The sequence below is a fragment of the Macaca nemestrina genome, chromosome 3, assembly GCF_043159975.1.
Source record: "Macaca nemestrina isolate mMacNem1 chromosome 3, mMacNem.hap1, whole genome shotgun sequence".
In the NCBI taxonomy this organism is placed as follows: Eukaryota; Metazoa; Chordata; class Mammalia; order Primates; family Cercopithecidae; genus Macaca; species Macaca nemestrina.
The window spans coordinates 92378796-92522974 of NC_092127.1; the positions used below are offsets into that span (position 1 = coordinate 92378796).

The following is a 144179-nucleotide window of genomic DNA, read 5'->3' on the forward strand; positions in this document are numbered from 1 at the left end:
TATGGTATTAACATTAATTACCATTATCTGCTCAATTCACATATTAAATTTATATTTTATTTTATCAACAAAATTTTACAGATGCAAATCAGGAATCAAAAGATCTAGGGGTATATGCTAATATTTTAAATGCAACTAACAGGAAAATAGTATTAAATTATTCATATGAAAATTAGAAACATAAACATTAGGGTTCTTAGAAATATGAATGGCAGGTAACATTACTTTTTGAGTTTCACCACTCTTCCATTTCAGTGAAAACGTGTGAAATGAAAACAAGTAAAAATTTGATGCATTGTATTGGTTACTGCCCAAAAAGAACATTTTAAATGTATCTGCTTCTTCATTTGATAGTTACAGTTCTTTCCTTCAAAGTTAGTCATATTAAATGATTTATAGTGAATGTAGACATATATTAATTTTCTGATGGGTTCCAAAAGTAATTTTAATCTCTTGGACTTTGGTTTCCAAAGACATACAAAGATTATTCTAATAGTAGCCCTTTTTCAAAGACAATTGATTTTGTACACATTCTTAATTTTCAAGTCATGTTGTCATAGAAAAGTATGTAGTAGAACTGGTAGCAGCATTTAAAAAATGTGAGAGAAACTAAAGTATTTCAATTTACATAGGAAAGAGTAATAGATTCGTTATGTTCAATAAATATTATCTTTTGGAGATACACATATGCTTTAGAACATTTATATTTGAAAGTTAGCATAAACATGTACCTATATACAACATACATGCATATGTACATGCACAATTTTAATAATGAGGATATGCATTTCCATTGATTTCAAAATCTGTTGGTATCAGAAAACTGCTTGCTCAGGAAGTACTATATTAAAGTGACCACCGTCAATATTTTTAATATAAAAATGTGATATTAATATTAACCTAGGATATTTGTGATTACCTATTAAAAGCAGGTTTCTTTGTAAATAGCTTAGTCTCTTTTTGACAAGTTATAAACTAAGCCAGGTTATAAATAGTAATAATTAGATACATTATATTAAATTATTCCCTGGATTTACTAACTAAAGCAAAGATTTTGCTACTTAAAACTAATTTGACTGGCTTTAGATGTAAAGTTATTCCTCAGTATAGAAACACATTTCATTTCAGTATTGTATTAGTCTGTTTTTACCCTGCTAATAAAGACTGGGCAATTTACAAAGGAAAGAGATTTACTGGGGAACTCATTTCCATGTGTCTGGGGAAGTCTCACAATCATGGCGGAAGGCAAGGAGGAGAAAGTCCTATCTTACGTGGATGGAGGCAGGTAAAGAGAGAGCTTGTGCAGGCAAACTAGCACTTTTTAAGACCATCAGATCTCGTAAGACTCATTCACCATCAGGAGAACAGCTCAGGAAAGACCCATCCCCATAGTTCAATCACCTTCCACCGGGTTATTCCCATGACGTGTGAGAATTGTGGGAGTTACAATTGAAGATGAGATTTGGGTGGGGACACAGCCAAACCATATCAACTATCATTTGAATTATATCATTTGTTTATTCACAGATATTTTAATAATATAATACTCCATTCAGTTATTTGACAAATATTATTTAAGTGCTGACTACATGTCATGTACTTAGTGGGAGGCACCCTTAAAGAAGGCAGCTCAAGACTTTACCTCTTGGTATTCACACCTTTTGAAATCCCTTCTACTCATGAGTGGACTGGTGACTCAGCTCTAAAAAATAGAATAGGGAAAAAGGAATAGGCTGTCACTTCAAGGATTAAGTTACAAAAATACTTACTTCTGTCTTGTTTGCCTTCTCACTTGCCTGCTCAGATGGAAATCGGCTTCCAGTGTGAACTGCTCTTGGAGAGACTCACTTGGAAAAGAACTGATGGAGACCCATAGCTCACAACTGGCAAGGAATTGACATCCTCAGTTCAAAAACCTGTGAAGAGCTGGATCCTGCCAACAACCATGTGAGTGAACTTGGAAGCAAATCCTTCCTCAAATGAACCTTGAGATACCTGAAACCCCAATGGAATCCTTGATTGCTTAATTGTAAGAGACTATCAGCAGGAATGGCCAACCTAAGTGAAAACACAGGAACTGTAAGATAATAAATGTGTGTTTTATTAAGCTGCCAAATTTTCAGATAATTTGTTATGCAGCAATAGATATTTAATACACACTACTTACATACAGATGCTCCTAGACTTACAATAAACTTGTCCAACCTGTGGTCTGCAGGCTGCAAGCGGCCCAGGACAGCTTTGAATGCTGTGCAATACAAATTCATAAACTTTCTTAGGACATTATGAGGGTTTTTTGTGACTTTTTTTTTTTTTTTGTAGCTCAGCAGCCTTTGTGAGTGTTAGTGTATTTTATGCATGGCCCTAAACAATTCTTCTTCCAATGTGGCTCAGAAAAGCCAAAAGATTGGATACACTTGACTTACAATGAGGTTACATCCAGATAAACCCATTAGAAATTGGATATAGCACAAATCCAAAATATGTTTACTACCATGAAAAATCTATCATAAAGTTGAAAAATCACAAGTTGAATTATGATAAGTAGCAGGCTGTCTGTATACTACTGGAAACATCAGAAACTAATAGGTAGCAGATAAAGTTCAATAACAATTTAGTTCTTTAAGTTGGGACAGATTAGAGTATGTCAATGTAGGAATGTTGGTTTATGTGTGTGCACTGTGATTTTTACACTTGCTTGATTTAAAACATGTGACTATTTTTCTGAAACATGTGATATCTGCCTCATAACTCTATAGGTATGGAAAATGATAACATTCTGAATTAATTCTTGTTAGACAAGAGATTATAGCACATAATAAAAATTTTATCTCCTTTTTGACCTGAAACAGTTAGTTCTTAATTTCAACTGCATTGCAGTATTTTTTCTCCTTTTCTTGCAATGTGTTCTTCCAATTTTAAAAAGAAGATTGCACGGGGCCACAATAGCTGATTAGAAGCAGCTGCAGTCCATGGCACTCACAAAGAGAAATGAAAAGGGAGAGTGAATTCAGTACCTTCCACTGAAATATCCAGGTTCTTGCACTGGGATTGACTAGACAAACAACTCAACCCATGGAGAATGAAAAAAAGCAAGTGGGGTAAGAGCCCATCCAGGAATGGCATGGAGCCAAAGTAACCCCACCCCTGGCCAAGGGAAGCTGTGAGTGACTGTGCAAGCCTGCCTAGGAAACCACCTTCTCCCGTGGATCTTTGCAACCCTTGGATCAGAAAATATTCTCATGAGTCCATGCCCCCAGGGTCTTGGGTCTGATACAGAGAGCTGTGTGGAGTCTTGATGGAGCAGTTGCTCAGGCACTCACAGAGACCTAGGAGTTTTATGTACTCCGCCCCAGGATGCCCGGCAAGGCGGGAGATCCATTTGTACATACCTCTAGGAAGGGGAGCTGAATCCAGGGAGCCAAGCAGTGTTGTTCTGCAGGCCACACTTCCACAGCACCTCACAAGTTAAGACCCACTGGCTTGGAATTCCAGCTAGCCAAGGCAACAGGCTGGAACCTGCCTGAGACAGGACCAAGTTCCCAGGGGGAGGGGCAGTCACTATCTCTGCAGGTTCATTGACTCAACCATTCCAGCTTGCTGGCTTTGGAAGTCCACATGGTCTGGATGAGGAAGGGTTTCCCCGACAATACAGCACAGCCACTCTACCACAAAGCAGCCAGACTATTTCTTTAAGTAGGTCCCTGATCTTGTTCCTGCTGACTAGGTGAGACCTCCCAACAGGGGTCTCCAGCCACCTCTACACCTGCATTCAGGCTGGCAGTAGGTCAGTACCTCCCTGAGACAGAGCTTCCAGAAGAAGAAACAAGCTGCCATCTTTGCTGTTTCACAGCCTTCACCAGTGATACTTCCAGGTACAGGAAAAACTAAGGCAACTAGGGTCTGGACCTGACCACCAGCAAACTGCATCAGCTCTATGGAAGAGTGACCTGACTGTAAAGAAAAAAAATCAAACAAACAGAAAACAACAACAACAACAAAAGTACCCCACTAAAACCCCATTCAAAGGTCAGCAACCTCAAAGATGAAAGGTAAATAAGCCCACAAAGATGAGAAAGAATCAATACAAAAATGCTGAAAACTCAAAAAGTCAGAATGCTGCTCCTCCACATGACTGCAGCACCTCTCCACTAATGACACAGAACTGGGCTGAGACTGAGGCGGTTAAACTGACAGAAGTAGACTTCAGAGGGTGGGTAATAACAAACTGCTGAGCCAAAAAAGCATGTGGTAACCCAATGTAAAGAAACTAAGAATCATGATAAAACAATGCAGGAGCTGATAGTCGAAATAGCCTGTTTAAAGAGGAACATAACCAACCTGATGGAGCTGAAAAACACAACACGAGAACTTCACAATGCAATTACAAGTATCAATAGCAGAATAGAACAAGCAGAGGAAAGAATCTCAGAGTTTGAAGAATATCTTTCTGAAATAAGACAGGCAGGCAAGAATAGAGAAAAAATAATGAAAAGGAATGAACAAAACCTCCGAGAAATATAGGATTAAGTAAAGAGACTGAACCTACAAGTGATTGGGGGACCTGAAAGAGACAGGGAGAATGGAACAAAGTTGGAAAACATATTTCATGATATTATCCAGGAGAACTTCCCCAACCTAGCAAGACAGGCCAACTTTCAAATTTAGGAAAGGCAGAAAACCCCAATAAGATACTCCATGAGAAGGTCGTCCCTGAGATATAAAACATCAGACCGTCTAAGGTTGAAATGAAAGAAAAATGTTAAGGGCAGCCAGAGAGAAAGGTCAGGTTACCCACAAACGGCCAGCCCATCAGACTAACAGCCAACCTATCAGCAGAAACTCTACAAGTCACAAGAGATTGGGGGCCAATATTCAACATTCTTAAAGAAAAGAAATTCCAATTCAGAATTTCATATCTGGCCAAACTAGGCTACATAAGCTAAGGAGAAATAAGATTCTTTTTAGAGAAGCAAATGCTGAGGGAATTCATTGCCACCAGGCCTGTATTGCAAGAGCTCCTGAAGGAAGCACTAAATATGGGAAGGAAAAACTGTTACTAGCCACCACAAAAACACACCGAATTACACACATCAGGGACACTATGAAGCAACCACAGAAACAAGTCTGCAAAATAGCCAGCTAGCATCATGATGACAGGATCAAATTCACACAAAACAATACTAACCTTAAATGTAAATGGGCTAAATGCCCCAATTAAAAGATACAGAATCACAAGCTGGATAAAGAGTCAATACCCATTGGTTTGCTGTCTTCAAGAGACCCATCTCACTTGAAAAGACACATACAGGCTCAAAATAAAGGATGGTGGAAAATTTACCAAGCAAATGGAAAACAGAAAAAAGCAGGGATTACAATCGTAGTTTTTAACAAAACAGAATTTAAACCAACAAAGATAAAAAAGACAAAGAAGAGCATTACATAATGGTAAAGGGTTCAATTCAAAAAGAAAAACTATCATAAATATATATGCACCCAAAACAGAAGCACCCAGATTCATAAAGCAAGTTCTTAGAGACCTACAAAGATGTTCACACTCCCATGCAATCATAGTGGGAGAGTTTAACACCCCTCTGATAATAATAGACAGATCAAGACAGAAAATTAACTTAGATATTCAGGACCTGAACTTAGCTCTAGATCAAATGGACCTGATAGATATCTACAGAATTCTTCACCCCAAAATAATAGAATATGCATAATTCTCATTGCCACACAGCACTTATTCTAAAATTGATCACATAATTCAAGTAAAACACTCCTCAGCAAATGCAAAAGAACAGAAATCATAGCAGTCACTCAGTTCACAAAACAATCAAATTACAACTTAAGATAATGAAATTCACTCATAACCACATAACTACATGGAAATTGAACAACCTGCTCCTGAATGACTTTTGGGTAAATAATGAAATTAAGGCAGAAATGAAAAAGTTCCTTGAAACTAATAAGAACAAAGAAACAATGTACCAGAATCTATGGGATGCAGCTAAAGCAGTGTTGAGAGAAATTTATAGCACTGAATGTCCACATCAAAAAGCTAGAAAGATCTTAAAAACCTAACATCACAACTAAAAGAACTAAAGAACCAAGAGCAAACAAACTTCACAGCTAGCAAAAATAAGAAAGAGCCAAGAACAGAACTGAACTGAAGTAGATAGAGACACACAAAAAAACCCCTTCGAAATATCAATGAATCCAGGAGGTAGTTTTTTGAAAAAATTAATAAAATAGATTGACCACTAGCTACACTAATAAAGAAAAGAAAAAAGAAGCAAATAAACACAATCAGAAATGATAAGGGGGATATCACCATTGACCCCACAGGAATACAAACAACCATCAAGAGTACTATAAACTTCTTTATGCACATAAACTAAAAATCTAGAAGCAATGGATAAATTCCTGGACATACACACACTCCCAAGACTGAATCAGAAATAATTGAGTCCCTGGACAAACCAATAACGAGTTCTGAAATTGAGTCAGTAATAAATAGCCTACCAACCAAAAAAAAAAAAAAAAAAAAAAGACCTGGACTGGACGGATTCTCAGTTGAATTCTGCCAAAGGCACAAAGAAGAGCTGGTACCATTCGCATTGAAACTATTTCAAACAATTGAAAAGGAGGGACTCCTCCCTAAATCATTCAGCGAGACCAGCATCATCCTGATATCAATACCTGGCAGAGATAAAACAAAACAAAAGCTTCAGGTCAATGTCCTCGATGAACATCAAAGCAAAATCTTCAATAAACTACTAGAAAACCAAATCAAGAAGCAAATCAAAAAGCTTATCCACCATGATCAAGCTGGCTTAATTCCTTGGATGCAAGGGTGTTTCAACACATGCAAATCAATGCATGTGATTTATAACATAAACAGAATTAAAGACAAAAGATACATGATTATTTCAATAGATGCAGGAAAAGCCTTCAATAAAATTCAACATCCCTTTATATTAAAAACTCTCAATAAATTAGGTATTGAATGAACATACCTCAAAATAATAAGAGCCATATATGACAAACCCACAGCCAATATCATACTGATCAAGCAAAAGCTGGAAGCGTTACCCTTGAAAACTGGCACAAGACAAGGATGCCCTATCTTACCACTCCTATTCAACATAATATTGGAAGATCTGGCCAGGGCAATCAGGCAAGAGAAAGAAATAAAGGGCATTCAAATAGGAAATCAGACTCTCCCTGTTTGCAGATGACATGATCCTATATCTAGAAAACCTCATTGTCTCAGCCAAATAGCTTCTTAAGCTGATAAGCAACTTCAGCAATGTCTCAGGATACAAAATCGTGAGAAAGCCAGATCATGAAAGAACTCCCAGTCACAACTGCTGCAAAAAGAGTAAAATACCTAGGAATACTTCAGCAATGTCTCAGGATACAAAATCATGAGAGAGCCAGATCATGAAAGCACTCCCAGTCACAATTGCTACAAAAAGAATACAATACCCAGGAATACAGCTAACAAGGGAAGTGAAGGACCTCTTCAAGGAGAACTACAAACCACTGCTGAAAGAAATCAGAGAAGACACAAACAAATGGAGAAACGTTCAATGCTCATGGATTTGGAACAATCAGTATTGTGAAAATGACCATACTGCTCAAAATAATTTATAGATTTGATGTTATTCTCGTTAAACTACCTTGATGTTCTTCACAGAGTTAGAAGCAACTATTTTAAAATTCATGTGGAACCAAAAAAGAGACCAAATAACCAGGATAATTCTAAGCAAAAATAACTAAGATGGAGGCATCATGCTACCTGACTTCAAACTATACTACAAGGCTAGAGTAACCAAAACAGCATGGTACTGGTAGGACAGCAGACACACAGATCAATGGTATAGAATAGAGAACTCAGAAATAAGACCTCATACCTACAACCATCTGATCTTGGACAAACCTGACCAAAACAAGCAATAGGGAAATGATTCCCTATTTAATGAATGGTGCTGGGAGAACTGGCTAGCCATCAGCAGAAAATTGAAACTGGATGCCTTCCTTACATCATATACAAAAATTAATGCAGGATGGATTAAGACTTAAATGTAAAACCCAAAACTATAAAAGCCCTAGAAGACAAACTAGGCAATACTCTTCAGTACATAACCATGGGCAAAGATTTCAGGACAAAAATGCCAAAGTAATTGCAACAAAAGCCAAAATTGATGAATGGGCTCTAAACTTAAGAGCTTCTGCATAGCAAAATAAACTATTATCAGAGTGGGCAGACAACTTACACAATGAGAGAAAAATTTTGCAGTCTGTCCATCTGTCCATCTAACAAAGGTCTAATACAAATTTACAAGAAAAAAATAAACAACCCCATTAAAAAAGTGGACAAAGGACATAAACACTTCTCAAAAGAAGACATAGATGTTGCCAACAGATATAGATTTTAAAAAGCTCAACATCACTGATCATTAGAGAAATGCAAATCAAAACCATAATGAGATACCATCTCCCACCAGTCAGAATGGCTATCTACAAAGTCAAGAAACAACAGATGCTGGCGACTTTGCAGAGAAAAGGGAACACTTTACACTGTTGGTGAGAGTGTAAATTTGTTCAACTGCTGTGGAAAACAGTGTGGCAATTCCTTAAAGACCTAGAGGCAGACATACCTTGTGACTCAGCAATCCCATTACTGGGTATATACCCAAAGGAATATAAATCATTTTATTATAAAGACACGTGCACTTGTATGTTTATTGCAGCATTATTCACGGTAGCAAAGACACAAAATCAACCAAAGTGACCATCAGTGATAGATTGCATAAATAAAATGTGGTACATATACACCATGGAATACTATGCAGCCATCAAAAGGATAAGATCATGTCCTTTGCAGGGACATAGATGGAGCTGGAAGCCGTTATCCTCAGCAAACTAAGACAGGAACAAAAAAGCAAACACTACATGTTTTCACTAACGAATGGGAGCTGAGTGATGAGAACACATGGACGCATGAATTGAGGAAACAACACACACTGGAGCCTGTCAGAGGGTGTGTTGTGGTGGGAGGGAGAGCATTGAGAAGAATAGCTAATGGATGCTGGGCTTAATACCTAGGTCATGGGATGATCTGTGCAGCAGAACACCATGGCATACCTTTACCTATGTAACAAACCTTTACTTCCTGTGCATGTACATCTGAACTTAAAATAAAAATTGAAGAAACAAAAGAGGACTGGAGATGTGGCCATACTGCAAACTATAAATGGGGAAAGATGAATGATTGTAACTGGATAAACAATGTAAGGAACAACCTGCTGTTTAACTTATTTGGAGCCTGACATCAACTCAAATAAAATTGACTATTTGGGAAAAATTATGTGATACAACTTAATTCTCATGCCTTTTCTTGTTTTTGCAAATAGAGATATAGCATCCATTATAACACATTCATCAAAGCATATACCTGTTTTAGAAATATGAATCAATATTAATCATGTACTACATTTGTTATATGAATTGAAAATTTGAAACATTTAATTAGAATGAATTTAGAATATGAGGAAAGTTTGTCTGAATAATTAGCTTGCCCTATGATGTTTTTAGATGACTCTAGCTTCCCTTTGCCCATTGCTGAGAGATGAGGCTTGGGGGAAATCTATTTAGACTTTTTGGCTAAGACTGAAAATAAGTATTTTCTTCCTTTACAACCACATAAACTTTTGAGTATAAACCCATTAGTATGTTCTTTGTTGTTGTTTGGTATAGAAAATATGTATGTCATTTCTTTGTTTATATTTATAACATACATTATAACTATTTTTTTTCTTTCTTCTAAGAGAAAATAGGGGACTTGGCAATGTTCAGTTCTGTATTCAAAATACACAGTTCTGTAACAAGCCAATGAAAGGTAATTATATTTTTTGGAGCATATATATTATCACATTGCTCCTTTGTGTTTTGTAGTACATTAGATGCTACAACAAGTTTAATGTGTAGAAACATATTAAAGTTCGTGCTAGTAATAGACCATATATTAGCTGCTTTTAAAAGAAGAAATACCAGAAAGAAATATGAGAAATGCCCAATGATTTTTTATTCCTTGTGGTGAGGGATGTAAGATATATATACTATCAAGTGTATCTTCATCCTTGTTCTGATCTAGAAACTGTGTCTAGTTTAAGGAAAGGAAGATGACATAATTTTCAGAGCACTTAACTCTGCATTTTATTGATTATTGTTTTGGAGAATTTCCACTTGCCCATGTAAAAGCAAACTATACTATAACAGCAGAACTAGTTAGCAATTTGCCAGAGAGATTCTCACACTCATAATCTTTTCCTTAATAACTCGATATTTCTTGAGTGGAGTAAAGGAAAATCTGTAAAGATTTTTAAAGTGAACTTTCATATATTTTAACAGTTACTGAATTTATATACCTATGTAATTACTTCTCATTATAGCAACTGCTAGGTACTAGGTAGAAGGAAATAAAACAGAAGAAAAATATATTTCATGTCCATCACCCATATATTTGAAGATCAATCTATCTGAATTTCTTAATAAATAATCCTTTCTTTCTTAAAGTTATATAAAATTTGTAAGAACTATAGAGTACTATCTTTTCTTCTTTGAAATAATTGATTTTATTCATGTTGTTGCCCCATCTATGAATATACTAGTCTACAAATATACTCCTTAGGAAATTGAAACTTAAATCGCTATCTCAATTAGTATACTAAAGATTCTGTTCTCAAAAATCAAATGCATTGAAAAACAATGAAAATTAAAGCAGCATTTCTGATTTTTAAATGATAATATATTATAGACTACAAAGATAATTATAGAAGAGAATCTCTAAAAATTCTTGAAAAATGTTAACATCTTAATTGTATGCAGACCTAGATTGACTCTTTCAGAACATATATTTGGATCTAGAAATTCCAGCATACTCTTAAAAATATTTACATTATTATATACATAATTCTTCCATGTTTAATGTTTTAGATTTATAGTATGGTACATCCACCCATATTAAAAAGGGTATAATCTTCATTTTGGCATAATTTCTGGGATACCTAGAGACCATGTTCTTTTAATTTGTGTGTGAATGCCATCATGGTTGAATTAATTCTCCCTATTCTTAACTAAATGTATCCTTCCAGATGGAGCATTTTCTGTTACTAGATTAAACAAATTATTAGATAAGCCATTAAAATAAGTATTAGTTGTTACCTTGAAGAAACTGAAAAAAAAAAAAAAGCTGTGAAATGTCGTTAATGGATGACCCTTGCTTTAACTGAGTGAGTTCATTACAAAGAAATGTACATATTTAAGCTTTCTGGAAAACTGAGTGGGCCAAAAATATTTAAATAAATGAGGTTTACAATACTTTAACAATTGCTGTTGAGTCAATAAAACCTTAAAAAATTACCCTTGCTATGTAGGTGTTTTTCTGTATATGAAGAAAAGACATAATTGGTATTGATTAGCTTGATTAGCATTGTTCATATTGATTGACTATAATTAAACTATCTCAAATGAATGTCCTTGATTGGTATAACTTGGAACAATTAACAATCAATGCTACATTAAATATTTTTTTAAAATACCAGTATAACACACGTTGATGGAATATATTCCTGATAACTTCTCTTTTATTCTTATTGAACTCTGTCACTTTAAGTGATAAAACTGCTCTATTTTGTTACTGCTATCAATAGAATCTGAGGGGATAACTTGTTTTCCTTTAAAGGCAAAATTCAATGAAAGAAGGGCTAGGTAGGCTATTTAGGATTCATCTGTTTTAAAGCACTATTCTCAAATGTCACTATGTGGAAAAATCATATGGGGAACTGGTTAAAATACAATCTGTTTCAATATTTTTGGGCTGGGGTTTATAATTCTGCATTTCTTGTCCCAGTTACCATAGATGCTGTTGGTTGATAAGCAAGTTTTTAAAGAATAAGAGCATGTTCTCCCTTTTCTCTTGGGGTTTACTAGTGTAGACATGTATCAATTGCATCATGGCTAGTAAGTTTAGTTTGCCATAATAAAACTGTATATCCTCCCCTAAAGGCAATATCAAGATAGTTTATGGTTTATATTTTCTCCATATAATCATTTCTTTTTTATTAATTTAATTAACTAGTGAAACTATCTTCCCCTTGAATCCTAAAATGCAAAAGAAAACCCTCCAAACTCCTTCTCACATTAAAATATTGCCTCCTCGGCCGGGCGCGGTGGCTCAAGCCTGTAATCCCAGCACTTTGGGAGGCCGAGACGGGCGGATCACGAGGCCAGGAGATCGAGAGACGATCCCGGCTAACACGGTGAAACCCCGTCCCTACTAAAAAATACAAAAAAAAAAAAAAAAACTAGCCGGGCGAGGTGGCGGCGCCTGTAGTCCCAGCTACTCGGGAGGCTGAGGCAGGAGAACGGCGTAAACCCGGGAGGCGGAGCTTGCAGTGAGCTGAGATCCGGCCACTGCACTCCAGCCTGGGTGACAGAGCAAGACTCCGTCTCAAAAAAAAAAAAAAAAACAAAAAAAAAAACAAAACAACAAAAAAAAAAAAAAAATTGCCTCCTCAAACTATCATTCAGATGGCTTCCTCATTTTTCTTGTTAGCCTTTTACAGCCTTCCCAATTTAGATAGTTTTTTTCATTTTTGTTTCCCATGGTTTGAATATGGAATATAGTTGGATTTGGAAACAGGATAAAGATTCAGTGGTAATTGTAGCACATCATACTGTGTATTATATTTTGCACTAGGGAAAGAGTGGAATATGTTTTCTATCCAAGAAAAACATAATGAGATTTCTCTGTTTTCTGTCAAGTTGTCCATCCATCTCCATACCAAGACTTCCATGACAAGGATGAGCTCTGTGCCACGGGGAAGCTCTGAAATTCCCTTCCAAGAGCTCCTATGGGGACTATGTAGAAAGTATCCCCGGCTAGAACCAGCTGCTTTCCCTCTGGCTATGAGCCTTCACTCTGACTATGAGCTAATCAATCAGAAATATAAAAATTGTTGCAGAAATGATACAAGTGAAGTAAAATTGTCTTTACTGTAAAGCCTAAAGGGGTATAGTATTACAATCTCCTTGAGGACAAAATCTTTATTTCAAGAATTAAGAAAGTTTGGGCAATACATAAGTAACCAAAGGGTAGGAGTTTCTCCAACTTGAATAAACCTAGAACATGAGAATGTATTTCACAAGGAGAGTTCCACAAAATTGTTAGAGAAGTTCTTATTTAAGAACCTAAAATCTTAAGCTGTGAATATGAATTTCAATGGAAAATTGCCATTGACTTAAGAGTCTAAAGTCTTAAGCTATGATTATAAAATTCATATGCTCACTTGAAGATTAGATCTGAAAACTGAGGCTTCCCAGCCTGATGCCGGTCGGGCATGCTTGAAAAAATATTTATAAACTAATACTGCCACTTAGGTTAAACTCTGTTACGTAAAATCTGGAATCTGGATACAAGCACTGAAACCACATGGCAATATTCAGTTATAAGGAGTTTGCAATAGGTAATCCAGAAATGTTTTCTATTATTTTTAATATAATATTTAATTCTATTAACTTTTAACATATTTAACAGTTAATGAAATAAAGATGCAAACTAAATAAAGTCTGATAGATGACCCAGAAACCCCTGGGAATATGTTCACTTACTAGCTGTCAGATATTTGTATAAATTAGGGATCAACAAACTTTATAAAATGTAAAAAACCATATTTAGCTTGCAGGCAATACAAAAACAACTAAAAAGAAGAAATAAACTCATGGGCATAATTTATTGATCCTTGGTATAAACAATGCATTATGGGTTCAATATTGAAATGGTAGGAGATCAATGTGTGCAGAAGTCCTAGATTTCAAAGGTTAGATGGGTTTTGGAAATAGAGCATCATGAGGAAGGTATTGAACACAGCAGAAATATATGCACTTGGAAATATCTTAAAGAAGATTAGGAAAAAGAGACATTTGTCACTTTTAAGACAGGGAGGATGTTGAATTTTAGAGTCTTGATATTGAATGTTAGCCCACAGCTTTCAAATTTGTTATGATCTAGGATAAGAGCCTGATGAAATGCTTCAGGGGAAGATCAGTCTGATGGTTATGTGCAGGATGAGATGATTTTACCAAAGGCAGGAAACACAGAAGACTAGTACAGAAATTCAAGTATGACAAATTGACCTAGAGAAGTGGTAATAAAAATAGAGAGGAAGAGAAAATAAAATTGCACAAGTATGTTAATAATCCACTTGGAATCTGACCTGATGATATCTTTAAAGAGGAAAAAGGATTTTAAACATATTTCTAAAGGTTTGAATTCATGTAACAAGAGAAATGATGGTACCATTGATACTAATAGTGACTTCTGGAGGGATGAGCAGTTTAAGAAGAAAGATTTTGATTTTTGCCTTGAGTTAACAAATCTAAGGTTACTAAATGAAAATGTCCAACTGCTAGATAAATATAGAAAAGCCAATATATTTGTCAATCAGGAAGGAAAAGAGAAACTACTGAGAGAGACTGGAGAAATAATTAGAACTGTGGAAATATTAAAACATGATGATATCTGCAAGATTTGGGAGGAGTTTGAAAGAGACAGAGGTGGTTTATTGTGTCGAATTTATAAAGCTCTATTTTTGGCTATCAGGCTTACAATTCTATTTTGAAGGTGCAAATAGCCATATTCTCACCCTTTGGGAATGTTCAATTTCTATTTAAACCTAAGCACTTGCTGTGTGAGTGACTGCATCTTAGTGCATGCTAGTGTGAGGCGAAGCTGCAACAGAAGGTTACGAAAGATTTTTCTGGTAGGTGTATTTGTCCCACTACATGAAATATAAGCTTTATAAGCAGAGCATTATAGTCTCAAGAAGGATTTTGCTTCAGGCTCATCTCTTCTCCCATGGGATGTGGAGATGTGCACATGAGCCAATTTGCACCCCTTCACAACACTTTCATTCATCTAAAATTACAATACCATCCTTATGTGATTTCTATGCACCCAGAGGAATTAAGCTCATCATTACTATTATGACAGTAAAGCGTTCTTAAGAAGTTGCTATGTTGGAAGTTTTCCCAAATGATTCATTGAATTCTCATGCCTTATCTCTAAGTGTATAATTTCCCATTTCCATTTTTAAGATACTTAACATGTATTGTAAGTAGTGTTTTCAAAATATTTACTTAAGATAATTTTAGTAATACTTACATCATTTACAGGAAATAGACTATTATGTAATTTTCCTATTGGAATTTCCATGTTCACAAATTACACATGTAAATGCGGGAGTTTGGTATTACATGACCAGATACAGTGGGGATACGTTAAAGCACTTTTATTTCCTGATTAGCACAAGTTAAATGTCTGAACACTACCTCTAACTAGAACACATCTATCTTTCATGTCTTTCATCTGGAACATGGATCAGTGAAGCACCTACATTAATCATCCAGAACAATTCAGTGAACGGAATTTTTAATGGATTTAGGAGTTATTTGTCCACAGATTAGGACATTCTTCCCTGATTATTTAAATTGTTTAGTTTTTAGCGTAGCAAAAGTTAAAATTTCAGATGTCTTTGATTAACATGTTTTCAAACTTATAAAAATGCTAAGTAAAACAGATAATAACCTTTTTATATTTGGCTTATTATATTTGGCTGATTATCTTAATTATCCTTGTTAGCTCGGGATGGGTTATTCCTGTAGCTTTGTTTAGAAACAGTGATGAAAAAGCAAAGGATGTACCCTGTTTCCCCTCGCGGAGGAGGGTGTAACATAAATATGTAATAGACTATGAAAATGATGTGTACACTAAATAAACTTTATATATTTGCTAAAAATTACATTAATGCTTTTTTTTATAAAACACTGAAAAAGTCACATTTTTGTTTTATAAATTGAAATCAGGAAAAATTATGAACCCTATCTTATGAAACCACCATTACCTTGTGACCTTATTCTCCATCTCCTCTCACTATACCCAACTAATTTCTCTGAGTAATGCTGTATTTGGATAAAGAAACAGTTTATGAGAACATAGGTTGTTCCTACGAAATTATATTATTAATACTATACTCATCTATAAATGTTATTACTTCATACATTATGTTATTTGTTCAATAAACGCGTATAATCGAAATGAATCCAATTTCACTTTTCAAGGCCAGAGCAGAAGCCTATGCTTTTGTAGTAAACACACCAGTATAAAGAAGGTGATTAAACAATGATGTGTCCTTGTCCATGCACATGAGGAACCCAAGTTTAGTTCAAAGTCTATGTGGAAAGAATCTTTTCCCATGGTCTGACACCTGTAGACTGGACAGGAATGTTTAGAGCAGGAGAACATTGATCCCTATGGAGAGTTTGGACAGGGCTGCCTATCTCAGAAAGACAACTCAAGCATTGTTTTGCTTTCTCTCAAGTGAAAAAAGGAAGACCAAGACTTCAGTGGGAGGGACAGTGAATGAGGTGATGTCCCAGAACAAATTTCAGCCGGCTTACGGCCGTGTTTGTTGTCTTAGTAAGAAAAAAGCTTAATATAGGATACCTTTTCTATCATTTATTGTCGATTGTACATAAACACCAGTAACTATGGTTCTCATTATTGAATGTGGATTGTGTTATTTGCAAAAATCCTTTTGTTTTCTTCACAAAGTCCTAAGTTAAATAAACCTATGACATAATATATTTAGACATTATACTATAATGAGATTACAATATAATGTAGCAGACATCTATTGCTATACTGAATAAGTCAATATTTATTACCAAATCATGAGTGTCACTGGAACTCCTGGCCTTAAGTAATTCTCCTGCCTCAGCCTCTCAAAGTGCTGGGATTACAGGAGTGAGCCACTGTGCTGGGCAAAAATTATTTTCTGTGTATTCTTTTGTTTTAGAGCTGTCATATGTTTTACTACAAGCAAGGTAAGAACTTAAATCTGACTTGAACTGCCAAGATTTCATTACCAGTTTTGGCGCTTATTATCTGTGTGCAAGTTAAGCTCTTGATGTTCAGATTCTTAATTTGCAATAAATTGGTTGCTGTGAAACTGAGACTTAAATACACTGAAGAATAGAAATTTCAACAATATTACTATTAATTTATTTAGTGTTTAATTTAAATTAATTTTCCAATGATGAGTAATAGAGAAATACCTTAATTTTTTGAGTATTAGATACCCCCAAATCTAAGAACTAACTCTCATAGTATTACCTTAACTGGAGTTATTTCTGTTAGGGTATGCCATGGTAAAGCTTTCACTTAACATAGTAGATAACACTAGATTATTTCTAGATTTGTAAAATGGCAATAATCAAATCAGTGTAATATTGACTCAAAAATAGACAAGAAAAGGAACAAAATAGACAATCCAGAAGTAGAGTCACACACATTTGGAGAAGTGATTTTGATAAAGCTGAAAGGGGTTTTGGAGTTAACATTCTGGGATGATTTTAGAATTAAGATACAGCCCACTTAACTAATAAACAGAAAAGGTAGATTAGCTTTCTTAAATTGTTTTATTTTAACCAAACACATTATTGCTGCTCTCTGCCAATGACCATACTTGAGTATTACTTATAATCCGTCATATTTCTATACAGCTGGCTACAAATCATGTGCTTTTACCTCCAAATGATTGATAGAAAATCCTATATATAGAAAATAATTCTAGAAATAATATAGTTAGAAAATAAAAGCAGAGTAACATGGAAAGAGCATGACTTTACCAGCTTTACTTCACTTAATATTATGAGCAAGTTATTTAACTTTGCTCAGTCCACAGTTGTTTTAAAGTTGGCATATAAAAGGTTACCACAGAGAGCTCTAGTTCAGGTGATATCACAGAATACAGTATCAAACAAACATATCCACAGATAGTGATTTGTAAATTCTAGAAAATAAACACACAGATACACACATGCACACATACACACACACACACACACACACACAGAAAAACACACTATTTCAAGGCACTGGAGAATGACTAAAAGCAGAAAGAATCAGTTGATAATTTGAGACAAAACCAAGCCAAACTGATCGAGATTGTCTTGTTGGAAGTATTTTGCAAATGGTGGCTCAAACTCAAGCATAAATCTATTAACTTTATCAGATTGAAGGGTCAGAAGATATGGTTTAAGACTAGTAGAACAGCTGGAAAATTAAGCATGGGAAAATATATCAGAATAAATGGAGAGGTCGAAAATATTTAGAAATACCCCTTCAAATATTTGGCTTGGTGCAGAACTGTGCATATGTTGAGGACACTAAAAAAAGTGGAAAGGAAAAGATGAAATGCTGAAAAACTTAAGCAGAAATTTCAGTTGCTACCCATCTCACAGGAGACATAATATTAATTCCTGCCAAGCTGGAGTTGCTTGTAAATACCTTGGGCTTCCACTAAGAGTAATGCATTAGGAATAATGAGTATGTCCCTGAACTAGGGGATTTACTCTTGGAATAAGGAAAATGTAAAACAGGCCCACCTTGATAGAGCGTAAAACCAAGTTCCTAACTGTACAAGGTGATATGCCAGTTATTTAATCGAGGGCTAAAGAAAAATTAACACTCCCAATAGGATGATAACAGAATCCAGCATCTGTACAATGTCTTATTATACATATTTACATTATATCATTCTACACATGAAGAAACAGGAAAATCTACCCCATAATGCTGGAATTAGCAAAAATGTAGTTTAAAGTTGCTATACAGAAATAGAGGTCAGGCATGGTGGCCCTTGTCTATAATCCCATCACTTTGGGAGGCCAAGGCAGGAGGATCACTTGAGTCCAGGAGATTGAGATCAGCCTGGGCAATATAGCAAGACTCTGTCTCTACTATATATTTATTTTATTCAATAAAATTAGGTGGGTGTGGTAACATTAGCCTATAGTTCCAGCTACTTGGGGGGCTGAGGAAAGAGGATTGCTTGAATCCAGGATTTTAAAATTTCAGTGAGCTATGATTGTGCCACTGAACTCCAAACTGGATGACAGAACAAGACCCCATCTCTCTAAACAAAACAAACAAACAAACGAAAATTAAGAATTAAAGCAATGGTTCTCAATCAAGGATAATTATCAATCCCCAGAGTGGACATTGGCAATGCATGGCAGAATTTTTTCTTGTTGCAACTGACTGGAGTGCTGCCAACATCCAATGAGTAAACGTCAAGGGTGCTGCAAAACATCCTACCTTGCACAGGACAGCCTCACCCGACAAAAACTTATCCAGCTCAAAATGGCAGTACTACAGTAGTTGAGAAACTCAAACTTAGAAAAATATAATGTCAGCATGAATGAACATCTAGGGATTCTCTGCAGAGAAATAGAAACTATGAAAAAAAGAAAAAAATGATATTCTACATCTTTATTATTAAGAAAATGAAATTTCAAACCACATTTAGTAGAATAGATATAATAATTTTAAAAGGCAGAAATAATGTGGCAGTAAGGATGTGGAGCAACTGGAACTCTAATACATTGAGAATTGGGATGTGAAATGGTACAGTCCCATTGAAAGAAAGTTTTCATTTTTTAAAAAAAGTAAACTCACCATATGACACAGCAATTCCACTTCTGCAAATCTACAGAAGGTGAGACATAGGCATGTACAAAGGCTTTTACATTTAGTTTCACAGCAGAAAAATGTCATAAAAAGGGGAAACACATATTAAAAAGTAAGAAAATGATACATGCTGCAACATAGAAAAACTTCATAAACATTATGCTTAGTGAATAAAATCTGATTCAAAAGACTACATATTCTATGATTCCATTTATAAGAAATGTATATTGTATATAAAATGAGAATCTAAAGAACAAGGATATTAGTTGCTACTTGAATTTGCAGATAGAAATGGTTATCAACTGCAGAACTGGAATGATTAATTTGGAAATGATGGAAATGTTCTAGAGCTAGCATCACAATTCTATCAACATATTTAAAAGCATTGAATTATATACTCACAATTGACACATTTTATGTAATGTAAATTATACCATGATACAGTTGTTGAGGACCTATTTTTAGTTTATGACTCTAAATGTTAAATAATCAAGTCTATTAAAAATAATAAAATGGATAAACCCTTAGTTAGCTAAAGTGTTCTTTGAAAAAGGAGAGAGGAAAAACATTCAAATTAAAATATCAGTAATAAATGAAAGACAAAATTACAATTCTATAGATATAGAGTAACTAATAAAAGAATATTATAAATAACCAGGATAATGAATTCAAATTATTTAGAGGAAAAACCTAATTTTTTCAATAACACACTTACCAAAAGGACAAAAGAAGAAATAGAAAACTGAATTGATCTTTATCTGACAAAGTATTTGCATTGTAATTTAAAACTTTCTCCAGAATTAAATTTCATGACTACATGGTTCCACTGGGTAATTTTTTTCAATCATTTAAGAAGAAATCAGAGAAATCATATGAATCTTACAGGGATGCATTCAGAAGTAGAGGAAGTAAGAATACGTCACAACACATAAAGGACACGAAATATTCCTAACAAGGACGTTATAAAAAAAGAAAATTACAAACCAATGCTCTTCATGAACAGAGACACAAAATCCTTAACAAATTGTCAGATTCAGCAAAGAAGACTTTATCTTGCAAATGAAAGGTTTTAGCTTTAACAACAGAAAACTAAACACTATAGTACAGTGTATATATAGAATCAAGCCACATTCATGGGGAAATTTCAAAAAATGCAAAAAAAAAAGCATATCACAAGATTCAATAGCTATTCAGATACAAATGTTCTACAAGCTATAAATAAAAAAACCTTCAAAATATGACAAAGATCATCTAGAAAAATCGTAAAATTGACGTCGCATCTATTGATACAATATTATTTTCTTTCTACCTAACATTGAAAAAAAGCAAAAATGTCCTATCTCATCACTGCTTTCCAACATTTTGCTTCATACCCTAGGCAGTACAGTAAGACAAGAAAAGGAGATCAAAAGTTATAACAATTAAACAGCAAAACATTTAACTGTAATTATTTCCAGACAAAACTGTCATTAAAAATTTTAAAGAATTTATACACACAATTTATACACTTGCTAGAACTTCTTAGTGAATTTCAAACATTTATAGGACACAAGGTCACTACAGAAAAATTATTTGCATTTATATATAGTAGCAACAAAACATCTGAAGATAATTTAAAAATTATTTAATTGCATCAAAAACATAAAATAATAATAACATAATAAAAAGTATGTAGTAACTCTGTATTGGAAATTACTAGACATTATTGAGATGAATTAAGACATAAATAGAGATAGACTCTATTCTCGGATTGGAAGACACAAAATTGTTAACAATGTGAAATTTCTCCATGTTTAACTCTAGGTTCCATGTAATCACAGTTATTATGCCAACAGTAATTTTTGAGGAAAATGAAAGATAAACTTTAAAAACTTATATAAAAATGTAAATGGTCTAAAAAAATCTGAAAAAGAAAACGAGTTGATTTATAGTGCTTATCTTTAAATTTACTTTAAAGGCGCAGGAATTACAGGAATTAATAAGGATACACAAATAGATTCAATGAAACTAAAGATAAACTGCAGATATAAACTCACATAACAGTGGAAATTGATATTTTAACAAAGATGGCAAAACAATTAAAAAAGAAAGCAAAGTCTTCAACTAATGGTGCAGAAACAATTGAATATTCAAATGGAGAAAAATGAAATTTCAAATCATATCATGAATATATAAAAAAATTAATTGAAGATGTATCATCAATGTAAGTATAAAAGCTAAAACTGTAAAGCTTTGAAAACACAGAAATATATTATTATAAGCCTGGGATAGGTAAAACTTTCTTAAGATCCAAAAGCATTAACAATATATGAAAAATTTATAAATTGGGCTTCATAAAAATTGAAAACTTCTCTCTTAACAGACACTGTTAAGTAAATGAAAAAGCAATATACATACTGTGAGAAAATATTTATAAAATTTTCTACCAAAAGACTTCTATCCAGATTACACAAAGAACTCCAAATTATAATTGCACACACCAACCTAATTAAAATAGTAGAACAAACACTTTACTAAAGAGAATATTTCATCAAAGAGATGCAAATTAAAACAGAAATCACTCTATTTCTTCTAGAATTGCTAAATTTTAAAAATGTTTAAAAACAATTTTTGAGGAAGGTGGAGCAACTGAGAACTCTCATGCTATAAGTTGCTTGAGGAAGTACAAAATAAAAAACTGTTAAATTGTTTTATAAAGTTAAACATGCACCTGCCTAATGTATCAAGCCTGCTTCCTGGTACATAATGAAAATAAGTGAATGCATGCACCCTCTCACCACCAATGTTTGAAGAACTTTTTAGCATCTTAATTTATAATAGCTCCAAACTTGGAAGAGGGGGGATAAAAATGAAATATCTGTCTACAAGAATTGTTGTGTATTTATAAAGCAGGATAAATGCAGCAAGAAAATGTTACTACTAATACATGCAACAGCATGGATTAATTTTACAGCTATCATATTGTGTGAAGGTACCAAGTAAATAGTAATATATGCTCTATGATTCTATTGGTATAAAGTTCTAAAAGAGGAAAAAAATAATCTATGGTGATAGAGATCAAAACATTGGTTGACTCTGTAGGAAGAGATTGATTCAAAAGGACAAGGACAACAATTTATGGGGTTACAGAAACATCATATATTTTGATTTGATTGTTGTATACATGGGTATTAGATTTGTCAAAACCCATTAAGTGAACACTTCAGATCTCTGCATTTTTCTGAACGTATATTGACTCTGAATTTAAAATATTTAACAATTCTAACTTGATGCATTGGATGTGCTTTTTTTTCTCAATATTTCTGGAACAGAATCATGATTTTCTTAATGTGGCTCAAGTAGCTTAGTCCCTTGACAATTAACCCACAATAATCATATTTTTAAAACATTTAGTTACAAACCAAAATTACAAAATATGGATTCATAATTAGTGGTATTACTGTTATGTTCACAGTAGTAGCAAGGACATCTACTCTCTCCAAGTCTTTCTAGTGAAGCCAAATTCCAACCAGAAGTTAGTTTGGTGAACACAGAATCAATTCATCCACAATTAGTTTTATACATTTCAATGGGTGGTGTCATCAAGCTGGGATAACCTGAGGCAGCCATCTCCCTTTCTAGCAAAGTGGACCTCTTCCCACACTAGACAGATACGAAGTCACAAAGCCAGGCTCCAGCCTTTGAATGCACTTTTTCCGGGCTCATATGAAAGATTGTCTTTCTGTTAACACAGCCTTTTTCTAAAGAATAGTGCAATCAATGACAATTAAGTTTCTTATTCACAATTACCTTCTAATCTTGCTCTACTGAGATTTCTACTAGGTCATTTTGCTTAGATTTTCATGTTTCTGTGTTTCTTATCTATGAAGAGCTATTGATGCAGAAATCTGACCTCATCCTCTATGTATATATTTTAATATTTTAGCTCTTACAGAATAAATTCTCAGGGTTCCTTCATTATAAAATCTTCTGTATTTGTGATTAAACTGGACATGTTTGATATGATTGATCCTACATAAAAATTTGAATGCAATGGTTTGTGTCACATCAATTTATTTGAAGGCTCTATTTTATTAACAAAAACAGTTCTTAGCCTTATGTCTGAATTCCATCCTTCATCCCTTCTTTGATCCTCCCTCTATCTTTGACTTATATGTTTCTCTCCATTTTAACTCCATCTGCAGCTCTAAACTCTCATATTTTATTTGGCTAATTCCCAAGTCTTAGCTCATCCCAAACACATCTGGGTGTAGTGACAGCGTAATATTCAGCCACAGTGTGAAAATATATGCCTTTCATGTTACTTGGCAATAAAATGGCTAAATGTTTAGTTTTCTTAATGTACCTCATCTAAATTATCTGTAGTCAGAATGATCACATAAGACTGTTAAGTAAAATGAATTCTGGTATCAAAATAGCTGGTGAAAATAAAAGTTTTTCTCTAAATGTTATATACCCATGTATCATAGATTCCATTTTGAAGGGAGAATGGAAAGATGGATTAACTGATTAATATGATTAAGTCTCATGTTTTGCAGGTATAGGTAATCTGACTGGAAAATACCCTCACTCCGTTCTTACCAAGGTAGATTCATGAGTGTGTATATTCTTTCTTCATTCTTCCATTCATGTCCCACCCAAAACTGTGACTTGAATCAGATGGAATTACTTCATCTAAAGTCATATATTTTTAATATGGAGTTGGAACTGCAGGACTTACTTTTGATGATTGGTAATAATGACCAAATTTGTAAATATGCCAGGGTCTTACCGGAATGAATAAGTGAAAGTTTATTCTTTCAAGCTTTCTGCTTTCCTGTATATTAGATAAAACATGTCATGTGGGGTTATTTTTAAGACTGAAAAAGTAATATTTGACTGTCATTTTAGAGTAATAAACTTATTCCTATAATTAGAATAATCATATGCTTAACAGAGGAGACAAAAGAAAGTTCAATCCCATGACACAGCAAAGATTGCTTATGTGAGACATATTGTGTCTCTGAATTCCTAAGAGAGCATGACATTTATTTTATTTTATAACAAATTACTGTGGAGGCCAGAAAGAGGCTGGGGCCTGACACAACCATGAAACAAGCCCTAGTGCCCAGGTCCTGATGACTGAGATCAGTCTGAAAGACATTCTCAAACAAGTGGGGAATATCTGGTTATCATAAAGGCAAATGAAAAAAATATGCCACAAAGAAGAATAAAGAAATAGTGATTTGTCCCAAAATAGAGGCAGAGAACTACCAGAGATCTGCCCATAAGTTTGTGTGAATGTCTGCAGGAGTCAGAGCAAGGATAATTCGACTTTGGATCTGGGTAAGGGATGGAACTAGAGTCTAAGGACAAATCCATATTGTAGTCAAAACCTCTTAATTACTCAAAGTTTAAGAAATTAGCCAGTCTGCTGGCACAGTCACATGAGCAGGACTGTTGAGATGTAAATGAGAGGACCACAGTAAAAGGGAAGACAGAGATTGTGCCCTTAGGGTCAGTATGCAGTTCAAGTGTTTTCTGTTCAGCCCTGGGTACACTTCCACAATCAGCCTAAGCAGGAGAGGCAGATTGTAACTGCTCAGAAATTACACTTGAATAAAAGTCATGGAACTATAAAAAGACCATCAGACAGGCATTTCCAACAGCATCGGGTTTTCTAGAGTTGGATGAGGGACCAGAAGCATACACAAGGCATAACTACCTGAAGTATTTAATCAATATAGGAGACTTCACTTTATTTTATTCAATATTGAATTAGTGCAATATTACAAGTTATTCCATTTTCACCAATGCAAGTAGAAAATGAATGAGAAGATATTTGCTTAAATAGACATCAATATGTGTGTAAATAAATAAACAATTAAATTGTTTTTGATAAGCTTATTTTATTTATTTCATGATTATTTGGAAGGATGTTCTGGCAAACTGTATGTTCACCAAAAATACTCATTTTCTCTCAGGCTGTGAAAAAAAAAAGTTGTTCTCTGGTTTTTAAACCAGTAGCAAAATTAATAAAAAATTTACATATATAATTATATATATAATTATTCATATTAATGGTTGAATATAATAACCAAAAATTTCTTGTATACTATTTTATATTTTTAGTTTTATGAAATTATTATTTCTAAAATCAAAGTAAAAATACATTATTTTTAATATATTCAGTAGATTTATATTTAAGTAAATAAGAAAGGTAGTCATGCAAAAATGACTTGAAATTTTATAGAATGTTTACACATTTCCACCTAAAACTTAATAGCTTCATATAGCTATAATTATATACCCAGTAGAGACCATTTATAAAAATATTGTTTAACTTGCTACTTATGTTCAGACTGTAGTTTCAAATAATTCCATAACAATTTACCTAAATAAGGATTGAGTAACAAAATACAAACAAGATATTAGAAACATAAAGAGTTTATATATGTGAATAATAAATTTGTGTATTAATATGAGGTCTTATATTTAAACTGGTGTTGAACTGATAAAACACATATTTATAAATTAAACCAAAAGTTATAAATTATACTATCCATAACATTGCTGTACTTGCTGAATAATACATGTTAGAATGTGATATGGTTTATGTGAAGAATGAGTATACAATATTTCTGCTGCTGAGCTAGGGTACATCATGTTGTATCAGACCAACACTTCTGCTGAGAAATATAGAAAAATGAATAAAATATTTTTAAAAAATAAATTTAAAAACATCAGAAAACCCTCCAGTCAACCAAAATTTTAGAGGTCAGTATCTTAGAGAGATAAGAGATGAAAAGATTAAAACTCGTGATTGGAAGTTGCACTGAACTTGGAGTTATTTGCCTACCTCTAATTAGATCATGATGAGCTGTGCTTAGCACAACCAGTAGAAGAAAGGCTGAGAAGCTGATAAAAATGTTTTATTTGACAGTCTCATGAAGATGCACAGACATGTGACGTGGGGATGGAAGGGTGGGTGAGCCCTGGAATACAGCCTTGCATTTCAGTTGACATTCCCAAAGGGATGTATCGAAGAGAATGGCCAAAGTGAATATAGAATTGCATTTATGAAGACTGAAACATACCCTGAAACAGTTTAATTTCTGATGGGATTAAAGCAATCTGCTCCTTATATAACTGCTGGTTAGGAGAAAAGAAAGTAAAACTAGCATTTCTGGATCCACAAATAACCTATACGAATGTTCACACACAATGTCTAACATTAAAAAAAAATACTCCCAGGAAATGAGAAAAACTAACTGAAACCAATTAAAAATCTAGACCCGCTCCTCCTGTAAAACCAAACAAAACAAAAACCTACAGGGAGAGAAAAAAACAAGTAATAGAGCTATCAATCATGAATTTTGAAAAAACTGTGATTAATAAATTTTAGAAAATATATATTTAAAAATTTAGAATTTCAGTAGGAAATTTGAATTTATAGAAAATCATTCAAATACAATTCTAGCAATAGAAAAACATAATAATTAAACATTTCTTTGATAATACTTTAGACAGAGCTCAAATATCATCTGAAAAGATAAATCAATGTAAACAACTGACCTGAAGCACTGAGATTAAAAATTCAGAAAATACAGAAAAAAAAGGATAAGACACTGTAAAGGAAATTAAATTTGGTCTAAAGATACCTTCATAGGTGGTAAATTGTAAACAAAACTTTGTATGTAAATAAACTTCCACTTAATTTAAGAGTATATTCTTGTAACAAATAGCTTCACCTAATTGCAGCATCCAGGCTTCAGCCACAGACTGCCAACTGATCAGATCTTTAGGTTTTCTCTTTTAACAACACATATGAGATATGAAAAAATAATCTAAAATGTTTGCCATTGGAATTAGGAAGGAAATTTAAAAAAAAAAGTGGTTGGGCAGAAGCAATACTTGAAGATTTCAAAATACAGAGGTTTCAAAATAAAAGATAACAAGCAACAGATTTAACATTAACACTGCAAACTCCAAGGGGGTGTTACAGCCACTTTGTTGAATTTTTTGGCAGTATCTTCTAATATGAACATACAATTGCCACATAAATAGGCAATTTCCATCCTAGGTACAAAGAAAAAAGAAATGTTTATATTTGTGTAGCAGAAGACATGTTCAAAAATGTTCACTGCAGCATTATTTGAAATGGTCCTAAATTGAAAACAACAAAATTGTTCACAAGTGAATAATGTGTAAATTAACTGTTTAGTATTCATATAGTGGAATATTATATAAAAACAAAAAGGAACACATGACAACTACCTACAACAACATGGTTTAATATCACATGAGTAATTGTGAAGTCATACGTAAGAGGTCATGTGATCTAAAAGTGCATTTAAATAATGTTCAGAAACAATCTAATATTGGAGAAGGTGGATACCTCTAAAGAGAATTAGTGTTGTTACCAAGAGAGGGCTTGAGGGGAGCTTCTGAGCTGCACATTTTCCTTCAGCAGTACATTTTCTTAAATTTGAGATATTTGGGATTAAGCTAAGAACTGAGGTTTTAGGAGGATGACCAATGATACACTCCATTCCCAGGTCCCAAGTCCAGGGTATTGTCCTATGTCTTGTTCTGGATTTGTTCACGGGTATGTTAACTTCTCAAGAATTAACACACATGTAAACTTATAATTAGTTCACAAATTTTAATGTAAATTATATTTTAATACAAATTAATAGTAAAAATAATATACTGTTCCAGAAAAGATTATGAAAGCTAATGGATGTATCATAAATGAAAGTCCAGTGGGCAGTTCCGGCACATTTTCAAATTTATGGCACTAATCAAAGAATATTTTCACCAAAAAAAGGAGGGAAATTCTTAGTTTTATCTCAAAGAAATCACTGACTGTTGGCCAAAAGAACTATTACAATTTCTTTCATTTGTGACTTAATGCATATATTTAGATATTTAATACCCTTCTCTCAAAAAACCAGCAGTTTCAAAGAACTTGCAGATGTTTGGTTATAGATCATTTAGCCAAAAAAGTTCCCTTTATCGTAACTCAATCAGATAAGTGATTTACATTGCAAAATCCTTGTCACTTTTGGCCAATTCATGTGATTTGCATTCCTGCCCTGCTCCACAGTTTGATGGGTATCAATCACCTTATATTTTATACGAAAGGTGCCCTCAAAAGATACACAAAAATGTTAATGATGAATCAAAATTATTTATCTGATGATGACGTCGTGCAGTGCCTCACGGAAGGCAGAGCCTGAGGCAAGTTTTACAACCGATCAACTCTGTCCAGTAATACCACAGCAAGGTAATCTAATTGTGAATGTGAACCAGTCACTTCATCTTCCATTAGAGTGAACATAGATTATGCATATATTTAAAATGATATTATATGAATAGAAATAATTCCAACCTTTCCCTAAGTTATTTGCTAAAAAATAAATGTATAATATGTGAGGATAATAGTTGATCACAGAGGATTATTTGCAAATATATATCTTAACTTTTACACTCACATTGATCCATATGTTTAGTGTTTTATGCATTTCTCTCTGTGACAGCATCAACATGTGGGCAAATTCCTGAATCCAGTTTTCAAACATACACTCACAGTCATGAGGTAGAGGAGTTAATCTCCTTGAGTTACAGTCAGTTATGTGAGATGGTACTTAGTTATCATGTGGGCATCTTCATTTGGCCATCTCCTGGGTAAATGGCAGAGATATCTGATGGTTAATGATTATTCAGAGCCATATTATGCTAGAATGGTTAGCTAAGTGAATAACGTATCTTATCTCTATTTTTTTTTCTTGACCCTTCAACATTAGCTCCCTTTGCTATTTAGGATAAGCAGAGATGGTGTAGTCTTAAGACTTTGGATTTGTGGACTTTGAAGTTTTCTCAGCACAATAAGCTCTTTTTCTACTGCGTCTACTTTTGCCACGGGCCACTGCTCATTGTACAACCAGCATGCGGTTCCCTGAAGTAAACCTTCCTGAGAGTCTGTAAAAAGAGAATCTAAGGAAATAGAGCCCTTCATCAAAAGATTTCCGCATGAGCACGCATTCAATTCTCCACTGTTTTGATAAGGTACAGTCTTTCTTTTCTCAAGTCCAAACTGCTTATTAATGCTTTTGCAATAATTGGTACCACATGTACAGAAATGCAAATCTTATTCTACTCCTTCGGCAGTGCATTTCCTCAAATTTGAAACATTTGGGATTAAGCTAAGTCCTGGAGCTTTAGAGGGATGATCAATGATACCCTCCATTCCCAGGTCCCACGTCTAGGGGAGGAAGTAAACCTATGGTGCTCTGCATATTTTGGCCCAGGTTGGGCTTGTAAGTCAATTGTCTCTTATAAGACTTTTTCTTAATATCTCACAGTTAGCCATTTGAAATTCAGCAGCCAGTGTAGGCAGTGAATCATATGGCAGCTCTATTCCCTGCATGGTCTCATCTGAGGCAGGTAAAGACTTTTTACACAATGTACTCATTGGCATTCTATATAATAAAGAGACCCAAGAGAAAAATATCTTTACAGAAATGAGTCAACTAAAATGCATATTTCAAAAACACTCATTGAAAAGTCAAGGATCCTGATTAAAAGATAACAAAGTCTAATATTTAGTTTAGCATATCTACACAGGGAAGTAGAAAAGAAAATAAACTTTATTCTGATCAATAATGTGCCTTTCTGAATGTACACGAGTCAAGGAAACAGTCCCTTTTCCAAAATGGGTTGAAATAATACTGTCAATGTCTTATTGACAATGCCCAATATCCAATAGGAATAAAGTATACGTATGTGTATGTGCTCGTTTGTGTGTATGTGTTTCAAAAGAGTCAGTAATTGAACAGGCATGTCTGTAGCTTGGACAAACAGAAATCAAAATGTGACAAAGATGGAGAGAAGAAGTATTATTCTGGTGATTTTAACAGCCTGGTAAAATACTGTTGGGTAAGCCCAGAGGGACAGTGAGTCAGTAACAACCATATTCTTGTAATCCTGATATGATTTATTTAACAAAAGGAAAAGATCTTATAGAGTTTTCCATTTCCCAATATACATAAGAGATCACCTTATATAAAACAGATGCTGAATAATGTTTATGAAATGAATAAGAAGCAGAAACATAAGTTTGTTTCTTGTGTAGTGTTTTTTTTTCAATTAACTTTCAATAAAAACAATACCTCAAATTGAGGAAAAAAGTTATCTCACTGAAGCATTCCTCAAACTGTGTCGAAATGGTGGGAAAAATACTTCTGTATATGTGGTAATAGAACACAAGGTGATAGTTTAGAATGAGATGAGGTTGACATCTGTAATTACTATTCAAACTACAAAGTCATGCAGGTGAGTACAAATTGGACCAGGGAGAAGAAAACGGCAACCCTGAAAGAAAATATTATGTGCTCTCTAATCTAACATTCAGAAACATGACATGCTCCATCCTCTGTAAGCTAAATTTACTGAGCCTTATTTCATTCAGCAAATGTTTTTGGTTATGAAATAGCCATTCTTTTAATTTCTGTGTTTGTATGAATTGACAATTTGTTTGTAAGTAGTATCTAGCTGTGTCTATTATTACAGAGATTCCCTCATTCCTCAGAAAAGTATTAGGCATCTTGTGAAATATTTTACACTTTAAAAGGGGAAAATCACCCAGCTTACACAGCACATTCTATGGGGGGGGGTGTGTGTGTGTAAAATAAAAGTCATTTGCAAGTTGAGTGATCAAATTGTTCTCATTCCCCTTCTTTGGACATGAATTTAAGAAACACTTTTCTTTACTTCACTGTAAACAGCCCAGTCTCAAACTTCTAAAGAAAAATTAGAGCTCTGTAGTCTGCAAGTTCCCAATCGTATGCATTCATGAAATAGATAATACCTTACGAGATCTTGATTTGCTAAAAAGAGAAAATAAATAACTTTTGGCTCGCCAAAGATAGGGACTCTGAATCAATATTTCATAAAAGATTACTAATATTAGAATCAGCATAAAATTTTGATCTAGTTAGTTTTCTCTTGGTTAAATTAACTGAAATAAAGAAAATATAAAAGATATTATGTTCCCCAAGGTCAGGATTTTAGAGTTTTCCTGAATTCGCTCCAATGTATAAAGTTGTCTAAATTACGTACTCATTTGCCCACATCAACTTACTTACTTTTAACTCATCAGTGGAGTTTGCAAATCCACTAGAGGTTTGTACCTAGACCTGCAAATATTTCACTCTAGTATGTAAAATAGTATTTTTATGTTTGTGATTATAAATTATGAAAGAGCGGCCAGGCACGATGGCTCATGCCTGTAATCCCAGCAGGCCGAGGCAGGCGGATCACCTGAGGTTGGGAGTTTGAGACCAGCCTGACCAACATGGAGAAACCCCGTCTCTACTAAAAATACAAAATTAGCTGGGTGTGGTGGTGCACGCCTGTAATCCCAGCTACTCAGGAGGCTGAGGCAGGAGAATCGCTTGAACCCAGGAGGCGGAGGTTGTAGTGAGCCGAGATCACTCAGGCCTGGGCAGCAAGAGCAAAACTCTGTCTCAAAAAAAAAAAAAAAAAAAAATTATGAAAGAGCAATTTTTATACACACACCAAAGAGAAAGGCCAATACTGAATGTTAGCCACAACTAAATGTAGTTTAGTCAGAATTAAAATAGTGTCTGGTTTATATGAGATCAAAAATGGGGATAATGCATTATTCTTCTACAACTATATTACATACATACTCATCCAAAAGTCCTAGCTAAAAGAAGTGAAGGCTAGCTGAAAGAAGGCAACAGCACACTAAAATGTCAATAGTATAAAAAAAAAGACAATTAAGCAACATTTGCATTTTAGATAACACTAGAAATTAAATGCAAACTTTAAGGTTTTATTACTTTAAGTGATTGAAATCTGTATTTGCTCCAAACACATGGTGAAGAGAGAATATGTCTTAAACCTTGTTTTAAAAAAAATTAAAAAGATCCTCCCATACCCACAATTGTCAGCCATTCCTTTATTTCCTTTTATCAAAATTCAGTTATGAGTGAAAAGCAAGTTGTAGTATCTTCAGGACTCAACTGATTTATAGTGCCCCGCACTTGGTCCAGACTAAAATAGATCATTTTGATTGCCTCCTCAAAGAACAGGCTCATGGAAAATAAACTGTCCCTGAGAAATCATTAGGACAGAAAATTAGGAGAGATAGATTTAAGTTTCTCACCAGGAAACTGTAATACTTAAGAGTTTCAAGTTTCTCCAAGGGCCTAGAGAGTAATTTTAAGTTTCAGGGCACTCCAAAACTATCACGAGTTGTTGACTCTTCTTAGTCCCCACACCCCAACAAATGGAATTTAGTTCAAACCTGCATCTAGTACTAGATTACCCAGTGCAATGAGCACAACGCGCGCGCACACACACACACACACACACACATTTTTTTCCAGTTGGCTCCTTATCTGTCCTTGAGAAATTGAGACTACAAAGAGACTGAAGGGAGAGAGCTGACAGGCAGGCAAACAGATTTTTATCCTCTTCCAGATAGTGATTTTGATATATCTCAATCACTGGAACTGTAACAAACACATACAGCTAGAAACAATTACCTCTGGGGAATGTCATCCAGTTATGTTAGATTCTACAATTTTCTTAAAGCTGCTTGATTCTCCATGCAGGACTCTATGAGAGATTTGATTTTGGGTTAATGTTACAATAACTACTACTTATTGATGATTTACTGTGAATCAGACACTGCTATAAGAGTTTATATTATTGATTATTTAATCCTCACAAAAATAGTCAGTAGTCCCACTATTCCCACTTTATATATCTTAAGATAAAGCAAAGATAAATCAGATAGCTAGAGGCACTGATTAACTAGCCCAACGTGAATCTCTGCTACATTAACCTACTAATAAGTAGAAGAGTGGATTTGGACCCAAACGATCAAGCACCAAAGTCCATGTCATCCGCTACACTCCTGCTTCTCAAATATGACTACTCATGTATGTGACAATGATCCTGAAGATGATACTGGCTCTAAAACCTTTTGAACACTTTGAGTTCAACTGTATAATACTATAGCATTGGACTCTTCTGAGGCATCTCCCACTTTGAGGAATGTCCTCTTTCTTAAACTCTCTTCACTTTATTTATTTTTATTTATTTGTTTATTTTTGAGATGGATTTTCACTCTTGTTGCCCACGTTGGAGTACAATGGCACAATCTCAGTTCATCGCAACCTCCGCTTCCCAGGTTCAAGCAATTCTCTTACCTCAGACTCCCAAGTAGCTGGGATTCCAGGCATGCACCACCACGCCCAGCTAATTTTTGTATTTTTAGTAGAGTCAGGGTTTCTCCATGTTGGTCAGGCTGGTCTCGAACTCCCGACCTCAGGTGATCTGACTGCCTCGGCCTCTCAGAGTGCTGGGATTACAGGTGTGAGCCACTGTGCCTGGTCTCTTTATTTTAATACATAACATGAATCTTTCTAGTTCTAGTCAAATATTTTGAATATTTGTCTGAATTGTTATTTATCTTTCCTTCCCTTCTGTAGTTGATTTCCAGAGATCTAGAGAGAGTAAGTAAATCTGCCATATCTGTTTTCAAGAGGAGAAGCAATGCTGATATACATTTTATTTTAGCATAATTTGAGCACTTATAGACTGTTTTGTTGTAACCTCCAGGACCATGTTTTGTTCAAGACTGGGAATAGAACAAATCATCCATATGTGATTTTTATTAATGCTGTTGGACTATCTCATTTAAATCTTATCATGTCCCTGTAAAATCAGCGTTGTACAAACAAAACATATATATACCAGAAAGTAAAGATAATTTACACAGGGTTGCCCACAGTGACTCCCACAGTTAATATATGAAGAAAGACCTGAAGGAAGCAATGGAGTAAGCCACACAGAAATGTGGGAGATGACTTTTCAAGACAAAAGGATCAGGAAAGCAAAGGTGACCACATGTTGGGCCTGATTTAGGAACAGCAGAAGACTGATGTGACAGTTGTTTAATAAGCAAATGAAAAGATAAGGCATGATGAATCTAGCAAAGTAGTAGTGAACCTTATCCTATAGAGCCTTGTATTCCATTGGAAGGAAGTGTGACTTTTGCATCTGAGCAACATGAGATACCATTGATGGTTTGGAGCAAAGCAATGATGTAGCCTGCTCTGAGTGTTAATAAGATCATTCTAACTGTTGTGTTAAGAACAATTTTTTGATATATTGAGTGTAGAGAAGTAAAGAAACAAATTAGTCAGATGATTCTAGGATGTTTTGCTTCACCTTTTGTAAAATGGATTTTGCATTTATGGAGTTAGGGAAAACTTAGGAGACGTGGAGGTTCAGAAATTTTGTTTTGGGTATGTTAAGTTTGGGATGTTTAGCATTCATTAAATTAGTTAGGTCAGATAAAAATATGGCTATAAGAGTCTGGAGTACAAGGCAGATATGCAGGATGAATATTTCAATATCTGAGTCATATAGCACATAGGTCATATTTAAAACTATGAACTGAATGAGATCTCCAAAGGGGTCAAATAGATATAAAGAAAAGATTTAGAGACTGAGCAGTTGGATGCATAAATCATTGGAAGTCAGGAGTATGTAGGTAAACCAACAAAATCAGGATATACCGGAAGACACAATGAGCAATGTAAGAGGAAAATCAGGAGCAGATAATGTTCTGGAATCCAGGAAGCAAATATTCAAGAAGAGGGCCTGAGAAACCATGAAAAATCTTGATAATAGGTCAACCAAGATGAGAGCTGAGAATTGACCATTGATTTTTAACAACAGAAAGCAACTTGATAGCATGAAAGCGTTTTGGTAAAGTGACAGAGAATTTCTGATTGGAATGAATTCTCAAACGAGCACAAGAGGAGACACATTAACGATTAATATACACCTTTGAATTTTATCTGATTTCCTGACTTTCAGACCCCACTCTATTTTTATGGCTGACTCCTCCCAGTACAGGATGAAATATAATCCTCCAGAATTTAAAGTGCTTATTTCACAGGTAAAATTTTGAGCTATGATGCATAGGTATTTACATTGAAATAAAATGGATAGAGGTTTCCTAAATATTTTTTCTTAATATTCTAAATATAAGGTAATTCTAAATATGTTACTTTGTTTGAATGATAATAAGTAAAACAATAGTGCATATAATATTTCAAGTTTACGTCCTAGAAGTCAATGTCATTATAAACGAGATGCTATCTAAAACACTTTTAATATTGAGACTCAGGTAGCTTGGAATAAATGAACTGAACTGAGATTGTTATTTCCTAAGATAAAAAGGGGTGATTTCTTTTCTTTTAACTTTTACTTAATTTTCTTTTGTTCAAATACTTCTCAGTTATTAAATAGTCATAGCTCATTCTTTAAATTATATCTTTTAGTTTTCTGAATCAAATTACACACACCCACTTATTACATACCAAGTAAAGTAGTGTAGCTTTTCCTCAGATGCCTCTCATTTTCAAGGAACCTGTGAACTAACTTATTTAGAACGTAATATTCACACATGTCACAATCTCCAAAAGTATGAAAGTCATCTTTATTTAAGATAAGTAAAGGATAAATATTTCCAGTGTAAGGATTCTTTCATATGAAAAATCACCACTGTGCTTTATTTTCTGTCTATAGATGAATCATGTGTGGATAAATTGTGGATCACATTTATCTTTTGAAACTTACTACTTAAGGAGGTAAGAAAAATAAAAAAATATGTCATATTTGAATACACTTAGAAGTTCTGTTACAGTCCAACACTTCACAACTTTTATCATTTTTATGGCACCAACTGCTTTTTAAATTGTATTTCTCTATAAGTATCATTTTTTGTTTAACACCATTTTCATTTTCCTCTTGCTTTATTTCTCTCCCTATTGTGTTTCTCTCTGTTACTTTTGCTCTTCATGAGGACCGAATTATTTTCTGTCAAAAGTAACAAAACACCATTCTATTAAATCCATGGCTTTTGAAAAGAGGGCTAATAACTTTGATCACTGCATTTGTATAATTAAGGTGCAGGTCCTTGCTTTAAAGGAGTTCATCTCTTGCTTTGAATCTGGGTGGGATGATGCATTTATGAAGATGAGCACTCTGTTGGAAAGTCCCTGGTCCCCTTTGGTGTCGCATCTATCTATGTCCCCAGACTGCTCATCCAATGTTCCAATGACAATGATTAGCGAGACCCCCTACGAGCTGCAGATGGAATGAGGCAGAGCGATAAGGCACATTGCCTTTCAGATCAGCAGAGACAGGGGCCTTCTTCACAGGAAGCCCAAGAGGAAGCCGTTTAAACAAGCGTGCAGAAAATATTGGGGTAATTACCAAGCACCAGGAGGGGGTCTCAGCATTGAGAATAGATTCAAAAATTCATTCAGCAGATTAATTGATGCTTTTCCTGCAGCTTGTCTTTGGAAATAATTCCCATGGAAATTCACAGCTGAGAGTGGGAAAGTGTATTATAAAAATATATTTTCATTACAGCATATATATTTACTAATGCTTGAACCACATTTGTTTCTGTCAGAGAAGCTTTGACTCCTTTGATCATTTGACTTTCTTGTTTTGCTCTCTAAAAGAAGACTCTTGCACCTACAAAGGCCAGAAAACCTTAATGTCTGCAGATATATTATAAGGATATGTTTAAAGTACTCTGTTGGAAATATCTGGGCAAGTTTTTGTGACTTCAATTATTTTCTGGCATAGTATTCTTGATTGCCATTCTGATGACTGATTCAATATATCTAGAACAAAATCTGTTGTGGGTGTGTTTGAACCGGAGTGCCCTAAAGGAGAAGGACTGGTATCCCTCAGTCCCACAAGGTCACTGGAGTGGAACATCAGTGCTATGACAGATTTGTTTCTGGGGAAAAGCACATTGACCTTTGCCTCCTTCTCTTCTAACCAGCTGGCAAATAAAGGTCTTTAACAGCAAAAATACTGAGACATCCACTTATCAAATATACTAGTTTGGAAAAGGTGTCAGAAAGCAGAAATGAACGGGTGTGTGTTGTGTGCTGTGGCATCATATTTATAGAACACAGGGTTCGCCTTAAGAAAGACACACCTATCTTTTGGAAATATTGATCTATCATTTTGAAAAATAGGAAGAAAAACTGTTAAAATTCTGTTGCTGCATTGTTTGCATTGGCATCCCTGGGAAAATCCTTTTACTATGTACAGTTTATTGGAAATTATCTTGGAATAAATTAATGTGAGTATCCTCACTGCAGATGTCTGTTCATGCACATAAGGATTCTAGGACCACTTGGGAATTCAAGAGTGAGGATATCAGTTCCTTTGAAATGGGGTGAACAGGATAGGTGGTTCATCTCTCCCATGATGAAAGCATATACTGTTCCCTTCACCTTAAATGCACTTCCCTTTCTTGTGTACCTGACATGCTACACTCATGTGGCTAAGACTGTATTACAACTTCCGTAGGACCCTTCCTTTATATTAAAATTTATGGTTCACAATCTCACTAGTATAAAAGACGAATATATTAGTGATACATTTTGAAACATTTTATTTGACCTAAAAATTTATTTGTTCTTCTTATTTAAAAGAAATTAAACTATTTATGGCCCCAGAATCTATTGTGGCCCCAGGCATTGTACTTATTGTACAATGAATTATTCAGTCTTGCATTCAAGTAAATGTCCAAGTAAAATGTTGACAGTTATATAGAAGCTTCCCATGGCAACCATTTCCTTCCTTTTCTGACTAACAGATCCTAAATTTTTCAGGGTTCAGGAAAGAAAAGGCTCAAGGAGTAAGTTCCTCCCCTAACCAAAGGATAGACCATGATTGACTCAGTGCCATCATGGAAATTCTGTTCCCTTTTGTCAAGCAGGGATTTTAAATGTGGGTCGTATTTTTTTTTTTTTTTTTTTTTTGATGGAGTCTCACTGTGTCACCAAGCTGGAGTGCAGTGGCATGATCTTGGCTCAGGCTTACTGCAACCTCAGCCTCCCAGGTTCAAGCGATTCTCCTGCCTCAGCCTCCCGAGTAGCTGGGACCACAGGCATGTGCCACCATGCCCAGCTAATTTCTTTTTTTGTATTTTTAGTAGAGATGGGGTTTCACCATGTTCACCAGGATGGTCTTGATCTCTTGACCTCATGATCTGCCCACCTTGGTCTTCCAAAGTGCTGGGATTATAGGTGTGAGCCATTGCGCCTGGCCAAGTGTGGGCCATCTTTTAATCAAAAAGGATGACATAGTTTAGCAGCCCAAAGGAAGGAGCCTGAATATTTGAAAAAATTGTTGAGCTACTGAATTAACCTAGGATTCTCTTTTTAATTCATGAGCTATTCACTTTGCCACCAGACTTGTTCCTATAAAAACCACAGCTTTCAATGCAGGCAATCTCTCTTAGGCTGTCAAGCCAAGATTATCTATTTGGTCCTGTGGCAAATTGATAATAAATGGGATAAAAATAAGTTTTCTGCATCAGGCCACCTATATCTGAGTTTTGTTTTGGAGTGAGTCATTGTAAAAGGAGTGCTCTCAGAGATTATTATCAGAAAGAGTCGTGTCAGCTAACAGGGAGAGGGGAAGAACTGACTGACATAACGGTACCAAATCAAGAAGAGCTACAAAATGGCACTTCTTGGGGTTGGCTGGGAAGCACAAACATGAATAAAGCAGGAAAATCTTTTCTGGAGAATGCATTCAGTTGAGCCAATCTGGTACAAATTCAATAGCACTTTAGGGTTAGAAAACTTTAAAATATAGGGTGTTTTGATATGTGTCATGCAGATTGGTTTGACCCACTGAAAGTCTAACCTTCTGTGGATCATGCCATGTTTTTCTCTGGGATATGGACAAAATAGAGTGAGAGCAATATGAGGTTATTACCTTATCCTTTGCCCCTCATATACCAATCTACAGCTTTTAACTGCATTTAGCCCTTTCCAGAATGGCAATAAATGTAGCTCCTTTGCCAAAAAACACACAGTGTTTCTAAGTAGCACTAGCAGAAGCAAGACAATCTAGGCAAATTTCTGTAGTAAAATCTATTTAAAAATATATGTGTAAGAGGGAGATATGGGTACATAGCTTTAAAATTTCAGAGCAGTGTTGTTCTAATGAAAGTTTGTCAAAAAGATTAAAGCTTGAAACCAAGGACAAAAAAAGGTATGGGGATTGGCCATTTTGGAACTGGGATAAGGTAACAAGGTATTATAGAACTATTGTTGGTGACAGATGATGATAAGAGGTTATAATTTATTCAACCAAAATGTATTTACAAATGTTCTACTATCTCTAGGCATTGGCCAAGGTGCTGGGTGATAGGGATATAGTGAAGGATAAACCTGATGTCATAAAGAATGGATAACTACCAAATGTAATTCTTCACATGATTTGTAACAAATACACTGGTATTTAGTCAGGAAATGATGTAATAAACACAGATCTGGACATACAAGAAGTTGTTTAAGAAGTAGTTATCTGAGTTAAAGTTTGTGAGTTCAGGCAAACAGACCAGAACCTGCTCTCAACTGGGGAATGGGAGAGATACCAAAACACTACCATCCTGACATTTACTGATAGGGGGGAAAAAAACAGAAAAATACAGATTAGAAACCTCAATTTTACTAATTGAACAAATATTGTTGAACAGGATTGTACCAAGAACAAGAAAGCAGAGTTTACCGTCTAGGGGAGACATTGTCATGTTATGTATTAGTAAAGTAAATAATATGATGATAAATGTATAATGTATACATAAGTCTAATATATATATCTTCTAGGGAGTGGAAAGAAAGTGTGTTAGTTAAGATGCCAGTAACAGAACACCGAACTAAGCATGGCACAAACATGGAAAACATTTATCTCATTTGCATTCTATGAAATTATCTTGAAAAATAAGATTTAATGGAGTTCAATAACATTCTGATTCATAAAACCCCCTTTGTTCATTTTTCCCATCAGAATATCAATACCTAAGAAAATACTAACGCAAATGAATATTGGTATTCACTTGTGTTATGAATGCCAATATTCATTTGTGATACTGTTTAATGCATGGAGTGAACACAAGCACACACAATGGAATAAAACAGCAAGAGCAAAGACATAAATGCGGTGAATAAAATTTCTAAGACCTGCTGTAAACCTTCATTAAGTATATATTACTATAAATAAAATATTTTTTAAAAGGGTCTTAGGCCGGGCGCGGTGGCTCACGCCTGTAATCCCAGCACTTTGGGAGGCCGAGGCGGGCGGATCACAAGGTCAGGAGATCGAGACCACGGTGAAACCCCGTCTCTACTAAAAATACAAAAAATTAGCCGGGCGCGGTTGTGGGCGCCTGTAGTCCCAGCTACTCGGGAGGCTGAGGCAGGAGAATGGCGTGAACCCGGGAGGCGGAGCTTGCAGTGAGCCGAGATTGCGCCACTGCACTCCAGCCTGGGCTGGGCGACAGAGCGAGACTCCGTCTCAAAAAAAAAAATAAAATAAAATAAAATAAAAAATAAAAGGGTCTTTAAAGAAGTAAAATGTCTGCAATATTTTTAAAAGATCAAAAAAATATAATTGCAAGGAAAAAACCAAAAAATACTATAACTTGTTATATGTACATTAGAAATGCAAACATGAATGCGAAGGTACCTCTATATGTATTGACTCATCCTTAAAATGTTAGGAAGATGTTAATAACTTAAATAATATAATATCAACTAAAAGAATAGGCCTCGATATAGCTACAAAATTATCTAAAGGGAGGCTGAGTTTAAATGAACCCTCCATTTGGCTGATCAATCTTTAGGCAAAATGCTTCTAGGAGACATGGATTTAGGTCATTGCTTTTTGAGAATCAGGTATCTACCTGGGCAAATATCTGTTGGGCTTTCTGACTACATTAATTGTAAATGCCTATAGGATACTTGTATTTCATAACCTATGCCTCCCACTATGCCCCCAGATAAGGCATCTGATTGAGGAAAGAAAATCTAGCAGGGCAGACAATGGCAGGGCCAGTTTTGCCTCTGTTTCCTTCAGAGATTAACTTTCCTCTGCCTACAATTCTATTCTTGGTAATTTGTTTGAACCTTAAATTTCCCCAATTTAGGCAAATATAGTATTTATTCTCCTTTTATTTGTTCGAAGTATCCCAAAGGTGTGAATTCATGAGCAGCCAATTTGGTTTTCACATACTTTCCTGTTTCTTCTGCTTTTAGATAATTTAGAATTACAATAATTTAATTATTGCTTGTTTCATAACTCTTTATCCATTTTCTCTTTGAGAAGCTCTGGCTATAGAGGCAATCTGATGTCTTTCACATGATTTAATGTAATGTAAGGTATCAGGTATTTTTCTAGAAAGGAGAGCTAAAAGTTCCAGTTTATGCATCAATTCTTTCATGTTCAAACAGGATTAGAAGAATCATTCTCCCATTCATTTTCTTAACTTATAAAATAAATTAGTAAGTCTAGATAGGAATTTTCCAGTGTTCTAATAATTTGTGTAAGTCTTCACAGACCTCAGATAAAAAATTAAAGAAAATAAGGTGGTTTTTAGTGTTAAAAATTAAAATGAGTTCATGATGGGTAAAAGCATACTTGTTTAAAATATGGAGAGATATTACAAAGACAAATATGGACAAAGCCGTGATTCAAAATCTGGCCTTCTTAGAACCTGGTTCTATTCCCTATCTCAATACTCAGGAGAGGTGTGTGTCAGACAGTTTTTATTTGATGTCATTAAATACTGAGTTCTCTAATTCTCTCCTTCTCACTTGACAACCAGCTTATCGATGATAATATGACTTCCTATATCATGGAAAAAATGCCTTGACTAAAAGACATAGCCACATGGTTATATTCACCATAGTGCTCATCTACACCAGGAAATTTACTTTTTTAAACTTTATATTTTCTTTGTTTAACTTAAGTATTCCCAGAGGGGTGAATATAATCTTGGTGAGCTGACAATGAAGCCTGCCAGACCAAAGGACAAAGTTTGAACCAAAAGAATTTTAAACTGCTAAATTTCTTGGGGTAGGTTCATCAGGTCTAGTGTGACAATCCTTCTCTATCATTGTGCATCATTCATTAGGAGCTTTTTCTTTTTCTTTTCTTTCTTTCTTTTTTTTTTTTTTTTTTTTTTTTTTTTTTAGACACAGTCTCATTCTGTCACCACGCTGGAGTGCAGTGGTGCAATCTCGGCTCACTGCAACCTCCACCTCCTGGGTTCCTGGGTTCAAGGGATTCTCCTGCCTCAGCCTCCCAAGTAGCTGGGACTACAGGTACACACCACCACACCCAGCTAATCTTTGTATTTTTCGTAGAGATGGGATTTCACCATGTTGACCACGATTGTCTCAAACTCTTGACCTCATGATCCGCCCGCCTTGGCCTCTCAGAGTGCTGGGATTACAGGTGTGAGTCACCGCACCCGGCCTAGCTTTTTGTATTTGCAGTTTGTATGAGTGGTTGTTACTTATTTCACATTAAATGTCTGGGTCCAATTACATCTTGCCATTGCACTAATTTATAGGAATGCATCCCTGTTACTGTATTAATGGCCTATAGTCTGTTGCTTCTGTTTTTCTCACTGTCATTCTTACTTAAATAGTTCCTGACATGTTTCTGGCTTTTCATGACTCTATGGACCTCTCAAGTAACACAATGCCACCTGCTACTCTTTCTAACAATCAAAACTTCGTGACGACTGTGTGTATTACAACTAAGAAGGTCAATTTATTTTTTAGCAGTTTCACTTTGTTTCTCAAACTCTACTATCCCTCAGTCTACTTTTTCTTAGAATATGATCTCATGTCTTACTTACAATACATCCCACTCGAACTATTTCAGTTTCTCAACAAATTTGCTGAGGAAACATTATTTTCCCTTGGTTATATTTCTACGCATAGATGGCCATTTCATTCTCCAAGCAGAAGCAGTAATGAGGTATTATTTTCAAGAATTCTGCATATTTTTCTCATTTATTTTACCATAAGATAAACATTTGTATTCATTGATGATCCTATTGGTTGAGTTAACTCATTAGAGAACAGTGTTCACACATAGGCCTACTACTTGTTTGTTTGGTTTTCTCTCTGTCTCTCAACAGTTGCCCCAGCTGCAGTGTAAAAGTTAGGTAGAGTTCACAGGGTAGAACTGCAGACCACACATTTGAAACCTTAATTCATGCTGTTTATTCAATCCAGGTTAAACAGAAATAAAATAATATATTGTTTAAATTTTTATTCATATGTCTATTTTTTAATTGGTTCAAAACGTAAAAGAGAGAAAGATAATTAATTAGTACCTCTCAAAACCTCAAAAACTTATTTAATTGCAATATATGCATATTATAATCTTGTTATTAAAATGTATACTTATAAACAGTGTAATAAGAAATAGGTACATGATGAAGAGTTAACTTATTTAATGGCAAACAACTTACTGAGTGGTCAATTTTCAAGTTCATTGATGAAAGAATTTGTATTTACAGAAAAATAAGTAGATGACATACGTCCCTATGTCCCATTAGCTCCTTATCTTCTTTCTTTCTTTTTTTTTTTCTTTTTTTTTTTGGAGACGGAATTTCTCTCTTGTTGCCCAGGCTGGAGTGCAATGCAATGGCGCAATCTCAGCTCACTGCAACCTCTGCCTCCCATGTTTGAGAGATTATCCTGCCTCAGCTTCCTGAGTAGCTGGGACTACAGGTGCACGCCACCATGCCCAGCTAATTTTTGTAGTTTTAATACAGACAATTTTGCAATATTGGCCAGTCTGGTCTCAATATCCTGACCTCAGTTGATCTGCCTGCCTTGGCCTCCAACAGTGCTAGGATTACAGGAGTGAGCCATCATGCCCAACTCTAAGTGTATATTCAAAATCAGGAGTGGAGACAATTTGTTAAATTTCAAATTGTCAGAAAAATAGGTGGAATCACTAGTGGAATACTGGGGATCTAGAAAATAAAAGACACCTCCAGAGAAGAAATAAAATTCACAAGAAGAACTTAAACAAATTTACAAGCAAAAAATAAACCATCCCCCTAAATAGTGGGCAAAGGAGACGAACAGATACTTTTCAAAAGAAGGCATACAAATGGCCAATAAACAGATGAAAAAATATTCAACATCACTAATTATTAGAGATGTGCAAATCAAAACAACAATGAGATACCATCTTACACCAGTCAGAATAGCTATCATTTAAAAGTCAAAACAACAGATGCTGGTGAGGTTGTGGAGAAAAGGGAATGCTTATACACTGCAGGTGGGAGTGTAAATTAGTTTAGACCGTGTGGAGAGCAGTGTGACAATACCTCAAAGAACTGAAAACAAAATTACCATTTGACTCAGCAATCTCATTATTGGGTATGTACCCAGAGGAATATAAATCATTCTACCATAAAGACACATGCACGCATATGTTCATCATAGCACTATTCACAAGAGCAAATGCATGGAATCAGCCTAAATACCCATGAATGTAGACTGGATAAAGAAAGTGTGGTACATATACACCATGGAATACTATGCAGCCATAAAAATAATGAGATCATGTCCTTTGCAGCATCGTGGAGAGAGCCAGAGACCATTATCCCTTGCAAACTAACACAGAAACAGAAAACTAAATACTACATGTTCTCACTTACAAGTGAGAGCTAAACATTGAGTACACAAAGAAGGGAACAACAGATACCAGGGCCTACTTGAGGGTGGAGGGTGGGAGGAAGGTGAGGATGGAAAAACTATCTATTGGGTAATCGGGTACTATACTTATTAGCTGACTGATGAAATAATCTGTACACCAAACCCCAGTGACACGCAGTTTACTTATATAACATGTGCAAAATTACCCCAAATCTAAAATAAATGTTAAAAAGAAAGTTGACTTAGAGAGAATTGAAGGTTTATGAAAGCTACCTATTGTCTGCCAATAATCAAAACTGTACATGCCTCAGTGGCAGGTCTGAATCTATCTATGGTAATTAATTTGGTTAACTCTCAGGGTTACTGAACTGCAGAGGTATAAGGTCCAAAAAGCTACTATAAAAAAACACTATTAATATTTCAGTGCATTTAGAGATCTTGTCTGTATTCTAGGAGCAGGACCAGGTCCTTAGTTTGTCCTCAGCATTCAAGAGACCTTACTGGCTATCAGATTCTCTCTTCTAGACATGCCTGCCTGTGGTCATGAATTCCAACTGAGAATTGCCACCTGGTTTGTCTCCATTCTCCTACCTATCACAAGCTGATTCCTTTTGTCACTTCTTATATAAAGTGATGTTTTCTATAGGCAACACTCCCCTACATACTTCCCCTTAATGTACTTGAGAAGGGAGACATAAGAATAAAAACTGACACTAAATATTTACTATGTTAGTAATTTAAATATCCTTATAAAACCCATCTTATTTTTACTTACTCATATAAGTCAAGAAATAAGATATGGGAAAATGAGAGAGCATCAAAATCCATAAATGTGAAGATAATTCCTATTAAATATTCTAGAAAAAAATCTAAACAGCATTTTGCCATTTCTTCATTTTTCATGTTACCAGAAAAATCTTGTGACATCACTCATTAATAATGATCGTGCAGTCACTTCAAACAAAAGCCTGTGATCGTTGGACAGAATACATACAAACAGCTGTTGAAATAGATGGTTCTCTACAGTGCATGTGTGTCAGCAAACTGAAAGTTTTGATCAAGCAAAACAGACTCTCAGAATCTCTTAGTAAAGCATCACAGTTTTAGTTTTATAAGCGAGTACTTTTCTTTTAGAATCAGTGAAAAAATATTCTGCATAATAGACTTTGGCATAGCCAATTGATCTATATTTGAGACACTCTGTAAGGATTCATAAGTGACTTCCATGAAATTGAGATGCCTCTTGCTAGCCACCTTTTGACTTTAGAGGCAAATACAAATGTATTTGTCATTTGAGCTCTAAAATAATTATGGGAAGGGTTAGAAAATTATACATCAGTACGCTATTTTTATATGCTTTAAAAATGTATTAAACTATAAAATGTGCAGTGTACTTTTGAAAAAATTTGACATAAATATTTATTTCCATTTAGAAAGATCTACTAACAATAGTCCTGGAAAAGTGACTGCTGTGACATGCATCTAAGATATAGTTTTGCTAAAATTGCATTATAGTTTCTTGGGGGTTTTAATGCTTGCTTTTAGATGCAATTTAGGTTAAAACATCTAGATACTATTCTTTGATCTGACCTAATCAATTTTTAAAATATTCTGTGTAGAGCCCTTTCAAAAAATGTTGAGTCAGATTCCTAAATGGTCACAAAGAGATTTGATTAATAGGTTTAAGTTCACTTTTGTGTAGAGCTTTAAAAAATAACAAACCTTAATCACCTTAATTAACATATATCTTTCTTATACTTTTGTAATAAATAAAGTACACTTGCTCTTTACTACCTAAAATATAAGCATATATCTCCATCATCGACTAATGGTTTTGCTGATTTCTCTTAAATTCTACCCTAATCAAGCACTTAAAATTGCATCTGGAATTTAAATTAATCTCTAATCCTTTAACATTTCCCCAAACTGAGAAGCAGGAAGAAGGTCCTATAATAGTTCAATGGATGTCTGTCTTTCTATTTATAACTTTTAAATGTGCCAACCAGTGCTGAAAAAGATGTGCAGAAAAATTAAAAGTGTTTATTATAAACTCAAATTCTGATCTGAAGCAGGTGTCACTTCTCTATTTCTTGTTAGTTCATTTTCTAGGATTTCTTTTGAGGATCCATTATAGAATTCTAAGTGTTGTGTCTACTGGGATTTACACCACTTGTTCAATCTATTTATACCAAGTTAATTAAGTGATAATCCCAGAGTATCAGAGGACATATGAAGTAATAAATGCCTGCTTCACTCTCAGGCATACTGAGACCACATGGTGAGGAGTCACAGAATGGAAGACTGTTTTATTACCTAATGTCATATTCTGTTGTATAGGGAATATTGCTATTAAACAATCTGTTCTTTTATTTTCTGGGGTTTTATGCCTTCCATTGGATAAATATTCTTTTTACAACTGATGTGATGCTTCTGAAAGGGATTCAATCCAAAGGTATGCAGAAAACATTTTACATTTTAAGTAAGAGATGGGCCTCAACTTAGCAAACTAGATCAAATTTATTCTCAAAATAAATACAATAAATAAAAATACAGTCTCATTTTCTGGTTGTTAAACGCGTTCCATGAATGGCTATAGAAAAACCTACAAGATGCCTAAACAATGAACTCCACATTGATCTTTCATGTGCTTGCAAACATACACACATATACGATCACACATACACACATACATACACACAGAGACCCAAATTATCTATTTGTCCAAATGCCTGTTTAAATGCTTATTAATTTATCTATTTTATCGACTAAGCAAGCAGAAAGAAAAATTCAGTGTTGTTTTATTAACACTGTATTCCGTTTTGAAAGATAAGAAATATTTGAATGTATTTATGTCTTAGAAATTCCATGAGTGATTTGTGAAAGCTATAAATTAGATGTAAAACTATTTCTAACAACTCAAAAAATTAAAAAAGGATTGGTCAACCTAGAAAGTTCATCATTACATTGAGAGTTGTCTAGTCTCCTGATGAAATAAAGAATTAGAACGAAGTTCATTCGAAGGTAACCGTAGAATAATCCTCCTTTAAAGATGAAGGAGTTTCTTTACACCAATTTAAAATGCTGATTAAAAACATCAAAGGAGCTTAAATGACACTAACAAGTTTATAAATGTGTGAAAGTGGGAAATTTGGGAATTATTCGAGTCCTGGTTCTGCTGCTACTAATTTGTTTTGAAATACAAAATCTTTAACCATATTGGCCATTAGTTTCTCCCTCTGTTATGTGTGTGGGGTGAGGTTAAAGTAGGTTAGCTCTTACATCTCTTCTTTTTAAAAATTATTTGACATTTAGAGTTCTTAAAAAAATCAATACCATGGTTATGAATGAGTGAAGTACAGATTTTAAACAGTTTCGCCTTTAATGAACTAAGCATTAACTTAAAAGTAGAAATAGCTCTTAAAATGAGACTGTGCATGTGTAAAATAACTAAAAACCACTTAGTCTGGTATTCCCTCAATGTAACTAAGAATATTGGATTTTTGGTCTTAGGTGATTAAATATTTGTGTCCATTTTGATTCATATATAAGATGGCCAGAAGCCTTTGGAGCAATATTAGATAAGAAGAATTTTAGAAATGGTTTGTAAGTACCATGTGTTAATATTGTGCTGTCATTATCATTAGTCTTAGATTGTAAACTTCAGTAAAACAAAGACATTTTCTACCATAGTTGATGCAATACTATACGAAAATATCACCAAATAATTTCCTATCTTGATTATAAATAATGATTAAATATGTTTTCCTGCATTAGACAGTATTGGACAAGCTTCTATATTGAAGATTTTTTATCTTTTTAATTAATTAATCAATTTTAATTTCAACTTTCATTTTAGTTACAGGGGATATAAATGTAGGGTTGTTAACATGGGTATATGGGATCCAGGTAGTGAGCATCGTACCCACTCGGTAGATTTTCAACCCTCTCCCACCTCTCCCCATCTCCCTTTTAGTAGCCCATGGTGTCTTATTGTTCCCATTATTATGTCCGTGAGTACTCAAGGTTTAGTTCTCACTTGTAAGGAAGAACACATGCTATTTGGTCTTCTGTTCCTACATTAATTCACTTAGGATTATGGTCTCCTCCAGCTCCATCCACGTTGCTGCAAAGAACATGATTTTGTTCTTTCTCATAGCTACATAGTATCCCATTGTGTTTATATACCACATTTTCTTTATCCAATACATCATCGATGAGCACCTAGGTTGATTCCATGTTTTTGCTACTGTGAATATTGCTGAGATGAACATACATATGCATGTGTCTTTTAGGTAGAATAATCTATATTTATTTGAGTATATATTCAGTAATGGGATTGCTGGGTCAAATAGTAGCTCTGTTTTAAGTTCTTTAAGAAATCTCCAAATTGCTTTCACAAGTGGTTGAACTAATTTACATTCCAACCAACAGTGTATAAGCATTCCCTTTTCTCCACAGCCTCACCAACAATCTGTTATTTTTTTTTACTTTTTAATAATATCTATTCTGACTGGCATGAGATGTTATCTCACTGTAGTTCTGATTTGCATCTCTCTTATGATTAGTGATGTTCAGCGATTTTTCATCTGTTGGTTGGCTACTTGAGTGTCTTCTCTTGAGAGTGTCCATTCATGTCCTTTGCCCATTTTTTAATGGGGTTAGTTGGTTTTCTTTTGTTGATTTGTTTAAATTTCTTACAGATTCTTGGTATTAGACCGTGTTAGATGGACAGTTTGTAAGTATATTCTCCCATTCTTTAGGTTGTCTCTTTACTCGATTGATGGTTTTTAATGTGCAGAAGCTCTTTGGTTTAACTAGGTCCCACTTGTCAATTCTTGTTTTTGTTGCAATTGCTTTTGGGACTTAGTCATAAATTCTTTGCCAACGCTAATGTTGAAAAGACTATTTCCTATGTTTTCTTCTAGGCTTCTTATAGTTTGAGGTCTTACATTAAAATCTTTAATCCTTACATCACATCGATAAATATATTTTATTTATTTTATTATGACATGAAATGTGAGGCACAAAATAATGTTTGCAAAGTCTTGATAAAGAACTTTATTTAGTATAGATGTAGAGTAACGTCACTTCTAATGTGTCTTTGTGAATCTCCTCACCAGAATGTAGATTCCATGAAAGCAGAGTCATTATTATTATTATTATTATTATTATTATTATTATTAGTTTTAGATGTAGTCTTGCACTGTCGCCTGAGCCGGAGTGCAGTGGCGCAATCTCGGCTCACTGCAACCTCCACCTCCTGGGTTCAAGTGATTCTCCTACCTCAGCCTCCCAAGTAGCTGGAATTACAGGCACCCGCCTGTAATATTTGTGTTTTTATTAGAGACAGAGTTTCACTACGTTGGCCAGACTGCTCTCAAACTCCTGACCTCATAATCCACCCACCTTGGCCTCCCAAAGTGCTAGGATTACAAGCGTGGGCCACTGTGCCTGGCCAAAAGCAGTTGTTTTAAAAAAATTTTCTGTCCCATTTTTGCTGTATTCCATGTATTCCATGTATGTACAGCATGTCTGTTGAATAGTAAAGACCTAATTAATATTTAATGAATCTCCTTACAATATTGCTTTCAGGTTTTCCATGCTTAGACACTTTTAAAAATGCAGTTAGAGGAAATAAAATGACTGAAATAAATTTTATCAGAAAGAAAAATTGTAAAAATGAAATTGATTTATTGATTCAAAAATCGTTTCATATCCTTGGATATTATGTAAAATATATTATGTAGTGAAAGGAAACGAAAACAATGTTTGTTGGCCTTTTAATTAAGAAGACAGAACTTATTTGACTCACTAGTTACAACAATTACAGAATGGAATCCACTACAATGCATTCATGTACTATAATTAGTTTGACTTGATTTTCATCACCTCTCTCAGAACTAAGTTAGATATGTGCTTATACTTTAGCATGAGGAAGCAGGATCCCAGTGGTGGAATGACTCATCAATATTGTATAACACCTAGTTAGTAAAGAAAAACAGTTAGAATTAAGGTAATTTGAATTCTGTTTGGCATTATTTACATATTAAAGAAACAACAAGACCACAGAGTTGCAAACAGTCATTTTGATACAATAATGTCGTCTCTCCTGCCTCTCTCTCCCCAGCACAAACTAACAGCTTCAGCACTGGGTTGTTTGACACTTTCTGAGTGATGACATCACAGAAATGTTAGGCAAAACAATGAATGAATTTTTGTTTCCAGAATTTCAAAAGAGATTTTTGAGACTTGTGGCCAAAACTGTACGATGAGAAGAAACGGTTTGTATTCTAAGAATTCTGTCTAGAAAAGATCCACTGACAAAAAAAAAGAAAAAAAAAAAAAAAGCAGCAGCAAAACAGGATAATTAGGTGCTGGTGTATATAATTGATGATGTAATATTTATTATAAGATCTTAATCTGTAAATAAAAATAGCTGATTGCAAAAGAACTTTTAGAGTATGGCCATATTTGCATTTTCAAATATAAATGAATAGGGCTACTAATATCCACTCAGGGAAGCAGAGAGATGAAAGGAGCACATTTCCCACTCTTACACTTAAAAAGGGCCACATGTTGAAATTTGTATTATTGCTCCAAGCTCACATTTAGGGAAACGAAAGCTTAGAGAGCTTGAGGTGTGTTCATGGTAGTCCAAGTGTCATGTGACAAGTCATTTACTAAAGTGTCTCTCTTAACACTCAACTTCTGATTCAGAAAGGATAATAATATATGAATTAGCAATGGTAAATATATAAATTTTATGTTTCCTATAACTCTCAAATTCAAATCTTATCTTGTACCACTGTCACTCGTATACTTTAAAGCCATCAGAAAATTCATACTCAAGTTTTCATTGCTTTTCTAAGACTAAAACCCACTATAATTAAACATTATTATTTCCAGCAAAAGACAAAAAAAAATATGTCAAATAAAAATGGGTTGGCGACTTAAATTCGGAATCAACATGTATTCCCACATGTTCACTCAGCTAAAAATTTTCTATTTTTGTAAAAGCTTAGACATTTTTACTCCTACACTTTCCCTGTTCCATATCACACTAAGAAAACAACAGTGTCTATGTGGGAACCTCACAAACCAAAAGTATCAATAGCTCCTTGAAACTTACTTTCCGCTCATGACAACATTTCAGTGTTGATTTTTTCAACTGCTCTTCCTTTTGTCTATGGGTGACACTTTCTATTTCTACATATGTAGCACGTTATTTTTCTTTAATTTTACGCTGACCATAGTGGATTATATTATTTAGTGTTTGTAGTATTTTGTCACCCATTAAAAGGCAATGCATTTTGTTTTCTCAGGTATTTCAATTACTGGCCTATACTTTGGTCCTATCAGATTTGATTTTATCATTGCTAAGAACATTCTCTTCCTGTTTTGTACTTAGCATTTAGAACATGCCACTCACTGCATGGTGTGGTCCTGACTCTTAAGAGACGGCATTTTCTGGAGTCTCAGCTAAACGCTCAATGTGCTCAGAGAGTGCGGGGCAGATCATTCTCTTCTGGCTGGGCTGACACTCTGTTCATCTGAAGTTAATCACTGGGCCGTCACCCAAGGACCCATGATGATTCACTACAAAGACTTCCAGAGCCCCTTCTCTGGAAGAGAGCCCTCATGTTAGATAGCCAGAGCTGTATATTTCAGCTGCGGCACAAGCCAAAAAATCTAAGACCTTCCTCCTCAGATCAGTAAAATCACTGTTATTTTGCCTCAGTATTTTGCAGCACAGAAAAGTCTCTAGGCAGAAACCAGGAGCCACCATGCTACAATCATCTGGTTCACCTTGTGTATTTTCCTTTTCCTCATGATCACAGATCTCTGCTTATTGTTTCATACCTGAATTGTTGTCTCTCATGTATTTTATAATTTTCTGCAGTAATTATCATGAAGAGATCACATGTCTGGTACCATTTTTCTCTGTCATGACTGGAAACAGAGGTCCCAACAGAGTAAAACATAACAAACAAAAATTAGTCATATTTCCTCCTTGATTATTTCATTGTATACTCATTGTGCTTAGATTAAATCTATATTCTTTACCAAGGCCTATAAATGTCTTTATAATTTATCCCTTGTATCCTCTCTAACATCTCATAAAATTACTCTCTTGAATCAAGACACACTGATTTTTTTTTCTAGACCCTGCAGGCACACAACTGGTGTTGAAATTGTAGGAGAAAAATGATCATACCTTTTCTCCACGTATCACAAGGGTCATGGTTAACACTTCTATAACATAAGAGAGATTACAAGAGAAAAATGTATTTTTAACAGTTTTACCTGACATGGGAGTCTTTAGAAATGAAGATCAAAAGACCCAGGGAAAACTGTATTTTGTGCTTAGTTTTATGAAGAATGGGTAGCATAGAGAAATATAATTGCACAAAAAGGGTATGATCTTGGTCGGGTGTAGTGGCTCGCATCGGTAATCCCAGTGCTTTGGGAGGCCCAGGAGGGAGGATTGCTTGAGGCCAGGAGTTTGAGGACAACTGGGCAACATAGCAAGACCCTGTCTCTACCAAAAAAAAAAAAAAAAAAAAACAAAAGAGGGAAGAGGGTATAATGTAATGGTAATAAATTGAGGAGGAGAACTCACTAAGACTTATCTGTTTAGATTATTCTTGGCCTCTTCTGTAGCATTCCTTCCTCTGGGTATAGGGCAGGATACCTGTCTCTGGAGGATCTTCAGAGGAGAAGGGACAAAGTCAGGGAGTGACATTTCTAGGTTTTACAACTGATTTTGAAGGAGAGACTTTCTAGTTTCTGTGAATTGTCATGGGGAAGAGGAATTCTAGCTTCTGTGACTCACTTCTGAAGAGAAAGAGGGGCTGGAGACAGGAGGGTGAGAGAAGTTCAGAGAGAATCATTGCTTCTGAGGTCCTTCTAGTACCCTTCAATTCAAAATACTCAGAATACCAAAGCACCCTGCTTTGAGGTATTGTGTTATGAGCCCCAACAACACCATCTCAACATCTTGACAAAGGATGTGCCCTCTGCCTGAAATGATTTTTTTCTGTTTCTTTCTACTAACTCTTTAATTTTCAGTTAAAATTCTACTTCCTTTTAGAATACTTCCCTGACCACCTATGCAACATATACCTTTTTTTTCATGATCATATTTCTTTTTCTTTTTAGCCCTTACAGATATGTTAATCAACTTTTTATGTGGGTGCTTTTCAGTACAACACTATAGCTGGAGACCCAGAAGAGCCCATGGTGTAAGTTCCAGTCCTAGTCTAAATCTGAGACTGAAGGCAGGAGAAGCCTGTTGTCTCAGCTTGAAGACAGTCAGGTAGAGAGAGAAACAATTCTCCCATACCCAGCCTTTTTGTTCTACTCAGTGGATTGGATGAGTAATCTCCAAACACACTGGAGAGGGCAATCTACTTCCCCAGTCTACAGATCCAGACATAATGTCCTACATAAACACACTCACAGAAACACCTAGAATAATCTTTAACAAAATGTCTAGGTATCTCAGGGCCCAGTTAAGCTGACACATCAAATTAACCATCACACTCAGAAAGTGTTTGCCAGAGGAATAAAAGAAGTTGAGATGTAACGGATGTAGAGTTAGTAGTACAAAAAAGTGATGAGCATTCTGGACAAATGAGACTCTCCATGCAAAGTTGTGAACATATGAAAGAGTTTGATGTACTAAGGAAATGAAAGAAGTTAAGGGACCTGAAGCCAAGTGAGTCAGATGGAGAGTGTTGTGATAAATTCTAAGTGATTGCAAAGGGGCCTGATGATGTAGGACCCCATTGATTCTAGCTATTCAAAATGTATTTCTCAAGTCCTCAATATGGGCATCCCTTAAGATCAACTTAGAATGTACAGCCTTGGCCGGGCGCTGTACAGGTGGCTGAAGCCTGTAATCCCAGCACTTTGGGAGGCCGAGACGGGCGGATCACGAGGTCAGGAGATCGAGACCATCCTGGCTAACACGGTGAAATCCCGTCTCTACTAAAAAATACAAAAAACTAGCTGGGTGAGGGGGCGGGTGCCTGTAGTCCCAGCTACTCAGGACGCTGAGGCAGGAGATTGGTGTAAACCCGGGAGGTGGAGCTTGCAGTGAGCGGAGATCCGGCCACTGCACTCCAGCCTGGGCGACAGAGAGAGACTTCGTCTTAAAAAAAAAAAAAAAAAAAAAAAAAAAAAAAAAAAGAATGTACAGCCTCAAGTCTCACCCTAAATAAATATTATCAGAATCTGCATTTTAAAAAGATCCCAGCATAAAACATATCTCAGATATATAAACTTGATAGGACCTGGAGATGGACTATATATAGGCAATGACTGGTCAAAGACAACTCCCAGGTTACATACTTTGATCAAATGGTTAATAAATAAACCTTTAAAAAAACAACAACACTGTAGGAAGGGCAAATGTGGCAGATGGGGGTAAGCATGTTGGTATATGTACACATGTGTGTTTATATTTGGTGGAAGATTAAGGTTTCCAGTTTTGCCTTGCCTTGTCTGAATTGACTAAGATACACCAAGTAAATGGTAATGAGAATCTAAAATATAACTTTAGAAATAATAATTTAAGAAAAATTAAGAGATTGAACTGTTGAAAACAGAATACTAATTCAACATAGAAAACAGGGCAAAAAGACTGATCAAAGATGATTCCAAAATTTTCATCTTGTATGTTTAGAATAAGGAGGTGCTAACAGATAGGGAATGCAGAAAGATGTTTAAGTACCTACTCAATATGTTGGAAATAATGAATTTGAAAAAACAACAAGATACTCATGTAAAGAGATAATTTATTTATATATATATAATGGTTTATTTATATATATACACACACATATATAAATGTGTATATGTATGTGTATCTATAAACACATATGTGTGTGCATATGTGTAAAAGTGGACCTCAGGATGTTAAATCAGAATTTAAATCTTCGGAAGCTATATGCATGACAAAAATAGTTGGATTGTGAGCATAGAGCTCCATCTTTTACTGTTGAATTCCATTTCCAGTCAGTGGGATGAATTCATTAAAGTCAATATCCCACCTAAAAAAGCTGACTGGTCATTCCTCAACTGGTACCCATCCCTGGAAGCTATATTGAGAAAACATACAAACAATAGCCATGAAAAGGAGTGAGATAAGATATTAGCTTGAGTGCTTAGGAGATTCTTTTTATTTCCCCTAATAGAAAAACCTCTACAGTTTTGAAGGAAAAATAAATTATTTGATACAGTGAGATAGACTGAAATTGTATGATGAAGAGGAATAAAAATTAATATGGCATGACCCTAGTCCTAGTGCGAAAATTGTCTGGAGATTAAGACAAGAGAGATTAGCACTGGGGAAAAGAAAGGATGATATTCAAACAGACAGCCCCAGTACAGCCCGTTAAAATAATAAAATACATTCTCATAGGCTGGCAATTTGCCTTTGCTTTGAGTTCTCAGAGGATGGTTCCTGCCACACATACTCATATACAAGCTGCCTCTGCTCATGCCCCAACTTCTAGGATCAAACAATTAAAGCTTGGATCAGTAGCAGATTGTATTTGTAACCTCTGTCACTTGTGTTCTTTCTGATTGGTAGGTGCCCATGGAAGATGGGCTGGCTAGCCCTTGGTCTGCAGGTACCCAGCAAAGGGAGACCAGGGAGAGGTGAACAGCTGACATGGCACCTCTTATAAATAATGTCATGTAATGCAACTGGAAGGTATTTATTACACCTAGAGAACATTCAAACTCTTTTGGCTATTAACAGTTTTAAATATATTAATAAAATGTGATCCCTCATTAGGCCATGCCCTTGAGAAAGGAAAATAAATCTTGGGGTTCCAAAATCACTAAGCTAAAGGGAAAAGTCAAGCTGCGAGCTGCTTGGGCAAACCTGCGTCTCATTCTATTCAAAGTCATCCCTCTGCTGACTGAGATAAATGTATATCTGATTAATCACCTCCTTTGGAAAGGCTAACCAGAAACTCAAAAGAATGCAGCCATTTGTCTCTTACCTACCTATGACCTGGAAAGCCCCTCCCCACTTCCAGTTGTCCTACCTTTGCTTTGAGTTCTCCCACCGTTCTGGATAGAACCAAGGTTCATCTTACATATATTGATTGATTTTTCATGTCTTCCTAAAATGTATAAAACCAAGCTGTGCTCACACCACCTTGGGCACATGTCATCTGGAACTCCCGAGGCTGTGTCACGGGTGCGTGTCCTTTACTTCGGCAAAATAAAATTCCTAAATTGACTGAAACCTGTCTCAGATATTCGGGTTCATACCCTAAACATATATTAGCTCATTTGAATGCTATAATTACTTGATTATATTGAGTACTATAATTTTACAAATGAGAAAATGAAGTATATTGAGTTTTAAAAACTGCAGTGACAGAGCTTCTATTTGAACCTTCGCAACCAGTAACAGAACCCAGAACCCCTACTTGTGATTACACTAATGCCACCAATCTGTTCTGCAGGAAAAGGTTCAACTCATTTATAGGTTCCCTGGCAATAAATGAGTTATGTGCATTGTTAATAATAGAAATAATTTTAAAATATTAGGCATAACTATAAGGAATAGAGGAAGAGTGACTTTAACGGTTGCTAATTCAGCAGTGGCTAAGACAGGGTTTGGTACCATGAAGAAGCATCCTTAATCATGGGCATGATGAAGATGAGTTTGACAAAACTGCAGTTAATCCTTGATATGCAAAACTAAAATAATGAAGGACTCATTTTAAGTGAACAAATTTTTTTTTTTGTATATAAAGGTATGAAGTCATCTGAAGAAAGAACAGTTCAGAGAGGAACTAGAAAGTTTTGGAGGTGGCATGCAAGTGAGTGATGGGGAACATTTCAAATGCTTTATCATGTACCAGCTACTTTCAATTGTGAAGGAAGTATAATAAAGAAAACGGTATTCTTTCCTCTTTGTATGTACCCTAGAAAGGAATGTGTTAAAGTGCATATTTTATGCATTATTCTTAGTTTCAGTGATAAACAGTTTTCCAAATGTGTAAGATTGAGAAAAAAGCATAGAAATAAACTATAATGACACCTAATAAAAGTAGGCATTTAACCCTTATTTATGCCTCCAAAAGCTTTATTAAACCCAACATACTGATGTTGTTTATGACTTTGATACTTGCATGGAGCATTCAGTTTTTTTTTTTTTTTCAACAAATAGCACCTTACCTTATTAAACCACTTAGCCATTTTCACAGCCCAAATGTACCTCTAAAATTATATTGTAAGGTGTCAATATGCTCACTTAAAAGAAGAAAATGTTGTAGGCTGGATTAAGTAGGATATGAATGAGCAAGCAGAATAAACCAGTAAAATTTAATTAAGCAATTTAGCACTCCATAAAAGCAGCAACACATAAAAGTGAGATGTAAATGACAGGGGTGGTTGCACTACAATTCTAATCTTTTAGAAACTTAGAAAAGAGCACTGTGCAACAAGCAGACATTCTTTTTCTACACAAAGTACATTTAAACACAAGTATTAATAGTAATTGAAGCGGCCTTTACATATGGAAATTCTGTGTATTGTATTCTTTGGCTTTGGGCAGGTGAAGCAAAAAGAACAGGCACAAAAGTAACTTCATATGCAACCAAGACATGATTGTAAAACTTATACTCTTCCATTTGCTACAATTAGACAAGCAAACTGAGGAAGAAATTCATTTGTAAACAGTCCAGTTTTCAAAATCATATGCCTGCCACATACTTAATAATCCTAATGAGATGCTGAAAAAAACTAGAAGCCCAGAGGTGAGAAACATAAGGCACCTCTGCATTAAAAGAACTGAAAGATTGAACAGTATCCTTTGCTTCCATAGCAACCATTTCAGGCATCTGACTTGTATTTTTATATCTCAGGGTTATTGCGATACAGTATTTCTTTTAATTAAATCAAACTTCATTGTCAAGGTGCCTGTAACCTGGCCATTTCTAATCTTATTTCCAATTAGCTTCCAAAATTTTCCCGAAAATTTCCTTCAACTGAAGCTATTTTAAATGTTAAAACATCTAAATTCAAAGTTCAAAATTGAATCGTTTATTATTTAACCATGGACTTTATCTCAGGCTCTAAATGACATTCTATAGGATCTACAAAATCACATTTTATTTGTATACATTCTTTAGCTACTTACTTTTTCCCCGATCCTTTTTATTTTATAACTTAAATATTATATAACTATGTATCATATTGTATATGTTATGTTATAATTTATTTTAATTTATAATTTAATTTGTTTCTTTAATAACACATATTATTACAAATTACTCCAAACATTTGTCATAGAAGACAAATAATAAGAAAGTGGATAACAATGAAAATATAGAATTTCAAAGTATATCAATTAACATCAAATTTCATTTTATTTCCTTACCAACAGTGGAAGACTTTTTAGAGAAGACCATATATTTTTCTTCCACTATCTTATGGGCCTTAACATAATCATAAGCACACAGTATATATTATTCGGCTATGAATCCTATCTTCATCTCTTTTTAAAATTTGCACATCTTATTTTTCTTTAACTTATCTTTTTACCAAGTCTATCTTTTAAATGTATTTTAATATATTATTTAAAAACAATTTCACATGCAGGGAAGTTGCAAGGATGGTACAAAGAGCTCACAAGGCCTCTTCTTTTGATTTTTTCTTATTCCTCAATTGTTAGCATTTTACCCTGTTTGCTCCATCACCGTCTCTCGGGAGCATCGTGTAGACACGATCCCTCATTATTCCTAAACACTCCTGTTTGCATGTCAGAAAAAAAGACATTTTACTACTTAACCACAAAACAACTGCAATGCAACAATTCAAATATGAAAATTCTTACAATGCTAACATCCAATTCATAGACCTCCGTTAAATATTGTTAACCGTCCCGACAATCTGTATTGTTGCTTTCTAGTGTAGGAACCTGGATAGGATGTTTTCCTGCCTCTTGTGTCCCCTTCAATCTGCTAGTTTCTCAATCTGTCTTTGTCCATCATGAATTTAACAGCTGCAGAGAATATAGGTCTTTCATGTTTTATTTTTCATTGCCTTTTGATAACTTCTATGTGGGGGATACTCCTAAGAAAGTCCTATCATTTTTTTTTCATATGCAATACCTGTTTTTCATCAAATCTCTACCCACCAGCTCTAGCATTCATTAATGACTTCTTTCTGAATTAACCACCAAAATGAGAGTTGCCAGTGTGAGTTTCTATTTCCATCATTTCTTTTAAATTTATTAGTTGGCATTTTACTCTAAGGAAGAGCTTTATCTTTCTCCCTATTTATTTATATGTTATTTATAGTTGTCTGAACTCCTAGATTAACGTTTTATTCATGGAATGTTAACTCACTATTTTTGATATTTATTTTACAGCTAAAATTGCTTCAGTTTTGGCCAGAGAAAACTACTTAAGACTGACTCCTGTGTCCTATTGTCACCCCCTCATCAATCTTTGAGTAACTCTTTGCTTTCCCACCCAATAAGATTTTCCAGGTTTGTCTGCTTGTTCTGCCTCAGTCTTAATACTTACCATTTTCCTAAGAAGACCTCGTTCTACTGTTGAGGATGGTACCGAGAAACCGACATCTGAGTCCCTGATATGTTTATTCTCCTGAAGCATCCCTGCTTCTTGTGTCTTCTCAGTTGACCAACAAAGGGAATGCATATATAATTGTGTGTGTGAGATACACAGACACATATACAGACACACACACACACACACACACACATGTTTGTATTGATTTCTACATCTTTATATCCATTTATTTTTTCAAGAACCTACATTCACAACCGTATGTCTATTTCCAGTCTAATGCCAGAGGTTCTTTCTGTCATTTCTTTCTATATTTGTAAATTCTTTTCTAACAAAGAAAAACCTGGCCCCATTATCCACACAATGTTTATTAGTTGTTCACTCTTCTGTATGTAACCCATTTCCCAACATACCCACTGTCTGCTCATCCCAGCCCGACTGTTGCTTTCGGAGTTGTGTTTCTTCTTGAATCCTGACAAAAGGGAAAAAGGAAGAGGACAAGCTTTTCTACATTTTATAAGGAAAACTCAAGCAAGCTGTTCTTCTATGCAATTTTTGTTTCTTTTATTTTTCTATGCTCATTGTTTATTTATTCGTTCATGTGGAAAATACTTCAGCTCCCATCCTATGCTCAGCACTCTTCTAGCCCAGGGATTAAGGAGTGAAAAAAAATTATCTGATTGCATCAACTTATATTCTAAAAAACAATAATATATTTCTTTAATATTTTTAAATTATAAAAGTTATTTTACTGAAGAAAATTAAAGTTTTTGAGTAACAATTAATGTTAAGGTTGCCTTGAAAATTATTTTTGAATTTTTTTGCATCCCCATGCTGTATTCTTCCTTAGAGACACGTGCTTTCATTAGTTTGGTGTGCAGTGTTTGAAACATTTTATAATAATGTGTTTACACATACAAACACATATACACACACACACTGACAATAATGTGTTTACACACACACACATACACACATAACACACACATTGACAATGTAGAATGCCATGTTCTATGTTTACTTTTACTTTTATACAGGCAGTATATTCCATGCATAATTCTGAAACACACAGTCTTTATATTATCAGTCTTTTCATATTAGTAAATGGAGATCTCCCTCACTTTTTAAAACCATTACTTAGTATTTCATAATATATATAATGTTATATTATGTTTATAGGTTTATGAGCTACTTATACTATCTGTGAATATCATAATTTTGCTCCTTTTCTTAAATTAAATGCCTTTTTTATCTTTCACTTATTGAATTGTATTCTTTATATGTTCTTGAAACAAATATCAGCTTTTTTGTAATTTAAATATTTCCTGGTGTCGTTTAACATATAGACAATAAATTTTATATCATCTAATATTTCAATATTATATTTTTCTGTTATGAAAAGCTTTCTTACTCCAAATATTATATTTATGTTTTCAATATGTTCCCAGACTTTTAAAATTGATACTTCTCATGTGTAGCTTTCTATTTATTTGTTATATTTTATGGAATTCAATAATGTTTTCTGGTTGTCAAATTTTACATTCATAAAAGTTTTTTGGACTTCTTATTAGTTTTATTTTAAGCATAATAATTATTTTAACTATAATAATGGCATTTTCTATTAGATTTTCTAGGAGTTTTTAAGTTATAATTTTAGAAAAATGTTGATTTTTGTATGTGAAATCTTATATCCAACACTTACTAGACTTTTTATAGTTCTTGATGTTCTAAATTATCCTAAAGTTTATAGTTAAAAGATCAGATTTTGTGCAATAATAAAGTTTACATAATATTAGCAAATGTTTTCATCTCTCATTTGTTTTTCTTGTTTTATTGAATTGACTGAAACTCTCACTAAAATATAAAAGAGGCATTTCTAAATTTTACACTTTAATGGAGCTACTTTTTGGCTTGACCTTTAAGTGCCATATTTACTAATATCTTTTTAAGTTAAGAAAGCTTTCTTTTATTCTTAAGTTGCTCTTCTTGGCGCCAATTAAAATAATCATGGATTTCATCCCTTCTATTACCTGTGTAATGAGTTTTACTGACACATTTTCTAATGCTGCATTATTCTTGCATTACTAGAATAATCCCTTCATTGTCGTGATTTTTCCTCTTTCTATAACAGATGGAAAGGAAATATTATCACCCTGTTTTTTTTTGTTTGTTTGTTTGTTGTTGTTGTTGTTGTTGTTCTGGTTACTCAAACAGCTGATTATCAGAATTTTTTTCTCATTGCATTTTGAAAATATTCTTTTATTGCATAGTTTTTGTTTTGGAGAGTTTTTGCTAATTGCTTTCTAATGGAGGGCAAAAACAATAAATTTTCTTTGTTTTCTTCAAAAAGTTCATTGTTCAACTATATGCTATGCCTCCTTGTAGTTACATTATTTATTTGTTGCTTCAATATGTTCACAGTAATTGTTATTAATTTCTAAAACACAGTTACTGATATATATTGGCTTCCTGAATAAACATTTCAATCATTGATTGATTGATTGATGAATGTGGCCACCTTTGATTTCTTTGTTTCCTACCCTTAGAACCAGGTAATTAATCTCCTTTCAAGGTCATATAACATTGTCCAACCACAAGCAATTAAAACTACAGGTACTATTCATTTTACTATTGCAAGGAGCTGGATATCAACTCTTAGCAGCCACAGCAATACAGTTAATGTATTGGCATAAATTATTAGAACTGTGAAAGGAAGGTTATAGCCCCAGTTATGAGTGGATGCAGGAATACAGTCAATAGCATCATGATTTATATTTTTTTCTCCATTTCTGCTTACCTCCATTTGAACCTACTCTCAGTAAAGCTGTCTTCATTTAGTTGCAAATGGCTTGCTAGGAGTTACATGCTCACATCCTAGAAAATGAACTACCTTAAAAGAAAATAACATTTCTTCCTCGACAGGTCCCAAGTTCTCTAAGTTCTGGGTTGTGTAATTGCCCTTGCCTGAAATAATTATTGAGACTGGAAAGTGGGGTTATCTCATTAGCTAGATGTGGCACATATGCCACTACTTTTGCTGGAGGTGGAGGGAAGGGAAAATATGTACTCAATCCCATGCAAAATACATTAATAATTATCCACAGCAAAGAAGGGGGCTGTATTTGTAGAAAAGAAGAGGAAGAGGCCAGACTGATAGGAAAAATAATTAGCTAACACTAAATGTTTCTATCTTGAGTATTGTTCCATATGATTTGTATATATAACTGATTTATCCCCCTCAACAACCCTATGAGAAATATGCTCTTTTTATATTTACACAATTTTACATATTTTACATTAACAGAAAAAATTGCAAAGATAGAACATAGATTTCCAAACATCTCTCATCTAGTTTAACATTTTACATTACTATACAACATTTATCAAAACTAGGAAACTGACATGGGTACATTACTACTAACTAAACCCCAGCATACATTAGAATTCACTTTTTATGATGAACAGTTCTATAGGTTTTGACAAATGCATGAAACCGTGTATCCACTATTCCAGTACCATAAAAAATAGTTTCTTCGCCCTAAAATTTATCTTGTACATTTTCTCATATTCAACAGCTCTTCCCTTCCCGAAATCCTTGTCTTCTATAATTTTTACCTGTCTCTATTATTTTTGCTTTTCCCAAAATATCATGCAATGGAATCAGGAAATATGCCAGCTTTTGGGTGTATCTTATTTCAATTAGTGAAATGTATTAAACATTCATTCATTTTGTTTCATCAGTGAATACCTCATTCCTTTTATCTTTAAATGGTATTCCATTATATGGCTCAACCACGGTTTGTTTATCAGTTTACCTATTGAAGGACATATATGTCGTATAGGTGCAAAATGTATAATACATTTTCTTCACCCATCACAAGGGTCATGGCCAACACGGGGTCATTGCCAGCCCTTCTGTAACAGACAGGTGAACAAGATAAAAGCATAACAAATTTATTTAACAAAGATTTTTGTGATATGCTAGCCTTCAGCAATAAAGACCCAAAGACTCAGGGAAAACTCTATTTTTAAACTTAGATTTAATGAAGAATGGACATCCATGTAGAAATGTGATTGGGCAAAAAGGGTTTGATCTAATGGTGACAAACTGGGGGGACCATAGGAAAGTCTGTTTGTTCAGTTTATTATTGGTTTCTCTGTGTAGCATTCTTCCCCAATCCCACAGCCAGGTATAGGGAAGAACCCTTCTGGAATGAGAGTCTATGGCCTACTTTTAGAGGAAATAAACCAGAGTGGCATGTTTAGGTTTTATGGTTCGCATTAGGGGAGAGAAGTTCTAGTTTCTATAACTTAACTTAGAGAAGAAAAATTCTAGTTTCTATTACCCTTTTTAGGAGAGAAATGGGAAAGGAGAATGGAGAGTGGGAAAGGTTTAGAAAGAACTTCTTGCTTCTGAGGCTTTCCAGTCACCTTCAGTTCAAAATATTCAGCACGTCAAAGTGCCACACATAAGGGTTCTGAGTTCCAAAGCTTGGTTCAAGTTTTTGATTATTACAGATAGAGTGCCATTGACATTCCATTCAGAATGTTTTGAGAATATAAGTTTTCAAATGCCTTGGATAAAAACTGATATTGTTATTGCTGGTTAAATGGTAAGTGCTTGTTTTACTTCATAAAAATTTGTCAAATTCTCTTCTGAAGTGGCTCTAGCACTCTACCACTTCATCATCCCATCAGCAGTGAATGACAGACCTTGTTATTTCTCTCCTCACCAGCATTTGTTGTTGTCAGATTTTTTTTTTGCATATTAGCTATTAAAATAGATGAGCAGTGTTATCTATGTCTCATTGGGGCTTTAATTTGCATTTCCTAATGACAAATAATGTTCTACATCGTTTCATGTTCTTATATGCCATCTGCATATCTTCTTGCCATCTGCATGTTTATCCTCTGTGGTAGTTTTTAATCTTATTATTAACTCAGTTTTATATATGATAAAAGTGATATTCAGAGCAATTAATGACTTGCTCTATGTAGCTGGTAAGTAGAGCTGAACTCTACTGGTCTACTTTCAAGTAACATATCTATACAGAAGATAACAACCCAATTATAGAAATAGCATCACACTCTATGATATGCTATCATATTCATTCTTATCATACCTTCAATTCTTAAACAAACAACATGCAAAACGATAAATCAGAAAAAATAAGATATAAAAACTTGCACAATTAAATCTATATAATAACAAATAATAATTTATTAAGCATATTTAGCAACAACATAAAATAATTAAGTTAACATTAGTAGTTACTGCTTTACAAGAGCATTGTATACTCAGTACTTTGACTTAAGTTCCATATTTTTAGTGACCTTTGAGAAAAGTATTAAAGTAATTATCTATATGATGCTAAATGGTATGCTTAAGTAGCACTATATTTACTTCTGGGCATCTCCTGATGATATTTGAAATCCCAATACTCTGTTTTCTCTTCTGTTTCTTTTGGCTGGTCACTTATAATGTGATATATTACTAAAATATAATGGAAATTTTGCTAGTGCCTGCTCACCTTGTGATGTGATGGTACTACCAGTTTTTAATTTTATGTTTGTAAAATGAGGGGCACACAATCATACATATACATATGCATGTACATGTGTATCATACATGTACATATGCATGCACATATGTATTATATATGTACATAGGTTATGTTCAACTTTATGTAATTTAAATAAGGGATCAGAATGAATTTTGTTATTTTAGTATTTTCACTAAAATATTTTTATTTTTATTTTAATGTCTTCATATATTGACATTGTGGCAATCTATACCTTATATGTTAATTACTTTAAGTTAAAAAAATAAGTTTAGTTCTCATGGTAGATTTTTCTCATGCTGTCTTCTCATTGTAATTTTTAAATTCAATTACAAGCTGTTTTTCTGATATCTATAAGCTAGAGTCACTATTTTTGTTTACAATGCTAGGATTGTACAGTAGTCAATTGCTCTGGATAATATGCTTTTTGCAAGAAAATATTTGATTATTCTGTGTCATTGTATTCTTAAAATAAAGTTTTAATTGTTAATTATAACTATTAAAGCTTCTCATTAAATTTTATTTAAATCTAAAATTGATTCCTCCTAGATTTATTAAATTAGGTGTTTTCCTAACACATATACTTCATATATAATAAAGAATCATTTTAATATTTTATAATATGCTCAAAAACTGAGCAAATATTTACTAATTGTCTAAATTACAAATTTCTTTTTTCTCAAGTGTATACATTTTGTTCTATCCACTGATGAGATAAATAATTAATAAACATTATTCAATAAGGAATTATGAATACAATGAGTTTATCATAAAATTATCTGCATTTTATGAAAAAGATGTCAACTAAATATTTTATTTTAAAAAGTAAGAAATTTTTCTATGAAAATTCAAATCTGTTAAGAACAATTGTATTATTTTTAGAATTTTTCTCTCTCATAGTTACATTATGTTTTGTTCAGTGAGAGATTAGAGTGAATAAATGCACATAAGGGTTTCTGATATACAATATTTCTTAAACTCTTTTAGATGTTGCAATAACACTACATTGACTTTCTAAGGGGATGAAAGTTCTAACGTTTTTAAAATTAACACATAGCAACCTGTGTTTTGGAACAGAGCTGTCAACTGCTTTGAAATATATGTGTGTGTCCCTGTGTGTGTGTGTGTGTGTGTGTGTGTCTGATGCACACACAACCACACATACACAATTCAAAGTGTGTATCACACTTCATTTTCATTGTGTATCACAATCTATTATATCAAGTACAAACAGAAACAAATTTAGCTCTAAAAACATTTATTTGCAAACCACCATTTGACTATAAGATATATAACACACTATAAAATTTGGTCAATGATTTGTTATTTTGGTCATTTATATTTACTCTCTTCGGGAAGAGAATTAACTATTATATTGCTAGTTCAGATTAGTTTTCTTTTTTGGTCTATTATTTTCCTGAGAATGTATGCCTTGTGCTTATGTAATAACAAATAGCAAATTAAAATGCTATAGATATGGATATATTTTATTTTTTCAAAATCTAAATTAGACTCCTAAGATACAGTGCAAGACAGTAAGTCTATGTTCAGTGAAATATAGTTGAATAGATTAAAGTGAATGCTGTTTGCTTTCATGTACCTCAAGGAGAAGATACAAAACATCCTAGAATTGGGGAGAAAATATTAAATAAGTGGTAATGAGAGCCAATCAAACCACAGTTAAATGCCATTAAGAACATTTTCATTGCCAATGAGAGCAAACAAATATTTAGATCTTGATATATTATTTTACCTTACCAAAGAACTGGAATAATTGTTCCCTTCTCTCCAGTGAGTAAAAAAAATAACTAAAAAACAATATGTGACACTAAGGAGTTTTTTTTTAAAAAAAATAGCAGAATTAGAAACTGTAAGTCAGAAGTATAAATATAGGAAAAGAACTACAAACTTCTCAAAGAACAAGAACAAGGTGACACAGTGTGTGAAGTCCTTGGGGACATAAAAAGATGCTGCTATATACTTAACACAGTTTCCGCCAGTAACAGTGTGTTATTTTCAGAGAATTTGTGCTTCTTGTAGTGGAAGGAAAGAGATGATTGGTTGGGAAGTAGAAAGGCAGAGTGCGTTCACATTTAATATCACATTACTCAAATAAAATTTGAATGAGAGTCTAACAATGCATCAATTATATACTAGCCAATTATATACTAGCCAAATTACCTGATAAAGCCACAAAACCCTCAACCTCATAATTCAGATAATATTTACCACATCAGGTAGTTATGAGAATGAAATGAAACAATAAATCAAGATGGCTAGACACATAGAAAGTATTCAATAAATTGTTTCTTGTCTTTTTTCCCCTAATCTTCTCTGGTTTTATTTTCCTTTGCATAAGAAGGAGTGTCAAAAAGGTAAAATACTAGATTAAGATTTTTAATAGGATATTTTATATTTTAATTTACTTAATGATAGCTACACATTACTGCTCAATGTAGAAGAGCATCATTTCACAAAGTAGAAAACTAGGCCAGAGAGATTAAATGACTTTCTTGAGACTTTAGCTACATTATGGCAGAACTATATAAATACCCAATTTTTGTCACTTTTTATTCTTCACACTTGGCCTGCACATTTAATAGATTAAGTTACTCATAGTCTAGCTAATGTCCTACACACTGATATGCAAACATTCCCAATATCAATATGATTGATTAACTGGTTATTTTTAAGTGGAATCACATCCTGACTTATGTGGGAGCCAGAAAGAGGAAGGCTTCTATCGCATTTCAAAATTGTTTTTCAATTTCATTTGATACATTTTAGTTTCAAAAGTTCATTCAAATTCACTAAGGTTAAATGTGAAAATTAAATATCTGGTAGACAGATAAGATTTCATATTCACATTGTAGTAGTGGATGTAAAAGTGAGAATAGATTTAATTACCTTATTGTCTACTTTCATTGTGGAATTCTTATTTTGTCCAAAGCCTTTCCAAAAAAAAAAAAAAAAACCATGAAAGGAAATAATAAGTGATTACTTTTTGCCTTCTAACATGGTATTTTGTTAGTAAAATATTTCTGAAGTGAACATAAGGGAAGTGAATGGAGGGAAGAAATGGAAAAGGGTGAGGAGAAAAAACAGAAAAAAAGAAAAAAGAAAGAAAAATGTTGGGTTAACTGCATTCTGAAAGATAATAAGGTATATTGAATCAAATACGTTTGTTTGTATTTTAAATCAATACATAAAATGTATAGTGATCAGATCGGGGTAATTAGCATATCCATCATCTCAAATATTTATCATTTCTTTATATTGGGATTGTTCACTAGCCTCCTTCTAGCTATTTGAAACTATTTAGTACATATTGTTAACTATAGTCATTCTGCAGTGGTATAAAACACAAGAACTTATTCCTTCTATCTAGCTTTAATTCTGTACCCATTAACAAATCTCTCCCTATCTCTTTTTCCCTTTGCTTTCCCAGCCTCTAGTAAGTATTCTTTGTTCTACTTTTTAGTTCTATGAAATCGACTTTTTTTAGTTTCCACATGTAAGTGAGACCATGTGGTGTTTAACTTTCTGTTCCTAACTTATTTCACTTAACATAATGTCCTCCAGTTCTATCCATGTTGCCCAGAATGACCGAATGTCATTTGTTTTCCTTTTCAATTGCATATATATATCAAATTTTCTTTATCCATTCATCTGTTGTTGGACACCTTGGCTGATCCCATATCTTGGTTGTTGTGACTAGTGCTTCAATAAACATGGGGGGTGTAGATTTCTCTTTGATAGAATGATTTCCTTTCCTTTGGATACATTCTCAGTGACCACATTGCTGGATTATATGGTTGTTCTATTTGTAGTTTTTTGAGGAAACTCCATAGTGGCTGTACTAGTTTCCATTCCCACCAATGGTGTGTGTTTCCTTTTCATCGCATCATTGCCAGCATTTGCTTTTTGTCTTTTTCATAATAACCATCTTAACTAAAGTGAGAGAAGACTTCATTGTGGTTTAGATTTTCCTGATGATTAGCAATGTTGAGGGTTTTTTTTGTTTCTGAGACAGTCTTTCTCTGCCACTTAGGCTGGAGTACAGTGGCACAATCTCATCTCACTGCAGCCTCGACCTCCCCAGCTCAAGTGATCCTCCAGCTTCAGTGACCCAGATAGCTGGGACTGCAGGAGCACGCCATCACTCTGGGCTAATTTTTGTATTTTTTGTAGAGACATGGTTTCACCATGTTGCCCAGACTGATCTTGAATTCTTGAGCTCAGGCAATCCATCTGCCTCAGCCTCCTACCCTGCAAAGATTACAGGAATGAGTCACTGTTTCCAGAATGAGTATTTTTTCATTTATTTGTTGCCCATTTATATGCCTTCATTTGAGAAATGTCTGTTCAGATGGATAATTTGCCCATTTTAAGATTGGATTATTATTATTATTATTTTTTGCTGTCCAGATGTTTGTATTCCTTGTATAGTCTGGACATTGATCCCATTTGGGGTGAGAGGTTTGCAAATATTCTCTTCCACTCTATAGGATTTATTATCACTCTGTTGCTTGTTTCCTTTGCTGTGCAGAGATTTCTAGTTAAATATAATACCATTTCATTACTTTTGCTTTTGTTGCCTGTACTTTTGAGGTCTTATTCATAAAATCTATCCCCAGACCAATGTACTAAAACATTTCCCCTATGTTTTCTTTCAGTAGTTTCATTTTTGGGGGTCTTACATTTAGGTCTTTGATCACTTTTGAGTTGTTTTTTGTATAGTGTGAGAGGTGGGTGTCTAGTTTCATTCTTTTGCATATTAGTATTCAGTTTTCCCAGCATCATTTATTGATGAGACTGCTCTTTCTTCAAACAGTATTCTTGGCACTATTGTCAAAAATCAGTTGGCTATAGATATGATGATTAATTTCTGGGTTATCTATTCTGTTCCAATGGTCTATGTGCCTATTTTCATGCCAGTAACATACTGTTGTAGTTACAATAGTTTGCAGTACATTTTGAGGCCTGACAGTTTGATAATTCTAGTTTTGTTTTTTGTTGTTGTTGTTGTTGTTTCCCTCAAGATTGCTATGGGTTTTCAGGTTCTTTCGTAGTTTTATTAATTTTAGGATTTTTCCTATTTCTCTGAAGAATGTCATTGGTATTTTGATACAGATTGCATGAAATCTGCAGAATGCTTTGAGTAGTATTGCTATTTTAACAATATTAAGTATTATGATAGATGAGCATAGGATGTCTTTTCATTTGGTTGCATTTTCCTCAATTTCTTTCATCTAGACTTTGTAGTTTTCCTTGTAGAGGTATTTTTCACCCCTTGGTTAAATTCATTTCTAAGTATTTAATTTTTGGTTTTAGCTATTATAAATGAGATTATCATCTTGATTTCTTTTTCAGCTAGTTCATTATTCTTGTGTAGAAGCACTATTAATGTTTACATATTAATTTTGTATACTACAACTTTACTGAATTTTTATATATCAGTTCTAAGAGTTTGTTGGCTGAGTTTTAAGTTTTTCTTTATATGAGATCCTGTAATCTGCAAATAGGGATGATTTGAGTTCCCCCTTTTCTATTTGTATGCCTTTCATTTCTTTGCCTTGCCTCATTGAAAGTCTGGCTAGGATTTCTAGTACTTTGTTGAATAAGAGTGGTGAGAGTGGACATTCTTGTCTTGCTCCAGTTCTTACAGGAAATATTTTTAGGTTTGCCCCATTCAGAAAGATGTTAGCTGTGGGTTTGTCATATATGGCCTTTATTATTGAGGCACATTTTTTTCTATACCTAATTTATTATGAGTTTTCATCATGACAGGATATTAAATTTTAGCAAAAGGTTTTTCAGCATCTATTGAGATGATCATATGGTTTTGGTCCTTCATCCTATTGATGTGATGTATGATGTTTATTTATTTGCATATGTTAAACCATCCTTGCATTACTAGGGTGAATCCCATTTGATCATAGTGTATTACCTTTTAGGTGTATTGTTGGATTCTGTTTGCTAGTATTTTGTTGAAAATTTTTGCTTCTAGGTTCATCAGAGACATTGACCTGTAGTTTCCTTTTCCTGTTGTGTCTCTATCTGAGTTAGGTACCAGGGTTATACTGACCCCATAGGATGTTAGAAAGAATTTTCTCTTCTTCAACTTTTTGGAATAGTTTGAAAAGAATTAGTATTAATTCTGCTTTAGAGATTTGGTAGCATTTGACAATGAAGTCATTCAGTCTCTGACTTTAAGTATGAAGACTTTTAATTACGAATTCAACCTCATTACTTGTTATTGGTCTGTTAGATTTTCTATTTATTCTTGGTTCAATTATGGTAGGTTGTATGTGTTCAGGAAGTATTGCTGCACACTAGCTTTACTCTTCAAATACATGAGCATCAAGTAAACATAGTTATTCTAGGACAAAATTACTTTATGTCTGGCTTAAGATATTTTAGAAATGCAATTATACATTAATTGTAGCTTTCTGATAAGTAGCATCTTATTTGAATTCTTTAGTTCTAAATTCTAAATAGAAACTAATTTTGTAATGTATTTTAAATGCATATTTTATATTGAATGCTGAGTTGATATGCCTTTTAGAAATAAATCCTCAGTAATCATCAAATTCAACTACATCATTTTACAAAGGAAAGAACTTCCTCTTAGAAAGTTAAAATCACCATTTTCAGTGGCAAATAGATATTGGAAGTTTCAATTTTAGAATACTAAGCTACCTTCCCTTTCAACAAAAAGCCTTCTTGTTTCTATTGTCATGTAAGTTTATATCCTGAAGTCTTAAATGAATGGAAGACCACATTTTGTCATTATAATTTTTTTCTTTGTTTAACAGATGAGATATCTAATTAATATTTTCAGGGTAAAAGTTGAAGCAAATAAAGGCAAAATAAACCATTAATTTGCCTCATTAATGGGGATAATGTTTTATGCTTTGAAGAGTTTGGGTAACTTTTAAAGGTACTAAATTGTAGGCCAAATACAAAAAAATCAATGAAAATACTTAGTTGAGCCTGCCAATGAAGAGGTTCTAAAGTCAGTACCATTGCATTTGCCAGATCTGAAAAGAAAAGTAGAGGCAACTGAGGAAGGTACTGAGGTTAGAGGTATCGCAAAAGAAAATGGGTGGTTTCAGAATTTTTAGACTAGGTTTCTAGAAACCAAACTTAGTTTAAATTATAATTCTTTACTTCTTTGGTATTCATCAGTGACAAAAGCCATCTGACAATCATTGGATACCTCCTGCTGTTGAAAATGTCCAAGGGAAAGAAACATGACATTGTATCTTATTGTTTCGTTTCAGTGAGCTTATTTTAGGTTCCTAAAAATAGGGGATAACATGACAAGAATTCCCAATAGCTTAGAAATATTATTTATCCATTTACTTCCTGCATTATTTCTTCACAAAATTTCTGTCATTTTCTAATGATTGCTGGTTGTTTGTTGTTTATATGAATAGAAATCTGCTAAAATAAACTCATATTTAAAACATGAGATTTCCCATCTATTATAAACAGTTATTATAGTATGAATAAAGCAAAACAGCCAATTGCTAAGTGTTTTGAAAATGAACCTATGAAAATTATGTATAGCCAATATCAGATAACCCATAGGAGGAGGATTTCAGTGTTCCTTCAGAAGGCATTCCCTTATGATTAACCGTGATTTCTCTATTATTATTACCCTATTATGAAAAAAATCATTGAATTAAGTTAATGTCAGAGGGAAACACCAAGAAGCACATAGTATAATAAAGAAAAATTATTTGGTGATGACTTTAAAATGGAAATTACCCTTAAAATAGAAAATCAATACATACATACATTTGGCCATGAATAATGACATAAGCCAATGTCTTAACAAATGAGAACAAAACCAAAAATGTAAATCTAAAAGACAGACTTTAAAGCTACAGAATATGCAGTTAAATTCATTATATATCCAATAAACATAAGTGGTTAATGAAAGGTAAACATTCTGTATGTATGTGTTTGTGTGTATGTGTGTGTGTGCATGCACATTTAAGTAACCATCTATAGAACACACATTACAATAACAGTCTCCAAGTAAATGTATGATTTAGCAAATATGAATCAATAGGGTCTTCTATTAAGCAAAGGACAATATGTGCATCACTATTCAGAATGCTTTCAGGACAAAAAGAAAAGGCACGACATCTAGCTTTCTAGTTATATGATTCTTTTGAACCGAATGCTCAGTTGAAGCTACATAGTAATGTTTTAAAGGTGAATGTAGTAGAAAACACTGAAATGCCAAAAATGTACTTAAACTTTAACAGTACTTAACAGAAATTGGTAAAATAAATTAATGTTTACATAGTAATGTCACGGGATCCTTGGGGTGTCACTTAGCCAGCCAGAAACCTCTGTGGCTGTAGCACTTTCTGCCTATTTCTCATGGCCACTGGGCTCGTTCAATCCACTCAGCCTGGCAGGCTGCACTTGGCTTGCACTACCACCCCAGATCCCACACCTGCCAAGGGCAAGACAAGTGCAAAGCAGTGAAGGATGTGTGGGCGAGCAAGCACAGGGTCTGACAACTGTGCACAGTCAAGCATGCTGGCTGCTGTAGCAGGGAGGGCAGCTCCAGGTGCTCGCACAGGTGCTGGCTCTGTGTGAGGTTGCACTGTACCATAGGTACTGCACATGGCTTCCACTGTGGGCACCTGTGTCTGAACGAGTTGAATGCAGTGGAGCCTAGAAGTTTGGAGACACCAGGAACCACAGAGCCCCAAAGAGGTTGCCACAGGCAGGGCTCAGGGGGCCCCCAGGTCTGGGTTCCCCAAAGGGCTGCAGCTCTTCTCTCCTTCATGTCACCCACAATCTGGTGAGCGGGGGCGTTTCAGCCCTGCTTGTATTACAGCTCTTTCAGTCTCACCATTCGGCAGTTCCCAAATTCCTGTCCCACATGCAGGAAGAATGAAGTACACAGACACCTGGAAGGTGAGCAAGACAGAGAGGAGCTTCATTGAGTGACAGACCAACTCTCAGGAGACCCAGAGTGGGTAGCTCCTTTCCACAGGCAGGTCATCCCAATGAGTGTCCAGGTCTCAGTGGACAGGAGATCCAGAGTGGGTAGCTCCTTCCTGCAGGCAGGTCATCCCTATGAATGGAGGAGACCCAAACTGGGTAGCTCCTTCCCACAGCTGGTAGTCCTGATGTCTCTGCGAGGATGGCTGATTCCAGGAGGTTTATGTACTTCAGAAGAGAGGAAGTGAATGCTGATTGGTCCTTTGGTGGCCACGGGTGGGCCTGTAAAAATCCCCAAATGTTTAGGCTGTGGACTTCACCTAGAACTGACAGCCAAGTTCCCATGCTTCAGGCTGTCCTGGCTTGAAGGTGGGGCTTCACTGGGGACCTACCCCTTTCCATCCAGGAGCCTGTCTGCCTCCTGCTGCCATCAGTCATGTTGTTGTTCATGGTGAGGGGTGCCTTTAGGTCCCTGCCAAGTTGGCCTCAGCACATTCTTGGCCTCCGTCCTGTGCTCATCAGTGCCCAAAGTCTGGAGGGGGCCTAAGTGGCATGGGGCTGGTGTGTCAGTGCTGCCCTGAGTGTGTGCACATCCAGCCAGATCATGACAGTGCCCAGGCTCAACCTCAACTTTGCAAAATCAAAGCAGGCACAGGGAGCAGGAAGAAGCCAGGTAGCCAGAGCAGCACTTCCTAGCCCCTAGGGGCAGGGAGGGATTCCCAAGCCCCCTGGGAATGCAGTGATGTATGGTTGGGCAGCTGCAGCTGCTCCCAGGAGGCAGGGCTCCCTCCCTGCCAACTCAGAAAAAAGCGGTGCTCCTACCTGTTCCCACTTCCTGCTGACTCAGTGGAGCATGCATGGAGTGCGCAGCCCTGGAAGTGCCTCCCCTGTGGCAGCTGGCATCTACACAGTGGCTGCTCCTAATGGCCTGCCACTGCCATCAGTAATATATAGATAGAAACATAAATATTTGTGAACTCATCTAATACAAAAAGTCCAATTTATATTTGTTCTATTATGATCACACTTTAAGTAAATTTTTAAACACAAAATATTCAATAGATTTGCAGCCATTTACATAAGTTAAAAAACATTTTAGAGTATTTTTTTGGAACTTACACTATTTTATTATAGATGGTAAGAGAGTAAGACATTCTCTAGCATTCTGAATTTTAGGAAATATCATTAATTCATAACATTTTATAAAGATTATTTAATGTGATTTATTGTATATGTGAAGTAGAACAGTGTGATACAGGACAGTCATTTTCAACATGTGTTTCGATTAAGATTTGCTAAATATGACTATGTGTTATTACGAAACATATTTTATAGTCAAATGAGTTAGGAAAATGCAGGATTAACCACTCCAAATGATTTATTTCACTAGAGGACTTCAAAGAGTAGTTTTAAATAATCAGTTCAGACCTGGTGCAGTGACATGCACCTATAATTCTAATACTTTGGAAGGCTGAGGTGGAGGATTGCTTGAGGGCAGGAGTTTGAGGTTATAGTGAGCTATGATTTCACCACTGCATCCCAGCCTGGGTGAGAGAACTCTGTCTTTAAAAAAAAAAAAAAAAAAAATCAACCTTATTAAAAATATTCAAAATTAAGGTATGTTCTAAAGAATTTTCCCAGCTGATTTGATCAATATACCCTTTCACATGACTTCTTATAGGATCAGAATTCAACAGAAGTCTCTTTAGGAAAATACATTCTTTTAGAAAGAATCCTGGGCTAGCCATTTATAACACAACATAGCACAGCATAGTTGGATTTCGCTATCTGGCATGAACTACCTATAGGACCTCATTTAGTCAATTAGCCCTTTACACTTTCTGTAATATGTCAGACTACCTTCGTATATTACATTTTGAAAATGAAAGAAGATTAAATGTGAATAAACTTTTAAGAATACACCAAAATAAATATGCACTGCTTTTTAAACTATAATAAAATAACACATTGTTGGCACTATGGCTTTTGTGGGGGCCTTAACATTCTAGACTTCAGCTGCATATTAGAATAACTCTGGAAACTTTAAAAACAATCAATGTCCAGGCTTCTTCCTAAATCAATTAAATGAAGATCGTTGGGTTGAGGCCAAACATTGATGTTTTTAAAGCTCTCAACATGATTCTAATGTACATTGAAGGTTGAGAAGCACTACTATAGACTATGTCTCAAAGGAAAGAAATCAACTCTCAGCCCAACCAGAATTGTCCTAAGGAAATAAATTGTATCAAATAAGGAAGCATGTTCCTTATTTTCTAATACCTGTTATTTGACACAACTTCATATCCTATGCTAGTTATTGGGCTTCATCTGACAAAGGTTCCTCATGATATGGGATAGAATCTGAGAGTAGGTGAAAGCGGAGGTGACTGGCAACAGAATGAAGAGTGGTGGTGCTGATTTTAGTTGACTTGATTGATAGGTGAGTGTTTTTCAGTCATGAAGTGGGGAGTGGAACAACTGTGTCATAATTGTCCAAGGAGTCATATTTACATCTGGATAATCTCTTCTCCTTCTTACCCACATACATTGTCATACAAGTATCCTAGAAATTTTGTTTTTCTCACATCACTGAATTGAAAAACATTAACGTGGAAAATTTCTTTCAAATTCAGGACCTCTGGTGAGCATCACACTTATCACTTTAAATATATTTAATGGTGAAAATGCAAGTACTATGAGGAAGGAAAACACTGTAGTATATCTTCTTTATGAACTTGGTACAAAAAAATTAAGAAAATAAAGATTTAACAGATTTTGAACATCAGAAAGAAAACAATAAATACTGAGTAGGTATGAGATATGGAGGAAAACTGGCATATATTTAAGGAGTTTGAGGCATTTAGGGCAATTTTTACCGATTTAATAACTTATTCTCTTCCTGAGACTTGTAAGAAATGTCAGTGTTGGATAGACATGTTCACAAAGCCACAGGGAGAGGAAATGGCACACAAAAGATTTTGGGCCTGAATAAATGTAGTCTATACTAATTTCATATATCCTTTATTATTGTCAAGACTTTATGGCTTAATATGTATGAGATTATATTTTCTTGTTCAGAAAATTATTTCCAGTGGATTTATTGCAACAAGTAGCTGAACTGTTTTTGGAAACAGCAGTAAAGAAATCATTTTAAAAGCATTGCTTTCCTACTTTTCTTTTCTTTTTTTTTTTTTTTTTTTTTTTTTTTTTTTTTTTTTTTTTTTGAGACGGAGTCTCACGCTGTTGCCCAGGCTGGAGTGCAGTGGCGCGATCTCGGCTCACTGCAAGCTCCGCCTCCCGGGTTCCCGCCATTCTCCTGCCTCAGCCTCCTGAGTAGCTGGGACTACAGGCGCCCGCCACCGCGCCTGGCTAATTTTTTGTATTTTTAGTAGAGACGGGGTTTCACTGTGGTCTCGATCTCCTGACCTTGTGATCCGCCCGCCTCGGCCTCCCAAAGTGCTGGGATTACAGGCTTGAGCCACCGCGCCCGGCCCCTACTTTTCAAATATAAACAACACAGCCACTATTAATCAAGTTTACAGACTTCCAAGTTCCTAATAGTCTGGTTTGGTTTGACTTAAACGTATTTGTTATCTTAACAGCTTTTTCCTTTGAACAATTTTATTGTTCAGAATTAACTTATCTGGAAACCTTTGCTATTTCAGCAAGCTCTCATATCATAGCAGCCATGAATCAATAGCTCAGTACTGAATTTTAAGAAATACTGACTAACCTTATTGCTACAGGACAGGATTTGCTTCTAACTAGCAATTAAATTGCCATGTAGGCTAAAATCCATGCTTCAAAAATCATCACCATAATGTTAGCTTGTTTGATTCTTAGGCTTTCAAAATGTACTTACTGTTCAAATGTACTGTTATTAAAAGATAAAAATTGCAAAACTAAATCCAGGCTTCCTCATCTCTAGCTTCTTGTGAAGTCATGGTAGCCTGAAAAGATTTTCTGACTGCTTTGAGAGAGCAGAGGGGAGTTCTGGGTACCAAATAAAATAGAGGGGTATTGACTCTACTCCGTGCTCTGATTCATGCCTTAGTCCGCCTTAAACAGGAGTTTTGTGGTTTGAGATGTGGGTAGAAGAGTACAAGAAGAAGTGCCTGAAAACTGTAGGCTGGGATGGGTTAAAGGGTATCAGAGGATCATAGAAATAGCCGCCAGCTAATAGTCCTGCTGAATGCTGAAACCTTGACTCAAGACACCCACTCACTAAAAACTAGTGACTAACAGGAAAATTAGTCACTAGTTTTACATTAGTTACACAAGTTAACATTTTTCCAGGCCTTCTCAAAGGGTTGAGTTGCCAAAAAATTACATTTAATTACAAAAAAATGCAGCCCCAAATATTGTTTATGTGTTAATTAGACTAAAAATAATATTAAGACTAGTGTTCAAGAGGTAAAATAGCTCAAAGGGATGCTTAGGTATTTGAGACAGTGTGAAGGATTAAGTCACCTGTTTTGCTGTGCTGTTTTGGTAGGATGGACTCTGTCTCAAGAAATTTTCTCCACATAGAACAAGATAACCTCAAAATCACAAAAGTTCAAATATTGGTCACCCAAAATCAATGTATATATATGCTCTATGCTTTAGAACTCAACATTTTTTAAAAATGCACTTTCCCTCTGCAGTTATTGGCAAATGGAACAATCATTATTTGGTCTCAAGAGAGTACACTAATATTTAACTATATCCAGGTTTCCTCTAACAATAAAAAAAATGCTATAATTGATTGAAGTGAATAAAAATTATTGAAACACAAAGTTAAACACTTGAAGATAAAAAGTATATCAGCATGTTGAATAATATATTTTTTTCTGATAGATAGAGATAGGTAGAAAGAAAGAGAGAAAAAAAGATCCTTAACTGATTACCAAAGATATAAGGAAAGGCATTAAGAAGTGTAATATACTTTTGTAGAAGCAATGAAACTTCTGGCTTAGGAATCTATAAAATAGGCTGCAGGAAATGTGTAAATCCCACTGTCTTCTGGCCTTCCTTATTTCAAATTATAAGTAATTTATTAATTGCATGGCTATTACTCTGCATGTTGAGTTGTTTCTCTCTTACTGTTCTGAGGAATTTCTCTTTGTTTTTAAGCAATTTGACTTTGGTATATCTAGGTTTAGATATCTTTGTGTTTATCCTGTGTAGGAATTGTTGAGCTTCTTGGATCTGTAAATTAATATTTACATCAAATATGGGACATTTTTGAGCCTTATTTCTTCTAATATTTTTCTGCCCCTCCTTTTTTCTATCTGGCAGTTACATTACATCCATGTTGATATGCTTGATATTTTCTTACAAATCTCTGAATTGTTATTTTTCATAAATTTTTTCTCCCTGTTCTTTTTTTTCTTTTTCTTTTGTTTGTTTTTTCTTTTTCTTTTTCTTTTTTTCTTTTTCTTTTTTCTTTTTTTTTTTTTTTTTTTTTTTGGTTTATTTTGAGATTAGATCTCGCTAAGGTGCGAGACCTAATTTTCTTTTTCTTTTTCTTATTTTTTTTTTTTTTGGTTTGTTTTGAGATTAGGTCTTGCTAAGGTGCCCGGACTGCTCTTGAACTCCTGGGTTCAAGTGATTCACCCACCTTGGCCTCCCACAGTGCTGTGATTACAGGCATGAGCCACCATGCCCGGCCTCTCCCTATTTTTAAGATTGAATAATTTTCATTGAGCAATTTCAAGCTTATTGATTCATTTTTTTTCTGTCAGGCTCAAGCCTATCTGGTAAATTTTCTCTTTCATTTATTGTACTTCTCAACTCTGAAATTTCTATTTGGTTCTTTATTCATGTATTCATGTATATTTACCGAGATTCTCTATTTTCTGAGTTATTGTCATCACAATTAAATTATTTAAACATTGTTTTCTTTACTTCTTTGAATATAGTTATAACAGCTACTTTGAAGTCTTTTTCCTTGAATCCAATATCTAGGCTTCTTTATAGATAGATAGTGCCTTTTTTAATCCCAAGTAGTAGTCACACTTTTAGGTTTCCTTTCATGTCTCAATAATTTTTGTTGAAAACTAGACATTTTAGACAGCATAGCAACTCTGGATTCTCACCTTTTTCCTCTGTGTTCTTATTGTTGCTGTTTAGTTCATTTGGTTGTCTGTTTAGAAACTTGTCAATACGAAATATGTGTCAAAAGCAAGAGGATGAACTTAAATGGGCTCTGACTAGATAAATCTGGGAAATGTGAGCATCAAAATTAATGATATAATAGCAATAATATAATACGTTAAAATTGATACATTCATGGAAAAGGTTCTTAAGAAAGTCCTGATTTCTGACAAGGATGTGGAGCAAGAAGAAATCTTGCCTTTGCTAGTGGGAATGCAAACTGGTATAGTCACTTTGGGAGACAATTTGGCAGTTTCATATAAAACTAAACATAGACTGATACAACCTAGCAAGGGCACCTTTAGGTATTTATCTATCTGGTTTGAAAACTTATGTCAACCAAAATTTTGCTTTTGAATATTTACAGCAGTTATCTACAAAAGATGAAAGTGGCTAAGATGTGTTTCAGAAGATGAATGGATAAAATGCCCTGTTATACATCAATACAATGGAATTAAATTCAGTAATAAAAAGAATGAACACAAAGATATTAATAAATTTTCCATTTATATTGCTAAGTGAAAGAAGCTTGTGTGAAAAGGTTATATATCATATCATTCCATTATATGACATTTTAGAAGAGGCAAAACACATATCAGTGGTTTCCAGGATTTTAGGGAGCATTGTATAAGTGAAGCACAAGAGATTGTATTTTAGGAGTGTAAAACTCTTGTGTGATACTGAGTTAGTCAAACATATAGAACTTTAAATCCAAAAAGTAAAATTCAATGTATGCAAATGTAACTTGGGAGGTCAAGGGATCCCAGGATAGAATACAAATTGTGGTAAAATAATCTAATTGTATTACAAATGTGTGATATCACTGAAGGAATTAGGGTGAACTATTGCTCACCCAAGTGGCGCTGGAGATAAGTGGAGACAGTAACACTGAAGAAAATATGAATTCCGCGTAAGTACTGTACTCTAGTTGTTTCTCATAGGTCTATGAGTTCATAATTCTGAAACCACTGTATATACACACTTGGACTGAACAAACACATAAACAAACTGTAGATACTGGAAGCCTTCTTTTCCCTTACAATCGAAGGAGCAGTAGTTGAATGAACCTTTTAATACCAACTTAAGTTGGAGACATCAGTATAAACTCATGTTTAATTTAATAATGATTAAAAATGGATAGATATAGAAATACTTATAAATATGTATGTATACACAGGGTATAATAGAAAAAAAATTCCAAGTTGTGTCCTCTAAAAAAGCTTAGAAGTAATAATACCCCAGTAGCAATGAGCATACTGAAAACCTAGTATGATCTTAGTTTCTAACAGAAAAAAATAGGGCTCCTTGGAAAAAGTCTAAGGTAGCAAATATGTAGGATGAGACTAAAGCATCTAATAATACCAGATTGTAAGGAAGTGCTTAAAAAACAAACCAATGACATCAGCCTTAGGAAAGAATTTATGACAAATTTCTCTAAAGCAATTGCAACAAAAGCAAAAATCGACAAGTGGGACCTAATTAAATTAAAAGACTTCAGCACATCAAAAGAAACTATCATTGGAGTAAACAGAAAACCTACAGAATGGGAGAAAATATTCTCAAACTATACCTCTGACAAAGGTCTAATATCCAGAAACTACATGGAATCTAAATAATTAAACAAACAAATACCGAATAACTTCATTAAAAAGTGGACAAAAGACATGAACAGATACTTCTCAAAATGAGACAAACAAGTGGTCAATAAACATATGACAAAATATTCAACATCACTTATCATCAGAGGGATGCAAATAAAAACAGCAAGGAGATACCATCTCCTTGACAGAGTGGCTATTATTAAAAAGTCAAAAAAAAAAAATGCTGGAGAGGCTGTGGAAAAAAATGAATGCTTATATGTTGTTAGTGGGAATGTAAATTAGTTCAACCACTATGGAAAGCAGTTTGGCAATTTCTCAGATAACGTAAAACAGTACTACCATTTGACTCAGCAATCTCATTACTACTAGGTATATAATAAAAATAAAATAAATTACTCCACCAAAAAGACACATGCCTTAGTATATTCATTGCAGCACTACTCATAATAACAAAGACATGGAATCAATCTAGGTACCTATCAATGGTGGACTGGATAAAGAAAATGTGGTACATGTACACTATGGAATACTATGCAGCCATAAAAAAGAATAAAATCATGACTTTGCAGCAACATGGATGCAGCTGGAGGCTATTGTCTTAAGCAAATTAACACAAGAATGGAAATCAAATGCCTCATGTTCCCACTTATATGTGGGAGCTAAATATTGGGTACTCATGGCTATAGTTGGCAACAATTGATACTAGGGACTACTAGAAGAGGGAGGGAAAGAGGAGGGCAAGGGTTGAAAAACTACCCATCAGGTACTATGCTTAGTACCTGCATGATAGGATCAATCATAACCCAAACTCAACATCATTCAATATACCTATGTAATAAACATTCACAGTTCTCCAAGAATATAAAATAGAAGTTGAAATTATAGAAAAGAATGAAATATATCAAAGAAGTACAGGAGCCAACTGAAATAGCTCTTAGTGACAAAGCTGGAACAATTTGAGCGAAAAAATAAATAACATAGAACTGGGCTCTTACCTAAAGTAAAAAAATCAGTATCTATGAGTTCATACTGATAATAAATATATGACTGAATAAATACATGTAAAGGGAAGGATAGACAAATCTCCATCTAGAAGAAATAAAGATAATTTATATAGATATACCTTCCTTCAGGAAGTGGCTTTTGTGTAGTGACTTTCTTCCAAAGACTAGCATATAGAAAGAGGAGAAAGGAGTAATTTTACAGTTGAGAAACCGGACAAACCCTGTCCTAGCCATGTGATCAAGGTTAACATCCATGGTGAAAAGTCATGTTAATAACATGGACTCTTGGCATAATAAAATGTAACTGGTACTTTACCTCTGTGGTCTTCTTTCTCAAAAGCTAAAACCAGGTCTAGTCATGACAAAACATTAACCAAAACAAAACTGATGAACATTCTACAAAATACCTGATTAGTACCCCTTAAAACTATCCAGGTAATTAAACACAAGGAAAATCTGAGAAACTGTCACCATATAGGGGCATCTAAGGAGACATGATGAGTAATATAACATGGTATACTGGATGAGATCATGGATCAGAAAAAGAATGTTAGGGCTGACGCGGTGGCTCACGCCTGTAATTCGACCACTCTGGGAGGCCGAGGCAGGCAGATCACCTGAGGTCAGGAGTTCGAGACCAGCCTGGCCAACATGATGATACTCCATCTCTACTGAAAATACAAAAATTAGCCGGGCCTGGTGGTGCACACCTTTAATCCCAGCTGCTCGAGACACTGAGACAGGAGAATTGCTTGAACCTGGGAGGCGGAGATGGCAGTGAGCTGAGATCATGTCATTGCACTCCAGGCTGATGAACAGAGCGGAACTCTGTCTCAAAAAAACAACAACTCAGAAAAAGAACATTAGATAAAAACTAAATAAACCAACCAATGTATGGACTATATTTAGTGTCAATAGTCAATTATTAATTATCAAAATGTATCATCTAATGCAAGACATTAATATCAAAGCAAACTGATTGTGATAAGTGAAAGAACTCTGTACTATCTTGGAAAGTTTTCTGTAAATATAAAACTATTCTACAATTTTTTTTTTAGAAAAGAAAACGGGATAAACTTTAGTAGGAGAAAGGATGCTCACGTAGTTCAAAGGACTGTCCCACTAATTGTTTTTCATTTCAAAGAGGTAAAGGTATCTTTTTGATGGAGAAATCTAGAACATACCAACTTAACTAAGTGATGAATTTTTTCATTGCCAGAAATTGAAAAATTGCATGCCATATGCTTTTTGATGTGCTATACAGAGAAGGATACAACATTAATTATGCTGTGATTTTGACAAAAATATCTATTATGAATTTAATTATGAAGAAAGTATTAGATAAATTCCAACAAAGTGATATTTCACAAAAATAACTGCAAAATTTCTTAAATATGTAGAAGCTTTATTAGCTGGAGGAATGCAAGTTAAAGTATTAACTTTTTTACTTATTGGTAATATTTTACCATAGAGTTCTTGAAAAGGACATCTTAGACGAAGTGGTTTTAGTTATATAAATGTAAGGATTTCTTGAGCAGGATCACTGTGATTGAGTGGGAGAACAGAATACATGTTTTGATGAGTTAATGTTTTCCTGCATGAGTAGAATGAGAAAAAAAAAAAAAAAAAAACAAACCTCTTTCTGGGAATTTGGATTGGGTAAGTCAGAGATGATCAGGCATAGTGTCAGTGATGTGAACCCTTAGCATCTAAAGTTTACCTAATTCTAAAGCATTGCATTAACTCTAAATATGACTATAACCAGAAGCTTTCTTCCACTTCATGATCTAGATATAAAAAGTCTTTCAACAATTTTTCTCTGCTCCTACCATAGTCAAGGTAACCACAGAGAAACTGAGCATGTAAGCAATTATGGAGCATAATATTTTTTTTAAATTGAAGTGATTATTCATCTTTTAAAAATATAAACCTGACATAACTTTTTAAATATAAAAATTAATTTTGAGTTAACATAACAGAATGACCAGCCATGAATATTATGTCTGACTAGAAAGCTAAGGTACTACTCTGTAACATCATTTTAGCTAACTAGGCAGCAGAGTTTGTAGTTTTTTTACTCTGAACCATTTTCTTAATTGGATTTTTAATATCAGCTATTGGTTATATTTGTAAAATGTTTTATACAGAGAAAAATGTAAAGACACCTTCCCACTGCCATGTTTTTGACTTATTTTGTTTTCAGTATTGTCAAATTTCAGTAAGTCTGTTAGAAAACCTATGTATTTTACACATGCTGTAAATAATCTGATCCTGTAAAGTAACAGATGTGTGTTCTTACTATCAAGTACTACAATTATATCACTGTGTTTGAGTTTTCTTCTTTCTTCCAACTTTGTGATCTCTTTCCAAGCACATAGCAGAGCCTCCCTCCCTAGAATGGGTTGACTGGGTTATTTGACTTTGCCCTAAGCTTTGCAAGGCCCCCTGTGGCTGGTTGTAAGAGGCATTGGGAAAAAAAGAAAAATGCCTTTTGCCAGCTAGTACTGAAGAGAGAAATAACACAGACACCTTGAGACTTATGTTCAATTAACCTTCCCTGCCTCCCAGCATTTTCACGGCAAAACCACTAACTTCTGCAAAAGTTATAAGCAATTCAACAAATATTTACAGGACTCCTAGTGGGGTGGGAGACATTCTGCCAGGGCGAGAAAGGGAGGAGTAAAGGGGAGGAGGAAACTGATGAAGAGATGGGTAAAGAGTCAAAAAGTAAATGTATTACAGACTTTTAACTCTTTCCTGTACTGATCTGTGAACTTCAGTAAGATAATATCTATAATTATTTTTTCTCATTTCAATAAGGCTAGAGGGATTTATGTAAAACCAAATGGATACCTTTTTAGTTTCAAATAAATCAATAACAACAACAATTCAAGTTAAATAAAATTAATGGAATTAGTAAGTGTAGTATTTAAACATTACAAATTTATTGCCTACTAACTTGTGACTGAGAATAACAATTTAATCAAACTAGTTCTGGGAGGCAAACCAGACTTTGGAAAGATGGATACAATTTCCTGAGAGGAGACAAGTCATATAGACTCAACTAGATAGGGATCAAAATTCTAGGTTTTCTGGTGGAATTGAATTTATACATTTATAGATAGGTTAGCTTTAAGAGTGCCTGGATGGTGTGCCAGAGACTGATCATAGCATTATTTTATCCAATGACAATCTGGGGGGCAGTCAAACATTTGATAGCAAAATACAAGAGAATAAGAAATAAGTGGTTAAAAGAAGCACAAATTACACACAGAGGAAAAACCTAGAATAATTTATTCCAGTTGATGTGGGAGGGATTCTCAGGAAAGATTTTGTGGGATAGGGAGCACTGAGTTGAGTCTTAGAGATAACAGTGTTGATATCTGAGGCAGAGAACGGGTAAGGACTTGATCAATGTCAATTCTGTGGGCATAGGATGTATTGAAGAAATATGGAAGTATTAAAGAAATGATAGATACGCAAGAGGGTCACAGTATGTTAATGTAATCAATGATAAGTCTATATGTACAGAGGGCAGAGAATGTTGCACAGGTAACCTATGGAGAAAGCCAATATAAGGTAAAAAATGAAGCCTAAGGACTGAAGCCTGGGGAATATCAACATTTGGAGTTTGAGAAAAGATACAGATCTAGCAATGAACAATGAAAATAAAACATCTATAAAATAAGAAATAAATCAGAAGGGGGTGGAAAGTGAAAAACAAGAAGAAAGTAATACAAGAATGAAATATGAGTATCTGTATCAAGTGCTGCTAAGGTTTGAGTAAAAAGGAAACAGATAACTGATAGCCAATTTAGCAAGATGGATGTCTTTAGTGATTTGGAAGGGTTGGTTTAATTGGTTGGTGTAGGTGAAAACCTCTGCCAGTTTCCAGAGAGAAGAAAGTGGAGAAATTCAAGACAGAAAGTATTAACTGGCAACTTTCCTATAAGATTTGATTATAACGTTGTGTTATAACCTTCTATACTAAAAGAAATAGTTTTAAAAATGGCTGTAAATGGAGGGAAGAGAGAAATTATAGTCTGCATGTATGCTGAGAGCAATCATCATCTTTGACTTGGCTAGAAAGAGTGCTCTAAAAATGTTTGAGATTCAAGTTGGAAATTAATGTAGCAATAATCTAGGAGAGAGATGATGTCGGGTTTGAACTACCGCATTGACATCGGAAAGGGAGGAAAATGGAAATACAAGTAAGACGATGTAGAAATAGAATTACTAAAGTTTGGTGATTGGCTTTAGAGGAAAAGAAAAGTGCTAAAAATAATGCTACAATGTTTAGCTTTTGTGATTTGATTGATGTCATAGTTCAGAAACAAAATGTAGGTAGTAATGGGTGTCAGTTGAAGTGCATGCCTGGATTAGAACAATGCCACCACCTCTGAGATCAGCCTCACTTCACTTAGATGAGCTTACAATACTCAGGTGTCTCTCAAATGGCCTAAAGTTAGCTAATTAGAGGAATTCTCTCTGATTTTGCAAACTGGAACTAGGAAAAAAAGATCCAGTCAAAACTTCAAAATTTGAAACCCAAGTTTGAATCCTTTGGACTAAGTATTTGTCCTCCTCCTCCCCTGCAAATTTATATGTGGAAGCCCTAATCCCCCATGTAATATTACTTGAAGCTGGGGCCTCTGATAGGTTACTAGATTATGAGGGTAGAGACTTCGTGAATAGGATTAGTGCCTGGATAAGAAGAGACACAAGAGAGATGTATATATTTTTCTCTCTCCATCATGTGAGAATAACAGCAAGATGCCAGCTGTCTGCAAACAAGGTAGGAGACCCTCACTGGGAACCAAATCAGTTGGCACCCTAGTCTTGAAATTCCCAGGCTCCAGAACTGTGAGGAACAAATTTCTGCTGTTTAAGCCACCCAATCTGTAATATTTTGTTACAACAGCCTGAGCAGACTAGGACAATGACAATCAGGAGTTACTAGCAATGACCTTCCTTACCCTATGGAGTGAATGGATTTTATTGGACTTCATAAAACTGACACAAATAAGGTGGAAGAACAAAGATACAGACACTTAACTATGGTTAGTCTAGTCACACACAAGGATATGTCCAATAAATTCCTCTTTAATCTAAGTTAATTTTAGTGGAAATTCTTTATAACCCAAAAAGGACATGCTGATTGAGTAGTATGATTTAACAAGCTAAATTTTGCAAATATTATGCTTGAGATATCAACAATAGCTGGTGGATTTTAGAAATTCAGACCTGGAATTCACAAAAGAGTTCAGAACTGCAGTTTCATACTTTGGACTATCGAGGATATACTCAAACTATTGGGCAAGAACTGTGTTCTAGTTGTGTGTATAGGCATGGTAGGAATATTTTTAAATGTGTACATTGAATCATATTGTAAAATATATACATAAAAAGAACAGCAGACTAAAGCCTGCAGAAAGTAATTTTAAGAAAAGTAATCAGAGATGTAAGGAGCACAAAAATGCAGTTGTCATAGAAAGTGGGGGCATGATAATTTGGGGGAAGCAAATGTACTTAAGTGTGTGATATTTTTTTCAAAGAGGTTGACTGTGATCATCACTATCACAAAACCACTGGGTTTGATATTTGAGAGGTTAATGACCTTTGAGAAAGCAGTTTTATTTTTACTAATAGGTAAAAATGAGAGATAAGATTATTAGGTTAAGTTAGTATATGCATTGGCAAAGAGGAGACAGTAAGCAAAAAGTACATTTTTAAGTAATATCAAGAACAAGTATAGTAACTAAAGGGAAATTCAGAGTAGAAGAAAAATATTTTCCACCCTGAAATATCTTTCCACCCTGAATAACAGTGATGCCTGAGCCTATTTTTTAGATGAAAATAAGGAAAATGGGGTAAAAGGTGAGATTGAACATGTAAAAGTATAACCAATAGAGCATGGATAAGACTATCAACATGAGAGGGAGAATTAGCCTCAGAAAGAAGGTGGGCCATGTCTTCTGTTAGAGGCAAGATGACCAACTATAGTTAAAGAAAGGTAAAGAGATATTTTAAGGTAAAAAAGTGGGGGAATGCCTGCTTTGAGGACCACAATTTTGAGAAAAGTGACCAGATATAGAAACATGAAAATACTGATAAGGATTTACGTTACCTACAGTAGCAAACAGGGTAGAGAATTATCCAGAAATGAACATGGTATGCCACATTTTTTTTTTCCTGGAAGCTGATCGTTGATTTCCAACTGATTCAAAAGATAAAATATCCAAGGACTGTGCCGTAAAAGGATACTAGGAGAGAGAACAGGTGCTGGGATTTGTTTTGTGATCTATCCTGAAAAGGATATCTCTGAATCCTATGCCACAAGGAAAGCCTGAATTTCTCAGGTGAGAGTGAGCCTTTCTAGAATGTTACCTTCGTACATGAGCAAGGCAAAAGGACTATGAATTTGCTGATAAAGCATTTCCATAAGAGAAGATTGATGTTTAGAGAAAATTGATAGCTCCTACAGGGCAACCAACTTTGTATTGCCCTATCCTTACAATAAGGAGTTTCTGGAATGAATCACTATCTTCATTTACAATAGAACAGTATTATGGAGCTTGGTATACTAGAAACACTTGCTTCAGAGGATTTTGAATGAATATACATGCATATAAAATACCATCCGTTTACAAGTTATGGATCACCTTCAAGTTTACTGCCGGTTCTTTGTTTGAACCCTGAATCAACAAAAAAGCACATTTGCTCTCCAGGCTGTGACTCTGATACACGGAGACGTCGTAATTGTTCCACATTCCTGAGTAATCATTTTCTGATGGGTTTATTGCCACCTCTGCCTTATCAGGGCATGGCACTGTTACGGACCCTGGTGATAAATTACCCTTTAGAGAGGGATAAGACAGTGCCACTTTAACAAGTGCAGTAAAGCACTTTTTATATTAGGAGAGTTCAGTGCATTTCCCATTCATCATACACCCTCAGTGATTTTACACAGATTTTACACTGCTGATTAGCTCATTAGTGGGGTTAATTGGATACATTAACTGGCAGAATTACAGCTTGACTATGAACCAGAGGCTGCAGCATTATAAATGACAGACAAACCACAGACATGCATGGCCAGCCTGAAGGAAGTTCTTCTCTTTGATTAACTTTCATTAGATTTTAAGTCTTTCCCCCTCCCCACTCCTGCAATTGACTCCACATGAATATTTACTATGGATTTGATAAGTGAATAGATGACATTAATACACATTTCCAATCCTGTCCTCTCCTTCTAAAGTAACTCTCTGATAAATAATAAGAAAAAGTATAATTTAGAAAAGTGATAAAAAGTAGCCTATGGGGAAATCAAGAAATGATGATTGTCTAGACATTTAACAAATTATCTTCTTATGAAATCCATGTTTTTATTGAATTGTTGATTATACATAGTGGATATTAATACTTCTCTCATGGGCTGTCCATCAGAATCACAGGGAAAGCACTTAAAAATACAGATTCCTGGACCCTGCCCTTAACCTATTAAAGTAAAACTTCTAGAGGTATGTTCAGGAATCTTTATAATTAAGAAATTCCCTAGGTGATCTTTACACAGTGAGTGTGGCGCTATGGTTAAAATAGCATGTCAGTTTGCATTAAACATCAAGCAGTGTGGAGTACTGACTTAATTAAACAAATTAAAGAGATATGTTACCATTTGAAGAAAGGCCACAAAACAAGACAAAACGTTCTTTTTAGATCAAATTCTCCCCCAGATACAGAATCTAAAGTGTTCATGGAACTTTCTAAAGGGGGTCTTCAACTATATTTCCTTTTTTTTTTTTTTTTTCACTTCTTCTTCTTCTACTGGTTATCACTGCCATCATGAAAAGAAATGTTTGGTTTTATTCTTTTCCTGAGAAATTATATTTGCTTCAGTGAAGCTCTAAGAATACAGAAGATGTAAAAGTTACATTTTTGCTTTGTGTGAGTGCGAGGTAAGACAGTGTTTGGCAGCCGAGAGAGTGTTGGGCGTGTTTTGTAGTGTTAGCTCTGCTCCTTGCTTGTGAGACAACTTAAGACGTTCCAACCGCTCTGGGCCTCAATTCACTATTTGTAAGTTGGAAATCTGTTATATCTCATGTACCAGGCTAGCTATAAAGACTATATGACATTTTACCTGATTCTATGTGCATTTGTGAGAATAGTAGAAGTTGAAAAGGGTCATCTCCAAAGGAGGAGGAGAGTCAGAGTCTGGCCACTTATGCAGCTAATTCACAAAGCAGAGGGTATTTAAAAAGTAAGAGGCCAGAAGTGGTGGCTCAGCACTTTGGGAGGCTGAGGGGTGGTGGATCACCTGAAGTCAGGAGTTCAAGATTAGCCTGGCCAACACGGGGAAACCCCATCTCTACTAAAAAAATACAAAAATTAGTCGGGCGCAGTAGCGTGCACCTGTAATCCCAGCTACTCGGAAGGCTGAGGCAGGAGAATCGCTTGAACACGGGAGGCAGAGGTTGTGGTGAGCCAATATTGCACCACTGCATTCCAGCCTGGGTGACAGACCAAGACTCTGTCTCAGAAAAACAAACAAACAACAAAAAAGAGCATTTCCTGTGAATAACACATGCAACCTATGTGAAAAACAATCTGGCATTAAAGGAAATCTGTCGATGGTTGTAGCTAACTTTACCTCTACCTGCTACCCTTCAGGCAGACAGGAGCAGCAACCATATAAACTGTCAATTGTAAAGGCAACCACTCAATGAGGAGAAGATAAGAAAAAGGATTAGTGTGCAGAAGTGAAAAGCACAAGCACAGGAGTAGGATGAGGAGGAAGAAAAAAAGCTAAAAACTCTGTGGGTTCTTGGAGGAAAGAAAGCCAGAAGTGCCAGGAAGAGGGAGAGAAAATGTCATATATCTGAGGGGCAGGGTGTGCTTGTGTGAAAGAAATATTAGAAAAGTCTACGTAAAAATGCATGGGAGCAACTACTAAGTTACCGTGTAGGAGGGACTTTGATAAATGATTGATTGATTGACACAGAGTCTCATTCTGTCTCCCAGGCTGGAGTGCAGTGGCTCAATCTGGGCTCACTGCCACCTCTGTCTCCCAGGATCCAGTGATTCTCCCACCTCAGCCTCCCAAGTAGCTGGGACCTCAGACGTGTGCCACCACACCCAGCTAATGTTCCTATTTTTGGTAGAGATGGGGTTTCACCATGTTGTCCAGGCTGGTCTCAAATTCGTCAGCTCAGGCAATCTGTCCACCTCGGCCTCCCAAAGTGCTAGGATTATAGGTGTGAGCCTCACATACCCCACCTGATAAATGATTTAAACAGAACTGAACCCAAAGGACACATTTATAGTGATTTTATATTCTGGAATTTAGTACTAGATTTGCATTCCAGATCATGATAAACATTTTATTTTACCCGAAATAAAATGTATCATGAGATTGACGATTGCTACTGAAATTTCATTATTGAGTGAGTTGAAGGCAAATGCTCTCAGTGCTTTTCTGTAAGAGTGAAGTAAAACTTTTAAGAGTATTGTGACTTTTGTTAATATGACATTGTGATATTTCTGGGTAGCCTAGAGCCCATGAAATTGTAGCTCAAGTTCCACACACGTCAGAGAAACATTAGGTGTTTTGGCATATTGTAACTTTTAAGAAAAATTATTATTTGTTCTATATGAGAGGTTGCTTTCAGGCATTTGTTTTTCTCTCTTTGGTTGCATAATATTTTGTTTTTAAATATATTAATGAACTCTTAGGTAATAATGGCCCAAAATATGACAATGTTGTCTCTGAAAACATAAGAATGAGGACATTTCCAAACATGCATTTTAAAAAATTGTTTTCCCGTATTGTGAGAGCCAAATAAAATGTAACCTATTAAATAAATTTCTTCCTGCTCAATCAGATCTCTCTTTTCTGAAATTCTATCACATGCTCTTCATATACCTTATGAGGCACTTACTTCATGTTCTGTCATAGTTATTTGCATATTAACTTTATCTTCCTTCCTAGAATAACCATTTCTGAAAGAGAGAAATTATGTTTAATAAATTATAAAATAGCCACACTGCTAATGATTGTAATTCTCATAACGCACATAAAGATCTGTCAAGAACAAAGAGCAAACCAAACAGAACATAGATTGTGATGAACACTGATTCCACATTCTTCCAAAGTTCATGCAATGAATTCAGCAGATATCACAGTCTAGAGGAAAAGTATGAATATACATGAATATTAAATTAACTATTTTTTATATCTTAGTGGAGTCTAAAATGATAAAATAAGGGTAAATAAATGCATATTTTGAAGAGTATTGAATTAGGGAAATGGAGTATTTTCTTGAGTATATCGTAGGTTATTCTTGGCCACGCCAAGAAATGAAAACAACTTGAAGGAAAATAGACTAGACACAAATTGAACAATGTATTGAAATGTAATCATAAAGTGAAACAAAATATATGTTTAAATATGCAAAATGTAAGAGGGAATACCATTTTATTACTGTTTTGGAAGGCAACTGAGAACCAATGAAGAGTGCTAAAGGATAGAAAAAAGCAGCAAATGTATTTAAAATATTAAGTATCTCAATTTGTATTTCTCTCTTCTAAAAAGCCTTATTATTCCCCATCTTCTACAATGGAGTTCACACTTTATTTCTCCTGGACATGCTAGCACAATCACCTAGGACAGAAGCCAATCAACTAGGGCAGGAGAAGCATTGGGAGAAGAAACTTCCCAAATGAGTAGGAGCTGGAAATTGTCCTGTTGCTTTTTATCTGCCATAGGACTTGGTTGGACACTTTGGACACAGAAAATCAGTTTCGTATCTCTACTATAGAGGTATGACTTCCTTCAGTTCTTCATCAGTTGACTCTACTCATTGATTCTGGGGCCCAATTTTCAGCCTCACGCTACTGCGCTGGAGCCCTATCTCTGTTAAAAGCTATGCGTAGTCTTCTCTTTCTAAGCCCAGAATCTTTTCCATATTCCTTTCAACCTGTTGGCAAGGAAGTAACTCCAAGCAGAATAAGCCAATGAGTACCAGATGCCTGACTTAATCGTGTCACATCTTGAGACCCTGCTTCAAATGGAGTTCATTGAAATCAATACCAGTGTGGATTCTAAGCCATCACACCCATTTAAATACCATTTAAATTTGAGGAAAGTAAGCCGATGATAGATCAGTTAAAATATTTAACATAACTTCTTGAAACTCTGCATGTTCACCCATGAATCACCTTTTTAATTTTCTCATTTCATGAATAAATTTGCCTGCAAATTAGTATAAAATAGTAATATATAGAAATATAATAAATAGAGTTTTCACTGCTTAATATTTATAAAATGTAAAGCATGGATAAATACATGAATAGGATAGTAACAAAAACCAAACTGGCTAACTACAATCTGCAATCTAAATCTTGTTTCTTCAGAGCTAACTTGTCCTTTGGAAAACTTCCTTTTCTAGCATAAGGCCTAATACATAATAGGCACTCTATAAATGTTTGTTGCAAGGATAAGTGTGTTTCTCTCTGCTAGAAGTTATTAGCAAACAGAAATAAAGTACGTAAATAAGGCACGACAGGCTCATATAATAAATAAATAGCTTCATCTGAATAAAAATCCAAAATACAATATTAGTTTCAAAAGCACAGTATGATGATAATGAAATAAATGTAGATTTATTTTGCTTGATTTAAGTAGTTTAGTTAATTTGAGTACAATCTTTGAATAATTTAACTGGAGTATAGGTTAGTTAGTTATAATTTGGCTCAAGTATAGTAGAGCTTATTTGTGGTTGGTAAGAATAAGAGTATATAGATGTGTGTGTGTGTATGTGTGTGTGTTTTCATTACACAATGCATGTCTGCATGTCTTTGAACCCAGGAAAACAAACATGTTCCGTATTGTTTACCAACACTTATTTATTGGGAGTGCCTATCTGGAGTAGTGGTCCCCAACCTTCTGGCACAAAGCACCGGTTTAATGGAAGACAATTTTCCTAGGGATGGAGGGGGAAATGGTTTCAGGATGAAACTCTTCCATCTCAGATCATCAGGCATTGGTTAGATTCTCATAAGGAGCACATGACCTAGATCCCTCGCATGTGCAGTTCACAATAGGGTTCACAGTCCTATGAGAATCTAATTCTGCCACTGATCTGACAGGTGTACGGAATTGGATCCTTCCGGTGGGTTCTTGGTCTCGCTGACTTCAAGAATGAAGCCGCGAACCCTCACGGTAAGTGTTATAGCTCTTAGGGATGGTGTGTCTGGAGTTTGTTAATTCAGATATTCAGATGTGTCCGGAGTTTCTTCCTTCCCGTGGGTTCATGGTCTCACTGATTTCAGGAGTGAAGCCGCGGACCTTCGCAGTGAGTGTTACAGCTCTTAAAGGTGGCAGGGCTGGAGTTGTATTTTCCTCCAGGTGGGTTCCTAGTCTCGCTGACTTCAGGAGTGAAGCTGCAGACCCTCGCAATGAGTGTTACAGCTCATAAACATAGTGAAGACCCAACGAGTCAGCAGCAGCAAGATTTATTGTGAAGACCAAAAGAACAAAGCTTCCACAGCAGGGAAGGGGACCCCAGTGGGTTGCTGCTGCTGGCTGGGGGTGGCCAGCTTTTATTCCCTTATCTGACCCTGCTCACATCCTGTTGATTGGTCCATTTTACAGAGTGCTGATTGGTGCATTTACAATCCTTTCACTGGACACAGAGTGCTGATTGCTGCGTTGTTACAGAGTGTTGATTGGTGAATTTACAATCCTTTAGCTAGACAGAAAAGTTATCCAAGTCCCCTCTCGACCCAGGAAGCCCAGCTGGCTTCACCTCTCAACAGGAGGCAGAGCTCAGTTGGTAATGCTTGATCGCCTACCACTGACCTCCTGCTGTGCAGCCTGGTTCCCAACAGGCTACTGACTAGTAAGGTCCATGACCCGGAGGTTGGGGACCCTTGGCCTAGAGTATTACATTGGAAAATAGTATAACCCTGAGTTTGGACTAAATAGAAAAGCTCTAAGTTGAAGTTTTAATACCTGCAAAGAATTTAGGGGAAAGTGGTAGTATGTGTGTACTGTAACCCTATCTCTACACTTCCCTGAAATGCTAGGAGCTCTCTTTAGTATTTGGGATAAAACAAAGTTGAGTTCAAGAAATACATACTCATATAAAACAAAAAAATCATTTCTTTTATTCATTTTAGAAATGGAATTAAATAAAAAACCCAAATATATAAAATATTAGACATTGGTATTTTATAATCCCTACTCTTAAGCTACCTTGAGTTGTAACTATAGCTTGAATATAAAAGATCTTTACTGTCAAAAGCATTTATGATACTGCATATGCACTAGGATCAAGTTGCAGATACAAAGTTGAATAGTCACTGCTCTCAAGGATTTATAATTTAGAAGATGCTTTTGGCCACAAATAGTGCCAGCCTAAAAAGTGTAGAGAGCTTAATACAAACACTATTAGTAAAAACTGGCATTCGACAGTGTTATCCACATATGTAGTCAGCATATGTATCTACTTACAGTCCTCTGAGAGAAAGGAATTAGAATATCCAGCATAACCAGATAATAATTCATGCAGTCTTGAGACCAAACAGCCACTTTGTGTATATTCCACTCCAGTGTTTTCTTCCAGAATTGTGAATGCCATTCTGTCTCTCATTGCTAGCTCTGTGCTGCCCTAGATCACAGTGCTTCTTGAAGGCTGCTAGGGAATGAACAATTTTGTTTCTATTCCCAGGATAACATCTGTAGGAAAACAACTCAGGCAGATATGTTCAGTTTTGCAAGCAAATACCACTTTCTTTTTATCTTCAGAAAGTCATTTGAGGCCTGATTATGCAGCACCTGCCAAGATGTTATTGGGTGTTTCTTTCCTTCTTAAGAAGATGTAGTTCTGATGACCCTAATTGTATTGGAAAGAAAAAGGGTCATGACTAGATGGTTATAGTCTCTTACTGGAAGGCAGATTTCTAGTTGAGACTTTTTATTTTCACTACAGCTTGTTTATGTAAATGAGAAAAAAATGGCATACTCACACAAATCCTCCAAATAAAATGACACATACTCAGCATATCAATCTGGATTTTATCTTCCTCAAAATGGATTCATCTCTAGAAAATGTCCAATCTTTCCAACACTTCCACTTTCTGTTGTAATTAAACACCTTTTAACGTAAATTACTATATTTGACTATGTTAATTGAACTTACTTTTTATTCTTCTGCCTTACTGTGAAAAACATTTTCTTCATTACAAATAGAAAACTGAATATTTTAAGCTTTGCTATGTCATCTCTTTTACTACCTGTATCTGCTTATTAGCCATTTCATAACCTGTGAATTGCTTACATTCCATCATATGCTTCAGCAGAGACTGCTGATCCTGCCTTTGCAGTGCTCCATGATCACTGCATGGAAATTGGATAAAACAATTCCAATTATATACAATTTCTCTCTCACTTGAATTCTTCTCTAGATAGGCAAACCTTCTCACTAAAATGTGCTTAATTTGTTCTCCTCTTCACTGTGTGGAATCCCCTCTTGGCTTAACATTTTGCACTTGGCCCTTGAGAGTCACTCTCTACCCTTCTTTTTCTTACTCTGTGCACCAGTAATTGACTTTTCTGTTCTGCAGCACTAGATTTCTTTTCAAGACTTACATTTAAATTTTTTCAGTAGAATACTCCAATGGGAGATGGGTGGGTGTGCACAGAGAACTGCCACTGCATTTAAATCTCTCTATTAGCTTGTGGTTACCAGTGGCTGGTTCCTTTACTGTGAGCCACAGCTGCTGTTGGGCAGCACCCTTCTAAAGATGCAAGTCCTGCCATATTCAATCCTAGGAGAGGCAGAGGTCGCCAGCTGTTGCCAATCCATGTGATACTTCACCTTCCTTCTTGATCTCCGGTAAGTGTGTCTATAAAATTGTAAAATGTCCTTTATTAAACTCTTTTCAATGACCATTTTTAAGTATGCAATATATATTTCCTGCTAGATCTCTGCTAGATACATGCCCTGCCTCACCTTAACCAACATCAACAAAGACTAAGAAGATAACAAATGAAAATATTGAAAGGTCAGGTACAGTGACCCACGCCTTTAATCCCAGCACTTTGGGAGGCAAAGGTGGGCAGATTGCTTGAGGCCAGGAGTTCCAGAACAGTCTGGCCAACATGGCAAAACCCATCTCTACTAAAATTACAAGCATTGGCTGGGTGTGGTGGTACACACCTGTATTCCCAGCTACATCGGGAAGCTGAGGCATGAGAATTGATTGAACCCAGGAGGCCACGGTTGCAATGAGCCAAGACCATTCCACTGCATTCCAGCCTGGGCAATAGAATGAGACTCTGTCTAAAATAAAATAAAATAAAATAAATAATTAATTAATAGCAGATTTAAAAAGAGAAAATATGGAAAGTGTCATTAAAAAAACAACAGAACATATAAGAAACAAATATAAATTTTTAAATAGAAAAAACATGAATAACCACCATAGGAACTGGGTAAGCAGTGCATGGAATCTCTTTATTTCTTATAACGGCAGGTAGGTCTACAATTATCTCAGAATTAAAGCTTAATTTTAAAAATCTATTTTAGAAAAAGAAAAACGTGATTTTACTTTGAAAGTATTAGTACTCAGGGTAAAAATAAAAGACCCCAAATAATAACTTTTCATCATACCTTTAAACTCTAAACCATAGTATTGACACTATTTTCAAAACTCCGTAAGAGTTTTTTACCTAGAATCTGCCTCTCATTACCTTTACAGGTTATTTGGTAAAAGCACTTTTGGGAAATAAATAAGTGACTATTTTTATCTTTTAATTATGGAGCAACTAGTAGCAATATTTTCTATATTAGGGATATCAATGAGTAGCTATGGCCAGTCTATGTAGGGCCTTATAGAACCTGATACAGGTTTAGAATTTTATTATAATTTGTGAGTCAGGTTAAGAATAAGAGTAAAGTTTGCATTAGAATTAGCCTATAATCTTTGTTTATTCTATCATTTACAAAATAATATTTTTCATATTATATAATTTATTCTGTGAGAATTTTGATTTATGATTTGAACTTACCTAAATTGCTTAAATAGCTTTTTGCCACCTCCAGATAACATAAATATTCTTATACATTTTTCCAATATGTTAATACTTATTTTAACTTTACATTTAGAATTTTAATACATCCAAAATTTATTATTGTATGTTATAAAGTAAAAGTTTATGTATTTTTTTCTTAATAGACTATTGGGCACCCTAGAATCATTTTTGAAACACATTTGTCTCCTACGTGTTTGGTCATATTATTATATTATTATTTCCACATAAATACTTTGATCAATTTCTTTACTTTCTACTTTTTCCACTGACATCTTAGACATTTACTATAAAAATATCACACTATTCTGATTAAAGTAGCTTGGCAGCCAATGGGCAGGTACCTCTTCACTATTTTTTTTATTATTTGTTTAGGAATTTCATACTATTTTTCCATATGAACTTTAAAATAATTTTCTGTTTTAAAAATGTCCATTGTAATTCTGTTGATATCAAATTAAATGCATATACTTATATAACCAGATGACTATTTTTACAATATGATGTCTTTCCTTTATTGTATGTATTCATTTATTCAGGCATCTATTTTCCCAAAAGTGCATTTCACTTATTATGTGTGTGTGTGTGTGTGTGTGTGTGTGTGCACCTACAATATTTAAATTAAGCTTCTGGTAATAGGAGAAGGCCAGCGGTTTGCCTGTTAAATGTATGTTAAAATTCGTAAGTAATACCAACCTGGCTTTGAAAATCTTTTTAAGTTTTGAAACGTTCAATCGTTTATCGCTTTTTACACCAGTTATTATCATATATACTTTTGCTGGGAAATCATCAAAGATGTCATACATTTGCACAGACTATCACTTATAGTAATTTAAATCACTTTCATGTTTGTAGTTCTATCCAGTTTCTCAATCCTCAGGTTTTATGTATTCTTTTTCTCTCTCTTTTTTTTTTGTTTTTTGTTTTTTGAGACGGAGTCTCGCTCTGTAGCCCAGGCTGGAGTGCAGTGGCGCGATCTCTGTTCACTGTAAGCTCCGCGTCCCGGGTTCAAGCGGTTGTCCTGCTTCAGCCTTCTGAGTAGCCGGGACTACAGGCACGTGCCACCGCGCCCAGCTATTTTATCGTATTTTTCATTAGAGACGAGGTTTCACCGTGTTAGCCTGGATGATCTCTATCTCCTGACCTTGTGATTCACCCGCCTCGGCCTCTCAATTTTCTCTCTTTCTTAATAATACTTTATAAGGAAAGAGTAGTTGATTATATTATAATTTTATATTAGTTTGTTTTCTACTTTGAAGCTAATCTAAGCTTTTATCATACTTATTCAACTCAATATTTTTATTTTGTTGTTCTTTTTCTATTTTCATAACTAAATAATAACATACATTTTCTACTATTTCTGAAAAAAAGAAAAGTATTTAAACAAATATGGTTTATCAGGAGCTTTGATATGTTGTCTTAAAAACGTCTTTTAAATTTAGATATGGTTTACATTTTAAATTTCCATTTATTTAATCGGCTTATTTTTGTTGTTGGCTTTTCAGATTTATTACATGAAAGTCTGAGAACAAGGTCTCTAAAATCCTTGCTCTTAGCATTTATTGAGGCTGTTAGCCACCAAGTGCAAGATTTATTTTTGTAAGGGTTTCACAGACAAAAGGGAAGAATGTGTTTTTCTCTGTTGATTCAGACATTCTCTTACCTTTGGGTTTATAGTCCAGTTTCCGAATTACTTTTTCCCTACTCTTGAAGTGACAGCGATTGTAAGGATGGGGAAGCAATTATGCGGGGGAGAGACAATACAGTCTACATCAGTTGCTTCAGAAAGTGATGTGCCATTGTTGCTCATTGTGGTCCCTCAGTGATTCTGTGATCGCTACTGTATAATATGATTTTAGCTGCTTTCCCTTCTGTTTGAATTAATGTTTCTTTGTTGCTCTTAGCTAACATGTTATTCAAATTCAAAACATTATTATACTTTTCTCTTTTCTATTTCAGATTAAATCTTATTGACAAACTTGATTCCTAATCATTTTATTGTCAATCCCCTTAAGGTACAACCAGCAGCCTTTGTGCTTTTAGAAACAGCAAGGGAGCTCAATTAGTTGAGCTGACACCTTAAAGGCTTACTGTTAAAAATACCTATAAATCAAAACTCATAAAACACATTAACATTTTTAAGCAAAATTCTCCCAAAGGCCACTTAAAGGAGGATAAATATGAGCTTTCTTTCCACGTGTCTCATATCATTGCTTTTTTAATATTTTTCTCTTTGATATTTTGGAGGGGACAATCATGCCATTATATGTCTGCTTTAGAAAAGCCATTTTAAACAACTAATGTGAGAAAAATCAATCTGAACTCACAATCCATTTTAAGCACCATTATAGTAAAACGTCTGTCTGCATATAACATATGTGCCCATGTTTAAGATGCTTGGAGAAATGTACTACATCCATAAAAGATATAGTTGATGTAAAAGTATTGATCTTACAAAATGTAAGGGGCAAGAAGTGTATTACTGAGTGGATATAATTTCTAAAAATTACCTAGTGAAAATTCAAGAATAATGGTTTATATCTGGGATAGTTTTTCATGTAATTTCACTCACGCCAATAAGGAATAGTTACCATGCAGCAATTCTTTCCAATATTAATCACGAACACAAAAACACACACACGTGCAAACCCACATAAAATTGAAGGAACACATATGTGCACTTGCATGCACTTAACTGTGCCTACACATACACTCACATAGACATACACACACATACATAACCTTGAATATCTCTAACTTTGGGGGCCCTGTTGTTTGTTCATTTCAAACTGAAATTATGCATAAGAAGAATTTTTTCCCAAAACATTCTAGGCCACCAGAGACTTATAAAAGCAAACGTCTTGGGAATAGGGACTGAGAATTTGTCTATAGACTATCTTCCCCACTACCACCCCAGACAGTGTCATGCAAAGAGTTCCTGAACCATTATACTTTCTCATAAGCATAACAAACCTTGACATAATAATAAGAATGACATCTAAAACATAATTTATTTTATCTTGTTGTTCTACTATTTAGCAAAATTTTAGTCAACTTTTCTCCTAAGATTGACACATTTTAAACGAAGAAACAAATAAGAGACCTTACTTAATAAACTCTAGTCTAGATCCTCTTAATTACTAGCAATGGAACTCTGCTTAAATTTCAGTTTTTCTAAGCCTCATTTTTCTCATCTGAAAAATGAGAATAATAAACTTCCTTCTTTTCCTTATAAGCCCCAGCAAGTGAACTAAAATATGAATATTTTAACTGTAAAGCAGTAGACAACATTACTAGCTTTTAAATAGCCCTATTAATATATTTTGACATTTCCCTTCTTTATCACTAGTAAATAAAAATTGTAAATTTATATTCTGTCTGCTAGTTCAAAGAACCAGAAAAATACATTTATCAAGGTGAAGTATGGTTGTTTCTAAACAAAATCTTCCTAAAAAGCTTTCCACCATATAAAGAGAACATAGTTTTGTGAGAAGTGCACTGAAGTGAGAATTAAAGTACAGAATTCCACTGATAACTTGATGACAATCAAAGATCTGATATTCTGCATTCTCCAAGTACCATTGAAATTGAAATCTGGAAATGTGGCTAAAGGTCTTTTTTTTATTTTTGTTTTTTGAGTCAGAGTCTTGCTCTGTCACCCAGGCTGCAGTGCAGTGGTTTTTTGAGGCTCACTATAGCTTCAAACTCTTGGGGTCAGATGATCCTCAGCCTCCCAGTGGTCTTTGTAGACAGCCTGATGGAGTCTCATGGCACAGAAGATTAATTAAACATGTCTTTCAATTCTAATAAAGTTCTGCATTTCAAAACAAACAAACAAACAAACAAATAAATAAGGTACAGAATTCCAAATCCTACTTTGGCCAAGAGTTAGCTATAGCGTTTGGACCAAATGGACTTACTATTCTTGAGCTGATTTAGACTTAAATTGTTTCTGTGTTATTAGTTATATCCATATCTACATTTATATTCTTATAAATTTTAGATTAAGGACGCATAAACTCTTTGGTTAAACTATTATTAAATGTTGACTCAACCACAATTTTCACTATTCTGCTTAAGAAAAACTGCTATTTTAAAAATCTCAATTGCTCCTCGTCCAAAACATTAGAGATTTGTTAATCTTCATTTTCACAGTGATTGTGCTCATGATGATTCCAAAAATCACATTGTTGTTAACGTTAATAATAATTATGTCAGATCACATAATAATTTTAAGCTTTTGTCATCTTGAAGTGGAGTCTGTTTTCCCACTTCTTGATCCTGGGTAGGCTGTGTGTCATGCTTTAACCAATAGAAATGTAAAAGAAGCAACTTCCTAGCCTATCTGTGACAAAAGCTTTCTTACTGCCATGTGACTAATCCCAGACTAATCTACTGAATAATGAGTGAACATAGGCAAGTTGCCTGCCCCCTCTCAACCCTCTGTTGCTCTGGCCACCAGTTACCCGGTCATCAGGGGCAGAGCTGTCTTCTGAACTGCAGCTCACTGCAAATGTCAGTGAGACCAAATTGTCCCGCTGAGCCCAACCCCAAATGCTATATATAGAACTGTGAGCTAAATAAATTATAGTTTTAAGGCACTAAGTATTGGAGGGTTTTCTAAACAAAAAATAAATAAATAGAAATAACCAGAAAAATAAAAAGAAAATCTAACTGTGGATATTAACAAATGATAAGCTGATTCTAAAATTTATATTGAGAGGCAAAGATACTAGAATAGACAAAACGATTCTGAGAAAGAAGAACAAAGCTGGAGGAGTCACATAACTTTATTTCAAGACTCACTGGGAGGTTACAGTAATTAAGACAGTGTGATAATGGATAAATAATGGAAACACAGATCAATGGGACAGAATTGAGAAATACTAACAAAATTAACTGATTTTTCCAAAGTTGCAAAGTAAATTCAAAGGAGAAATAGCAATTTGGAGAAACGACTGGGGCAGGAAAAATAAAAAATGAGTCTGGGGCAATTTGTAGTGACAGTCGAAAAGAACATGCTGAAAATAGAATCAGAGCATGCCAAAGAGAGAGCAGAGCCAATTTGAAAGCGCTTCCAATGGCTAAAGCTGGAACAACTGAGCAACAAAAATAAATAACAGTATTGAAATACAACTCACAGTGTAAAATAAATATCCATAACTCCATGCTATATAAATAATTAATTGAATAAATAAATAAATTGAATAGACAAATCTATAAAATCTATAAAAAGAATTCAGAATAGTTTATGTAAAAACTTCCCACGATGGGGAGTTTATTTTCCCCACTTCTTGAGTATAAACTGCCCTTAGTGGCTTATTTAAAAGATTAAAATTTAAAAAGGGATGAAAAACTAGTTTATAGTGGAGAAGTTTGGCAAACGTTCAAGACATCAAAGTTACTATCACCAGAAATAAAATGCCATGTTTATAACACATACCCCTGATAACCATGTGATAAGAAGACAATCACAACTGTAAAACTGTATTCTTCCCCATAACCCACATCCCTAGTCACACCAGCAGAAAAGAAAAAAAAAGAAAAGAAAATGAGGGATGTCCTACGACACTTTCAGGATCTTTAAAAGTAAGGAAATATTGAGTAAATATCCAGGCAACAGGAGACTAAGAAGAAATAATGATTAAATGTAAGGTTGTTTCTTAGATTGGATTCTAGAACAGAAAAAAGACATTAGTAGAACGTTAATGGCGAATGAGGTGAACAGATGTGATTATAAAAAGGCAACCATAAGAGATCCTTGTAGTGTTCAACTGCTCTACATCCTGACTGTGGTTGTAAACACATAAACCTAAACATGTGATAAAATGGCATAGAAATAAATACACACACACCAGTACAAGTAATACTGAGGAAATTTGAATAAGTCCTGTAAGACACATGTTAATATCCTCAATGTGATAGTGTACTATATATATTTGCAAGATGTTACCATTAGGGAAATCAGGCGAAGAATACAGATAATCTTGATGTATTTTTTACAAATGCATGCAAATCTACAATCACCTCAAATTTTTTAAAATAGTATAACTTTAAAAATTAATCTGACAAAAAAAGGATAGCCTGTTTGATATTCACTTTGAGATGGGCACTGGTAAGTTTGGTGTCGTAAAACTACACACTTTGCCACGGTCTGGGATGGGAGAAAGCAAGTAGCCTAACCAGAGTGTTCCACATGAGTTAGCTATGTGAGATGGTGGTTGAGCTACTCCATTAGGCATTAATAAAGTGAGTGATGTAAGAAGACTTTCCACAAAGAAGGAATAGTGTGAATAGAACCATGTAGACCAGAAGCAGCATGACAGCATATTATGAGAGAGAAAAGTATGAGGACAGAGGAAGTGAAGACTAAGACATAAGGCAGCTAGCTGCCAGGCCACCAAACATCTTTTATGTCACAATCAAGAGATTGGAGTTTTTATAGAAGTGATGAAGAGTCAATGGACTGATTATATATGGCATTTATAATTGGAACTAGGGGCACTAGATTCAGAAATATTTGCTCAAATTTCATAACCAACTGAGATAATCTCTTTGAGCATGGCAAAGATAAATGGTGATAATGAGGGAGTAGAAAGAGGATAGATTAAATATCTTCTGTAGTCTTTAAAGACACATTGATTACTTACAGAGGGCTAAAGGATGAAAGTTACAGAGAATGCGTTTTGCCTTAAGTGACTGAGTGTGAGGTGGGGTATTTGTCAGAGGCAAATAACCCAGGAGGACCAGCAGGTATGAAGGAAAATAAAGTGAATTCAGTTGTAGCCTTCTGGCTGAAAGTGTCTAGCACAGCTCCAGCAGGATATAAAGTCCCAGGAAATGGCCCACTACTCTCTTTATGTCCAAATGTTCCCTAAATTTCTATCAGAGTACCTATAACATTTTATTCTATGTAGATTGATTTAAAGCTGCTAAACTCAAAGCCCTCAAAATCAAGAGCTATTTTATGTACCTTTTTGTTAGAATCTAGCACATTTTCTGGCACATGGAAGGTGTGACAGGATGTTAAAATGGGCTATTTCTGTTTCAGAATTTTTGAAAAGACTCACAGGCCAAGAACAATTGTTTCCATGCACTCCACACCCTAAAACAAGGTTCTAGAGACTTTTGTAAGACATATTAAGGGATTGTAATAAGATGTTGCCAGGATTAGCCCATTTCTCCCCTTTGTTCTTATTGTTATTGTAAAGGGGAATTGGGTATTGTATAGAACAGGAAATGAGAACTTGAGGAGATAATTTTTTGGAATTATTTTTTGAAAGTGAATCACCGTTGGAATTCTGTGACATTTGCTCCTCTACCCAATGGAGAAAGGCGAGGAGAATGTAATGTTTCTTTACTACCTCAAGTCAGGTGAGCGGGTCTTCACGGAAATTGTTTGGAGAGCCTAATACGAATTTTCTGAAGCTTGAGGGATTTGGGTTCTAGCATTTGACTCCTACAGAATAAGTCAAAACAATAAAACACTTGAATTATATATATATCTGAAATGTCAAAATAAAAAAAGGAAAAGAAAGATAGGCCTATGATGGAGAAAACCTTATTTCCTCTGAAGGTAGGGCAAATACCATGTGTTTGGGACCTCATGAGAATTCTGAAGTTAGTTGGCCTAGGGTCATCTTAACAATAGCCCTGAAAGGGATAAAGGGTTTCCATCAGAGAGGTGATTACACGCAGACCAATGGCTGACAGGGGTGGTCAAAAGAGGAGTAGATGAATGTCAAGGGAATTACAGGTACAAGTTCCATCTGGAGGATCTCTGAGGAACTCACAGAAACCCCATAAGAGAAAGAACCAAAACTTTTCTCTACCACACTGCATATGTTGACATCAAATTCTAAGTTTAATGATCTAGTTAGGTCTTTAATATCTCCTATCTTCCTTCTATCCCCAGCAACCCAATAAAAGCCAGCAAGGGAAGGTAGGATTAGAGAAGTGATTTCATAAATATAGTCCTGGAGCAGGAGAAGCACTAAAGAACTTGGTAGAAATCAAATTCTCAGGCCCCATAAGACCCTACTGAATCAGAAATGCTCAGGGAGAGGCAAAGCATCTGAGAGGAATTAAAGATTCCTCCAGGTGGATCCGATTCATGCTAACATCTGATAATCAATCAGTTAGAGAAATGAAGAGCGAAAGGGGTTTCACTGAACCACATTTGCCCATTACAGGCCTGAGATGTAGAAGGAAAAGAGCTCCCAGACAGATCAAGAGGACATTTGAATAGGATACAAATGTTAAATAACTGAAATTGAGACTTCCTTTTGTCCTAGAAAGGACTCAAAGAATAGATAGTCCAGACGCAAGAGAAGAGGAAGGAATGAGTTTAGAGAGTGTGTTTGATAAGAAAAGTGGGAAAATAGACCCTTTTTTTGATTGTTTCCTGCAGAGTTTAGTTAATACAATAAACTTGTCAGGAAGCTACCAAATATACGTGTACATATATTTGAGTAAGTTTATTATACAAGTCTGAAGCTCAAGTGAAAAGTTAGAAGAGATAATTATTTTGCTATCCATTGCATATGGATGTTTGTTAAATCCCTGAGAAATATGGAGAAATGTAGAAACCATCAGGGAACAAAACATAGGAGCCTGAAAACAGCAATATTTAAATAAGAGCTGAAGGAAGAAGATCTCACAGGCGGATGTAAACAGAATTGTTAGAAATGCCAAAGAAAAGCTAAGAGAAAGTGGTACTATACATGGCAAAGCAGAAGACTCAAAGAAAAGAAATAAATTATGAATGGTTTAAATTTCCCCTAGAGACCAGAGAGTATATGTGAAAATGTGGATTATTTTTCTTCCCCAAAAGCTTAGCAGGCAACAGAGGAAAGATAGGCCAGGAGTTGGAGTTGAGAGTAGGAGGAGAAGGAAAGATTCTAATTCACATGAGACAGAATGTGGAGGATATTTATAAAGTGTGGGTAAAATAACTACAATAATGGAATTGGAATGTTCCTAACACAAAGAAATGACAAATGCTTGAGATGAGGAATATCCCAATTACCCTGATTTGATCATTACATATTTTATGCTTGTATCAAGATATCACGTGTACCCCACAAATATGTACAATTAGTACGTATTCATAATAATTAAACATTAATTTTTTAAAGAACCATTAGATATAAAGATGCTGAGCATGTAGGAGCAAGTTGTAGTGACACGGCAAGATCCAGAGAGGGTGGAGGAAGGGAGGGATAATGGGCACAGGGGAACAATTTTGTTATTGGTTAAACAGCTGGTTGTTTAAACACATTTTTATGATGGTTCTTTCACAACAGCAATTGAATGTCTATTAATTATTTAAGTGTAATAGTTAGATAGTAGGTGGTTCCAGAAACTCTTTGCCTTTTGTTAATCACCTAAAGTAGCACAAATTTAAATTATCATGAGGTCTAATGCTACAAAGTATCAGCTAATAATTCCTTATTATGCCCACGCATGGTGAATTTCAAATAACACTGACATTTCCTGGCAGTAGCATCTATTTACCCCCAATTAGAACTTCACTTATTATTTCCATACTGACACTAAATATGATAGATGAATCAGCCCATCTTGCAGTTTGTATTCACATGGTTCTCCTTTCCTTATGTATATTTTGGCATTTATGTATCTTACAGATGATTGGAGCAAGGGTTATGGCTGCTTATCAGGCAACTAAAAAACAGAAGGATTTATATAGAAATATTCAACCTTAAAATTCACAGCTTTTACTTATCCAATAACTTATTAATTCTTTGAACAAATATTTGTTACAATAGGTAGTTTAGCTAAGATGACACAGCCAGGAACAGGATATATGTGCCCCTTCCTCTTGGAAATTCAAAAATCACAAGAAAGATACTGGCAATTGAACAAAAAATTATCAAATAGTGAGATGCATGCTAGGCATCTTTCTATTACATAGGTGCACACATAGAGAATTGGTTGAGGACATGAGAGGGAACATTACAGAGGAAAAGTTGAGCAGGGCACAAATACTACAGGGTTTACATCAGTCTTATACAGTAATATTACAGAGATTTAGTCATGAGAAATGGCTGCTCCAAGAAGGCAAGTAGGCACAGAAATCATACGATAAATCTATAAGTATATAAATAAGTTAAGGATCTGTTGTAATAACCTTAGTGAAAACAATGTTTGGTATTTTACTCATACCAATGAGAATGAAGATACATATACAAATTTTATATACATATATATATATGATGCATGTACCATTGGTTGATCTTATCCAAGAAGGACAAAAACTTAACCCCCCAAATTTCTCCTGGGATTGGATGGATAGGCTCAAGATGCTATAGTTCACCTAAGGCATTACATGTCCTGGATAAAGAAAAGCGAGGATGGAACAAATTTATGGCTGTGTCTGAAGAAAACGTCCCTCTACTATTTTGATCAATTTAATTGACCACTTAGTGCAAAATAATAGTGGGATTTTTAGGAGAGGGTTCGGGTTATCTGGAAGATAGAGATGACTCCCAAATCATAACTGACTCCCTTCGTGATTAAAAAGAAAAATAGATGAACCAATAGGGTGGCATGCTGGGGTCATTAGCAAGTTAAACCATTGTCCCTCTACTTACACAATGAGTCTGACTGCATTAAGGCATTGACTGTTCTATATGGAAGCCATCTCACAGACTCACAAATTTCAGGCACTGGTAGCATACCACTATTCACAATGTGATATTCCCTTCCTATTCATGTAACACAATGCTGGTCTGACCAACATCAGGTAGGAAAGAGATAAAAGATTAGTAGTTTTTTCATTAATCAAGCAAAATGTTTATTCAAAAAATTACTTAAGGCTTAAAGTAGTTTGGGTAATGACCAAGTTCAAAATATGGCCATGGGGATGGTTGTTGCAAGTGGAGAAACTTACGAGCAAATTAGTCATCAGGAATGTCTGGGTCAAGGAACTGGGAACCCAGTGTGTTGTGTGTGGGCTTTTATATGGACATTTAATCATTCAGGATGATGGAAAACATTTCAATGGAGAATAAGACAAGAAAAAGCTAGGTAACAAAGTTATCAATGAGAGAGAAGAAAAGGTCAAGAACCATTTTTAAAGTCTGAAGAAGGATCACCGACTACATAGCCAACTGGTATAAGCCTCAGAGAGCACTGGACTCGGTTTTACATGAGAATTAGCAGCAATGGTATAGACAAGACAATGGAAATCTAAAGCTATACCAATCCCACTTGATACTTACATGCTAGTGCAGTGTAGGAGAATAACTTCCTTTTGAATGTTCTACAGAGAAATTATATCCACCAGACCACAAGATTAAAGAAAAAGGATGAGTTCGTAATAAAGTTTAATCATGGAATAAGAGTTTCAGAATTCGCAGTGGACATATTTGGGAACAAGGATAGGAAAAAAGAAAGCCTTGAAAGAGTATACTGGTGGAAGCACAGGACAGAATAAATTATGAAACACGTTATAGTTTGGGCGCTGCTCAAGGGTTTCAAGAATGTCAAGAATGGTAGATAGTAAATTTTGTGTAATAAGATACATTTATTAAGATGGTGTGCATGCAAAGAGAGTGCTATATAAGGTTGGTTGTAAAGAAAGTAATAAAATGTTACTATATTAAAATTATTAAAACTTCTGTTATGTTATCAGTTAAACAACAAAATTCCCAAAGTGTTTTATATACCTTTAGTTGATTGATGAAGCACTGCACTTATGGAGAAATATGATTAGAATACTCCAAGATAGATTTTCTTTAGTATTTGATAATCATTAATCATACATATTATCATTAATATCTCTACACAGATACAAATTTTTTTCCTTTTTCTTTTTTTTTTTTTTCCTCGTTTTAGAGACGGAGTCTCACTCTTTCGCCAGGCTGGAGTGTGGTGGCGCGATTTCGACTCACTGCAACCTCTGCCTCCCTGGTTCAAGCGATTCTCCTGCCTCAGCCTCCTGAGTAGCTGGGATTATAGGCATGAACCACCATCCCCAAATAATTTTTGTACTTTTTAGTAGAGACGGGGTTTCACCGTGTTGGCCAGGACAGTCTCAATCTCCTGACCTCGTGATCTGCCCGCCTTGGCCTCCCAAAATGCTGGGATTATAGGTGAGAACCACCCTGCCCAGCCTTTTTTATTTTTATTTTTATTTTTTGCTATTTTTATAGGTCATCTTTTGACACAGGAAACAGATACTCTAATTCTATTATCATTAAAATTGTTGTTATGTAACACTTTCTATCTAGGGCAACTATAAAAATGTGAATACTTAATTCATGTTGGGATTTTGTTATATGATTATCAATTTTGTACTCTGTCAAACAAATGATTTTGTACATTATAATATATTCAATTTTTGAATTTCCAGAAATAATTTTGATAAAAAATATTTTAAGAGGGCGAGGCTTGGTGGCTCACAGCTGTAATCACAGCTCTCTTGGAGGCCGTGGCGGGTGGATCACTTGAACTCAGGAGTTTGAGACCATCCTGGCCAACATGGTGAAACCCTGTCTCTACTAAAAATACAAAAATTAGCAGTGGATGGTGGCTTCTACCTGTAGTCCCAGCCATTCAGGAGGCTGAGGTGGAAGCATCACCTGAGCCCAGGGAGGTCAAGGCTACAGTGAGCCATGATAGTGCCACTGCACTTCAGCCTGGGCAACAGAGTGAGACTCCCTCTAACAAAAAAGTATTTTCAAATATGGCAGTTCCAAAGCATATTTGATTTCTTAAAATGTAGATTGAAAACAATTTAATGTCATTCTTTATATATATCGGTTTTAATATGTTTTAATTTTTCCAGTTGAAATAATTTTTCAGGATGAATAAAAAGGACTGAATGGACACTACACGTAAACAGTTTACATTTATTTTTCCTAGTACATATTCTTCATATTACTGTTGTAACAGGGAAGTGGATTGGGTGCAAGGGGAACATCATTGATGGCAAGTCTTTTTCTATGTAGTGCAGTAAATAATTGCCAGGGAACTTTTGTGCTAGGTTAAGCCAGGGGTATGATTTTATTTTATTTTTATTTTTTTGCAGAACTAGGGTCCATTTTAGATAGCCATTTTAGGGATAAGTGATTCACTCTGTCCCCACAGATCATTCTAAACTCAGAATTTCTCACTTCTAGCTAAATTAGTTTTGTGTATCCAGGAATAGCTGGGGAAGTTGGATCGTACCCTCTCCTGATGGAAGGGATAGTGAAAATACTGGATAAATTTCATAAAATATTGTTCCATAAAACTCTCTCCCATAGTCCCAGTTCAAATTACACTGAATGGACATAGATGTTTTAACTATGAGGTAAACATGAAGAATAAGATCAGTAATTAAATTTCTTCTATCACAGACATTAGATACGAAAGATCCTGGCTATCCTCTCCATACCTTTAATGCCCCATCATTATAAAAAGGCAAAGGAAACTCGATGGATATGCCCTCTCTGACACACATTGTTAAATTTAATATTGATTCAATATTTAAATACAGCTGAATATCATATTATCCATAACTCAAAATAATTAACATCTTTCTTTCTCATAGTCACAGTATAATAAAATATTTACTTTATGTATTTTGAAATATGCATATTTTTATTTACATTCATGACAAAATATCCAAGCTGCTTTTATAAGGAGCCTGATAGATTCTTTGTAGATTTAATTATTTTCACTAATTTAGAGCAGGAAAAGGGTGATTACTGCAACTCGTCAAAAAGAGACTTTAAAAAAAACAACATAAAAACAGATCTCAGAAAAGCAGGAAACATATAATTCCAGGACTTACAACCATATAACAACCTTTAACATTCTTTATAAAAACCTACCTTGTTTTTTACTCATGACTAAAGGTATTCCATTCCTTAGTATTTCTACTGAAGTCAAAAGCCTGAGAAAGAAATTAGTCTGGCCTGAGTCATCTTCCAACCTTATACACTGCAGCCAGAATTCTGTGATTGACAGCTTTACTAAAATCAATTTGAACAGAAGACATCTCAAGAAAATTGAGCCTGGATGAGTAATCTACACTCACACTATTTATTTTTATTATTTATTTCATATTGTTTTATTGCTATACTACACACACACACACACACACACGCATACAATAACACCACCTTTCTCCATATTCTTTATATTCACTTCCAAAAATGCCCTGTCTACAAAACTGACCAACTTAAAATTGCAAACAAATTCATGACACGTCAAAGAGAGGCAATCTAAAATAATATCTAGTTAAAGCCTACAGAAGTATATGAGGCTTCTTTGATCTGAATTCAGTATCTTTAGGAAGTATTACTGACTTACAGAAGATTTGGTGTTAAAATTATTCCCCAAAATCACATGTACTGGAAATGAAAATGAAAGACCAAACTTCTTGTCCAATCTTTCAGTCTGAAGCCTTCCAAGAACCTAATTTTCTAGTCCATTAGTCATAACTCATGAATTATTGTAGATCCTGACCCCAGGCTGTCACTCTTTTTAAGTAAAGCAAAAAAGAAAAAGTAATGATGAAGTTTTTGCCTAATCAGATAATTTTCCTTTTGTCCTTAGGGACTTCCTATTAATGAGGCTGTAATATTTCAGTTGCCCTCTTATTGCTGTTGTCTGCACATTTTCAGAGCCATCTGTAATGTGGGCAAGAGGTTTTCTATTCCTTATTTAATTGAACTGAGGCACTCCTTTGGTTTCAGTTGGTGGTGAGGAAGTAGTAGGCATGCAAGGTACTTGAGAAATAGTAACTAATGCAACTTGTGTGTTCCTTCTGAGCCGGCTCAGCCCTCCCATATGCCAAGCTTAATGATAGCACAAATTGTCTAGCATTCCCACTTTAAAGCCAGATGAGTGAGATAAGGCTGGGTCCCTGTTGCCATTTTAAATTCTAGTGGCACCTGCTAGGCCAGAGGTAGGAAGGCTATCACCCTCAAAGGTCAGCGATAAACCAGAATCTGTGTCTTAAACCATCTTCAAATCCTTCTGAATAAAACTCTTTAACTTTTCTGATCTGCTTTACCAATTCTAGATTTTCTCAAGTTTAAATGCATGTTATCTTGTAAATAATAATATGAGGAGCATGGTAGGAGGAGAAGAGGTAACTTTTCTCTATAGGAGGAGTACATTATCTCCAGTCAGACAGGACACAATGCAAATAACTTTTAAGGAATTTGGGAATTTGGGATGCTGCAAATACTTTTAATCTTCCTAAAAACAATATGATCATCTTAAAGTTTTCACCTAGAAGGCAACTATCAATCAAATTCAGTAACTCCTACAATCAGTCTCTACATACTATTTTCAGCAACAGCAGTTACAATGTTCTTTCATTGTGGTCTCACAAAACTCCTAAGTGATGAAAATTTCAAATTTTATTTTATTTGTTTTCAAATATTTAAGTATTCATTGCTTTAAAAACAATCTTCAAAAAGCATTTCTTCTCTTTTTTATATTGATCTACCTTAGAGGTTTCGTAGTCTTCCAAAACAATATCAAAAGGAACATTACACTAGGAGGTCACATAGAGTAACTTGATAAACAGACTAACACTGAAAGGCATGGACTAATTCTGTTTTATCCAGAATATAAACAGAAAACTCAATTCCATTTTCCCAATCTGAGCTTGATAACTTGATAACAAATTAAAATACCTCATGTTTCCCGACGGTCTTTTTTCCTATAGCTCCTGTGATGTATCAATTTTTTTATTACTTAGGATATTTGATTATCAACAAGTTCTGATTTCAGCTAACTTAATAAAAGGGAGGAAAGAAAAGTAAATGGGGGTTTATTTTAAGAATTGCATAGCTCAGAAAATAAAAATTATTATTATAGGGCAAGATCTCAAGAATGACAGAAATCAGGGCAACTTGACATCTATCACAGCAGCAGAAACTCTGGCAGCATCTCTCCAGGATGAAGCAGCCAACAACTCAATTCCCACCACTTTCATCCCTATGTGTATCTGAAAGAGATTCTGAATTGGCTCCTGGCCTATCTACAAGGAGTGGGGCTGTTCCTGGATTAGCAGCCTACCAGAACCATCTGGTTCTGGAGTAGAAGGCTATTACCAAAGGAATGTTAATGGGAAAGATACTAAATAGTATAGGTTATTCCCAGATATACTTATTTCTTATTTGGATATTTTCTTTACCTGACTCAAAATTTCTTAATATGCAATTCTCAAATTAATTAGGGTCTCTATTATGTCCCCCAACTAAGAAATATTTGTAAGACAGGAAAGGTAAAAAATGGAGGAATGGAAAATAATGCTAATTTTACCCTCTTGCTATTAAGTGTTAAACTGATTTAAGATTTCTTGTGTGTCATTGTTCTTTAAATCAAATTTTTTATTTAAAGTCCTTTAAATCAGGTCATTTATTCCTAATTACATGGCTAGTTGTAATTATTATTCCCATTAAGGATCTTGTCCAAAATTACATAGTTAGGTATTGGTTGAATTAAGATTAAAACCTCAATTTTGTCTGAACCAAGAGGCTACACCACTCTTAATAACCAAGCAATGTGGCCTCATTAGATAAAGCCAATTATGTAAAATTCTTGAATCAAAGAAGTTTTAAATGCTCAAAAAGTCTAAATGCGTTTTAAGAAATGCCATCCATACATAAAAATGTCAGTTCCTCCATGTTGTTCTGAGTAATAATAATGCTTATCACTTATGCAATGTTTAAATTCAAAGCTTCTTAAGGCCAGATCTATTCTAATCTATTAAAAGTGTGATTGTATTAGCTGAGGTCTTTCTATCCTTTCGCCATATTGTATGGCACTTTCAATAGGAGAATATGTGGTGACAAGAGATGAACAACAGAAGTGCCCCAGGTACTTTAAGCTCCATATATCCCAAAAATAAATAATCATCCTCCTTCTCAAAGGTATTCGCCCACCTGAGCGTCCTAGTCTTTTTGGTTGAGTATAACACCATTCATATTTCTAAGCCAAAAATCTTACAATTGTTAACTTTTTTCTCTTAAAATCTACTCTTCCAATAAGACACCAAATTCATTTAAGTATATCAGAAACATCTCCCAAATTTAAGCATTTATTTTCATCCAGTCTCACCACCCTTTTTAGTTTAGTTTCTTAATGTCTTTGAACTACAACATTCTGGTTAATGTTCTTGTCAGCACCATATTTATCTAAATTTAAAAAAGCATATACATTCTTACCATCATCAGATTTATCTTCCTAAAATTGTCTAATTAGGTGTTTTCTGACTAAAAGTTTTGTTTTTTCACCATTGCCTTTATTATAAAATCAAACACTGCTGTACAGTATAGTAGGTATGCAAACTGGCACACAAGTTGGCCTCAATTTACCTTTTGGATTTTACACCCAATTTAATCACCCATATCTTTTCCAAAAGCTTTTGTTTCAGTAACACTGAAATTCTCATATGTCCTATATGGCAACTCAGAGTTATTTTCTATGGTTTTACAAAGAGGCATTTCTTCTGCTAGTGATATCCTTTCTTTCGTTCTCTTCCTGCACATTCTTGTTCACTACTCAAAACACAACAAAAATGTTACTTTCCTTGTAAAGGGATTCCGGACTATCTGGCAGTGCTTATTCTGAGAATTCATATTCACTGTAACTGTCCCTGCAAACTCTGGAAAAAATAATCCAGAAAAAATAGTATGATAGCATCATTAGTATTGTTCTCATAATCATTATTATTATATTGGATTATAGTGACTTGTTATAGGGCTATCTCCCTGAGCAGCTTCTGAGATTTTGAAGAGCAAGAACCCTATCTAATTTGTCCTGGCTATTCTCAGTGCCTAACATTGGGCCTGGTTTATATTTGTTGTCCAGTAAATTTTTAATTGACTAGATTAATAACTGAATCTACTAAACCCAAATCATGACACCTATCAGTCACAAATAATTCTGATTTGTAATTATACTACTCTAACACCCTTTAGAAATGTACATTTTTTTTTTCTTAGAGGACATTAGGGAAATAACTAAACTGCCCTTGGTGTTACCTAATTATTGTCTAGATTTATGTTACTTATATTAAGGAAATGTAACTTTTTTGTTATCTAATGTAAAGATAACCTTGGTTCACCCTCAGAAAATTAGCAATAAAGGGAAGGATTTTAAAGCAGCAAGCTTGTTTTGAAATCTTGTCTTACTCATTAAGATAAAGGTGTTGCATTAACTATTTTTGTAAAAAATATCTTCAGCTGATCAAGTATACTTTGATGTATGCCTAAACATTCATCTTATCAGAATAAAAGGAAACTTCTAATCAAAAAGAATCTTACTAACGCTAGGCCTAGTGGGAGGTAGAATGTGCACTGAGTGAAGAAATAGCAGGATTCTCAGGCAGCTTGCACTCTGAGACCTGTCTAGATAGGCCAGAAATGAAAGCCTTCAAATGTGATTTCAAAATGTTCCATTTCTTTGTCAAATATTTTTACATGTAGTAAGTTTAAGAAATATTAACTTGATAACTCAAAAATCCTAATGGAGACAAATGGGTAATACATTTTTGATCTCTTTAAATCTCTTCAAGTCTAAAATTTGTAAGGGACAAATAAAAGCAAAGCCAAACACATGACGGGGTCCTTGAAAAGCTTGTTTCTGTTCTTTGTATAAACTCAATGGTGTAGATGTTTGTCTTAGTCTGTTTCATGTTGCTATAACAGAATACAACAGACTGAGTAATTTATAAAGAACAGGGATTTATTTCTCACAGTTGTGGAGGCTGGGAAGTCCAAGAGCATAGTACTGGCATCTTGTTAGAGCCTTCGTGCTGCATCACCCCAAGGAAAAAGGCAGAAGGGCAAGAGAGCACACTCCAGAGAGGGAGAAGAAGACTGAACTCATTCTTTCATCAGGAAACTGCTCCCAAGATAGCTAAACCACTCCTGCAATCATGGCATTAATTCATTCATGAAAACAGAACTTTCATGACCTAATCACCTCTTAAATGTTCCACCTCTCAACACTGTTACATTGGAAATTAAGCTTTTAACACGTGACCTTTGGGGGAGCTTTTAACACATGATCTTTGGGGGACACATTTGAACTATAAAAATGTTCATGATGAGACACATTTAAGTACTAATGGTTAACAGTTGTTTCTGAGTCACCAGTATTGTGTGAGGCATTTCTGTGGTATGAGGCAATGAGTGCACACATTAACTCATTCAGCAAATATTTGCAGATATTATTCTAGGGTATAGAGGTACTGTGGAATAAGCGAAGCCTTTCCCCTTAAGAAGCTTACCTGATACTGGGGTATAAAGACACATAAACACAAGCAATGGAGTATAGTATAATAACTGGTAGTGATAGATGGATACTACATATTTTAAAGTGGTCAGAGATAGGCCATTTGACAAGGTGTCATTTTATCCCAACAGGAATGTACCACAAGGAAAGGCCTTGGAAGATTATGGGAAAGGAAGAGGACAGAGAATTTGTAAATGTCTGCGAGTTGGAAAAAGCCTAGTATATTTTAAGAAGGGAAAGAAGGTAAGTGATGGTATTTGGAGGTGGGGCCTTTTGTAGGTCACAAGACATAGATGAGGTCATGAAAGTGGGGTCCCCATGATGGGATATGTCCTTATAAGAAAATAATGAAAACAGAACTCTCTCTCTCTCTCTCTCTGTCTCTGCCGTGTGAAGGTACAGTGAGAAGGCAGCCTCTGTAAGTCAGAAAGCAGGCCCTCCCCAGAACCAAATCTGGCCGCACCTTGATGCTGAACTCCCTAACCTCTAGAATTGTGAAAAATAAATGTCTTTTGTTTAAGCCATCCAGTCTATGGTATTTTGTTATAGCCTCCAGGGCCGACTCCATCAATGAGCCATCACTGGTGCAGGAAAAAAAGAGGACTGTGTGGTACCCTGAGAGTCAGGGGAAGAGAATAATTCAAAGAGAGGATTATCAATGGTGTCCAGTACTGTTCAGAGAGAAAGCTGACACCTGAGAGAGAACTGACCATGTGTGTGGCCAGAAGAAGGTCACTGTTGACGACTCTTTCAGAAGAGTTATGGAGAGTGAAGATGATCAGCATGTGTTGAGGACAGAACAGAAGAAAGGACAAGAAATAGCGCAAGTATAGCCACATTTTGTGGATTTGCTACAGAGCTGAACAGATAAATGGGGCTAGAAAATGTGGGATCAAGGGAAGTTGTGGTTTGTTTGTTGCTTTGGTTTGTTTTTAAGTTGAGAAATTACAAGATGTGTCTGTGAGTTAAAAAAAAAAAAAAAACAACAATCCAGTAGAGCGGGAAAAATGTATGATGCAGATGAGAGGGAATAATTTTGGCAGCAAAATCCTTGGGATGCAAATGGAACTAATTCCCTGCACAATATATTGTGATAAGAGGGAAGGCAAATTTTATGGAAACACATATGAGTGTGTTATTAGATTTGCTGATGGGAAGGTGAAGTAATTTTAATCTGATGACTTCTGTTATTTGGTTATTCCTCTATGATGAAACTGCAAAGTCTTTTCCTAATATATTTTCTGAAATATTTGCTTTAAAACTTTATACTGTATAAAGTATATTCCCATTGTAGATCTTATATTATCATGGTGCTTATCGTGAATCTTGTGGGTTTTATTCCTTGTTTTTAAACTTACGAGAAGATTTTTTTGCAGCGTAATATAAAGACGGAAGAGTCAAGTAAGAGGATATAAAATAAAATTAAAGAAAATAAGCAAAACTTTTTAAAAATCCCAAGTGATTGTTAGCTTTGGGGATGTTAAAAGCCACTTTATATAAATTTAAAAGCAGAAAAAGAGAAAATACGAGGCTAAAGTTATTGCTCTTTCACTTTTCCTATCTCCATTTTCTTTTTCCCCTACATATATTCATTATTCTATTCGCATGCCTTTTTTTGTTCTATCAATCTCCTTTGAATCTGTAGATTTCAGAAGCCCATGTAGAGATAATTCCAAAAATAAATTACTAAGGATTTATCATAATTGCTTGGGTTTGATTTGCTGTCAGGTGTCCAGATTTATTTTTTTCAGCATTTAAATCAGTTTTAAAAGGTGAAAATCTAGTTACCTATTCTAAAACAGGACATAGAAAGGCAAGGTAGAAGACATTTCTCAGCTTCCCCACTGAAAGATGCCTTTTCTCTCTTAAATAACTCTAAATAAAACATTATCATCCTAGAATTATAGGTGGATCATATAGATGCATGGCCCCATGTTAGAATGTAGAATAGTGGCTACCATTGTGGGTAGAGGTTAACAATGCTAATTGGGACATGGAGAGGCTCTGGGGTGCTGGTGACATTCTAGTCTTTGTCCAAGCCATTCTGTTTGGTTCGTGCTCCAGTGTAGTCCACTGGAGTCTTTAAGGGCAAATCAGCCTTTAGCCTTCCTCTCATCTTTGTACCACACTCCAGCACATAGATTTCACAGCAGTTCTGCCACATATCACCTGTTTGACCTGAAATTCACTGTAGCCTCTTCCCTTACATTTAGAGATTATCTTGAAAGGAAGAGCAGACAGGTTAAGACAATGTAAGAGAGAGACACTGATTGCTCAATTGTCCCCTTCCCCCATTTTGACACATTATCTGTGATGCAAATGCATCTTAAAGATGTTTTCTGTTAGACAGATTTTTCCCAGAAGACTCATTTGTCCTTCGGGCAAACAGCTCCATGATTGGTAACCGAGGGTGGAGAGAGTGAAGGCTTACAAGTCATTCCCTTTAAATCCCATAGCACTTTTGCATCTGTTGTTTTTATTATTTGATAAAAGGTCACAAGGTCATCTTTTGCCTTTCAGGTCAAGACAATATGACTCAGATTCTTGTGATTTTCATCAGTTAAAGATTACAGATGTGAATTCGGAGGAACTCCATATAACTCTAACTTTTCTTCTACCAGTTTTTATTGTTTTTTCTTCCTTTTGTATAGTTTATAGAATACTAACCTTTAGAAAAACTTAGTGTGATATGACTTTATCTGAGGCAAAATAAATAAAAATGACTCACTTTATGGTCACTGCATGTGTAAAAGATATAAAAAACATTATCCTATTTGAAGATAATCGTGTTTTTATCAATTTAATCAACTTATTAGTTTGAAACATATTTCTTGCCAAGAAAAAAAAGAGACATTCTTTACTAATTTTTTAAAAAATGTCATGCCTTCCTGAAACTTAGTGTGACATTGCAAAGTACACATGACAAATTTCAGTCTGAAAATGTTACAAAAAATTTATCTTGTGGGATAATGCTATGTTTCACCTGAAGGCTTATCTTCTGTCATGGCAATGATGATGACATTGCACCATTTTAAATGCATCTAAATTGAGATGATAAAACATGGCAAAATATTGGTTCCACAGAGAATTGCAGTAATTGCTCTGACCCTAAAGGTAACGTTAGGAACACCAGGAAAGCCACAGAGCAGGGATAGTGCCTCCAAGCAGAAGCTACCCTTTTCATTAAAATGTTGCCATTTCTTTCTCTGCCCTTTACTGTAATCATTTATGGCAATAGTTTAATCTCACTTTTATAGTTCTAAATAATGTAAATCATCACAAGCCACACTTAACGTGAAGAATGTGAAGTATAATTAGTCACTGATTTATTGCTTCAGTGAGAGTCCAAGTGAGGAAAATAACCTGAATTTCTTGTGTTATTCCACATGACCTATTTTTCTCTGGTCAAAGTGTTTGAGGATTATACAGAGACCAGATTTACGTATGCTTCTTTACAGAAAATTACTGAAGGTTTCCAAAGTTTGGTAACAAGAGAAAACATACCATTAGCAGATTGATTGCTTTACTTATTGGTATACATTTTTCTCACAGGATTATCTTCACCTGCACAACATATGTGCATATGTGCCTCATTCTTTTAAATAATCCAGTTTATCAACTTAATCGATCAATTTACCATGTTATACAAATAACCTCTTTCATATTGTTTTAATTCAGAATATAGATGTAGTATTCAAAGAGTATATTTTTAATCTAAACATTTCTTTAATCCCAGCTAGTTTTTAATACTTCACACTTTTCTTATCCTCAGATCTAGAGCTATTTGCATCCCTTGTACACATTTTCATACATATACTTGTATATTTATCATCTACCCAGAATCTAGAACACCTCAATGTTAGGTAGAAAATACACAAGCAACTCTACAATAACACTCTGCACTCAACACTAACACATCTTCATTGCCTCTCCCCATCAGACTCATTTATCTGTGCTCTGAAAATTCAACTTCGTTTCTTGTTAAGTGACTAAGTTTTGGGATTATTTATTAGGGTCCCAGTTTTTCCAGGACTCAAGTTCTAATTTCTTCTTGTCAAATTCTGCGCTGGACCAGCCTCCTTTTACCAATATCCCCAATCCCTAACCCCTGCCCATCCTTTGCCCTTAGTTCAAAAGTGACACAAGTTACTCACATTTATTGGCCTAATTTGTTACATGGCCCACCTAATTGCAAGGGAGCTGGAAAGCATGGTTTTCCATGTGTACGAGGTGGAACATTAAAGGAGTTTTGGTGAACATGTAGCACTGTTTCCTTCATATAAAAGAAACATTAAAAAAATAAATAACATGTATCAACAACTTTAACTGAGAGTTTAATCACATAGGAACAGAATATTTCTGAATGCCAAAAAAGCACTGTGCAGATTTCAGACATTGCCTAGACACTTTGAAATACTTCATTTTCCCTGTGGCCCAATGACAAATGTTTAATATCACCTTTGTAGTTATAAAGAATATAAATTAATAAGGACAGAATAACAGTGAGACTCCTGAACATTTTAAAACTTGTGTCATTTGAAGCAATTCATGTTTATTCATCCCAAATTGGCTAGCCTGAGGGTGATTTATTAATTCATATGCTAATTAAATATATCATGTTTTTAATTTGTAGTGGGTAGAAGACAGAAAAGATTTGGAATAAGGCCAGGGGTTGAATACCAGGTACTACTAGTTATAATTAATCTGTCTGGTCCACAGTTTCCTTTATCACAAAATGAAAACAATTTTAGAATTATTGAGGAATAAAGGGATCAGTGTATATGAACTTTTCACTCCAGTGCCTGACATATTCCACGTGGGTTAGTTCTTTTCCTCCAACTTCTGAAGACTTCTTCATGTTTAGTTCCTGATTACTGGTCTGATCTTCCAAATATCATTTGTTTCTGAATTTCTTATTGCTGTTCTCTGCTTTCATGTTACATTAAGTGTCCAGTGTTGGAGCTTTCTGATACAAAATTTTGTATGCAACTGTATTACTATCTATGACTTGCTTGGCTGGATTTCCTCCTGGCATGTGCTGCAGTGTCTGTGCTCTGTGTGTGTCTCAGCCTTGAAGCAGATTCCACAATCTGGTCCTCCCAGCCTGCTCTGCCAGGCCACAGTTAACATGCCATCTTTTCCTCTCCAGGATTGTACAGAAAATATTTACACAGCCCTTTTTATACCTATAAGTTTCTTTAAATATTCAATGGTTTTGAATTTGCTACCTGCCACAGAGAAAACAAAGAAACAAACACAAGTCTTATTTACTGTTTCATAAACTCTCCAAAGGTTGTGCATATATAGAAAGCCTAATACTTCCCAATACTGCTTATGAGTTTTGAAAAACTTCCTATTTTTTTCTAAGTAGTAGAGATGGTAAAACCGTTTGTGGAAATATATCTCTTAATAATATAAACCTTGTTTTCCAAGTGAATTTAATTAGCAGATCATGTTATTCTAATTAAAGGAAGTATAACTATACAAATGATAAATACTCTACTTGCAAATAATTCCTACTCCAGTTAGTTGGACTTCCCAGGGATAGAAAAAATAAAAACAATCAACAAAAAAATTTAAACATACAGATAAGAACATACACTGTTTTGTGAAATATTAAAGATAACTTGGTGTATGTAAATTGGTTGTTAACATGCAAGCTTTTCTAAAAACTTTTTTCTCTAGGATATTTTTATTTGAAGCTTTTAGGTTCCTAGGTTAAAATCTGTAGTACTCATATTTTTCTGCGTGGGGAATAGGAGTTTACTCATATGGGGTCAGGAGAAAATATTGGCAATATTTTAATGATGTTAAAATGTTTACCTGACAAGAATGTAAAATATTTTCTGTTTAATCATCCCTCTTCCCCTGGGGTTCCCAAAGGGAGCCCTGTACATAGGCTGAATGGGAATCAAAGTATACTTTATGATTATTTGGATCCACTAAAATTAAGGTAAGGTAAGCTTTTGCTCACTGGCAAAAGCTGAACTGGAATGTGTGGCTTTGTGGCTTTGCCTAGAACTCTAGTGCAGTCTGATATTTCTACTTTGAATCTAAACTTTGGCACTACCAAATCAAGCCTCCCTGTGAGGAAAAGTAAGCTATGGCCTAACCTCAGAGCAGGCCCCAACTATCCTATTTAGTAACTGATGAAAGAAAAGATGCCCTGGCTAGCCGTTCACCATATAGGCAGTGTGGGCCCCATGCGAGAGAGGGAAGTCTGAACTTTCTCCTTTACTACGGTCTACTTACTGGTAAAAGGTGGCAAAATTAAGCAGTCACGGATTCTGACCAGTTAGATAAAACAACAAGCAGGGCAGAATGCGGAATGAGAATGGGCATGTTTTTTCCCAGCTTCTATGGTGGTGGAGAAGACATGGGACTTGGTCACTTTACATAGCCCTCCTTAATATGTCCATTATCCCTTCCAGAGAAAAGTACCCAGAAGCCCATCATTGCAAAAGTAAGCTTTATGCTCTGAATTTCACCCAGCTGGGTCTACAGACATATTCCCCTGCCATTTTTTCTCATTTTTTCTTTCATGGAGGTAAAAAAGACCCCATGGTTGACACATTCCTTTATATTTTTATATTAGAACTTGTATTACACATTTATATTTCATTATAATATCATTCTTAAATGCATATATTGAAACAATATAAACTTACTCACTGTATGTATTCTTATTTGACTTTGGAATTATAAATGTTTTCCTAGTCATACATGTATCACTCATTTATTTGCACTACTTTGTAGTTTGATATTATATAAAGGAATACTTTTATCCATTTTTATAACAAAGGAAAGTTAGATCATTTTTATGGTTTTCTATTTAAAAGGAGGCTGCAATAATTATCATTTTCTTTGTTTCCTTGTTCACAGGAAATATACAAAGTTGATTTGCTAAATCAAAGGATATGAGAATAATCAACTTCTCTTTAATTTTCCTTAATTAACTTCTTTAATTAATTAATTTTATTTATTTATTTATTTAATTTCCAAAATGTAACAATTCAACTCGTCAACAAAGCTATAAAAGGTCTCATTTATTTGCATTCTCACCAAATAACACCAACAGTTCTTAGACATTAATTTCTGTTAATACAATAGATGTGAAATGGTATCTAAGTGTCTTAATTTACATTTCCCTCTGTCCTAGTAAGAATAACTATGTTTAGTTATTTGGCCCATTTTCCTGATGCTTCATTCTTCCTTTCTTATTAATTTGCAGAAATTCTTTCTCTAATTTCTTCGTTTCCCTGACTAAGGAATATTTTTCCCCATTGATGTAATTAAGATATTCTCATGCTTGCTTTCGAAGGATTTTCTGGTGTTCATTTTGATGTCTTTTATTTATCTGGAATATGCTATCAAGAACTCTGGAAATCTGCTGCCAATAGTTTTTTAAATATTACTGCTCTCTAATTTTCCATGGCATCTCTTTTTGGAATTTTAGTATAAATTCCCATTTCTTTAGCTTCTCACTTTATTCACCTTATTCCTTAATTTCTACATCATAATCATGAACTCTTTATATTTGTGCATTTTAGGTAATTTCCTTAGTTTGTCTTCTAGTTTATTCATTGTCTTTCTTAATGTTTAGTTTAATGTATATATATTATTCCAATAATTATATTCTTTGCTTCTAAGAGTTTTAGTAGTATCCAAAAAAAGACTCATATTTTTTATGTTTTCTCATTTTATCTCCTGATTATGTAAATATATTATTCTATGTCTTTGACGTTTTTTAGTATACTTCTTTTGTATTCCTTAGCACATTCTTTGATTCTGCAATATTTGAGGATTACTACTCTCTCTGTTTCTCACTCATGGTATTGATTTCCCCCACTAACTTCCACTGTACACAGTTCTTCAGGAGGCTTTTTCGGTGGTTATCCTGTACCCTGAGCAATTTTGTGTTTGATTCTGCCAGGCACTTCAAGGCTAGTGGTCCAGGATTCAGTTTTATGATCTTTTCTGAGTTTGGAAGTTTTGGAACTACTGCACAAAGGGTCATTTAAAAAAAAAAAAAAATGTTTGTAAAGTAGAGAGCACGGATATGAATCAGAATAGATTTTTTCTTTTTTTCCATCAGATCTTATGAGAGACCGACAAGCAAATTTCCTTTTTCGCTTATTTGCACTATTTTCCACTTATTAACAGCTCTTTAAATTTCTCCATATTATGTTCAGGCAGCTCAGATCCAACTCTCTGCATTTCACAGGTCAAGGCCTTACCTCATGACACCACGTGACCAAGCCAACAGGTTAATATGGTAACAAACTCTGACAACCCGCCTTCCCCTGTTCCCCCTCCCATCATCAACTGTTTTCACAAAAATTGCCTAAGGAGCGCTTGTCCTTGTTTTCAATTCCTTCTGCATTTCCTGCATCTGGTGGTTTATTTATTTACTTCATTCTAATCTCAGCTTTCAATGTGTAAATGTGTGGTATATGGTTTTCTTAAATGTTAGTGCTTGGAAAGCCTACAATTTACCATATTCTTAAAATATGAAGTCAAATGACCCATTATTTAACTACTGTTAGTAAAGAATGTTAACATGTGGAAGGAATACTTACTCTGATAAACAAAAAACAAAAGATTAAAAAGCAGAATCTATTATTTTGCAACTTAAGCAAAGTAACAGTTATATTCTCTCAGGTCCTTAAAGTAGACAGAAGCCCCTAGGCAAACTTGATTATGGAAAAAAAATGTCAATAGCAGCATACAACATTAAAATTTGCTTCTTGAATGCAGAGATATCTTATATAGAGAGAATTATCTTAATCAATACAGTCAATATTATTTAAAAGATAAGATCATAAAGCACTGAATTGGTTTTTATTCTGAAGAACAAAACCAGGAAAAAAAAATACCACCGTTTTTAAAAAAATGTATTGGCTCAGTACCTTGGTCAAATTAGTCTCCTTGTGCCTTAGTGTCCTCACCTTTAAATTGAGGATGAGGATGGCATGTTCTTGGTAGGCTTTCACTTTAAAACTAGAAGTCTCAGCAATGGAACTTTCAACTATAGATCTTGAATGACTTCGTGACTGTCCACCTGTATTTTGAGGATTGAAGTATTTTAACTAACACAACTAGAACAATCTTTGACACATAGTAAGCACAAAAGAATATTTTTTTTTTTTAAAAAAACAAAAAACCATGAGATCTGTGGAGGAAGAAAAAGGAGAGCTTTATTTCCTATAAAGGGGTACAACCTATAGGTTGGAAAATGAAGCCTCTAGGCAAAAACTAAAGCAGGGGCTTTTGAGACAAAAGGAGGAAGCCTAGGATTTACACCCAGTGAAGTTAGCTATACATTCAGCAGGTTGTAGGAGAATCTATGAATATTTGAGAGAGAAATCAAACATATAAGTGAATAAACCTGCATGATTTCTACGTCTCATATTTACTTTGGGGTACAAATTTCACATTAAAATAAAGTGCAACTTGGCTCTTTGTGTCAAAAGGTGAGTAACAGGACACAACGGCATCTTGCACGCAGCCTCTGTGGACTGGCCAGAACCAGCCTGTGCTTGGTGGTCAGCTATCGGGGTGGAATGACTTGTAAAGCTTGTCAGTTGTCATAGCAAAACTATGAGAAAGGAGGGGAGGTTGGCCCCAACATCGGGTGGTTTGTGGAGAAATCTTCCAGACCTTGTTTCTCAGAAACTGGTTTCTGTTTAATAATAGAAAACACAGTCTGAAATGGTTATGGAGGTAGGGGAGTGTTGAGATGGGACTAACCTCTTGCCTTATCAAACTGGGAAATTTCATTTTTCAAGGTTTTTGGGGGTCTTTTCTGCCACAAAGAGTCCTTTCATTCTGCCTGGGGGCCTAGGACTCTATTTTTATTTCACACTTCCTATTGTTGTTGTTATTATTATCTATTTTGGTTATCTATAGCTGCAGAAGAAACAACACTAAACTTATTTCCATTAAACAAGAAACATGTATTTCGATAAATGTGTTATTGCAAACAATAACTGTTTGTTACACCCATGGATTCTTGAGGCCAGGAATCCATACAGAACATTGCCAACATGGCTGTCTCTGCTGTTCTGCATCAGAAGCTCCACTTTTAAAAGACTCAGCATCTGGCCTTGACTAGAAAGTTTAGAGTCTTCAGTGTTTCACAGTTTCTTCAATTACATAACTGGAATATGGGGATCACTTAAAGGCTGAAATAGCTGGATCCGCCAATGAGAGCAAATACATAAGGCCTTTTCACGAGTTTCACAGCATGGTGAGTGGGTTCTGTGAGGCAGCCTCCGAAAAAGAGCTTCTGCACAGTGAGCCCTCCAAGATGCCAAAGTGGAAGCAAGGCTTCCTCTGACTTGGTCATTTCAACCATGGTCAAGGGTTGTCCTTTCTTTTGATAGGCAAGGCTTTTTATCTTTCTAATCTCCATCACTGTCCCTGTATATTGATTTCATAGTTTAACTCTTCAACTTACATAAAAGTTGTAGTGTATGCAGTAAGATCCTGCTATTCTCCCATGTTATCCCTATGTGTCAATTGTCAATGCATTCCAGACCATTATAGTTATAACAGATATTTTCACTTTTTATCTTTTTTTTTTTTTTTGAGATGGAGTCTGGCTCTGTCACTCAGGCTGGAGTGCAGTGGCGCGATCTCGGCTCACTGCAAGCTCCGCCTCCCAGGTTCACACCATTCTCCTGTCTCAGCCTCCCGAGTAGCTGGGACTACAGGTGCCCACCACCACGCCAGCTAACTTTTGTATTTTTAGTACAGACGGGGTTTCACCATGTTAGCCAGGATGGTCTCGATTTCATGACCTCGTGATCTGCCCGTCTCGGCCTCCCAAAGTGCTGGGATTATAGGCGTGAGCCGCCGTGCTAAGCCACTTTTTATCCATTTTTTTATAATTTAATATACAAAGTGTTGAACATCTCTACTTTTAAAAGCTCTCGCTTGTGGGTTATATTAAGAACATAATTTTTGAAGGATTTTTTTATTCATATTTCGAAAAATAAATTTTTCACTTCTTTCAGAGTATAATCTCTAAAGCTGCTACTGCAGTTACTTCCTAGGTCTCACCATTGCATTTTCCTCTGTCCAATAAATACAGAGCACAATTAGAACAAAGTGAATTTTTGCCAGAAGAGAATGTTTTTTCCTGCACTCTACCTAAAATATCTTTCTTATTAGGCAAAGCCCATGGCTCATGGTGACTTCCCGGGACACATGGCTATCCTCACATTGGCTGCAGGTTTCTAGTTAACCTGTTAATGCAACCTTTGTAGAAGATTCATGTACTTGACATTTACTGAGCTCCTAACGTGGGCCAGGCATAATCCAAGTGGAAAATACAGATAAAAAAAGTTAAGACATAACAATAAGTATGTGATTACATAATAAATATTAAATATTAAAATGTGATTTAACATATTTAACAAATATTGCTTGAACACTATTTGCTACTCAGCAGGTTGGGTAATTATATTCTGCAAGAAGTTTTCCTGTTTATATAGGTAGCATCAAATTTTCCTCAGTTTAATTATGATACATTTCCTTTGTAATTTGATAGATAATTATTGATTCCTTGCTTCACATTTAATAACTTGTGTGCTCTTTTACTTAAAAGAAACACACAGTAAGTCAAAAAGCAAGCTTATAATCCAGCAGGAACACTTTATAAATTGAGGGATGAGTCATAAAGAACTCAGATCTTTGTTATTTCAAATGTGAGGCTATGTCACAAGGATATCATAAAAAGAAAGACTTGAAGAAAAATAATTGAAAATCCGTATGTGTAAACTTTCTTCATTAAGTCTCCTCAATAAAATTTTGCAATAGTATTTTCATTCATTTAATTTTGAGATTGTTACTAAGGTATTCACCCACATAATAAAATGTTGAAGCAGGAGTATGCTGTTTTCGTAAATGGACAGATAAAAGGAGTGGTGTAGAAAATCCACAGCATTAATAAATAGAACTGATTATATATAAACATATAGGATATTATACAAGAGACAGGTTATATCACTGGAGATTTCAGTGGTTAATTAGAAAATAACATAGGAAACATTTTCTATTTGGAAAAAAATAAGGTTGGGTCCCTGCCACATATGTCACCAAATAAATTTCAGATGTATTAAAATTTCAAATGTCATAAAATTATGCCGTATATGTACTAGAAGATAATAAGAACTATTTTGAAATAAATAATTAATTTGGCTATTATTTTTGAAGGTCTATCACTTGATAGGGAGAAAGCCAAGTGCTTTTGAAGGCAATTGAAGGCCTACCTAGGTTTAATACTAGATGCAAAATAATAGATAAAACATCATACATTAACCAAATAAAATTTTAGTAATAGTCTCCATAAATAAATGTAAATAGCAAACTGGGAAAATCTGCAAATTAATAAACAGAATGCCTATAGCTTAAAATTTGTATTTCCCTGCTAATAAATAAGAACCTGAATACCACAATATTAAGGCCTTTAATTGGATAATTTATATCCGTTTAATATTCTGCACTTTTCACAGCCTTGTATAGTATTATTGTAGATTAACTCACCCAAGTAATAGATGCTTATTGTATAATGGTGTTCTTAGTAAGTTGATTTCTTTATATCTGAATATATATGGCTTCTTAGAAAACCTAAAATATTATTGTTCATTTCCAGAATATTTTACTTACTTTCTTATAAATTAAATGATTATATGCTATGACAACTGGAATATTATATCAGTTTAGTTTCTATGAAGAATTTTAAAAAATCATCCAATCAAATAATTTGCATGCTCTTGAGGACCATAGGAGTTCAGTATCAACTGTGGAGAAGGGTAGAACCAGGACAATGGAAGTGGAAAGATAGAGAAATATTGGCTGTGACCACCTTTGCTTCTAACAAAGCAGTTCTGCTTTATGTGTTTAACATGTAAGTTTTCCTTATAATACTTCCTGTAGATAGAGGATTACAATACTATGAGTAGTAGCAATGCCAGTAATAGCAGCAGTAGTAATGCATAAGTCTAGTGTGAAAGGCTAAAAAATGCTCACTTCTCCCAATATCGTGCATTAATCTCTGAAATTTGTAAATGTTACCTCATTTGGAAAATGTTTCTTTGAAGATGTGATTAAGTAAAGGATATGGAGATCGGGAGATTATCCTGGTAGAGCCTACATGCCATCACAGATTCCCCACTTCCAGAGGGCGTGCCACCTGCTGACACCTTGAGACACTGATTTGGGAATTCTGGTCTTCAGAACTATAAATGATACATTTCTGTTCTTTTAAACCAAAGTGATTTTAGTAATTTGTTACAGCAGCCTTGGGAAACTAATACAACATAAACCACCAGTTTACTCCAACCCTGCTCAATATTAAAATGGGAAGTTGAAGTCCAATTAAATTAGAGAATCTGTCAGGGGCATAAAATCAACTAATTAGTATTAAAATTGCAGTGCATTTCAAGTCTTGAGTCTTTGGAGTTTTAGTCTAATATATATTTTTTATTTTGCTGTGATTTTATTATATATATGCATACATAAAATAAATTGAATAATTTATTATATATAAAATAAATTGAATATACATTTAATATATAAAATAAATTGAATATATATTTTATATATATAAATTGAGCATAATATTGAGTATATATAGATATATGACATACATTGAATACATATATTTCAATAGTGGGGTACAAGTGGTTTTTGTTTACGTGGATGAATTGTATAGCAATGAATTCTGAGATTTTGATGCATCTGTAATATTTACATTATGCTCATTACATTGTGAGTATTATTAGCAAGGATACTAGTAAGTAATATCATTAGTAAACTGTGCTGAAATGATTGAAGGTTTCTTTTCACCAAACAAGTAAATTTTTCCCTATTTCTTTTTGAAAGGAAATCATTATTTTTCCCACCTTTTCACTTCAATTTATAACTTTACTCAAATATATAAATTGAATAGGCTCTGGTGACTCAAATATAAGGAAATTAACAGAGCTTTGAGTTCATGGAACTCGCAGTTGTAATGGAGTAATTGACAATTAAACCTTTAAATGACAAAGTTATTTGCTATGAATGTATGAATGCAGAACTGTAGGAGATCACTACTGGAGTACATATTAACTGTGCCTGAGAAAGGGCCCCAGAGATGGTGACAGAAATATGAGAGAGAGAGAGAGAGAGACAGAGAGAGAGAGAGAAAGAGAGAGAGGCAGAGAGTTTCCCAACCACTCATGAAAATTCAAGGAAGGTTTCTCAGAGTAGTGACTTAAGCTGACACTGGAAAGATTAAACAAAGCAATGGGGCTACGGAGAGAGCAGCATGTTTGTAGAACTTATCTTTAAGCAGCAAGGTCATGAATTGAAGAGCTGGCTATCAATATTGAAGCAGAATAGGGCTGACTGTGTACACAGTGTGCACAGAAAAGAAGACAGCAGGGCTTCGTATTTCGTGAGCCAATTAAGCTAGTTACAGTATTTTCACAAGATATGTGTTGAAGGTGTGGGCTGCAGGCCAAAATTAGCCTGAACCCAGGCACAAGAAATGATCAGATCCTTTTAGAAATTAACAGAAGAGGTGGGGTACAGTGGCTCACACCTGTAATCCCAGCATTTGGGAGACCGAGGTGGGCAGATCACATGAGGCCAGGAGTTCAAGAGCAACCTGGGCAACATGGAGAAACCCTGTCTCTACTAAAAATACAAAAACTAGCCAGGCATGGTGGTCCACCTGTAAGTCCAACTACTTGGAAGCTGAGGCAGGAGAATTGTTTGAATATAGGAGGTGGAGGTTGCAGTGAGCCAAGATAGCGCCACTGCACTCCACCCTGGGTAACAGAGCGAGACTCCATGGAACCGAAGAGAAGGGAAGGGAAGGGGAAGGGGAAGGGGAAGGGGAAGGGGAAGGGAGACTAATTCAGTTCTTACAACAGATGGCAACTGCAAATGAAAGAAAAATATTCTTTGTAGGTGACAAATTGCTGTGCTTACATTGTCTTTTTTTTTTTTTTTTCTTTTCTCTCTTTCTTTTTTTTTTTCTTTTGCTGAAGACTAGGTTTCTGGCAGACCAAAAACTGTTGGATGACCCCCCTCTCACTACTCACCACAGAGATAGTGCCTTCTCTAAATTCAGCATTTTTGTAAAAAAAATAAAATAAAATAAGTGATATTTACACAAAGAGAAATTATAGTTACTTGTACCATCTTTAAATATCACTTCAAACTTTAAATATCACTTTAAACATCCACTGTTTTGAAATAGTGATTGCAGTATATTTTCTGCCCATCCTGATAATACTTTATTTCATTGAACCAGAGCCAGCACATACAGTAAATATGCATCACTTTTATCTGTACTCTTGAGGATTCTGCTTTATATTGTTAGTGAAAATAAAGCTGAAAAGGAATAATAAATTGTTTAAGGAGTCAAGTGCAATGACTCAGGCAAGTGCATATAACACTGTTTTAGAAAATAACATATCAGCATCCTCTCTTATAATCTTTGAACGTGTCTTGGAACAAATAATTCTGCAGGAGTCCATAGATTTTTATTCTCATTTTCAAAAGGATGTGTCTCTTAACTCATTCCTTATTAATATATAATTTCAGAGTGTGCTGCCTTTGAAACACAATCTGTTTATTTTTAAAAGTAGCATCCTGTTTGGGACTTCTAAAATTAAATCGTGATAGGTTATAACTGTTAATATTTTAGATTTTTAAAATTAGAGATTAATGTAAAAATGTAAATGCTGTTCCTCAGCTAAATTTGAGATCATCTGCATAGATGTCATAATGGAAGACAGTTATGGATGTATGGATGGGGAAGCCTACTGAGAAAATATATCATAAGTCAGTAACAGGGTGTATAATAGCCCTCAGGGATTCCTAAAAGGTACTGTCCAATAGAAGACAGCCAGCATAATGTGACTGAGAAGTTACAGAGTTGGGAAGAAACCAGGACAGTTTCATATCTTCTATGCAAAAGGAAGACTGCCTCAAAAGGGAAGTAGCACTCAGCAATATGGATTGTTGATAAGGGATGAAGCAAGGGAGGTGTGAAAAATGTTTTCAGTTTCCTAACATGGCCAGGGAAATGAAGGAGAAATAATAAGATCAAGGAAGATATTCTAAACATGTTAAAACCTCTTTACATCAAAAAAATTATGAATATGCCTATAAACATTGTCCAAAAATATGCACTGGCAACATAGTATAAAATATACATAAATCTTCGGCAAATATTTAAAAACTCAGACAATTTGGCTGTGTGGGAAAGGTGGACAGGGGATTCTAAGTGGAAAAGGTAGTAAAATCCGAGAAAAAAATTATGTTTAAAGACTGATTGAAAGACTCCGGGGACAGGAAGAGTTTGCAAAAGAAAAGTAAAGAAATAGTTGGTGGGTAAAGCCCCTGAGAAGGAATAATGGGTGGTCATGCAGCACCACAGGCACTGGCCTGAGGCACCAGGAGCTGCTCCTGCCTTGAAGTAGCAGGGAAGACGAAAAGACGGTAGTAATTTGGACAAGTTTTGAAGGGAGTCTTTGTGATAGGATTTCTATTTTTTTTATATTTTAGGAAGCACAGCTATTTGCAGGGCTTTGTGGAAATTGGTGATTATTAGCTAATGGTTCAGCCAATCTGCTTTTTCCTTTTTTTATTATTAATTTTTATTTGTATTTTAAGTGCCGTGGTACCTGTGCAGGATGTGCAGGTTTGTTACAGCGGTAAACATGTGCCAAGGCAGTTTGCTGCACCTATCAACGTGCCACCTAGGTATTAAGCCCTTTGTGCAATAACTATTCTTCTCAATGTGTTCCTTCTCCCCACTCTACCCCTTACAGGCCCCTAGTGTGTGTTGTTCCCCTCCCTGTGTCCATGTGTTCTCATTGTTCAGCTCCCACTTTAAGTGAGAACATGTAGCGTTTAGTTTTCTGATCTTACATTAGTTTGCTGAGGATAATGGCTTCCAGCTCCATCTACATCCCTCCAAAGGACATGATCTCATTCTTTGCTGTGGCTGGATAGTATTCCATGGTGTATATGTACCACATTTTCTTTATCCAGTCTATCACTGATGGGGATTTGAGTTGATTCCATGTCTTTGCTATTGTGAATAATGCTGCAATGAACATATGTGTGCATATATCTTTGTAATAGAATGAGAATCTGCTTCTTTCATAACCATACTCAACAATCCTCAGCTTCTGGGGAACACCCCTGGCTAAATTTGGCTGCATCTGAGTTCATTTTATTTGGTTTCATTCAGAGCTATGGATTTTTGTCCAGGCAAGTGTGATGAAAAAGATAGAGGCCTAAAGCAATCTGAGACATTGGCAGGCATGTTCTTGAAGTGATGCTCCTAGGAACTTAATCCATGTATGATTAGCATAGAAGAATAGGCCTATCTCCTGGGAATTTAGTCACTGGTGTCAGTGACTGAAAGTCTCTAAAAAAAGTGAATGCAGTCATAGGGCTGGCATTGAACACGTGAGCTGGAAGAAAGGAGATTGAGATGGTGATTTTTATAGGTTCATCAGTTTGAGGTGATGACAGGTTCAAGATCTGACTTTAAGGGTGGGTTGTTGTGGAGATATGAATGATGATAAAGTAATTAATAATAATAGCAATAAAGTTTGTTGAGAGCCTATGAGGATCCAGACTCATTTTTGGTACATTTTATCTACTTCTTTATTTCTTTTTTTTTCATCTTGAGATGAAATTTCTCTCCTGTCTCCCAGGCTGGAGTGCAATGGTGCTTTCTTGGCTATCTTGGCTCACTGCAACCTCTGCCTCCTGGGTTCCAGTGATTCTCCTGCCTCAGCCTCCCTAGTAGCTGGGATTACAGGTGCCTGCCACCATGCCTGGCTAATTTTTGTGTTTTTAGTAGAGACAAAGTTTCACTATGTTGGCCAGGCTGGTCTCAAACTCCTGACCTCAGGTGATCCACCCCCCTCGGCCTCCCAAAGTGCTGGGATTACAGCCGTGAGCCACCATGCCTGGACCTACTTATTTATTTCTCTCAACAATCTTAAATTCAGAAATTATAATTATCCTTGTTTCATGTATGAGAAAATTAAGACACTGACAGTTTAGTAACTTTCCTTGGGGGTTGTGAATGAAGCTTTCTGGTTCAGAAATGGGAAAGCAGGTAGACTACACAGTCCATAACTTTCGCTAAAACATGTGTTGTCTCTCTAAAATGCCTGGTATAGTGTAGGTCTTATATATAGATAATAAAATCATCCAGGATGTTGACGTTTAGGGTAGAAGAGAAGACTATAATCAAAGTATTCAACTTTTCAATAAATGAGAGAAAGTGATAGAAAGTCAGATGAAAATCAGCAGAAAGGCAAGAGATGGCCGAGGTGCATGGCATGAGCTGCATTAGGCAAATATGACTAAAAGAATAATCTGGAACATCTGGAAGAGACTGTGACTATAAGAGGAACACATACTCAACACCTGGCATATATATATTCTTATCTTCATATCTTTGCTATATATCTATATCTATATATATAGAGATATATCTACCTGTGTGTGTGTGTGTATATGTGTGTGTGTGTGTAGAGAGAGAAAGAGAGCAAGATTTGAGATCATTCCAAGAAAAAATGAAAGATCACATCTCATTTAAAACAAAAGGTAGAATAGACACAAATTAGGTTGGAGATACAGGAGATGTGTGTGTTAGGAAGAAAGTGATCCAGATAGCTCTGAGGAAGAAATTGAGAGATGAGTGAAGGAAAAGGTTTGGGTAAATGGGTAAAATGCAGGAAACATACTGTGTTACGAGAGAGGATTTTTTTTTTTAATTATTATACTTTAAGTTCTAGGGTACATATGCATAACATGCAGGTTTGTTACATATGTATACTTGTGCCATGTTGGTGTGCTGCACCCATCAACTCATCAGCACACATCAACTTGTCATTTACATCAGGTATAACTCCCAATGCAATCCCTCCCCCTTCCCTCCTCCCCATAATAGGCCCCAGTGTGTGATGTTCCCCTTCCTGAGTCCAAGTGATCTCATTGTTCAGTTCCCACCTATGAGTGAGAACATGTGGTGTTTGGTTTTCTGTTCCTGTGATAGTTTGCTGAGAATGATGGTTTCCAGCTGCATCCATGTCCCTATAAAGGACACAAACTCATCCTTTTTTATGGCTGCATAGTATTCCATGGTGTATATGTGCCACATTTTCTTAATCCAGTCTGTCACTGATGGACATTTGGGTTGATTCCAAGTCTTTGCTATTGTGAATAGTGCAGCAGTGAACATACGTGTGCATGTGTCTTTATAGCAGCATGATTTATAATCCTTTGGGTATATACCCACTAATGGGATGGCTGGGTCATATGGTACATCTAGTTCTAGATCCTTGAGGAATCGCCATACTGTTTTCCATAATGGTTGAACTAGTTTACAATCCCACCAACAGTGTAAAAGTGTTCCTATTTCTCCATATCCTCTCCAGCACCTGTTGTTTCGTGACTTTTTAATGATTGCCATTCTAACTGGTCTGAGATGGTATCTCATTGTGGTTTTGATTTGCATTTCTCTGATGGCCAGTGATGACGAGCATTTTTTCATGTGTCTGTTGGCTGTATGCATGTCTTCTTTTGAGAAATGTCTGTTCATATCCCTTGCCCACTTTTTGATGGGGTTGTTTTTTTCTTGTAAATTTGTTTGAGATCTTTGTAGGTTCTGGATATTAGCCCTTTGTCAGATGAGTAGATTGCAAAAATGTTCTCCCATTCTGTAGGTTGCCTGTTCACTCTGCTGGTAGTTTCTTTTACTGTGCAGAAGCTCTTGAGTTTAATGAGATCCTATTTGTCAATTTTGGCTTTTGTTGCCGTTGCTTTTGGTGTTTTAGACATGAAGTCCTTGCCCATGCCTATGTCCTGAATGGTATTCCTTAGGTTTTCTTCTAGGGATTTTATAGTATTAGGTCTAACATTTAAGTCTCTAATCCATCTTGAATTAATTTTTGTATAAGGAGTAAGGAAAGGATCCAGTTTCAGCTTTCTACTTATGGCTAGCCAATTTTCCCAGCATCATTTATTCAATAGGAAACCCTTTCCCTATTCTTGTTTTTCTCAGGTTTGTCAAAGATCAGATGGCTGTAGATGTGTGGTGTTATTTCTAAGGACTCTGTTCTGTTCCATTGGTCTATATCTCTGTTTTGGTACCAGTACCATGCTGTTTTGGTTACTGTAGCCTTGTAGTATAGTTTGAAGTCAGGTAGTGTGATGCCTCCAGCTTTGTTCTTTTGACTTAGGATTGTCTTGGAGATGCGGGCTCTTTTTTGGTTGCATATGAACTTTAAAGCAGTTTTTTCCAATTCTGTGAAAAAACTCATTGGTAGCTTGATGGAGATGGCATTGAATCTATAAATTACTTTGGGCAGTATGGCCATTTTCATGATACTGATTCTTCCTATCCATGAGCATGGTATGTTCTTCCATTTGTTTGTGTCCTCTTTTATTTCACTGAGCAGTGGTTTGTAGTTCTCCTTGAAGAGATCCTTTACATCCCTTGTAAGTTGGATTCCTAGGTATTTAATTCTCTTTGAAGCAATTGTGAATGGAATTTCATTCATGATTTGGCTCTCTGTCTGTTACTGGTGTATAAGAATGCTTGCGATTTTTGCACATTAATTTTGTATCCTGAGACTTTGCTGAAGTTGCTTATCAGCTTAAGGAGATTTTGGGCTGAGATGATGGGGTTTTCTAAATATACAATCATGTCATCTGCAAAGAGGGACAGTTTGACTTCTTCTTTTCCTAACTGAATACCCTTGATTTCTTTCTCTTGCCTAATTGCCCTACCCAGAACTTCCAACACTATGTTGATTAGGAGTGGTGAGAGAGGACATCCCTGTCTTGTGCCAGTTTTCAAAGGGAATTTTTCCAGTTTTTGCCCATTCAGTATGATATTGGCTGTGGGTTTGTCATAAATAGCTCTTATGATTTTGAGATACATTCCATCAAACCGAATTTACTGAGAGTTTTTAGCATGAAGGGCTGTTGAACTTTGTCAAAGGCCTTTTCTGCATCTATTGAGATAATCATGTGATTTTTGTCTTTGGCTCTGTTTATATGCTGGATTACGTTTATTGATTTGCGTATGTTGAAGCAGCCTTGCATCCCAGAGATGAAGCCCACTTGATCATGGTGGATAAGCTTTTTGATGTGCTGCTGGATTTGGTTTGCCAGTATTTTATTGAGGATTTTTGCATCCATGTTCATCAGGGATATTGGTCTAAAATTCTCTTTTTTTGTTGTGTCTCTGCCAGGTTTTGGTATCCAGATGATGTTGGCCTCATAAAATGAGTTAGGGAGGATTCCCTCTTTTCCTATTGATTGGAATAGTTTCAGAAGGAATGGTACCAGTTCCTCCTTGTACCTCTGGTAGAATTCAGCTGTGAATCCATCTGGTCTTGGACTTTTTTTGGTTGGTAGGCTATTAATTATTGCCTCAATTTCAGCGCCTGCTATTGATCTATTCAGGAATTCAGCTTCTTCCTGGTTTAGTCTTGGGAGAGTGTAAGTGTCCAGGAAATTATCCATTTCTTCTAAATTTTCTAGTTTATTTGTGTAGAGGTGTTTATAGTATTCTCTGATGGTGGTTTGTATTTCTGTGGGGTCGGTGGTGATATGCCCTTTATCATTTTTTATTGCATCTGTTTGATTCTTCTCTCTTTTCTTCTTTATTAGTCTTGCTAGCGATCTATCAATTTTGTTGATCCTTTCAAAAAACCAGCTCCTGGATTCATTGATTTTTTGGAGGGTTTTTTGTGTCTCTATCTCCTTCAGTTCTGCTCTGATCTTAGTTATTTCTTGCCTTCTACTAGCTTTTGAATGTGTTTGCTCTTGCTTCTCTAGTTCTTTTAATTGTGATGTTACAGTGTCAATTTTAGATCTTTCTAGCTTTCTCTTGTGGGCATTTAGTCCTATACATTTCCCTCTACACACTGCTCTAAATGTGTCCCAGAGATTCTGGTATATTGTATCTTTGTTCTCATTGGTTTCAAAGGACATCTTTATTTCTGCCTTCATTTCGTTATGTACCCAGTAGTCATTCAGGAGCAGGTTGTTCAGTTTCCATGTAGTTGAGCGGTTTTGATTGAGTTTCTTAGTAGTGAGTTCTAGTTTGATTGCACTGTGGTCTGAGAGACAGTTTGTTATAATTTCTGTTCTTGTACATTTGCTGAGGAGTGCTTTACTTCCAACTATGTGGTCAATTTTGGAATAAGTGCGATGTGGTGCTGAGAAGAATGTATATTCTGTTGATTTGGGGTGGAGAGTTCTGTAGATGTCTATTAGGTCCGCTTGGTGCAGAGGAGAGAGGATGTTGAGCAAGAAGATTGAAGGCTAAGGTTGGTTATTCTCTGTGGAGTGATCAATGAAAATAGACCTCAACTTTCCCTTTGAAGAGAGTGAGTACTGGTTTTAAAAACAAAAGGACTTAGGTCACATTGCCAGGGTAAAGGCAGTCTCAGAAGTTGCAGACCTCTGACTTGATTGGTAGAGACTATCTGGAGCACCTTGTTGATAAATTTCTAAGGTCATATTCTAACTCAGCAGGAAGGATCAGTGATTGGGTAGATGGATCTACCACGGACACAAAAAGAGAGAGTGAAGAACATGTAGTTGTGCTTGCTAACTTAGATTCAGAATTTATCTGGCAGTCACACCTTCCATAGAAGTAGCCATTTAAATAATAAAATATTTAACAAAGAACCTATTTATCCCATGATTTCCTAAAGAAATGTCTCTATAAAAGGTATTTCACCAAGATATTGTCTTTAAAATAAGATGTATAAGTTCGGGTCATAGTAGAGAATAGATAGCACAAACGAGATATATTAAAGCATCAAATGACATGTAACAGGAGGGAGTATTAATGCTACTAAAATTGAAGGTGCAAGGCATTGAAAAATGTTACCAAGATCTTGAGAATCTGACTGCATGACTCTAGCTGTAGCAAAAGAAAAAACAAAATGGCTGATAAAATAGTGTCCCAACAAGAAGAAAGCTGTAGAATAAACACCCTGATCTTTCTCTACCACAGTCCTCCCAATTCTGGCTAATGCATTCCTTTGGAAGCTAGAGAGCATGGGACCCTGCTAAGGTCATGCATCAATGGCAGCCTCCTGGAGCAAAGGCATAAGGTACAGAAGCATCTGGAAGGGCTAACCATTAAAATTTTCCCCAAGAAAGATGATGTCGTCACACTCAGGGCTTCCACACATGGTTGTGTCCGTTGTGAAGTGCACAACCCCAAGAGGCACCATCCACATAGGCAGCAGTATTGTATATCCATTCTGCCTGTCTTGCAGGTATGACTGTGATTTATCAATCTTTGAAAGCATAATCAGATTTTAATTTGTCTTTTTCACATAATAGCTAAACTTCAAATAGAAGGATTCAAGGCTATCATGATAGTGGACTATTCACGTCCATTAATTGGGAACCAGCTGTGGCACAGGGTAGCCTTACATAAGTGCCTATTTATTTTCTATTTTTTGTTTGTATATTAGTAACACATGATTTAATGTAACTCTCAACTGGAACTATTATCACATTGATAAATATTTTATTATAATAATCTACATTTAATAAAATATACTGTAAAATTTTATTATAACAATAATATTTTTTTATCTAAAAGTATGTAAGACAGACCAAAGAAAGTTCTCAGTGCTGTTCTAGCCTTGTGAAATTTAGTTGAGATGTTGGAGAATACTGAATGGAAAACATAGGTGATGCGTGTGAAGTGTGTTGATGAGCTCTTCATCACTGTTGTTAAGACTAGTCTCCTTCAAATAGATTTCAAGTATTTCTAATAGAATCACAATTATAGATAACATGACACCTGATTTTTCTTTACTAATTCAATCATAAAAAGATTTGTGGGAACAATAAATTAACGAAGAAATAAAGTGGTATCCTTTTCTACTGATATAAATTTAGAAACATGATTTGAATACATACAAATTTTAAACACTTTTAACAATTGATTTTAATGTTCTTAAAGCATAGCACTTAGTTTTTCATGGGAAACCAGATTTAGGTAATATCCTTCTGCTGGTTCAAATTTCAGTATATAAACTTTATATTTACAGAATATGATAACATAGCAGTTGAATAGAGAGAAATCAGCCATATGTAAAATTGACTAGCCATGTGTTTATTTAGCCTTCCATATCTTATTAAACAACATCATCTTTGTTTAGAGAATAATCAGGACTGCTAAAGGCAATTTATCAAATATTCACTGTAATGTCTACAGAAAGAATCTTGTCAGAGGAGAAAGAAAATTTTATTATCAATTTTATGGCAAATAAAACCCTGATAGGGGTTAACAGAGAAGCCTTAGGGTCTGAAAGAAAAAGTTAATATATGCTGTGTGGGAAATATTTACTAAAGCTTTTTGTTTACTCAATTCCATTGCATATTATGTAAATATGTGTTAAGGTACTTAAATAATGTTTGAACTACAAAATGCAATATTTCAAAACCTTACCTAATAAGAAAATTATAGAATTTTTAAAATTAATTGTCACATTACAGAATATGATTTGACACAGTATCTTCAAATAAAGAGTATCTATGACATGATGGCATAGAAACAATAGGGATAGAGAAGCAAGAGAAAATTTTAATGTGTTCATACTTCCTATTTCCTTAGCAAGAATTCCAATTCAAAGACTAAGATTTTTGCTCAAATGTCTGAAATAATGCATTAATGTTATACTGTCATTCCGAATTCCACCACATGTCAT

The 144179-nt window shown here is 35.0% G+C and overlaps 1 long non-coding RNA gene across 1 annotated transcript; it reads left to right on the plus strand.

Moving 5' to 3' along the window:
- Nucleotides 1–29538: 29538 nt before the first annotated feature.
- On the plus strand, nucleotides 29539–96251 carry LOC105464211 (uncharacterized). The gene is made up of 3 exons (XR_011621160.1): nucleotides 29539–29650; nucleotides 36218–36279; nucleotides 96183–96251. It is a non-coding gene; the product is annotated as an uncharacterized lncRNA (long non-coding RNA).
- The last annotated feature ends 47928 nt before the right edge of the window (nucleotides 96252–144179 follow it).